A 144,179-nucleotide genomic window follows, 5' to 3' on the forward strand; every position below is an offset into this window, starting at 1 on the left:
CCAAAAGGATTCACGGCGAGTGAAAGGTGGTGTAAGTCACAAAACGCTGCGTTTCATATCTCGGTGAATATAGGTCGTACTTATTTCAAACTTTTTGTGTTGGGATTATTTTCGAATGGATCATCAAAAAGCTACACAGTGTACATTTATTGCAAAAAAAAAAAAAAATAAATAAAATAAAAATTAAATAAATAAATAAAACTGGATTATAAAAGAAGAAACACTGCAATAAGCAAGATAGTTTTAAAAGTGCAACTTTTGGTTCACTTTAATTTTACTTTTTATGCGCGAACTAAAAACTGTAAAGGGATGTTAATAGTTGCAAAGATATATGAAAATAGTGTTTACACAACGGAAGCATTTGAAAGGCATTGGAAGAAAAATTTTAATTACTTGCAGTTAAATTTAAAAAAAAAAAATTAAATTTGACCTATTTATTTTTTAAACTTTGAAGCTCATGTACGATCTGAAGACATTAATAGTTTTTAATTATATTATTACTTTCTCTATATATTTAGGATGCCAGTGCTAGTGCACAACTTTTTATTGTTATTAGAAGTGACATATCTGAAATATATATTTTTGGTTCACCTTAGTGCATATGTAACTACGAAAGTATCCACAACTGAAATACCCCTTTTTATAATCCCCGAGTTTAAGCGTGATAGAATCTCACATAGCTCAAAAATGATTTGCCATATAGGGTTGAAATTTTTTATGTAGATTCCGAGTGGGGTTTAGTTGTGTGCCCTTTCTCTTTTGATCGCATTCGGACGTTGCAAAAGGGGTGTTTACACGTTTTTATTTCCTTTTACAAAAAACGAAGTATTGTATTCGCGAAAAAATTTTCACTCAAAAATCGACCTTAATTTCCATTTTGCTCACCAATTTTTTTTTCGACTCGACCACACGTGGATAAGTGCCTTAGAACGTATAAACACGCGAAATATCCATTTTGACGATTCCCGAGTTAATTACAACGACTTTTCTCGTGACGTCTGTATGTACGTATGTATGTGCGTATGTATGTCGCATAACTCAAGAACGGTAGGTCCTAGAAAGTTAAAATTTGGTACGTAGACTCCTAGTGGGGTCTAGTTGTGCACCTCCCCTTTTGGTTGCTTTCGGGTGTCTCTAAGGGGGTCTTTTGCCCCTTTTTGGGGGGAAATCATTTTTAATTTCGATGTAAACTCAAGTGGTGTTACAATTTGACGGACACTTGGCGATGTATTGCCAGTCTTTTGGTCGCCAAGTTTTGTCACCAACTTGGCGACAATTTTGGCGATTTTTTTTTTTAAATCTGATTTTTATTTGACCACTGTTGGTGATATTTAGAGAGTTAACTATTGAATCACATTAAAATTGCAATAATGGGGAAATAACATTAAATTTGTGTAAAAGGATTGTCACGTGATGCACACATCAGCTCGTTGTAAAAGGTAATTTCAATTCCAGCACTTTTTTCTCGATTAAAAAAAATCCGGTCCCTCTCATAGATTTTAACATTACATATTTTCCAACTGTTTAAAAAATGCCCTGACAAAAAAAACATATATCACCAGTCTTTTGGTTGCCAAGTTTTGTCGCCAACTTGGCGACCAATTTGGCGTTTTTTTTTTTTAAAATCTGGTTTTAATTTGGCCAATGTTGGTGATATTTAGAGAGTAAACTATTGAATCACATTAAAATTGCCAATGATGGGAAAATGACATTAAATTGGAGTAAAAGGAAGTCATGTGATGCACACACATCAGCTCGTTTGTGGAAAATCGCTGATTTCGATGCTGACTAAAATAATGTAATGAATTAGTGCCAAGTTTTTGTCCTCAATTTTTCAGTAAGTCACCAGGTTTGCGAAAAGTTAAGCAGCAACAATCATTTCTCGAACTTGGTGTCAGTTAGAGGCTATTGTAGATATTCAGCGAGATATAGATTGCATCAGCGCTAAAAATGTCGATATTTGGGAAATAAATCTCTGTTCAAGAATTTTCTGAATCGGTTCATGACAAATTATGGGAGTAAAAAACGGTGTAAGATTGAAAAGGATTGTTTACTTATTCAAAGGCACCTTCATTTTTAATTTTCGTTCTTCATACACGTTTTGCAATTTTAGATCTCAGACGCTAACAGAACATCCTCCTTTTTTTTACATATTTGAAAGCATAAGTCTTTATGCCTAGCATACTTTTATAAGCGATGGAAAGTCTACAGTCTGCCCGCGGATGACATAGAATTTGAAAACTTCCAGGTAAGAAGAGTCTATCTGAATAAGGAGTAAAAATTAAAAATTTGATGCTCGTACTCCGTCAATTTCAATGTGACACTGCTTATTTTAAGAGTCTCACACGCATTTGCAAAAGCTGGCATCCCTGAAAACTAATAGATGTGTCCACTTCCGTACATGAATGCTGGCACTCAATTTTCAAGTTATTAAAATATCGATTGTTTAATAATAGGCATGCAAGAAACAATGTGGGGTGCACATCAGATTTTTTATTATTTGTTGTTATGTTACAAAATACGAAGAGCAGACTTAGTAGGGCAAAGTAGTTAGTTAGGCTCCATAGTTAGGACAAACCTAACCTGGCAGTGTCAAAATGTAGTGGTTAGGATCTGCGTAGCCTTCACAATGCTGCCAGTTACCCAAGTACAGTAATTATTTACTTAAGTGCAGAAAAGATGTTTTGATGTACCTTAAAGTGAGCGCACTTGTAGAGGTTTGTGGTAAACCTCTACAAGTGCGTTTAGCACTGCCTTGAGAAAGTATATATACCCCGTTCACCGAAAGATAACAAATGGGTTGATAGAAGGTTTGCCCTTTTTTAGGGATTTTCTCTGCATTACAAAAAGAGAGCCGATATTCTCCGTCGGCGACCTTGTTTAGTGGTCAAAGAAATCTGTCTGCGATGGGGAGGTCCCGGGTTCGAATGCCGGTTCGAGCACATTAGTACGTTTTCTCTCCCGTCTTTGAACTTCCTTTGTGTGATTGTGTTGTTGTGATGTAAATAGTTGCCTACCTTATGAACGGATTCTTGTGGCATGTGTATACTGTGGAAGTCGGACTTCACACCAAATTATGGTAGAGTTGGAAAAGAGAAGCAGCGCACCCCAAATTACCCACCTAGCTGGCACAAGACAACGGAAACAACCCATATTCGCCTTCTGCCAGCCACCGATTTGTGATTGTCCATGCGAAACACATGATTGGCGCCACCAAATGTTCCTTTCCGTAAAAGCAATATAAGTATATTTGTGTATTGGATAGAATAAAATTAAGAAATTTTCTAACTGCCTGCTTGATGACTACAGATAATCACAACCACCACCATCTTCTCACTAGGAATTGAGCTAGCACTCGTATTTGGCAAATGTGTATCAATTTTTACTTCTTCTTACATTGTAAAGGAAATATTCATATTCGCGAAAAAAAAATAAATAAATAAAAAATAAATAAAAATAAAATAAGTTAATTTGAATTCTGACATTTTGAATTCAAATTATGTATTTCGCAATCACGAGTTGCGACAGGACCCTATTCATTGGGGTTATTGTTTCTAGAAACGGCTCCTGTCCCCCAAGCTTGCCCCTCCTCCTGGGTGGTTACGTGTGTATAGTTGTGTGTGCGTAGGCGCGCGTGCATGTGTAGGCTTGTGTGTGTGCATAGACCTGTGTGTATGCACGTAGGCGTGTGCGTACCGACATGGACGCCTCCGACCAGGAAAAGCGGATAGCTCACGACCGGGGGACAGCCGCCGCGCCGCCTGCAGAGGCCGGTGGGAGGTGGTGCTGCAGAGCCGCTGATTCAAGCTGAAAAAGGAACAACAACGTCAAGAACGGTCAAGTGAGAACAATAAGCAATCGTAATTGCTCAATAAAAAAATAATTTGAATTTTGACATCTTGAATTCAAATTATGTTTTTCGCAATCACGAGTGTGTGTGTGTGTAGGCTTCTGTGGGGGTGTATGTGTGTTTGTGTTTGTGTCTGCGTGCAGGTATGATTGTGTGGGTAGTTGTGTGTATGAGTGTTTGTGTGTGTGTGGGGGGGGGAATGTATATGTGTGTGTAGGCATATGTGTTTGAGTCTGTGTGCAGGCATGAGTGTGTGGGTAGTTGTGTGTAGGAGTCTGTATGTGTGTGTATGTGTTTGAGTGTGTGTATGTGTTTGCGTATGTGTGTGTGGGTGTATGTATGTGTGTGTGAAGGTGCGTGTAAGTGTAGGATATTGACGCAACCTGGATATAGCTTTCGCTAGAGGAGCAGCATCGTGAGGAGCAGGTCGACGGTGATGCTGCAGAGGGTGCAGGTGGGAAAATAAAATGATAGCACATCAAAACAGTCAAATAAAAGCAATAAGCAATCGTGATTGCTCTAAAAAAAAAAAAAAAAAAAATCCCTCAAATTTAGTCCTAATTTTCCATTTTACTCATCCCCGAATGAATGTTGAGTGGTTTTTTAGGGCAGTGGTGGCCTGATCGGTAAGGCATTGGACTTGGGTCCGGAGGGTCTCGGGTTCGATCCTCGCTGGTCGAAGATCCACAATCGTCATTAATGGTGACTGGGTGACGTTAAATATGCTCGTGGTCACAACGTCCTCCAAGTGAAACGATACCTCTTGGGGTGCCAGACCAGAAAGTTATTCGGCTCCTGGCCTGGTTCTAAATTATCGAACTGTCCATAGATGGCACCACCATCTATTGTGTTGTCTTCTAATGGCAAGGCATTTGGCATGCAGCCCTTCATTGCTTGAGGGCCAGAGATCCCTTTGATAGTTGAGTGATTTTTTCGACCCTACCGCACGTGCATATATGCCTTAGGATCGTATGGACTCCCGAAATATCCATTTTGACCATCCCCAAGGGAATTACCATGAGTTTCTCGTGACGTCTGTGTGTGCGTATGTACGTACATATGTATTTATGTACGCATTTCGCATAACTCAAAAACGGTATGTCGTAGAAAGTTGAAATTTGGTATGCAGACTCCTAGTGGGATCTTGTTGTCCACTTCCTTTTTTGGTTGTATTCGGGTGTTCCAGAAGGGGTCTCTTACACCTTCTTGGGGGAAAAATCAATGTTAATATCAATGCAAACTGAAGTTATGTTATGTTTTGGCGAACACTTGGCTTGTATCACCAAGCTTTTGGTCGCCACTTTGGCAACAAATTTGGCAAAAAAAAAAAGAAAAATTAATTTGAATTTTGTCATCTTGAATTCAAATTATGTTTTTCGCAATCACGTGTGTGTGTGTGTGTATGTAGGCGTGTGTGTTTGTGTGTGTGTAAGGGTATGTGTGTAGGGGGTATGTGCATGTGTGCGTAGTTGTGTGTAAGAGTGTTTGTGTGCGTGGGGGCGGGTATGTGTACGTGCGTGTAGGCATATGTGCTTGTGTGCAGGCATGAATGTGTGGGTACTTGTGTGTATGTGTGTGTGCATGTGTTTGTATGTGTTTGTGTATGTGTGTGTAGGTATATGTGTGTGTATGTGTTTGTGTGTGCATGTGTAGTGGTGTATGTATGCGTGTGTGTGTAGGATATGGACGCAACCTGGAGACGGCTTTCGCCATAGGAGCAGCATCGTGAGGAGCCGGTCGACGGTGGTGCAGCAGAGGGTGGCGGGGGGGGGGGGGGAAATGAAATCATAGGAACGCCAAAAATAGTCAAGTGAAAGCAATAAGCAATCGTGATTGCTCAAAAAATAAATATAAATAAAAATATAAAAATAAAATTAAATTTAAAAAAAAATCGAATTTGGTTTTAATTTGGTGCTGTTGGCGGATATTAAAGAGTTATCCAATCAATCACGTTAAAATTGTTGATATGGGGAAAATTAATCTCTGTAAAACGCTTTTTTGCTTCAGTTCGCGGCAAACTAGGGGTGAAAGTACTTGAAGTGTATTTTTGATAACTCCAAGGCACTAATTATCATTAAATTGGCGTAAAAGTAAGTCATGTGATGCACACATCAGCTCGTTTTATTCAAGGGGAGTCAGTACCCTAAATACTTTCAAAAATTCAATTTTTTGATTTTTATATATTTTGAAACTCCATTTCAATACCTTTATAATGATACAAACATCTTGATCGTGCTCATATAGAAGTAAATTAAAATGAGCTTTTAAAAAAATGTAAACCTATTTTGATGAGGTATGATTGTTCCCCTTTAAATTGCAATATCTCGAAATGGTATTTTTGAAACTAAATGTTCCTTGCTTTTCCTCAGAAACTAAATGGTGTCAGGCTTTGAAATTTTTACCACCTATTCCATACATCTAATTGCATATATACTGAAGTAAATTTTTTCTTATATTCGAAAAATATTTTTTAATAGAGCTTATTTCGTGTGGCAAAATGGTATTTTTTGAAACAAATACAGTGACTTACACATTAGAATTTTTTACAAAAAAACTAAGCTTTCTTTCTGTAAAATTTTACTTCAGCATAGAGAACGGAGTCTACTTGAGGTACAGAAAAAAAATTCATACTTGTATCTTTAATAGATTTTCAGAAAAAGGTGCAAATTAACATTGATGGTATGGGGGGTACTGACTCCCCTTAATCACCAAAGTGAAAGAGTGAAAAAGAGGCAGTCTAGTGATTTTCAATACAGAACTTTATTTAGTCGAAAAAAGTCTCGTTTTTGAGACACATAAATCAAACAGAATATTGATCTTTTAAACAGAAGTTTATAAACTATTCAGTCTTAAGTATCAGTTACTTTATCAAAATAGGCCAGCTTTTTTAAATTTTTTTGCCCTGTTTCACATCCATAGATAATTTGATCAAACAAGAAGCCTATTTCTTGCTAAGATTTTTTTTTTTCAGAGCTAAATAAACTTTTTGGAGATAAATTGAATTACTACTTTCAAAATGCTCCTAGTGTCTTTTTTAAAATGGCTTAAAAAGACTTTATATTTACGAGTCTGTCACAAATACTTTGGAATGAAAAAAGAAAATTATATTTATGAAGCTTAGAAAAGTGCTCTAGATTCAATAAAACTTTTAAGGAACATTAAGCCAGTTTCTGGTAAATCGCATGAAATTTGAGAGAAAAAAACCGGTTGATTAAATAAACAATAAGGGAGATCGGGTAAAGTTGAAACGCGTTTTACATTTTGATTTTAATTATTTTTGATTCAAATATAAATTAATATTTTTTTTTTTTTTACGTTTCTGGAAATCTCTTTCTGAAGCAGCTTCATGGAAATACACTATATGATCAAAAGTACGAGGGTGGTTTGATAAGTCCGTGATTTTTAAATGAAAAAATCAAAATAAAAACCAAAATGCAATTTATTTTTCAACATAATCTCCTTTTACAGCTATACATTTTTTCCAACGATGTTCCAACTTTTCTAACCCGTCTAAAAAATAAGATGTCTGAAGGTCATCAAAATACTCATTTGTGTCATTAATGATCTCATCATTTGAGTAAAATCTCCTTCCACTAAGCCATTTTTTTAAATTTGGAAACAGAAAAAAGTCACTGGGGGCCAAGTCTGGGGAATATGGTAGATGAGGAACCAATTCATAGCTTAATTCAAGCAATATCGTGGTTGCAATTGCAGATGCGTGAGCTGGAGCGTTATCGCGATGGAACAGCACTTTTTTCTTGGACAAATGGGGTCGTTTTTCTCTTAATTTTCCATTAAAACTGTCTAATAAATTAGCATAATACTGTCCCGTGATTGTTTTTCCTTTTTCAAGGTAGTCAATGTGGATTATGCCCTTTGAATCCCAGAAAACTGAAGCGATAACCTTGCCGGCCGATGGAACTGTTTTTACCTTTTTCGGAGCAGTTTCCGTAGAAGAAGTCCACTGTTTTGATTGTTCTTTCATTTCTGGTGTGTAGTAATGGATCCAAGTTTCATCCATAGCCACATAACGTCGCAAAAATTCACTTGGATTACGCTGGAATTTGTCTAAACACTGCTTTGACATTGTTACACGATTCCGTTTCTGATCCACTGTCAGCAAACGCGGCACCCATCTTGCTGATAACTTTTTCATGCACAAATGTTCGTGCAAAATGTTGTATACACGTTCAGATGATATGTTTACCATATTAACTATCTCAAGCACTTTCACACGGCGATCTTCTAGCACGATGTCATGGATTTTGTCGATCATTTCTTCGTTCGTGACTTCAATTGGACGTCCAGAGCGTTCTGCGCCTGCTGTGCTCGTACGGCCACAACGAAATTCCGTAAACCACTTGTGAATCATACCATGTGATGGAGCAGACTCATAATAATATTTTTTCAACTTTTGTTCCGTTTCGGAAATCGTTTTTCCGCGCAAAAAGTAATGCTTAATCAACACGCGAATTTTTTTTTTCTCCATAACGAAATAAAAATAGTCTGCCGTTTTCTTCCAAAGCCAATAAAACACAACAAAATTTTAATATCGTCTGCAAATTTCACGGGTATTGCCAAATATAACTATAAATCATAATTAAATTGCATTTTGGTATTTATTTTGATTTTTTCCTTCAAAAGTCACGGACTTATCAAACCGCCCTCGTATTGGGACACGTTCAAAAATTAACATTTTTAAGGATTTCTCAAGAAATAAGACCAATTGAGATAGTGAAAAGCAAAGGGATGTAAGTGCTAAAATTAAAAATTTGGAGATAACCAGTACAAATGGTAGGCGAACCCTTCCTCTGTCTTGGGGCAAGAGCTGGTACTAGAAGCCCTGGTAGGTGTTGCTGCACAGCATGATGCATGATTTAGGGGGGGGGGGGGGGACCAATGAAAGCCTACTTTATAACTTTCACAATCTAAAACCGAACTAGGTTTTTCAACGTATAACAAAACTCCAGTTCAATATTTTAAAAATTCAGAAAGGTATCAGCTATCAAATGAGTTAAATTTCAACAATTCTTGAATAGGCGGCGAGTCGTGAGGGGTCGTTCGCAATTAACCTGTTTTTATCATGAAACACACTGAACGATTGCAAGCAAATGTTGCTAACTTGCGAACGACCGCTCACGATTCGTCGCCTATCCAAGAATTGTTGAAATTCGGCGCATTAGATCGCTGATAACACTGAATTTTTAAGATGTTGAACTGGAATTTTATTATGAGAAGAAGAATCTAGTTGGGGTTTTAGATCGTGAAAGTTAAAAATTGCTAGCTTTCGAGCATGCGCAGTGAAAAATTAATTGCTTTAAATGTCCATATTTTATCAAATTTTCAACATTTTAACTTCCAATTTTAGTAACACGCTTCTAAAAACATTGCATGTTATGAGAAAAAAATCTTCAAATAAAATTCGTAGTTTTGAAAGAAATGTTCATATATCTTTGTGAATATCAGTGATACTTGCTCAAAAACATGTAAAATTATTGTACATAGTCAGCTAACTAATTTCTGAAATTTACAGCTTATTCTCAGCTCTTTACGATGAATGATAGTCATAAACCACTTTCTTTTCCTTAACTTGTTACTGATCTCCTAAACGCAAGAGCAATGTAACTTTTGTTGGAAAATGATAGATGGAGCACACCTTTTACCTGACAAAAGTTTCAAAGCAATTGGTCTTTTATTTCTTGAGAAATCCTTAAAAATGTGAATTTTTGAACGTGTCCCAATACTTTTGGTCATAAAGTGTATTTCCATCGAGCTGCTTCAGAAAGAGATTTCCCGAAACATAAAAAAAAGATTAATTTATGTTTGAATCAAAAATAATTAAAATCAAAATGTAAAACGTGTTTTAACTATACCCGATCTTCCGTATTGTTCATTTGATCAGCCGTTTTTTTTTTTCTGTATATTGATTGCAATGTTTTTTTTTTGTCAAGTCATTTTTTAAACAGTTGGAAAATATGTAATGTTAAAATGTATGAGAGAGACCGGAAATTTTTAACCGAGAAAAAAGTGCTGGAATTGAAATTACCTTTTACAACGAGCTGATGTGTGCATCACATGACTTCCTTTTACACAAATTTAATGTTATTTCCCCATTATTGCAATTTTAATGTGATTCAATAGTTAACTCTCTAAATATCACCAACAGTAGTCAAATAAAAATCAGATAAAAAAAACCCCGCCAAATTTGTCACCAAGTTGGCGACAAAACTTGGCGACCGAAAGACTGGCGATACATTGCCAAGTGTCCGCCAAATTATAACACCACTTGAGTTTGCATCGAAATTAAGTGATTTCCCCCCAAAAAGGTGCAAAAGATCCTTTTAGAAACATCCGAATGCAACCAAAAGGGGAGGTGCACAACTAGATCCCACTAGAAGTCTACGTACTAAATTTCAACTTTCTAGGACATACCGTTCTTGAGTTATGCGACATACATCCGCAAATACGCACATACGTACATACATACGTACATACAGACGTCAAGAGAAAACTCGTTATAATTAACTCGGGGAAACGTCAAAATAGATATTTCGGGCGTCTATACGTTCTAAGGTATATATGCACGTGTGGTCGGGTCGAAAAAAAAAAAAAAAAAACAACTCAACATTCATTCAGGGGTGAGCAAAATGGAAATTAAAGTCGATTTTTTGTGTGAAATTTTTTTTCGCGAATACACTACTTCCTTTCTTGTAAAAGGAAGCAAAAAAAGACTCCAATAAACGTTTTTCCTGGTATTGTTTGCCTGAAATAGTTGACACTAGTTGCTAGCCGGTTTAGCCGTGAAAAGAAAACGGTAAATGCACAAGAGAAAGTGCAGTGTTTATTTTCGCTAGTCGAAACAAAAGCACGGTTAACTACGTGAAGATATTTTTGCCGGATGTGTATGAAGACATTCGGACCACAAAGGTTCACCAAGATCCACATTTGGTTCAGGTTTCGTTTTGAACGGGACAGTCCCGTTGTCCACTCACATACTGAAATGTCCCATTTTCTGAAGGGACAGAAAGGAATATGGAATGCTTCCAGTGAAATCCATTGGGTGGAGGTGTTTAAGCATTTTCCTTCCAATAAATTAAATAATATATGATTATTTAATACATTTTATGTTTTGCCTGGCCTAATGCACTCACAGAATAGAAAAGGAATTTCCCCTCATGACTAATTTGAAGACTAGCGAAAAATCACAGTTGCAAATCGCAGTTCTTTGTTTTGAAAGCAATGTTTATTTTGAAAGTAAATTCTGCAAAATTCTGCGAAACATTTCATTCTGATTTAAAATGAGCTAAAATGTGTTCAAGCAAATTTCGTTTTGATTTAAAATCAGCTCCAAATACATTCAAGCAAATTGCATTAAAAAAATTACATCACTTCTTCTCTTTCAAGTGTTCATTTCTGTTTTTGTATGTAACAAACTATTTTTTAAGGACTTTTTTCTTTTTTGAAACAAACACGTGCAGATGCCTAGAACTGATAAATGTCCCACCTTGAGGAAAAAAATAAAAGGTCATCTTACACTTGGTGGATGGTGGATTTTTATAGTCGCAAATTTCTTTGCCCGGTCATCATTGATTTTGTTTTCGCTAACCACAAGACTGCGCTTTCTCTGGGCTGGGCAGTTGCCTTTTTCTTTCCTCTCTCAACTGGCTAGCAGCAAGAGATGTCTACTTCAGGCAATTAGTACCAGAAAAATCATTCCGAGTTTCTCATTCTTTTGCAGAAAACTGTTTCACCTATTAGTATTGTGTTACCAATGTTTAAAATGGTAAAGATTTCTCTTGGGCCTAAAACTTAGAAGATCGATTTTGAAGAGTAAATAATGTTTGAGAAAATAAACTTGAGAATCACAGTCAAAAACTTGTAGAACATTAACATCGTTAATAATAGAGGGCTGCCGCTTATATGGATCACGTTTGTTCAAACCAGTTTTGATTCCAGAAAGCAGCTGATTCAATAAAGCCGATAACTCAATAAAGCTGGATTTTATTCTGTTTTTGACAATTTGATTCATTAAAGCGGCTGATTCAATTAACCACTGATTCAATTAACCGGCGTCCACTGTATACGATAAGTGAAAATAAATGAGCAGAAATAATAATTATATATTTTATCGCGTGCCATGTTTTCATGTAGTTTGACCTGCGGGAAAGTTTTTCCAATAATAAAAATGTATATTAACGCAAATGGAAGTGCATTTTTTTTTCTTAGCTTTAAACAATGACGATTGGGGAAAATGTAATGAGAATAAACTTGGGAATGTTATTAAGCTCACAAAAGCATTCCAAGAAGAAAATAATTTTAAAGCGTAGTTAAAAATTAAGTGATTGTTTAACATTGTTTTAAAAACATCCAAAATAATTTAATATTGTCATAATACGCGGAACAACATTATATACGCTCAAGTCATTTGCCTTTTCACATAACTTAACTACTTATGAAACAGAACATCTATTAATATACACACGGGAACGTAAATTAAAAAGGAAGTAACTTTTAAAAATAACGAAATTATGTTTTTGGTTGAAAATATTTTTACAACAGCGTGATTGGTTCTGACATATTAAATATCGTTCATTTATTTTAAAGTTCCTGCATTTGAAGAAATCTCAAATGCTATTAATTTCATTAATTCGTACAATATTAGATGTTTTTAGGAATTAAAAAAAAAGGTAAGTTGTGATGATAAATTAGCCTATGAAGTTTAAGTTATATTTTTTTACGAAATACTACTCTTTCGGAATATGCAAGGTGTTCATAACTAAACGATCCTACTTTAAAGTTGTCTAACGGAGAAACTATTGCGCAGAAATTAACGAAATGGTGTACAACATAATGAAAGGATGAGAATTTGTTTGAGGGAATAAAAAATAGCTCAAAATTTTGCCACCAATTAAATCAATCAATCAATCTACTAATGATTGAACATTATATATATATATATATATATATATATATATATATATATATATATAACAGGAGATACAATTTAAGACAATTTTAAAATAGAAATTCAAAGAAATTGAAAAAATCAACGACTGAAAGAATAAATACAAAAGTGTACCGTAATGCCAGCGCAAAGCTGCTAGAAACAAAAACAGTACAAACATATTCACACAAACAGTCAAAATACAAATGAAAAAGCAAACGAAAAAAGCGAGAACATCAAAATGGAAAATGAAAAAAGTGAACTCAGGACCAACACTTTCTCAAGGGGGGGATTGGTCCTAAAGTTCATAAGGCCCTTTCTGTCTAGCAAGAGGGAAGGTCCCAATAGCTTGCTACCCTCCCCGAGAGCCTTAGAAGAGAAAGGAATCAGAGAACATACCTTGAGATAAAAGAGCAGAAGAAAGTTCCTTTCCTGAGAAAGTGTTGGTCCTGGGTTCATCTTTTTTTCATTTCCATTTTGATGTTCTCGCTTTTTTCATTTGCTTTTTCATTTGTATTTTGACTGTTTGTGTGAATATATATATATATATATATATATATATATATATATATATATATATATATATATATATATATATATATATATATATATATATATATATATACATATATATATGTAATGGGTAAGGGGCAGTTTCCAAAGTTTCCTTAGCGATCAAGATTCACCGTTGAAGAACGACTCCCAAAAAAGCAAACTTTTTTTACCACATGCCACTGACTGTTAAAGAACTTCGATGGGTGATAAAGCACAAACATAGAAAACGAACTATAACACTTTTTAACTTCAAAAGAGAACTTGAAAGAAGTTCACATTAAACATCAAAAACTCTTATTTCAGACTCCATGCACAAAATGTTCTCACGAAATTTCTGCACTCGTTTTATTTTTTAAAAGAAATTGAGCAATATTTTATCCTAGAAACTAAGAAACAAGCAATAGAATTAGCCCGACCCGAAAAAAAGTGTGTTACAGTTGGCCCTCCAGATCAACTTATTTTGGTCATGAACTATTATTTTTGTTGATATTACTTAAGAATAATTATCTCTGTCTCCAAAGATCCTCCAATTTTTCTCTCCTTTATGTTCAAGATCTTGGAGTCAGATGAGAGGTTACTGTGACCTCCAAAAAAGTTTTCTTATTCGGCAAATTTTGCTGACGATTCGGCAAATTCGGAGACAATATTGCAACACCGAGACTCTTTTCTGATTTTTAACTTTTTAAAAGACGTTTTTTAATGTTGCTTATTGTTCCTTTTCAATATAATGATGTATGCTCGTATTTTATTGTTCGGAAAAACTAATTTCATTCGGCAAATTGAGAATTCCTTCTCTTCTCTCCCCACCCCCCACCCGCCAAAAAATGAAAAATTCAGGGTCCCTGCTTGGTATAACGAGATTTTTTTTCCAGCTTTTCAGGCCTTTCATTATATTCCTGAAATTTTAAAACTAAATTTGATAACAAGTAGGGGAACATGGGACAAAGTGAAATAACGGGGCAAGTTCCCCTACGTCCGGCCATATTTTGACAAACGACAAGACGAAAACATATTCATTTTTTCATAATTTTATATGAAAATTGTGTTTTGTTCAAAAAATAGATGAAGGTAGAAATTTAAAGAGGGATTTTGTACTTAAAGGGCTGTAATACGTTTACTCGTCCCTTTTTTTGAAAAACGCCGACATTAATCTTTCAAACAAAATTATTAATTTCTTCCGAACTTGAACCCCAATATGATTTACTGTGCCATCATTTTAAAGTTAGTGGGGTGGACTAGATTTTGATAGGTTTGACTGGTTGTAGCTCACACAATTGTTTTTGAAAATGCCGTTTACAGATTTTGGAGCCAATTCAACTTTGAGTACTTTGAACACTTCAAAGCTTGTAACTCGCTGAAAAATGTAATTATCCCGATGAAAAAGATGTCATTTTAACGGATTTTGTCTGCTCTTTTTAAATATGTAGGGGAATGTGGGGCAAAGTGAAATGGTGAAATATTCAGTCTGATTTTAGCTCCACCTATCTGGTATTATTTTGACTGTTTAGTACCATATGTAGTCTATTCCAGTCAGGAAAAAAATACTGCCGAAGATTAAAGCATTTGGTAATACAGGCAATTTAAAAAAAATTGATATTCATATTGTAATACTTTGTTGTAAGTCAAAAATTATTTGTGTTACTATAAAATGATAAAGTTCTTGTTATTAACATTTTACGTATTAATTGAGACCTCCTAATATTCAATGCATTAAGGTAACGCACTAGTAGTGGCCACAGTTAAGCATATTTTATGTCTTTTTTAAACTGTGGGTCTACAATATTAATTCCAATTTTTTAGCTCAATTAACGTATTATAGCCCAACTACTCCTGAATCGTCCCATTTTCTAAAAATGCAAGAATTTTAGTTTTTTCAATTTTTTATCCATTTTTTCCCAAACTTCAAATTTGAACCAATAGTGGCCACTCCAAAATCTGAGATTTTCAGTAGTGGCCACATGCATGAGTCAGTAGTGACCATCTGACATCCTTTCCTTAGAATTCACATTACTCACTTTAAATTCAAATAACTGATGGATAAAATTGATTCAATATGATAGTTACATTAAGTACCAATATATTGATCACATTTTTATTGTACATTTCTTTCTTCAAAGTATATACGTACTTAGAAAAAAATAAAAAAATTTTAGTAGGAAAATTGTATTTATTTTTTGTACGCTAATGTACAAAATAAAGTAAAAGAAAATAAATGTACTTATATAAGTATTCTTCATATGAACTTTGGTAAGTATAAACTGAATAATTATTATCACTACGAAATCATCTTCTTTACTAATAATAAAGTTGAAAGTCTCTCTGTCCGGAGGATGTCTTTAGGATATCTGTAGGATGTCTGGATCTCTGTGACGCGCATAGCGCCTAGACCGTTCGGCCGATTTTCATGAAATTTGGCACAAAGTTAGTTTGTAGCATGGGGGTGTGCACCTCGAAGCGATTTTTCGAAAATTCGATGCGGTTCCTTTTCTATTCCAATTTTAAGAACAAAAATATCATAAGATGGACGAGTAAATTAAGAAATTATCATAACGTGGAACTGTAACATGGGCATAAGCCAATTGGCGAGATACGAAATTATCATAACGTGGAACCGTAACATGGGTACAAGCCAATTGGCGAGAAGATTCACCATACATTATTTGTAAATATACAGGCGAACCAAAAGATCTTTTAATTTTTCTATTACGGGCAAAGCCGTCCGGCTACCACTAGTCTTTATCTTCTTTACTAATAATAAAGCAGAAAGTCTCTCTGTCCGGGAGATGTCTGGAAGTCTGTAGGATGTCTGGATGTCTGTGACGCGCATAGCGCCTAAACCGTTCGGCCGATTTTCATGAAATTTGGCACAAAGTTAGTATGTAGCATGGGGGTGTGCACCTCGAAGCGATTTTTCGAAAATTCGATGTGGTTCCTTTTTTATTCCAATTTTAAGAAAAAAACTATCATAAATTACAAAATTATCATAACGTGGAACCGTAACATGGGCACAAGCCAATTGGCGAGATACGAAATTATCATAACGTGGAACTGTAACGTCGGTAGAAGCCAATTGGCGAGAAAATTCACCATACATTATTTGTAAATATACAAGCGAAACAAAAGATCTTTAATTTTTCTATTACGGGCGAAGCCGTGCGGGTGCCACTAGTTGCTAATAAAAAAAGCTGAGTCTATCTGTCTGTTTATCTGGATCTCTGTCTGTCTGGATGTCTGTGACGCGCATAGCGCCTAGACCGTTCGGCCGATTTTCATGAAATTTGGCACAAAGTTAGTTTGTAGCATGGGGATGTGCACCTCGAAGCGATTTTTTGAAAATACGATTTTGTTCGTTTTCTATTTTCTATTCCAATTTTAAGAACATTTTCCCGAGCAAGATTATAAGATGGACGAGTAAATTACCAAGTTATCATAACGTGGAACCGTAAGATGGGCAAGTCAATGGGCGAGAAAGTCACCATACAATATTTGCAAATACATAGGCGAACCAAAAGACCTTTTAATTTTTCTACTACGGGCAAAGCCGTGCGGGTACCACTAGTTCATAAGAAAATAGTAAGTACATAATTCAATGTAATTCTAATACAATTTGTTTCCTACATCTTACCAAGGTATATCAATGGATAGAGAAAATTGGTAGCATAAGTTTTCAATACTACTAAAGGCAGGGTGTCCATGCACCTAGAAAGTCATGGATTTCGGCTATGATCAAAAATGGTCATGGAAAGTCACGATTTTCGGCAAAAAGTGCTTAAAAATCGTGGAAATAGACAATTGTTCATGGATTTTGAGTTCAAGAACATGCATATTTATCGAATTCTACACATTAGCTTAAATTTACGCATCTTGGCCATTTTTTACGCTATTACGTGTTAATCCCAATACAGGCGAACCAAAAGACCTTTTAATTTTTCTATTACGGGCAAAGCCGTGCGGGTACCACTAGTAGAAAATAAAATTGGTCTGAAGAATTAATTACGGAAGTTTTGTACATCGATAAAATACAGAAATCAGGGAATTTTCAAAGGTACAATTTTTAAAAAGTCCGTAAATGTTACATATTTCACAAATTAGAAACTTTTACAACATTTGTAACCTATTATAAAACTTTGGCGGTAAATATCTGGTATTGTCTGGTAAATTATTTTTTAAATAGTTTAATATTTTATTTTTTTTCTGATTATTTATGCTGTTTATTGTAAACATAATTTAGTAACTACTAAATTATTGCTAGTCACAGATAATTTAGAAAACTACTAGCAGTACCATGTTCCTATTTTTTTATTCGGTAAGCTTTGAAGTTTTATCCGGAAACTGATAATTTCCCCCTTCCCCAAAACTTGAATTTTGGGCGTCCCTGACTATTAGCAGTCATAACTAAATATGAATCAAAGATTATAAATTGCAAAACACATACTTACTGACATGATTTAGACTACCAAAGAGAAAAATGGTTCCATAAACAAGCGTTATAACTGGGAATTTTATATATCATGGCTTTTTCTAATTTTACTGTGTGTGACTTACTTCTAATAAATGTTTTACCTTAAAAAGAATCTGTATTTTCAAGAAATGATTGCTTAAATCTAAGAAATAAAAAATTATCTGCTTTGCTTAGAAAAGGGATAACTTCGATCAAGCATTCTGCCCTTCCCCCTTCATTTTTTTACCTACTTAGCACGCAGGTTGCAATCTCTCTCTCTCGTTTCTAGTGGAATGTTTCTCTTCTTTTTGTACTAAAGCGCCAAATTCCTGTTTTTTTTTTTTTTTCTTTACCAACAAGCTATTTAATAATTCCCCCTCCCCCCGTGATATGCGCCCCTAGGCCAGGGCGTATGGGCCTAGGAGATGGCCTGTTGAGTAATCCGGGCATGTCCATAAAAAGGGAAACGCATTAGCAGTCGCCACAGTGAGGCATATTTTTGCGGCTTTTTTAAACTGTGGGCCTACACTATCAATTACCATATTTGAAACTCAAAGAGCATATTATAGCCCTTCTCTTCCTTAATCGTCCCATTTTTTAAAAATGCCAGAATGTCAATTTGTTCAATTTTTTACAAACCTCAAATTTGATCCATCAGTGGCCATTATATAATGTACATGAGTCAGTAGTGGCCATATTGCCGATTAGAAGTGGCCACCGGGTGGCCACTACTAGATCACACAATAATATTATGTCAGAAATGAAATAGGTTATTATGTTAAGGTATTATGACTTATTAAAAGGAAAATCGAGATGATTTATGAAAAACCTTCCTGATTCAGTAGTGGCCACTTGGTGGCCACTTTTGAATTTCCTAACATTTTTGGTACTAGTAGTGGCCACATGAACTGTCAGCCAAGAAAACAACTATTTGGAGTTGAAAACGTTCCAAACATGATCGCTCACATTTCATAACATGGTTACAGCTCTAAAAATATTATTTTTGAGCATTGTTCTATTCATAATGCAACACAATGTTTATATACCTCGTTACGGAGAAGCGTTAGAAGACAGCTGAAAAAACATCGACAATCCAGGCGACCGTATTAAATAGTTGATAACAATTTTCCATGACGCTCTACCTACTCCTCCTTGAACTGCCCAGTACACTGTAGCCTGAGGTCTACCTCCTGCAAGTTTGAATCCACTGGGACCCCTAGAATCCTTATTTTTAAAATATAAACCTTAAAGTGGCTACTACTGAAGCAGTGGCCACTACTGGTGCATTTACCTTATTTATTATTTAATTAATACTAAGATTATTAGTATTCTTAATAAATTCTACAATTAGTCAAGTAAATACGGGACAAAGTGGATGGGGTAAAGTGAAATAGTTTGTGTCATTTACTCACTCAAGCATTTAATATAAATCACTCACGTTTTCATTTATTAAATAATTCATTTACATTCCTTCATTTAGTAATTCACGTATTCACTCACTTATTTTCTTCTCACTCAATTATTTTTCTTCATATAATAATTGATCTATTCATTTAATTATTCGTTTATTGCTTCATTATCTTTTAATTTATTCATTCAAACCTTTTATTAACTTATTTTTTAGTCAAAAATATGTTTTATAATCGATAAGAAAATATTTCATTAGAAACATATTTCATTTTTCACCTTGCCCCATGAATTTTTAATGTTAAAATTATCCACTTTTTTTGACGACTAGAATTTACTGCCAAAAATAAAAAATACTGTTTCAACGCAAGTTGTATTATAAAATAGAATGTTCTTTCTTTATGTACTGTAATTTTTGGAAAACAAATTTCCGATTTGTTCATTTTGCAAAAACTCAGTCATCTTAACCACTTTACTTTACCCCACATTCCCCACTTGCGATCTGTAAATCATATCGCCATTAGAATGCAATCTAATTATATTTCTAAGACCTTTTCTTTGAAAAGATGAATTAGAACCAAATTAGTTTAAGTCAGTGTTTAAAATCCAAAAACTTTTTTTTTCTTCTTTCTTTTTCAGTTCAGTGTTATTATAATGCTTGAATCGAGTGTCATAAATATTTTTGTCATTATTACTCGACAAAAATAATTCGTGACTGGTGTAGATGAGTTTCAACATAAAAATTGAGTGCACTAACGAGAATATTTAAATTACATGAAGTTTTATTAATGCTTTCAGGAAAAAATATTTCTTTTTGCATTCTGTTGGGCACTTTACCAAAAATGCGGAATATATTGAATTTCTAAAGAATAAAATAGCAATACATCTTGCTTGTTAGAACAGTTTTATGCTACACATGATGACAGAATAAATTTGTGATCCTAGTATCTTTGTCGAATAATGTTTCATGTACTAGATTTGGAAACGAATCAGACAGTATCTGTCTGGCAAAGGGAAATCCACCGGGTGTTACATATTGAATGGAACAAAACGAAAGCACGTCCGTGATAGTTTTACTTGCTTTGCTTGAATAAATTAAATTTACATTGAAACTCTCGCTATCCAAGTTTCTATTGATGCTTTATCTGAGCACCATCTTTGCCATGGCATGGAAAATACTTATGCAGTACAATCGAACTAGCTTATAACGAGTCCTGATTTAACGAGAACCTGGATTTAGCGAGGAAATCAGAAAGATTTGGTTGGTACACTGTTAAGTCTATGGGAGCATAACTCGCTTTTAACGAGCAAACCCCGCTTAAAGCGAGCAATATTTTTGTAATTTTCTTTTGATTTCCAGTTGAGCTTATCCTTTTTTTTAAAAAAAATTCCTTTAGCACTTCCGAAGTCTATAGTAAGTTAGTCATGACTCATATATCCTGAGCAAAAGTGATGAAGGTCCTTTTTTTTAATTTGTAAAATAGAGAAGCACTTGAAAATAACATAAAAGTTGACCACAATGTTATCACCACTTATAGGGTATACTTCCCAGGATATTTTAGCTCAAACTCAAGCTAATGTACATGATAAATAAATTATTTTTAAATAAAAAAAAAAGAACCGTCTTAAAAAAACAAACAGGAACTAAAAAAAAGTAACAAATAATTGGTCATACTTATATACAATTTCCTTCCCAAACCTATAAATTAAATTTGTTTTACAATTCTTGTACAAAAATCAACTAAACTAAACACCCAATTATAAAATAAACATTGATCTTAATTTCTATACGATGAATTATTTTAATACCTAACTAATTATATACGATCTCGTAATTTTTAACCTTTTGAAATCGAGGCCTCCTTACGTAACTGAGTAGGTTTGGATTTGAAGACTAATTTCGCGTTTAATAAAATTAGTGTTCAACTCAGGATTCGGTGGGTTGTCAGTTACGCTAGGTTGTAGTTTATAAGAGGCTCCGACTTCAAAAGGTTATTAAAAATTATGAGATCGTATATAATAAATAGTTAGGCATTAAAATAATTCATCGTATAGTAATTAAAATCAGTGTTAATTTTATAATTGGGTGTTTAGTTTAGTTGAGTTTTGTACTGGAATGGTAAAATAAATTTAATTTATAGGTTTGGGAAGGAAATCTTATGTAAGTATGACCAATTATTTTTTAATTTTTAGTTCCTGTTGTTTTTTTGAAGTCGGTTCTTTTTTTATTTAAAAAAAAATTATTTTTTGCTTTTTAGTGGCGTAAATATAAAATAAGTACGTAGGGTAGAGTATGGTACATGACGGAGAGGCCTTCCTTACGTCTATCTCGAGGGAGAAAGCGTCGAGCACAGGAGTCTAAAAACAGCTAAGATGAGCACAATAGAGAAAGAAATATAGCACAGCGTCTCGGAGACTTCCGAAGACCGTCAAGAAAGGCGCAATTATTTGCGCCTATCTATTTATTATCAAATGCGCAATTATTTACACAGAAAATTGTCTTCATCATCAGTTTGCTTTTATCAAAGTATGTTTCCGAAAGCAAATGCAAGAGTCACTAAAAAAACATCAGAAATCGCTTTAACTTTGCCCATAAAATTTGAAGAGTTTCCTCGATTTTTCAAGGATTTATCTTCAGATACTGACCTGTTGACCATGGGATCACCTGAGAAGTATTTCTTTTCAAAAAAAAAAATTTTTTTTTTTCAAATCAGTCTATGCGTGTTCGAGTTATATGGGGACATACGTAAAAATATTCTGACGAATTGAGGACGTCTTTTTTGAATTCGGTTAACAAAAAAAAAAAAAAAAAAAAAAAAACTCTTAACGTGCATAAAATTTTATACGATTCGCACTAAAAACTAATCCTTGTTTCTCTCCAGGATTAATTTGTGTGCTAATTTTATTAGAACCATTTACATGTTAAGGGTTTCCTAAACTAATTTACATTTCACATTAATACGTGTCACGTAACTCGTGATAAAAGTCACATTTCTCTTTACTTGGCCCCGTTATAGATCAACACCATACTAGAAATAGAGTATCTACTGTGATATGTTGCGTTATATGAAGATCAAAATACTAGCAGAGCAAATAATCCTAAATGAAATTCATGTTTGCTTCAGAGCAGCTGTTATTCAAAATTTGCGATATAACTGCTAATCATTAATACAGGGGCGATATTTAAGGTGGGGGGGGGGGTGCACAAGGTCTCACCTCCTAAATATCGCAAAGACTCTCCCAAAGCATGAGCCCCCCTAAAAAGGGAAAATACCCCTCAAAACACCACCAGCCGAGGGGTGCCCACCTCCCAAGAGCAAAGGTGCACCTCCTAAAGATCGTGATGACCCCCCAAAAGTAAGAGTCCCCCCCCCAAAAAAAAGTGAAAATGCCCCTCAAAATAACCGTCTAAAAATTTCGAAGGCGCAGATTATTAATATTAATGATGTATGGTACTTTCTTTTAACACTAAGTAAAGAAAGTGCCTTTGTTTAATGGCACTTTCTTTAACAATGGGTTTTGTATTTAATCGTTTAATAGGGAACTAAATGAAGTTTATTGTCTTTTTGTCCATAACTTTTTTTCTAAAGAACAAATATGGTGAAGCAAAGGTTTGGGACCTAAGTTAGATCACCCCTATCCATTAAAAAAGCGCCCATAAAAATCGTCTCACTAAGTGAGACTCTATGATTTTTTATATTCTACAAAGCGCGAGTTCGAAATTTAAAAAGTTCCTTCGATTTCACCAGAATCCCTCATACCGGAACTTGATGACCATCAGATGACCAGGAGAACATATACAGTTTCGGACAAACAAAGAATTGTGCTAATCGTTCCAGGCGTCTTCTAGTAATCGGGAAGCATAGTACATAAAAAAAAATTCAGACGAACTTTGTAAAAGAGAATTGCCATAACTTTGAATTAAACTGACGGCGTCATGAAATATTAAATCTAAAATACTTGTCAAACTTCAGAGAAATCGGACATCAATTACGATATATTTCTTAAGCAATATATAATTTGATCGTGAGATTAGGGGGGGGGAGGGATTTATGTCTTATGTTTCCCTTGAATTAGACACTAAATAACTAAATATATTTACAAACTGAAACATTAAAAAAAAAAAACCTTTAATGACTAAATCAAATTATTTATTAGCATATATATATATATATATATATATATATATATATATATATATATATATATATATATATATATATTTAATTAATTAATTCAACTATTTTCGTAGCAAAATACATTTAATTTACTGATTTACAACATGAGTAATAGATACATTGGTAAGAATATAGTTAAAATTTACAGGCGGCGCCGTGAAAATCAAATATCTCGATGGAGTGAGAATTAAATATTAATCAAGACAAGACCCCTCAGTCTAGAAAATGTACCGTTCATGGCAAAAACCACGAGACCTGTGACGCATCGCTCGTCTGACCCAAGTTGGATTACGTAGCCAGAACGTATGAAATTTAAAGTTTCTTAGATATCTCCGAGACCCCTCATCAGATCCAGACAAAATTGCCGTGGGACGATCTGGAAAGTAGACCCTTTCAAACAAATTTTTTTTTTTTTTTTTTCAAATCGGTCCAGTCTTGGAGAAATCAGAAACCATACATAAAAAGCCGCAAGACGAATACATAACCTCCTTTGAAGTCGGTTAAAATTTATGAAAACAAACACGTTGACGACAAATTAATGGGAAGAATTTTAAGCTAGACAATCTTCAACATTCTTAATGGCTCTTGTGAGGCAGAAAAAATTCAAACCGAAAATTTCAATATTTAAAATAAAATGAAGATGTTTTTAGGGCCATGAGTTTTCCCTGCTAACAAAAGTCCAAAAAAAAAAAAAAAAAAAAAACACAATAGGACAGTTTAATGCAAATTAATCAAATTCTATTCTACTGTAAAAAAAAAAGCACATGGCAAGTGTGTATGAATTTTGACGATTTTTTCCACAACCTCACCCCGCATTTTTTTTTATCCTTACATTTGATGCGAAGATACTCCTGTCACAATTATATTTTTATTGAACAATTTTGTTACTTAAAATAAAATTTATTTACATGTGTCACGTGCGGGACATCCAAAGTCAACCTCCGGTAACTTGCTTATGAATAAGCTCATATTTTTGCTCTATTAATAAAGCAATGACGAAACAAATTGTAGATTTTGAAAGCTATGGTTCCAACGTAAAGGACACATACGTCATTAGTTTAGAATTAATTATTTAAACCATTGAAAAAATATATGTATACACCCACTCCATTGAAAATGCTCATTTTGTCCCGCACGTGACGGTTCCTATATTTCATAAAAGATAAATAATTTTTGAAGAAAAATTTTGCTTAAGCAGTTACACATGCGTTTGTGATTTCCTAAGCAACAAAATTTTGTTCATCATCTTTTTAAATTATTACTTTTTATGAAATATATGAAGCTTCACGTGCGGGACAAAATTATCGTTTTCCGTGGAATGGCCCAGAATGTGTGTATACAGTTCCTAAGCAAATAATTTGTTTTAATCAAAATAATTAAGCCCAAAGTCAGTTCTAATATATATTTATTATAAAAATATTTACGTATGGAAAAATAAATGCTCTGGGATTACCATTGTTTCGAGTTTCTTGTTATTTCAAACACAGTTACAGGCAAAGATATAAGAAAAAAATGCACCTGTCGAAGATTTAATGTAAAGAGCATGAGGTATGATTTTTTTTAGTGAAACTAAAAGCTTTTTTTTTTTTAATATTTATGTATAATTTCCAGAAAAGAGCTTAACTAAATATTTATTTTTTGTCTGATATTTTGTGCATCCAGGAAGAGCTTTAAAACATTCGTAGTAGTTTCTTGAGAATAATAATTATTAGAAGAATTTTTACTTTTATTTGGTTCGCTTCATTAAAATAATTGAAGATAGAAAGACATTGCATCTTCAGCTTTGCGTATGTAAAAGCGAGGCTCTTTTTTGGAAAGATGTGTAATTATTTGCAAAATTTTAAAATGCTATGTTTGAAAGTAAAAACTTTAAGGTAAACTTAAGGAAATAATTCATAGAGAAACTTACATTTTAAACAAAGATATCTTTTTTATCATATAGAAATTATTTAATTCTAATTAACTAAAAAATTATACAACCTACGAACGAATTCACAATATAACCTTATTATCAACAAACGTTTATCTTCATGTTTTAACTTAAAACTTAAAAACTGGAAAGTACGTTTTCAGTGGAATTGGACATCTTTGTTGACAAATTTGGAGTCAAGGTCGATTTAATCTATTTGGGGGTTCAGGGGTGCCCACAGAGGGCGACTATGGCGCAAGATGCGTCATCAAGTTTTTTTTGGGGGGGGAGGGGGGATTCTTTAAATTTTTTAATTTATTTAAAAAAAAATTGTCGATTTATTTTTAGTTTAAACTATTTATTTATTTTAATTTTTATTTTGCTTTATTTTTATTTTATTTTATTTTAATTTAATTTTATTTACTTAATTATTTTGTGTGTATGTGTGTGTGAGGTGTGTGTATGTTATTGGTGTAGCAAAGAACTTCTGTAACAAAACAATAATAATAAATTTAAAATAAATAAATAGTTAAAAATATTGTTTAAAAAATTAACAAAATAAAAAAGGGCAAAAAAATAAAACAGAGCAAAAGGGATGAGATTTTTTTCGGTGGGGGGGGGGGGGGGTACTTGCGCCATCGAATTTTGGGTGGATGGGCACCCCTGTGCGGGTACCACATTTTAATACTGTTTATGCTTAGAAACTGCACACCGCTGTGAAACCATTGACTGCTCAATAGCTTAAAATTTCATTACAGGAAGCCACAGAATTCCTTCTAATACTGGCCCTAATTATCATTAGAGCTGAGATGTACGTTCGCGTCACATTCAGCCACTTGCATCAGTTGGGGCTCAGCCTGAATTTTTCTGGAAGAGGGGAGGTTAGAAAAAAAAAAAAAATCTTCATATATATGGGGGAAACTGTGAATAGTTGATACACGTTTTACATTTTCATTTCTCTAATTTTTATGTTGATGTTACGGACACAAATTAATTTCATAAAATACTATTAATATTTTCCTGTTCAAAAAAATATTTCAAATTTTTTTGACACATTTTTTAACATAAAAACCCCCTTAAAAACGTTTTTCTTAAATGTACCATCTTGACCTAATGTGGGTTAGGTTGATATACAAATGAATAAGCTGTTACTATGGCGTAATAAGCAATGACTTGAAGTTTTCAAGAGTTGTTTTCAAAGGTAGAGTCTCATAAAATGTTTGAAGTATCAATCCGAGTTAGATGATAAACTTAAATCGGATTTACAGATTATACAAACTTAAGCATTGATATCTTTTCCAGAATACGCTCTTTCAATTATTTCTGAAGGAATTTCTGAATTAAAAAAAAAATATTTCAAAGCATTTCTGGACAAAGAAAAAAACCCCCTTAAAAATTTGAAAGTTAAATTATTACACAGATCAACGTAACCCAAACAAAGCCATTACGTTAGCTCAAAAACGGTTTAAAAACAGCTTCAAATGTAAGCAACTTCTGTTAAGTAAAATCATGCCTCTTAGTCAAGGAACACAGTCTTGCTTAGCATGGTGTAATCTCTAAACACCCTATAACACTCTATACGACAGTTAAAAGCAAACCATAAAAATTTAATTTTGGGCACATAAAACGATTTTTTATGAATAGCTCTCAAAAAAAAAAGACAGGTTCTCCTGCTAACGTAGCATTTACTGTCTTACTTCATTCTTAATGGTTATCTCAGAAGAAAAAGAATGAATTCTCATTTTCTTGGACGTGCAAACAAACAAAAAAAAACGAGCTGATGTGTTCATCACATGACTTCCTTTTACTTCAATTTAATGTCATTTCCCCATTACTGGCAATTTTAATGTGATTCAATAGTTTACTCTCTAAATATCACCAACAGTGACTAAATTGAAATCAGATTTCAAAAAAAAAGACGAAAATTCGCCAACTTTGTCTCTAAGTTGGCGACAAAACTTGGCGAAAAAAACACTGGCGATATATTGCCAAGTGTCCGCCAAATTATAACACCACTCGAGTTTACATTGAAATTAACAATGATTTTCCCCCAAAAAAGGGGCAAAAGACCCCTTTAGAAACACCCGAATGCAACCAAAAGGGGAGTTGCACAACTAGATCTCACTAGGAGTCTACGTACCAAATTTCAATTTTCTAGGACATACCGTACTTGAGTAATGCGAGATACATACACACATACGCACATACATACAGACGTCACGAGAAAACTCGTTGTAATTAACTCCGGAATCGTGAAAATGGATATTACGTTCTTAGGCCCTTATCCACGTGTGGGCGAGTCGAAAAAAAAAAAAAAAACTCAACATTCATTCGGGACTGAGTAAAATAGAAATTAAGGTCGATTTTTGAGTGAATTTTTTTTTGGCGAATACAATACTTCCTTTTTTGTAAAAAGAAGTAAAAAAGAAGAATTTTTTTTTTAAATCTACCAGCAAATCGGAGCCTACACTAAGATATTAACAGAGAAATCGTTTCATATTTTCATCATTATAAAGTGGCATTGCTATTGCCTTTCTATGAAGGATGCCCTTCCAAGGGCGAAAACCATCTTTATCCCGGGTCTGACAGAGGACACCCTCATAAATTGCTGCTGATTAGGTTCAAGCAGCAAAAACTTACTTTAAAAATGGATAGCTTTGGAAAAAGATGAGTACTCTATAAATGTTCTAAAACGCGTTCCAAATGCGTGCTAAAAAGCGTTCTAGAATATGAACCAAAAAACATGTGTCAATGCTCGAAAAAGTTTCAAAAACGTTCTCAAAGTATGCTGAACTAAATTAGTGTTCCAAAAAGTTTTTCAGAAGTGATCCTTAGGGTGGTTTAAAAAATTTTTTTTTTTCAACTAGAGTTCAAGACATCCCCTATTTTTTTTAGACTTACTAATAGTATTATGCTGTAAAAGTTTTACCTTTTTACTTCAATTTAACATTAGCCGTGGCATAGAAAATGTCACAAATTTAGAAACATTTAATTTCTCTTGCTGTTTTCTTTTTTTTTGTAAATAAATATTTTGTTGTAATGTATATGCATAATACTCGTGTATATTATAGTAGTGTTATTTTTTCATTTCAATGTATTTTTTTAACCCCCTCCCCATACTGATGAAGTTTGGGGGAGGGGGTTGAGTACCCTTTTTCAGTTGAAATAGGAAGCTAAAATTCTTCCAGTATATTGCTATCCATAAGTCTAAAAATATTGAGGGGTGTCCGGGTACATAGGACAAACATTTTTTTTACATGTATTTTTGAACCACCCTTCAACTGTTGCAAAAGTGCTTCAAAATGTTCTAAAAAAGGGGACAGGTGTCCGTGTTTAAAAAGTGTTTCAATATTCGCAGTGTGATTTGGACTCAAATGGAAGACTTCTGATATAATTTTTAGAACTACACACTATTTTCCGAAGAGTTAAAAAATTTTAAGAAACATTTAAGACAAGTGTGCCAAAATTTAACCGATACCGTTTTGTCTAAACACAGAAAAATGAAAATATATTATCAAGATAAAATGCAGGATTGTTCATTTTTGCAGAATTAAATTAACGAAAATTAATTATTTCACGGAGTTTCTAATATATTAATCATTTGACTTTTGCAATTGGATTCATGTAACGCAATGGGGTTGTTTCCATCAGTCAAAAGTACTACTTTTAGTCACTAAAGTTGATAGAAAGTGCAAAAAAAAAAAAAGAAAAAAAATAATAATTTGAATTTCGACATCTTGAATTCAAATTATGTTTTTCGCAATCACGTGTTTTTTGCGTGTGTACAGGCATGTGTGTGTGTGTGTGTGGGTATGTGTGTGTGTTTAGGTGTGTGTTTGTGTCTGTTGCAGGCGTGTGTGCGGGTATGTCTGTGTGTGTGTGTGTAGCTTTGTGTCTTTGTGCAGGCGTGTGTGTGTAGGCGTGTGTTTGTGTCTGTGTGCAGGCATGAGTGTGTGAGTATGTGTGTTTGTGTATATGTGTGTGTATGTATGCGTGTAGGATATGGATGGAACCTGGAGATGGTTTTCGCTATAGGAGCAGCATCGTGAGGAGTCGATGGACGGTGATGGTGCGGAAGGTGGCGGTGGGAAAATAAAATGATAGGAAGCCAAAACAGTCAAGTGAGAACAATAAGCAATCGTGATTGCTCAAAATAAAAAATAAAAAAACTTGGAGCGTGGAAAATCCTTAATTTTCAAAACGTTTAATGTTTAATTAACTTTTTAAGATGTTCGATTTTTCAAACAAGACGTGGTCTTTATGAGGTCACAAGTGATGAACTTTGCCGCGTACTCCACTTGCGCGCTGAATGCTGACGCTTGCTGTCTACCGCGTTTCCAGGTTATGGTAATTCAGAAGCGAATTAAATATTGCAATCTACGCTTGCTATCAACCATATAGTTGCCAGTACATGCGAGTAAAGATGCGAATTAAAAATTGCGCTCTGCATTAATGACATCAGTCGATGGCATTTCATCACTTCTGATGCCATATGCAGAAGCTTAAAAAATGAAATTGAACCTGCGCACCGAAAAAATATGTTTTTAAAAATATTAATTATATTTATGTCAAACTATTTAAAAAATGGACCTACCCCTTTATTAAGCACTCTCTTTCAAAAAAAAAAAAAAAATTCTTTTAAAATTTCGGAAACAACTCCATTGCTAGAGAAAACTACTCATTAATATATTCTCAGTAGAATGAATCACCAAATTATCAGCATACTGAGAATTTCTTTTTTCCGGAACTAATCAATGCATACGATCTAAGTATTTGTTTTGACTATGATCATAAAAGCAAATATTTGATAAATCCTTGAAATACATTTCGTCACTTGAACTTCACAGAAATACTTGAAAACATAAAACGAATTCTGTGTATCGTAGAAATCAAAACACCGGCTTATTGAGATAGAAACGGTTGGGGAGCTTGAAAATGGCAGCATAGAGCTAGCAGTATTTTTCTAAAACATTAACAGATTTTTTAATCCGACGTTGTTTTTTTTGAAAATTAGGATGTAAAACTAAAAGTGTTCATATGGGGACTTACTTTTAACCAGTCATTGGATAATATGATGCACATTAAAAAAAATGCATGTTTGTCTGAGCCATACATTAAGCTACATTGTTATACTGCCGTGCTAAGCACAAAAGTCGTATCTGCCCTTTTTTTTTAAAATCAAAATTGAGTTATTGCCACGTTTTTACTTCCTTTTCCAAAAAAAAGGAAGTATTGTATTCGCGAAAAAATTTTCACTCAAAAATCGGCCTTAATTTTCATTTTTCTCACCCCCGAATGAATGTTGAGTTTTTTCTTCGACCCGACCACACGTGGATATATACCTAGGAACCTATAGACACCCGAAATATCCATTTTGACGACCCCCGATTTAATTACAACGAACTTTCTAGTGACGTCCGTATGTATGTATGTGCGTATGTATCTCGCATAACTCAAAAACGGTATGTCCTAGAAAGTTGAAATTCGGTACGTAGACTCCTAATGGGGCCTAGTTGTGCACCTTACCTTATGGTTGCATTCGGATGTTTCTAAGGGGGTCTTTTGTCCCTTTTTGGGGGAAATCATTGTTAATTTCGATGTAAAATCAAGTGGTGTTATAATTTGTCGGACACTTGGCGATATATCGCTAGTCTTTTGGTCGCCAAGTGTTGTTGCCAACTTGGCGACAAATTTGGCGATTTTTTTTTTTTAATTTTAAATTTGGTTTCAATTTGACCACTGTTGGCGATATTTAGAAAGTAAACAATTGAATCACATTAAAATTGCCCGTAATGGGGAAATGACATTAAATTGGAGTAAAAGGAAGTCATGTGATGCACACATCAGCTCGTTCTTTTTAAAAGTGGAATCTGAATCAAATAGACGGAGGCGTAAAACTTTAAATAACAGTTTTTCATTTTGATCTCAGCTGCAGATACGACTTTTTCACTTAGCACGGCGGTATAGTGCTGCTCTGAGTAGTTGAGGTATAACCTAGATGATGTTTACTAGAAAAGTAAAATAAGATTTAAAAAAAAGGTGTTTCTAGGAAAAATTAGTAGTCAAGATTTTTTTCACATTGAACCATGTTATGTCTTTTTAAATGATATCTGAAAAGACCCTGATATTTTGATGTACGCTTCCCCCTTTCTTTTTGTAGGGAAAAGGGAGGTGGACTTGAACGTAGCTATCTAGACAAGTGGGATATTATTGCTAACTCTGGGTCGAATAAAATGAGAATTAAACTGTAAGGATAAGTAGTTAAGCTGTTCATGACTATGCATGAAAATGCCAAAATATTAATTTATAACGGACGTCATCTGCTTGACACAATCTTTGAAATTGGATAAATTTTCATTGTTGTTTTTTAAGGTGTTTAACAAATAAAATGTGAATATCTACGTGTATTGTTTTTATTGAATAACAAAGTATGCAAATTTCTCTCCCCCACCCATAAAAGACACTTCATAACGTTAGAAAACTGAATTAAAAAATGACTTTTAACATTTTGCTACCTGACCACAGATGTACTGATAACACTGCAAGGCCAAACTAGCCCCTCAAAGAAGGAAATCGGGCTTGTTAATACATTGACGTTTACTGCACCACAGTAAAAAAAAAAATAATTTGAACTTTGACATCTTGAATTCATATTATGTTTTTCGCAATCCCGAGTTGCGACAGGGCCCAATTCATTGGGGCTATTGTTTCTAGAAACAGCTCCTGTCCCCCCAAGCCTACCCCTCCTCCTGGGCGGTTACGTGTGTGTAGTTGTGTGTGTCTGCAGGCGTGTGTGTATGTGTAGGCGCGCATGCGTGCATGTGTAGGCTTGTGTGTGTGCATAGACTTGTGTGTACAGAATAGGGAACCCCGCTCTGCTATGCCATCTAGGGCTTCCAGAGAACGGACCTTTCGGCCGGGGCCCCCTTACCCATAAGGGAACGAGATCTAAACCACTTACGACTCTAGACACCGTGGACCCAGGTACAGACCTGACTCCGGTGGTGCCCATTGCCTACTCACTGTTCCACTCGATAGCCATTGGGCAGATACAAATCTGCTCAAACGCAAGTAAAGAGTGGTCGTTTTACATACGTGGATGCTACACCATCGTAAAACCCTCCCCATTTACCCGGGCTTGGGACCGGTATAGGGACGGGCCTGGTCCCCCAAAGACCAGACCCCACCTACGGCTGGGTTTAGACTTGTGTGTATGCACGTAGGCGTGTATGTGTGTAAAGGCTTGTGTGTATGAGCGTGTGTGTATGTGTATGAGCGCGCGTGTGTGTAGGACACCACCGACCAGGAGAAACGGATTCTAGGAGGCAGTGCTCGGAGCCGCGCCTGCAGAGGCCGGTGGGCGGTGGTGCTGGTGTCCCTGGTCCAAGCTGAAAAAACAACCAAACGCCAAGGACGGCGAAATGAGAGCAATAAGCAATCGTGATTGCTCAAAAAAAAAAAAAAAAAAACACACACACACACACACACAACCTCCCTTAAAAAAACATGCGGTTTATCTAAGACTCCAAAATCTTTATACTATATGGATGCTTCACTTGCCAAATCGACTAACTCCATAAAACAAAAAGTCGAGAAAAGTGATGAAGAAGATAGTGTTATCCAATAGGGGTGAATGGGCCCTCGTGTTACATTTTCTGCCATCGCAGGATCAGAAATGTACTGAACCAAAAGTTTAATATAAATTCATATTCTAAGCATTGATTAAGCACTATTAAAGCAGAAATCAGGATTTTTTTAAAAGTGAAGTTAATCGATTTGGCAACTGAGGCATCCATATAGCATGACAATTAGGGGTGCGATATCAATGTCTATGTTTTGGATACATCGACGTTTTAGTTAAAACATCGATAAGTTTACCATCGATGTTTGACGGTTGAAAATTTTTAAACATCGATATTTTGGTATTAGTATAACAGAGTAAAATATGCGATATTTATACTTATAAGAAAAGTTACATCATTAATCCGTTGCTCAGAAGGGATAATGTTTATTTTTTCTTGATGTTTTATGAATCAAACACCAAATTTTGTCAGTGATGTGTTTGTTTTGCCTCTGCTCGTTTAATTTTAGTATTATTTTGTTAAAAAAATATTTTCTTATTATCCTAATCAATTTTTATTAAATGTTTAACATCTTATTATATTTAGAAATTTCGATTCAGGATAAGATATTGGTTTGATTCAATCGATTTGATATAAGTTTCGATTCATATGTTTTGTTGTCAGTGTCTCACCTTTAATGACTATATTATGGCATGGATGAAAAAAGTTTTTTTTTTTTACATTCTGAATGGTCATTTCACCCGCATGTTTTAAAAACCTCCAAGCTCTTGCTCTTTCTGCGTCTTACTTAAACATATTTACAATAAGATTGTACATTTTAATGAAGAAAATTGATTATAAACAGCGAGGAAACTAAACAAAACTCGAAATCAGCTTTTTTAATGTTGCCAAAAACAATGAACAGTAATACTAATCATTAAGTTAATTTGTAAAGTATAAGTTAACGAGCTAATTTCTAGGTTAAACTTAAGCAATGTGAATTACACTTTTAAACTAGAACCAAAGAAATCTTCGAAAACCTGCATTGTTTGAATAAAAGTTTTTCCCAAAATCCACAAATGTATGCTTCCTTACGTTAAGCTTAGAAATTAGATTATTAATTTATTAACAATACCAATCTTATAATTGCTATTATTTTCATTGTTTTTGGCAACAGTTAAAAAACAACTACGTCACTTCCGTCACACAAAAAGCTTGCGAATCAGAATTTCAAAGCCCTCGCATTAAAAGCTTCTCTTCAAAATCAGCTAGAAATGAATTGGTTTAATGTGCTATCCGCACATCACACTGTGCTACTGTAAAATAGAAGTGAGCAGCTTAGACTTTTATCAAAACACTTTCAAACTTAAAAGTACATGATAAATATATCTTCAACACCCAGAACCTTTAAGCTCACCTTGTTATGTCCAAACGAGCTGATGTGTGCATCACATGACTTCCTTTTACACCAATTTAATGTTACTTCCCCATTATTGCAATTTTAATGTGATTCAATAGTTAATTCTCTAAATATCACCATCAGTGGCCAAATTGAAATCAGATTTTAAAAAAATCGCCAAATTTATCGCCAAGTTGGCGACAAACTAGGCGACCGAAAGACTGGCGATGTATCTCCAAGTGTCCGCCAAATTATAACACCACTTGAGTTTGTATCGAAATTAACAATGATTTCCCCCCAAAAAGGTGCAAAAGACCCCTTTAGAAACACCCGAATGCAACTAAAAGGAGAGGTGCACAACTAGACCCCACTAGGAGTCTACGTACCAAATTTCAACTTTCTAGGACATACTGTTCTTGCGTTATGCGACATACATACGCACATAGGCACAAACGCAAATACGTACAGACGTCACGAGAAAACTCGTTGTAATTAACTCGGGAAACGTCAAAATGGATATTTCAGGCGTCTATACGTTCTTAGGTATATATGCACGTGTGGTTGCGTCGAAAAAAAAAAAAACTCAACATTCATTCGGGGGTGAGCAAAATAGAAATTAAGGTCGATTTTTGAGTGAAATTTTTTTTGCGTATACAATGCTTCCTTTTTGTAAAAGGAAGTAAAAAGAATAGATTTAAATAGAAATCCACCAAAGAATTTCTATGGACAACGTTTTTTCAAACGAAAGTTATAGAATTGCATAGCGATTTGAGAATCGGGGGATTTGTATTGAAGCAAAGGAATTGGTTCATGCATATATATATATATATATATATATATATATATATATATATATATATATATATATATATATATATATATATATATATATATATATTTACGAATCCTTGAAATTGGGGAAAGAAACCAAGGATAAAAAGGAATTTAAGTGTTTACCATTTTCGTGACGTTTGTTTAAAATATGTATTTTTGCCGAAATGGAATTTCAAATATCTAAGTCATGAAAAAGGAAAATGAGTCTTAAGTATTTCAAAAGTAGGTGGAATTCTTTGGAACAAAAAATGTGTAAGAACAAACATAAAACACAAAGGAGCATGAAATTATTTTCTTTTCCTAGATTTTGTCAGCAAAGGTAATATTGAAAGCTTATACGTATTTGTCGATATCAAACCGATTAAAATGTCGTTATAATTATTTATTGGAAAAGGAAAATAATTTATAATGCTTATCACTATGCATATTTATTTTACATATCATTTGATTAATGCTATGCAAAGTAAGTAAACATTTTGATTTCAAATGGTATTTTATTATATGCAAAGTTGTTCATTTAAGTAAAATAAATGAGGCGTTTATTATTAAAATAACCACAATCTGATATTTAAAATTTTCCAGAAGAGACAAAAGATGTTCATGGATTTTGCTGTTTTTCATAGAAAAACTTTTTTTTTTTTTTTTGACAATAGTTTTCGAATTGATTGAACAGGATGCGTTTCAACTCATATTATGATAGTATCCACTATGAAGTATCAAATTTTGGAGTGAAAACATTAAAATTTGTTTTAAATTGAACTGGTTTTTACAATAAACGCCTGAAATAGTCGCTTCAGGGGTTTCAAAGTATTTCCGATTTGCGGCAGAAGTAGAATTTTTTGATGAATGAAGGTAGAAATTTAAAGAGGGATTTTGAACTTAAAGGGCTGTAATACGTTTTCTGGTCCCTTTTTAAGACAAACGCTGGCTTTAACCTTTTCAACAAAAGGCTTCATTTCTGCCGAATTTGAACCCCAATATGATCTTTTGTGACATCATTTGAAAGCTAGTGGACTAGTGTTTGGTAGACTAGGCCGATAATAGCTCAAACGATTGTTTTTGAAAATGCAGCTCAGATTTCGGAGCCAATTCGACTTTGAATACTTTGAATGCTTCAAAGCTTGTAAACTCGCTAAAAAATATAACTATAGTCATGACAAAAAGTCATTTTACAGGACTTTGTTGGGTCTTTTCAAATATGGAGGGGAATGTTGTTCAAAGTGAAATGGTGAAATATTTACCCTGCTTTTAGAGCCATCTATCTAGTAATATTTTAAGTATGTAGTAACACATGTAGTATATTCTAGTTAAGAAAAAATTACCTCTGAAAATCAAAGAATATGATAGAACAAGCAATTTTCAAAACTTGATAGTCACGTTGTAATATTTTGTTGTAAGTAAAAAATTATTTTTGTAATTATAAAATGATAAAGTTCTTGTTATCAACATTTTAAATTTTAATTGATGCTTACCAATGTTCAGTGCAGTATTTATTTGTTTACTATTGAGCTTATTTGTATCGTTAATGCTTTGTACAACTAGACAAGCCCCCCAAATGCGGGGCAAAGTGGATGGGACAATATGAAATAATTCATTTTATTTACTTATTCAGGCTTTCAACAAATAACTTGCGCATTAATTTTTCAAATACATAGTTCATTTACATTTTCATTTTTATACTTCCCGTATTTATTCATTCATTTACTTATTTTCGTTTATTCTTTCATTTCCTTTTCATTTATTCATAGCTTATTTAAATATACTCATTTATTTGATCAAAAATATTTTAAATGATCAAATAAAAAATATTTCATTAGAAAAATATTTTATTTTTCACTTTGCCCCATGAGAAAAAAAGTAAAAAAAATCTATCTTTTTTGAAGGTACAAACTTACTGTGAAAAATAAAAAATAATATTTCAATGCAAGTTTTAGTTTAAAATGTATTGTTCTTTCTTTGTGCACCGTAATTTTCAGAACAAATTTCCAATTTGTTCATTTTGAAAAAAAGAAAAAAAAAGGAAATTGTCTTTTAGCTATTTCACTTTGCCCCGCATTCCCCTACTTATTTTGTGTGTAGATTTTCCAGAAATTTCAGAAATCGATCTTTTTCTCAGATATTTGCTTTTTGGGTCATTTTTCTTCTATCTACCGTAACTCGGTTACGGTTACGATTTGCACAGGATAATGGTTGGTTCTATGCTCCACTTGGGCTCTTCTAACACTCCCTTTCGTTTGGCAGATTAGGTCAAATGAATCCCGTATATATAGGGTAGACCCGGGGCGCATTTACGTGGATCTGTTTAATGAATTTTCTAAATTTTATGTTTTAACCATAGACTAATAATAAGAGTAGACCGAGCTATGGCAACCCTTTTGCTGCTCATAAACCAAACCATGTGACTGGTGGGTATCCTAGCAACAGCGGGCGTTAATCCTAGCAGACGATCAACGCCAGCGCGAAATAAAATAAATAGAATTGATGGAACACGGAAGAATGATCTTTTATGGAGTCCGATTTGTAAATTTCTTATTCTAAGTTGTAAATATTTTGTTAATATAGTGAGTTTTTCATTTAGATAGTATTGTGCATTTTCTTTAGTAATTTCAATAACTCTCTAAGCAATTAAAGATGCAAGCGACCAAGAAAAATCAGCAAACGGTAAGATTTTTACCTACAGTTTCAATTTAAGATACCGATTAGCACATTTTTGCGTTAGCGCAAAACGTTTACGCCATTTCGTTCACGCCAACGCTGACAGCTCCCAATGAAATAAAAGTTACCGAAAACTGATCAAAAACTATTACTAATGTCAAAATAATGCATAACTAAAAGAAAAACAGTTCAATCTCTGCACCTGAAAGTTTTTTTTAATGAAAACACATTGTCTTAAAATACATGTCGAGTGCCAAACTATAGATAATGCTGCCATCTAGCAACCATGCTGCCAAAGTCTTCGCCAAGCCCTTCCACTAGTCACATGATACATCTATGAACCAATTTTCTTCATCAGCAAGAATGAGAAAGCTCGGTCTACTCTTATTATTAGTCTATGGTTTTAACTTAAGAAATTCTAGACAATGCGGTTTTATAAAGCAGTTAATGGAGTCACAACTGGTACATTCAGTTGTTGCTCAGTTTGTGTTTTTAACCGTTTAAAAATATTTTCGAGTCCAAGTCGGTTGCGTAAACTTGCCCCGGACACGGCGCACGTTTACGCATATTTATTTTGACACCTAACGTGGTTCTGTTAGTGTTTTGAACTGAATGTCTTACCATCGTAAAAATAAAGCAAATTTATTACAAACTGAATAGTGTATAAAGTAAAAGCTGAACGGGCATGAAGACAGCACTACATGATTGTAAGCTATAAGGTACGAATTCGTAACTCAATTAAAAATTGAATGGTAATCTAAAAACTTAATAGCTTGAAAATACTAATAGTCCAGTCAATGAGTGCTCAAAATAGGGGTGTAGCGTGCATGGAATATGCAATAATTTTTGACTTCAGAATATTGTTAGGGATATTTAGTAAGTAAACATACTAAAAGTCCCCGAACTTGGGGAGTGAGCTAAAGGTGGGAGGGAAGGGGGAATTCCATCTAAATAAACTTCCTATAAAACTCTTTCTACACATATTTGTTAAATTTCCAATAATTTTCTGTGTATATGTTGAGAAATGGATGATTTTCGGAAAAATTCTCTCTTTTTGTCAAGCATTTGCTTCTAGTGCCTCCCAGGATCAGTATTCATGAACATTGTCCATGACAAAGTTGTAGAACTTTAAATTTAATTCAGTTTTATATGTTACTTTGTTATATTTGATTCAACCAATCAAAAGTTACAGAATTTCAAACACGTACTTTCATGGCAAAACATGGAACACTTGCCATTCACAAATTTCAAACTGACTCGAAAGGATCGCGCACTTCCTCTTTCCTCAATGAATTGTATTATCCTGATGAACAGTAAAGAAGTATTTGTGAATTACTACAACAACAAATGATGTTTAAGAAGGGGGGGGGGGGGTCGTGAAATTGTGACAAGGGGGAAGAAAAGAATAAGACATCTGACATCAAGCATTTTTTAATACGAATACGTTTATAAAAATTAGTTTATGAAAAGTACTTTGTGACAAATGCGGAGGGGGTCAAAAATGTTGAAAAAAGTGTAACATCCTTTTTGGACAGCCCCTTACCAAGAAATCGGACGAAGATTTGCAGAACTACATATATGCAGTATGAATTAAATCCATACCCATGGCATTATTTAACGAAAGTGAACTGAGATATTGCAGAAAGCCAGCATTTTCTCAGTAAAAAATTTGTTAGAAGTAATTAATAAGTAAGCATACTGAAAGTCCTCGACCCTAGGGGGAGCGGAGGGGAGTTAAAAGTGGGAATAGGGAGCCAAATTTTGTTGTTTTCGATTATATCTCGGGAACGGCAGGAAAATGTGTTCCGAATAAAAATGAAAGTTAACTAAATTTGTTGTGAAATTGTTTTTATACATATATGTCACATTTCTAGTGGATTTTTAGGTATGGGGGCGTTCTTGAAAACCAATACTTTTAGAAAAAAAATTATCTCGTTCTTTTTGTCTCAGAGTGTCTGTGCAAAGCAAGCGCTCAAGAGATCTTGTGCTGCAATCATCATGTGGCAAGGACCCTGACGGTTTTCTGTGTCTTGAAAATCCACCGGCTGAACACTTGAACTGCAAATTCAAACCTGATACCAAAGAAATACGAAGCCCATGCCCAATCGCTGTGACACCCAGCTGACAAGCAATCAAAAACTATGAAGTTCTAGCATGTACACAATTTCGTTATTCTTATTGAAATGAATATGTGACTCTATATAGCATAATAATGAAAATTTTAAAAAAGGAAATAAGGTAAATGTAGCTGACCGGTAGCACCTTTTTCTAATTATAGTTTTTATTACATTATTACTAATCATATTTTGAAAGTGTTTACATTGAATATGGACTGGCATTAATTAGAAAATGAAAATATCATCTTTAAGGAGACATCTTGGTTTTATTCTGAGGATGAAGGGTCATGTCACCAACGGTGGAAAAGTTGTTCTAAAAAATCGGTAATATATTGATGTCATCGTCGTCCCCTTCGTCCTGGATAAATATTTTGATTCTGTTGTTGCAACTGCCTCTGTAAATGCAAGCTTGCGACAGAGTAGTTTAACGATGATTTTCCACAAGTGGCCTTCCGTTCACTTGTAGAAAAGCAATCGGTCAAAATCATCTCCAAGATTCCGTCAGGAGCAACATCCGATTCCGAGAGTTTCGGCACTTGGTCATTCCTCCTTTCATAAACTCCCAATACGGTACTTCACCATTAAGTTACTAGCTACAGGTGTACCTGGTGGTACGGCAGAGTTAGAGATCAGTATTGATGTTTGCAGCTACTTTGATAAATGATCTGTAACAAAACCAGTTGAGGGACTTTTCTGTGCCTAGCGCATCATACCACGAGAGATGCATATGACCTTAGCAGCCTTAATGGATTCAGGGGAGGAATTTCTGATAAGTACCTTAGATACATGTTGTATAATTTTAGATTTCTGGTACATTTTGACAGCAGAATATTGTAATCAGTTAAGGATTTGCCTATCAAGAGAACAACCAGGAGGACTTCCTCTCAAATGGTAGTTACCGAAGAGCTTTGCCATCTGATGATAGCCGTCTTCGCAATATCAACGTCAACATAAAGCTCGAAGCGTATTTGTCTCGTTTTTCAACAGCTTCATCATTAGCGGAATTTTCAACTGACTGTTATCATGAAAGTTGGGCAGAAACCTTCTTGTATCTTGTCTGACCGTCGTTTCAATTTTCTAACTGACATTGAGGTCCATATGGTTTATACAGTAGTCTCTTTTTGCCTAACAGTGTTGATGACTAGGTATCCTCAGTAACAACAAATTCAAATTAAATTAAATATATGTTGTTATTAGTTTCCTTAAACAGTATGTATAGTACTGATTTTCTGCACGTCATCAGTCCACCAATTCATACTGCATGTACGTAATTTTGCAAATCTTCGTCTGATTTCTTGGTAAGGGGCTGTCCAAAAAGGATGCTACACTTTTTTTCAACTTTTTTGACCCCCTCCCCATTTGTTACAAAGTACTTTTCATAAACCAATTTTCATAAACATATTCGCATTAAAAAATGCTTGACCCCCCCCCCCCCACTTTAAACATCATTTGTGTTGTAGTAATCCACAAATACTTCTTTATTGTTCATCGGGATAGTCGAATTCATTGAGGAAAGAGGAAGTGCGCGATCCTTTCGAGTCAGTTTAAAATTTGTGAATGGCAAGTGTACCATGTTTGGCTATGAAAGTGCGTGTTTGAAATTCTGTAATTTTTGATTGGTTGAATCAAATATAACAAAGTAACATATAAAATTGAAGGAAATTTAAAGCTCTACAACTTTGCCATTGACAATTTTCAAGAATACTGACCCTGGGAGGCAAGAAGAGCAAATGTTTGACAAAAAGAGAGAATTTTTCCGAAACTCATCGAATTTTCATAGCATACATCCAGAAAATTATTAGAAGTTTGACAAATATGTGTAGAAGGAGTTTCAAAGGAAGTTTATTTAGCTTGAATTTTTATTTTAAACGTATTTTTTCCATCGTTTCCGACATTTTCTCGAAAAACCCAAAATTTCCTTCCTTCTCCCTCCCACCTTTAGCTCACCCCCTAGGGGCGGACTAAAGGTGAATTTTGCATCGCTTTTTTTTTAAATTCGAAGGAAGTAAATTCTATGAGTGTTTTTTGCGTGCTTTCGAATGGTGCCAAATTAAAACCGATCGGATAATTATTTCGGGTAGAAAGAGCCATTTTATGGTCCTAAAATTGAAATTCGAACGGTTCGGTTCTTTTTTGGCTTTCGAAAACCTCCCTACGTTCCTTCTCGGGGGCTCAAGCACCTCCCTGCCAAATGTGTTTGAGATCCGACGTAAACTGTGGATCTGTATAGGGAACATACACACACACATATAAATATATTCTTTCTTTTGTTTATATAGATATCGCTGCATTATATCCAAAAATGTAATCTTAAAGAGACATCTCTGATATTTTTGCCGTTCCATTTTACGTAAGTTTATCCTTTTAAATAAAAAAATATTTTGATTTTATATTGAAAATGAAAATCAAGGGACGAGCTGATAAAATTTAAAACATTCACTTGACTTTCCCCTCATAATTCGTTTTGATTAAATCTAGCTCATATAACTTAATAATAACACAATTTCATATCCTTTACGCTAGACAGAGTTCAAGAGGCGAAAATTAAATGAACGTTCGATAGAGCAGTGCTGATTGCGAAATACTTCTGGCGTCTTTTACGATTTTGGTTTTCTTCAAAATGCACTCTAATATTTGTCTTTAAAAAGTTTTCAATAAATCAGATATCTGTCAGAGGGCGCTGCTCACAATAAACGATTTGATTTCCCAAGCGCGGAACAATTTATTTGCAGTATGAGAATGAAGTTCGAAGCTTCAGCAACGATCGTGAGATGTTCACGTTCGAAATTTATGGTGTTTTAAGTGGTGTCTGGCGAAGCCGCTTGGATTATATGTTGCGAAACGCATTTGAAAATATTATGGAATTATTTATTGTCACGTTCGAGCAGCACAGAAAATTAATGGATTTCAGTAAGGACTAAAAGTGTTTCTGAAGTTTAAATTGCCATGAGTATAAACAAATTGATCGATGCTAAAGTTTTCTAAAGCATTTTGAAAACTTTGGTGACGTTCCTTTTTTTTTTTCTTTCTTTATGCTATTCTTCTTTTTCTTTTTTTAATTTTCAACTTTAGGCCAGAAAATAAATTTGTTTTAATTTATAATTTTGACAAGAATGAAGTATTTAAGGAGTTAGGGTATTAGATAAAAAGAAATTTTAAAATACATTTAGTTTTGCTTAAAAGTCAGGTTTTGTTTATGAATTAAAGATTTAAGAATCAAAATTAAAATGACTTATCAAATGTGTGAAGGATTTGGACAATTTAAAACTATAAATGATTAACTAAATAAACAGATTTAAGCTTTAATATAAGAGAATAAAAGGAGTTAAAATAAATGATCTAATACATAAGTAAAATAAGATAAGTAAAGACATAAATAAAAAAACAAACTAATGAACGTAATCTTTTTTTTTTTTTTTTTTGCTATGAACTTCCTTTTACGTTGAAAATTTATCAAATATGTCTTTAAAGATGTCAACGAAAGCTTGGTTTACCAGAACATCGCAATGAAAATCTAAACGTATGTTACCACAACAAATAAAATGTTAAGCAAATTTTAAAGACTGTTAAATAAATGTAAAATACATAATAGAGAGTATCATGTTTCTTTTGCAGAGTTGATTTTGTTTTCTTTACGATTATCGCTAAACGCTTAATGGAAGAAATTAAAACGCTTTGATCTTTAATTTCAGATTGAATGCTAGTTCAATATTTAACATTTAATGAAAGTGATTGAAATTGTGTAAAAACTTAAGTTAACTGAAGTCCATTTTCATTTAAAATGAAATAATTTCTACTTTAATACACGATTAAAAATTTACTTTTGTAACATTTTACGGTTTTAGTTCAACATTTTGAGGAATAAGAAAGAAATACATGTAATCATTTAGATATTACTTTGAAAAATACATACTAATGTATCTCAAAAAGGAATATGTATATGTGTGACAAAAGACTATGAGATAAATTGAGTTTCTTTAATCTGAGGTTAAATTTTGAGGTGCTGTTACAAAAAAAAAAAAAAAAAAAAAAAGATATATACTGAAATTTTTTTTAAAATGGAGTCGACTCATTAAGTTTTTCCGCGAAGAGTATGAAGTTTTTCAGCATAATTTGCGATGAAGTTCAATACAGAATTTGAGAATTTAATGATGGATATCATTGTTAGCAATGCAACAGAATATTGTACTCTTTCAGACTACACTACAACAAACTTTAATAAGAAATGTACTGTGAAAAATTACTCTGCTTGTTAAACATTTTGTGCTTCTGAGCTTAAACAGAAAGTTTTTGAAACCCACTTTGTGATGGACGTCAATACAAAGTTCGAGAACTTTACGTTGGACATCATTGTTACAAATGTAACAGAATGCTGTGTTATCTGTCTCTCAGACTACTCTATAACAAACTTTACTAAGAAATGTACTGTGGAAAATTGCACTGCTAGTTAAACGTTTTCTGTTTCCGAGTTTGAATAGAAAGTTTTTAACCCACTTTGTGATGGACGTCGATACAGAGTTCGAGAACTTCACTTTGGACATCATTGTTACCAATGTAACAGAATGTTCTATCCTTTTTCCTGCCGAAAACTGTACAACAAACTTTACCAAGAGATGTACTGCGGAAAATGTTACTGAAAACTCAATATTTTGCACTTCAGAGCTTGAACATGCGCCAAAATTTATCAGAAACACTTTGATACGTGTTGTCGTTTTATCCGTCATAGCACTTTTTGCTATGGTTGGGAACATCGCGACTCTCACGTCGATAAAGAGGAAACTTGCAAAGCGAAAATCGTCACTATATTGGCTTATGGGAAACTTGGCCGTCGTGGACATAATGGTGACAATCTTTTGCATTGTGGCCGAAGCGATTTGGACGTATACTGTTGAGTGGAAGGCGGGAAACTTTGCTTGCAAATTCATGAAGTTCTTCCAAATGTTCACCCTGTACTTATCCACTTTCATCCTGGTCATCATTGGATTCGATCGATATTCGGCTGTTAAGTTTCCCATCCATAAAGTCGACTCAGTTCGAAGAAGCAAGAAGTATGTTCTAATTGTTTGGATACTGAGTGCCTTGTTCAGCATTCCACAGGTAAGACTTTTTGATTTTGAAAATAATTCGTGAGGAAATGTCAAAATTCAGTTGCAATTACAGCGTTTGGATAAAGATTGAAAAATCTTTGAATAAATCTGTAAATGCAATCTTAGCATAGCAGTCAAATCAGGTCTTTCATATCAAAAGTAGTCTATCTTTATCAAAATCAACTATTTAAAAGTTAAAAGCACCGAAGCTTTGGGCATGTGCGCAAATGGACCTCTTTCATCCTTACAACCAGGGTCTTTCATTTCAAATCAATTGAAACCTGCTTTACAGAAAGGCCTAGGAAAATGTAGGCTGACTGCACTGGTTAATATTCAGGAAACTTTCATGGCAAATATTACTGTAAAATGGAGTGTTTACAGTACGGAAAAAAATTACAGGAAATTGTAACGAAAAAAAAAACGATTCTCCAATTGATGCACCACATGATTTACAGTTCAAAGCAAATAACGCTGAATTTCCCCTTACTCTGTGTCGCCCGACTGCTATGGTGGTCATCAAAGCCATCTGCCAATGCGAAGGCACCGAGTTTGAACCTGCGGTGCGCATTTTGCGTTTTTTTCTCTCGTTTATTCTACCGTAAAATTTTACAGTAAAATAGGATTTTCGGTAAAAGTTACTGGCAACATGGATGCCAGTAACTTTTACCGTAAAATTTCAGGGTTTTTTTTAACAGTGTGTATTAATGACAATTTCAAAGCAGTAACAGTGATTAACTGGCAAACAATGGCTAATAGGAGAGAAAAATGGGAGGAGATTCTGAGGATCGTCTTTGCTCAAATAGGCCAGTCCGAGTCAAGGTTAGTCATTTCATGTACGAAGTAATCCATCTAGGTCACTTCAGGTCCTTAGTAGGTCAGATTTTGGGTTAAAAATGTAAATTATATGCATGGTTTACTAGTTTACTGTCAAAAAATAGATTTATCAGAAAAATGTATTCCTAGTTTGATTGGGTTAACTCTCCAAAGTGCAAGGTTCTGAATAGATTTGTTCTTCAACCATATTGTTTCTAAGAAGAGCTACTGAATATTAACTGAGTTTTATAACAATTGTAATGCTCACTGCATATTTTCTAGAGCAAGACAACATTAAAATAGAAATTTAAACTTAAAACTACCTTTTACGATAGGGGTGAATTAATTTTGACAGGACATGGTTGAAATTATTTATTTCGAACTTCCAAATTAAAGCTATTATTGCTAAATGTTTCAATGCGACAATACTATGCATTTTGCAGATCGAAAGTTTTATTTCTTGGACTTTTTTTTTTCAATACATTTCATCATTTTCAACCGTAGCTTCTCTTCACGCAGTCCGTCGTGGTATGTTAATCTGCTGCCCTTTCATTCCCTGGAGTAAATGCTAACTCGGACCCTCTTGACCCTCTAGTAACATCATGCATTAGTCTAGAGACTCGAGAAAGGGCCGCAGGCATTCATTAACATCAATGTGCATTCAGCGTTTATCTAAAATTTATCTTAAAATTTATTCATTCCGATAGTTAACGGGGGGGCAAAAAGCTCTCATCGAAGTAGAAAGATTTGTTTTTACTAGCGATGCCCCAGTAAGCAAATTGGTCTATTTTATCGGATGTTGATAATCTGCCGATTAATCGGCAGAACCGATGAATGATCATCATGATTATTAGCACTACCAATTTCTTCGTCATCTTTTTTCCCTTGCAATTTTTACTTTCGAAATAGTTCATAGTTTATTCCTGAGAGACAATTTAATTTTCTCCATTTTCCAAATGTTTCCCACATAAAAGCAAAATTTCATCCAATTTCTTTAAGTCAATTTTCATATTATCCCTGAATAAATTTTATTATGTTAACCAGTCATGAAGATTTAAAGGGACATTTATTAGGGGGTTGTCTGTGGCCAGCAAGCTAATTTAAGGGCACTTTAAATTTGATATTTTTAATTATTAGTAGCCATTTAATCTATAATTTTTATTCTTCATAAAAAATATAAGGTTGTCTTAAAGCACTTTGCTAAAGGAGAAAAGTATTAGCAAATGAAACATGTTGCGACGTTGTATACATGTGTACAATTATTCAAAATAGAAATAAAAATAAAAGCAATATTACTTCAACCATCAAAAAATTATAATAAAGTTTGGGCAGATACTTTTTTAAAATCAAATAACGTTTAATAAATGATTAGTTTCTGTTGAATCAAAAATTAATAATACAAGGAGCAAAATTGTTAATTTTTGACTGTAAAAAGTATGATGTAATCATATGTATGGTTAGAAGGAACAAAACTAAAAAAAAAAAATTTGAAGTCTGAAATTTTAAATTCAAATTATGTTTTTCGCAATCACGAGCTGCGACAGGACCCTGCTCATTGGTTACTACCCTACTCACTTGTTTCTAGACACGGCTCCTGTCCCTCCAAGCCTACCTCTCCTCTTGTACGGAGACGTGTGTATTAGTTGTGTGTAGGCTTTTGTGTGTGTGTAGATCTGTGTGTATGCACGTTGGCGTGTGTGTATGTGTGTAAAGGCGCATGTGTGTGAGTGCGTATGTGTATGAGCGTGCGTGTGTAGGACACGAACGCCACCGACCAGAAGCGGCTACCGGAGGACGGAGTCACACCAGCAGGGGACGGTGGGAGTTGAAAAAGGCACGGACACCAAAGACGGCCAAATGAGAACAATAAGCAATCGTGATTGCTCAAAAAAAGAAGAAGACGAAATGTTGTGTTATCAAAAGCTGGGTTGAGGGTACCTTAATATAACCGTAGGAAATGATACATTAATATTTCATACAGTTTTACGCACTTTGGAAACATTTTGCTTTGTTTTTAATCTGTACAATTTCATGTTGCGTGTTATAGTAATGTTTGCTGAAAATTACATGTATTTATTATTAACAAATGCATTCATCATAGTTGTTGTAGTCTTGTTGAAAGTATGGTTAAAAAAAATCATTTTGAAAAATATATTTTCCGCTGAATAATGAGCAAAATTTGGCCAATTATAAATAATGGGCAAAGAGGCCGAAAATGGCTAATTATCGGTACTGCCGATTAATCGGCGCACCTCTAGTTTTCACTAAAGGTACAAAATAACTCTGATAGAGAACATCTTTTTCGTCAACTGCAGTTCATTGTCTGTACTTTTGTAGCCGTTCATGTCTAACCTTCTTTTTGAAGTTTCAATACTAGAGGAGATATTTAATAGAGATTAACATATAGGAAAGCTCATCAATGACTAACATGAAGCAGATTTTTGTCCGAATGCCTCGTGACATTTCATATCATGCCGACAAATTTAGACAGAATTATAATGCTATTTATGCTGCTGTTTTGGCCAGAAATGTTTTGGACATCTTGCGACTAACGACTGTCATTAAACAATCCCGCCACTGAGAGTACAAAAATCTGTCACGTGACAGGTCATGGTGAAGTTTTCTCGCGATTCCAGGTGTTAATAATCCTACTGGTACCCCCCCCCCTTTTTTTTTTGAGTTTCTACAGACTGAAGATGAGCATTACAAAGTTCGGAAAAAAGCTTCATTCTGACGTCTTTTATATCTATAAGGTCCCATTGTTTGCATTGAAAAAGCAGTTATTTGCAACCTCGAAACACGTTTTTAGATTTAAAAAAATTGTCCATTTGAAACGATGTGTCATTTAGCTTTACTTTTTTATAGTATAGAGGCATTTGTTTTATTTTAAGTCAAAAGTGGACATTTTTGCGTATTATGGTTCTGAAACAGCAGTCATTCAAAACACAAAATTCCGTAAAAATCCTTTTAAATATAATAAAACTAAAGTGTATTCAAATAGGAAAAAATTTAGAAATACATGATTGAAACTCATCGGAGTATGAAAAATTTCTTAATTTAAAAATAAGTTTTAGTCCAATGTGTTTTATAGCCATAAAGTCAGATCGTTTGCATTGGAAAAGGAGTTATTTGCAACCTCGAAACACGTGTTTACATTTTTTTTTTAAAATTTTATCCATTTAAAACGATGTTTAATTTTCCTTTACCTTATAGTATAGAGGCATTTGTTTTAGTTTTAATCAAAACCTACAATTTGGCGTCTTATGGTTCTGAAACAGCAGTCATTCAAAATATAGAAGTCCGTAAAAATCCTTTTGAATATAATAAAGCTAAAGTGTATTTAAATAGGAAAAATTTAGGAATGCATGATTGAAACTCATCGGAGTTTTAGAAATTTCCTAATTTGAAAATAAGTTTTAGTCGAATAAAAACTATTTATCCTGTTTCATGCTGTAGTTTTAATGTATTACATAGTTTACATTTACTTTCAATTGTAAATAAGAAAATTAGCAAATTAATCTTCACTAAGCTTTTGTCCCACAGTCTAATATAACTTTTAACCACTTGATTTTCGTTTTTCGGAACAAAACTCTGCTTTTCCGTTAAACTCCAAGCAATTGAACAGATTTAAACGTACTCTTTTAGAGCGAGGAAAAGAAAGAAATCCTAATTCGAGACTACAAAAGCATAGCTGTGATAATTTGCTCTGAAAGTGTTAGGAGGCAAACATAATTACAACTTGACAGGTGGGAAAGAAAAAAAGATGCTGTGTTGGAACAATTTCCTTCCGTTTCCTAAAAGGCAACGGAAGTTTACTTTTGCTAAGAAAGGATAACAGTTGACGACGGCATTCGATAATAAATGCAGCTAAGTGGTTGTATTTGAAGTAAAATTATTGTTAGATGATTAAAAGCTAAAGATTATCGCGATTAATTCTTGCTTTTATTACTTATTTTTTCCTTTTCATTTTAAAGAAAAAGCGGCTCAAAATAAGCGACTTTTCGCCAGGAATGGGGTTGTTTCCAAAATTTTAAAAGTATTTTTTTCTGAAAAAGCATGCTTAAAAACATAGGATCTGACCATTTTTTTAAATAATTTGTTTAAGTTTAATATTTTTAAAAAATTACTTAAATCGGTGCGCTTTCATTGTTTACGCTTCTGCCGTGTGAAATCACAAATGATGATATGCTATTCAGTGCTGCCATTCACAGAACAAAATATTTAATTCGCATCTTTACTCACGTGTATTGGCAACGATAGGGTTGATAGCAAGCGTAGAGCACAATTTTAATTCCCTTCTTGATTATCATAACGTGGAAATGCGGTGGAAAGATGCGGCTAAGAGCATCATTTGTGACGTCATCAAGACCACGTCTTGTTTGAAAAATTTTGACACTTTGAAGCATTAATTAAAAAATAACTGTTGGGAAAATAAAAGTATTTTCTGGGTCCATGTTATTTTTTTGCTTATTCTATCAATTTCACCGACTTATTACTTTTGAATGAAGGAAACAATCCCATTGGGTTGTTTTCCCGTTTTTTTTCTGAAAGAGCATAGTCGAAAGCATGGGGTGAGTTCCTTTTTATTTATTTATTTTTTTCTTAATTTTGACTTATTTTCCCTCTTAAATAACAGATAAAAAAAATACTGATCATTTTTCATAATTTATTTAAAAGGTCAAAATACACTTTCTGGGGCAGAACGAACAATTTAAGTGTAATCCTGCAATATTCAATTATTCCAAGAAAATGACACCACAAACGAAGAAAAGTGCAGCTTAAATCATTTCAAACCAAACTTTCCCAGAGAAATATGAAAATAATTTATTTCAGAATTAATTATTTTAGCGTTGAATTGTACCTTAAGATTAAACGTATAATTTAGTGAAATTTCGAAGCCTCTAACTGGTCTAGTTGTTGAGATATAAGCAAAAGCAGGCCTTAGAATTTCCGTGACAAACATACCAAGTACACGAAAAGTGTTTTAAAAAAATCTTAAAAGACGTTTAGTAGTTGTTTTCATTTTCGCTGCTGACGTCACAAGTGAAGAAGTCGCTAGGATTACCAGAACAAAGTTTCAAGATATTGCCAAACTTCACCCAAATGAATATTTCATTTAACCAACAGTAATCGTTCCGCTAATAATTTATCGCAATCAGAAATCACCAAAAGGCGATATCTTGCCAGAAAAGGCAACCACGCTGTCCGATTCAAGATGGCTTTAGTTACTTTTGACGTCATACAATGAAACAATTTGTTTTAGAAATCTGACATTAAAGAACATTTTTTTAAAATTACATGTTGGGAAAATGATAGTCTTTTTTTTTGACTCCATGTTATTATTATTATTATTATTATTTTTTTGCTTATATTCAATCGATTTCAGCAAGCGCCAACAAACTTTTAAATAAATAAATTTTCAAATTATTTAACAAGCTTAAAATCAGTTTGTCAACTGCGAAAAATGAAGTTCAGTTCTACTCATCACACATTCAGAACATGCTTTAATGGTCTCATGTTTATCACTTAGAAAAAAAGGAAAAATCTTGTGTTAGAGAAAAAGAAATAGGTTAAAAGTATACAAAACTTCTGAACAACGTTCCGTTTATGTTTTAAACATAATGCAAGACCAAGAAACGTTAAAAAATACAGCGAAGCATTATAAAGTATTTCTTCCAATTTCGAAAACTACGATCAAAAATGGATCTTGTACGGATTGAAAAATTCTTGCAATTGTTTTTAGTTTATTTCCGGCAGAAATAAATGATGAATATGAAAATAAATGTTTTGCTGAAAATCTTAACAGGAACGAAATTTAATATCCGGTCGTTTGTTCAATCAATAGCTTCCAGTATGTATTGAAATAACCAATTGTCATTGTTAATTCAAACACCGGAGTTTTTGAACTAAGCAAAGACGCAGAGAAAGTATCTCGTGTTATTAAATACCCAACGCCTTTTGCTAACAAGAAGGTCCACCCAGAACTGAACGAGCCTATTTTCTCGTATACCAACGTCAACTTTCTAGTATCTAAGTGTAATCAATATGATTTAAATTGACCAAGACTGCAAACTATTTCAAACATACCTTTTTAACATTTTAAGCTGATTTCTAGAAACAAAATGTGTTTCACTCACCCGATGAAATATGTACATAAAAATTTAATAAACGAACAAATTAAATAGTAGCACCTTTTTGACGATGCAGCTGATATATTTTTTTCCATTAAAAACTCTTTAATCGCTTTCGAAACGAAAAAGAAAAAAAAGAAAAAGAAAAAAATTCATCAAAATAAATCCCTCTTATTAAAAAAAAAAGTCTTTAAAGCTCTTTCTACTATGTAAAAAAAAGCGCCTCAGATTTTATTTTTCCCCCGTTGCAAAAAAAAAAAACGATAGTAATAATCCATATACTTTAGAAAAATAATAAAAAATGATTTAATGCCCACTGAAGTTCGCAACTCCAGAGTTCGAATATGCTACCTTGCGGTGATTTACAAATCTACCAAAAAAGGTTAAACATAGCGTTCCAGGTGTCTCCTTTGGGGTACATCATTGGCATGTTTCGTGAACTGTTATACTTACATGATTCATCATTCGAATCACCATCTGCAACATCAAATATATATGAAAAGTTGTGAGTAAACGTTTTTTATTAATGTTGTTTTAGGTACTAACAGGGGCTCCCCGAACTTCAATTTTCGGGAGGGTGGAAATTGAGGAGTAATTTATCAAAAGTTAACCTATCCACTTTTTAGAAAACTTCATTTTATGAAATTTTCTAAATATTTTCAGATGACCTTAATTGAATCATTTACTCTCAAGAAGTCCAAACTAGTCAAATCCTAGTTTATTTCAGGGCAAAGTTTGACTTTTTTTATCAAAAGGTAACAAATCTCTCCTCTACACTTTTTATATTGAACAAAAGGGGACGTAACGTGAATGAATCTGTAGTACGAATGATTTTCAATTCGAAAGAACACATGTTCAAAATCTTCAAATTTTAATTCACTCGTTTTATGTTCAAGTACTTGAATAAGAGAATATGAGAAGGTGAAATATTAGGGTTTTGGTGAAAAGGGAATTCGCAACATTCAGGTTTTCAGGTTTTCGTTCAAAAGGGCATACATCCAAAATAAAGATGGCGATGTCTCCTCGTTTTTTTTTTTTTTTTTTAAATACATTTTTTACTCTGAGACATTATTTGCTGTGCTTTTGTGCTTAATTCTGTACCCAGAAAAAATTATAAAACTGTTTTGCTTTTACCCTAATTCATTTTTTTCACCTCCTAAATATTTTTGGAAAATGGATATATATATTGATAAATTAGTCTTTAATTCTCAATTTGGCGAAAGGAACTAACTCTATATTTTGCCGAATGATAAAATATGAGGTGCTTCAGGGTGGGGCGAAAAATAAAAAGTTTTTCCGATCAACTAGTAATAGTTGCCAAAAGTTGTCTTTGGTGATAGTTAGCAAAAGTGCAAAATTTGATGAAGATCGGATAATATCTTCAGGGGGCGCTGTGGTCACAAAGTTTTATTATAGATTTTTTCCCGGATTTCATGGTTAATATACGAAAAATAATGCTGTTAACTTATATCATTGCATTTTTTTACTCATACGAGTTATTTATGCACTGAAAGCATATGAAATAACCCATAAAAGTTCTTTTATGTTATTTATTTATATTTCCAGCATCTTAAAAAGAAACAAAAAAGTAAAAAATAGTGACTTTTAGGACAATACTAAGTAAAAACTGATGAATTTTACAAAATGTGACACAAAAATTATGAAAATGCAAATATATTAGACAAATAAAATTAAACAGCACTATTGAAACAATAATAAACAATTTTAAAAATCTAAAAATTTACACTACATACGTGATACAAATTTATGTGTCACAGTTAGAGCTTTTACGAAAATAAGTCTTTTTTACTTTCAAAGAAAGGCAGTTCCTTTCGAGCCTCTAAACGTGCACGAATGAAACCATACCTGGCTTCTATTCCACTTACGGCCAGAGATGCATCCGTCACCAACTTTACGCAGCGCTCCACAGATTGAGTATGACAAGGAAATTTGCACATGTTTTGAAGAAAATGAGGAACATCTCCGGTTTTCACTAAGTCATGTAGCTCGTCCTCAGTTAGTATATTTGTTATAGGAGGTTTTGTTATAAGCACTTATTCACACTGCCAATTGATCAAGTCGACATAGTCGGAAGAAGAAAAGTTAAGCTCAGGGATGGTAAAAGTACGGATATCATTATTGTTCACATAATTAGTGTCTCGTACTCTCAAAATCCGACGAGCAGCTAATAGTCCAGGATCTGACAGCACTTCTGTAGGAAAGTTCGAGTAGGGAGAGTTTCTTTTCAAAAATGTTAAGTAGGTGTCCTAGGAAGTATTTTGGACTCGGGTGGACATCCGCCACCTGGTCACTTCTCCTGCTATGACGTCATCAAAGATGGCGGCCGCTCGCTCTCGTAAATGCTTAGTACTTCGATGGAAAGATTGAGTACGGAGAATTTTGCTTCAAAAATGCTTAGTAGGTGTCCTACAAAGTATTTAGAGCTTATGTGGACATCTGACATTTCGTACATTTTTCAGCTATGACGTCATCAAAGATGGCGGGCCCACGCTTTCGTCCCCATATAAGCCCAAATTTATATTAATACTTAACCAACAAAAATGAAAATTCGACCAGTAAGTTACAATTAGTGTTTTTAAGGCGAATAGCAATGTATTTTTACTGCTGCTATTAATAACTATTTTTTTTATTTTTTTGATGCACTTGATGTTTAAAAGGGGTTGTTACAAGTTGGTTGCAAACGCGTACTATTACACTTACAGAAAGAGCAACAGGTTACTTCATTTGCTCTACCAGTACATTTGGCACAATTTGGCACATTTCAAGCAATTAAATGCTCCAATAAAATCAGTTAGAAATCTCTAAGTTCTTTTCTGGCATCAAATCATGATCTACCACTGCAAAACCAAATTCACAAGGATCTAAGTCAACAGCAACATCGTCAATACAATGTCGTTGTAGGTATGTGTAAAAATATGATCTTAATAAGTGGCCCTTAGCACTTCTGCTAGTAGGCGGCAAGTTATCAGTTTCAATATTTTTCGCACGATGATACAGCCATAACCTAAGTTCATCGAAAGATTTACAGAATGACCCTTTTCGCAGTACTTGCACTAGGTATTCTTCTACAGATTTAAGGCTTTCCTCTGTATAAATCCAGTCAGACGATACGCCAAAACTCTCCAAATACTGTACAGATGCACAATGAAGAGCAGATTTTTATTACCAAATTTACTTGTATAATCTGATCCAGATAGTGCGTGGATGGCAGGAAGCAACGACCATAAGTTTTCACCTATTTTTCGGTGAATATCATTAACAGATAAGAATCGTGTATTATCACCAACTCCAGTACGCACCCCAAAGTTCCTGAACACCAAATCGTTGAAGAGTAAGATAGTGAAACAAAGCTAACACCATTATATCAGTGTCAGCGCTAACAATAATGATTTCAGTGAACCCACACAGGGATGCATGTTTTGAATGAATCAACATTCTGAAGTCAGCTTCCTCTTCTGTCAGACAATTTAATTCTGGGTGATTTATCTGTTTTTCGCTTTTCACAGATGTACAGTTATATCATCCTCTTCATCTCCATGAAAGGCACTAAAAGTGTGGTTGGTATTATGTGGTGTTTAAGTCAAAGAAGCTGTCACTGTATCAGCAATGAACTTTTGCAACATCAGTTTGTTTCTTGATGATCCCCAAAAGCTGCTGAGGTGGACAGGCAATGGAATATCTTCTGAGATTTTGACCACATCTATAACGATGCTGCTACCTTGTCTTTGCACCCTTTCAGACTTTTTAGCAAAAAATTTGCGATTACTGTTAAAAATGTAATCTACTCTTTCACAGTTCTTGCTGATGCTCCCGATGTATGACGAAAAAGCTGAAACAGCTCCACCAAAGGTTTTATTTTCATTTGTCATAACCCTTCGTACAGAGTTCACGACGTTGATTATAAAACAGGTTTTATCGTCAGACTTGAACCAGGTATCATCACTGGTGCTACCATAAGATGTTTCCAGCTCTTTTAACAATGCACTTTTTTGTGATTTTTACTATTAGTCCTTGGTCATTGAACAAAGAACAGTTTTCAGATAGCTCATAACGAAAGAGCTCTTGCATGTCATACGAACGAGCCTGAGCTATTTGTATCATTCGGTGAGATGACATGTTCGATATCTTTTTCTTTTAGTAACTTTCCTTGTAGCACCTATACTTTGCGCTTTGGTGCAATGAAATAGTGGCAACATGGCTTTATGGATGGTGCTTAATATTCTTACTGTTTTGTCCTCGCATCGTGTTTTCCGCAATACACATATACATCTCTTCGCCGGTCTTAAATAATTTTAATATTTTTTCCTTTGTATCCTGGGAAACCAGTGCTTTTGTTAGCAAATTGTGCAATGGATTAGGAAACATATGCATATCAAATGGATTACCTTTGTGTAATATATATTTAAACATTGAGACAACCTTTGCATCTATGTTCTGAGTTTTCTTCTTTGAAAATTCATGGTGAATGACAAAAGCCAGAGTCTGTTTGTTACCTATCGAAATAGATTTGATATCGTCAAACGTTCATGATGCGTTATTTCCCATTCTGCTACAAAATCTTTCTGTTTAGTTCGCCCTAAGATGTCAGATGAGCTTTTTTTTGGGATCTATTAATGGTTTGTTCTAATGCCATATCCACAGCAACAGCTGAAAATTTATGATCATATCGTTTCACAACATTTTCCCTCTGGGGCTGTCTTGGTTAGTCTCCTCATGTCTTCTAAATACAGAGATGACCATCGCTGATAGTTGACACAGTCAAATACGGCAAATACTGGTTGAAGTTTCTGCACTGTATCTAAATGTAATTCCCAAAGACCTTGTCTGTCTGAACGAATCAAATTTCTGAGAAGTTGGACAAGTTTCAAAAAATTGTCCCAGTACAAAAATTGCTCTGACATTTTCCTTCCTCGGCTGACAAACCTCTCAAAGTCCGAGAAGAGTTTTTCCACATTACCATCTACATCTATATGATCCGATTTTTTTCCCATGCCAGAGAAATATTCTGCTGAATGTTTTGTAAGTTTTCAAACTCTGTAGCGTAGAACTCAATGGAACGTTCTTCCAAAAAAAGATTTCACCTGCAATCTGAACATAGTTTCTCCCAACATGAACATTAGTCCTGGATCTGGTAGGAAAGTTTGAGTAGGGAGATTTTTTTTTTTTTCAAAAATGCTTAGTAAGTGTCCTAGAAAGTATTTTGGACTCGGGTGGACATCCGCCACCTGGCCACTTCTCCTGCTATGACGTCATCAAAGATGGCGGCATCTCGATCACATAAATGCTCATATTTATTTTAATACTCGACTTCATTATCACAAAAACCACCCTCTGTCGCACTCATAAGACATCATATAATTCAATGACTGCCAACTTACTACTTCGAAGAATAACAATGCGCTAGAATGTTATGTCTGCGCCGCCTAGAGTGGCGCGCCTAAATGGAGTGACTAATAAAACATTCGGATTGATTAGTCACACCAGGTGAAAATGGCAAATAAATATTTGTTTACGTAAATAGTTTTTGAGTATAACTTTATACGGTTATTCAACGATTGACAGTTTGAAAAATAATTATAAAGAATGAATTTTCAAAAAGGAAAATAAATAAAACAATAAAATAAATTGTTTTAAAACTACTTTTTCGGGAAAGCTTTAACACTGTAACTTAAAAGTAAACTAGTAATATAAATTGGCATAAAAATGCGCAAGAGTCACGCAAAAAAGTCAAGTATTAAAATAAATATGAGCATTTATGTGATCGAGATGCCGCCATCTTTGATGACGTCATAGCAGGAGAAGTGACCAGGTGGCGGATGTCCACCCGAGTCCAAAATACTTTCTAGGACACCTACTAAGCATTTTTGAAAAAAAATTCTCCCTACTCAAACTTTCCTACAGAAGTGCTGTCAGATCCAGAACTATAACTGCCGTACATGCCTTCGATCATCATTTAACATCGCCAGCAAGATGTTTTCAGGATGTGCAAAAAAGGCGTTCCGCTGAATGACTGGATCGATGACATGTAACAGGTCGTCTGGCAAATAACGCGACAGATGAATAACGTGCCACAAGTTTCGTGCACCATCCTTGCATGCTGAGTTGCACTTAATTAGAAACCAGCAAGGTGTATAAACTTTAATAACGAATGAAACAAGCATTTTTAAATTTGCTGTTGGATATTCTGTGCCGATGTACAAACGCAAAATCCGACTGGCTGTCGTGAGCCATCTAGAATGACTCAAGGAACCAGGTACTCTTTCAGAAAGGTGTACGGAGCAGTTGCCACTAATAACGGCTTCAAATATTTCCAGTAGATATTTCTGGTCAGTACTTAGGTCCCCTCGGTCGATAGTTGGCATGTTTTGAATATTGCACTCAACGGCTTTATATTTCACTATCGGTAGTGATTCGCAGCCTATCAACATTTTGCCAATAGGACCGCTGAATCCTCGGGGATTAGTACTTGGTCCATCCAAGTATTCTACTAAATGGCGAAGCAGCAATTCGTTGCCATGAAGCTGGCATATTAACCACTGCGAAGGTCTGTGAAAGAATGTTTCAAGGCGTAAAATCACGCCACTTTTTCTTCCGGTATTTACTGCAGTACCGTCACATCCGACGGCGCACAACTGAGTAATATCAATTTTGTTTTCGACAATGAAATCCAGTATGCCATTTGCAATTCCTTCTGCGTTTGATCGATTTGGCGAAATATGTCCTAAGTATTTATTATCTGGCAGCATAACCAGTGTTACATGTTCTTCAATAATTATTTTTCGATGATAACTGCCGGACACAGATTGTTCCAAGAACAATGTACTATCCTTTCGGCCATCAAAGTACAGACCTTGTACATCAGCGCATTTTGGCCCTTGGTGATGAGCTTGCAGATTTTTTCTCACTTTTTTACGCTCTCGTTTCACTTTGCTTGGATCGATTATATTTGAAGATGTTTCAGGAGAAATTAAGCCCACGTCTTCTAATATGGATGATGCCAACGCGGCCGCTGATCTATTCGAAACACCGTATCGGTCACACGTTTTAGAAAATTTGTTCAAACTGACTCTTGCTTGCGAAGTGCTTGCTTTATAATTTATAACTATAAATTCAGGATCCTTTTCGTCCGTACCTTCTATTGAATATTCTTTATCAATTTCTGTTTCTTCAGAACCTTCTTCACGGGTATTAACTATGCTTTCCCTCTTCGCTCTTGATTCTTCTTTCTTTTTTCGTTCAAAACTCAGTTTTAATTTTCTTGTGGTTTGAATATTAATGTTTCCAATAAACATTTTTCTATCACCACGCTGATCAAAAAGAAAAAGTTGTTCTTTGGAATTAACTTTGCGAGTCTTGTCGCAGTTACACGCACTGAAACGGCATTTACAACAAGCGATGTCGAAAAGTTTTTCTCGAGCTTCGGATGAAAATAACTGCATCTTTGCGCTAAACGCATTTGTTTAAACAGATTTTTTGTTCATAGTTTTCTTCAGGTTTTTATATTTGCCGTGAAAATGTCGAATCATTTGAACGATTCGTTTATGTGAAACTATAGGAATTGAGGAACGATGCCATATCTCTTCTAACTTCGTGTCTACGTCTTCTGCTATCTCAGTCACTGTGGGCTCTTTGGAAGAACTAAACTGTTTCTTTTCGTGTGCAAGAAATAAATAATACTTAAATACATCTTCATACGTAGGTAACACAGAATCAGACAAATTTTTTGGTGTTCCGAAAATGGAATCTTTTAACATTTTCCTTGTTTTTACTTTCGATCCAGCACAATAATCCTTCGAATGTTTTCCGCTCATTATGGTGTTAGAGATGGCGTTTCAATGCACTGAAAATATAAACATTCACTGTGCTGTGCACTCGATGCTGTAGAAATGCGTCTGGAACTTTTCTCGGTTAGAGTTCAAGGTTGTATGACGTATTTAAATGGCATTTCACATGATTCTAAGAGCTCGACGGCAGTGTCTCTTCAAATTACGGAGTTTTTACAACAAAACCATGCATTGCTTTCTTTTAATGCTAACGTTTAGTGACCAAATTTCTTTTTTAAGCTATTCTATATGTTCTTAATACATACATGTCCTTTAGAATTAAAAATTGTGAAATTAAAGTTAGAAAAAAGCATGATTTTTACATTGAAACCATGATATTATAGGAAAAAAACAATGTTAAAATTTTGCGATCGCAGCGCCCCCTGAAGATATTAACCGATTTTCGTCAAATTTTGCACATTAGCTAACTATCACATAAGACAACTTTTGGCAACTATTACTAGTTGATCGGAAAAACTTTTCATTTTTCGCCCCACCCTATAAAGCTTACGTACGTGCCTCTAATGAAAAGAAAAGGGACATTCTCGCATTTAAAAAATGCAATATTGAAATTGTGTCTCCAACTTTGCCGAGTGAGGATTTTTTTGGGAGGTCTCAGTGACTTCCCGTGACCTCCCATCGGGGTGATCCAAACTTTATAAAGATTTTTAGGGACGGCTTTCATTATTCTAACGGGTAACTCGACACTCATTCTGCTTCTTTTACTTAAGCCTGATTGTAGAACACGCGTCAGTTGATACAACTTTTATTGTCGAGGTAGACCATCAACTCCGGGCGAAGCAGAAAGTTACTTTCAAATCTCTGAGTATCCTCATATGTATAATAGCGAATGATCGAGTAACGCTGACGTCATCAACAGTGGAACTCGCGTCACGGCATGATAATTTTATAATATTTTTTGGTAATGTTTGAAATGCTAGGCAAGGCTTTATTGTGACAAGGCTGAACTGCATCCGGTAACTTAACTGTTTTAGACTGCCATTTCTGGGGAATGAAGAAACAAAAAAATGGTCAGCAATGAACGCTATTTAATGTACATGAGTTTGGGATTAATCCACTGGAGTTAGGGTTTAAAATTTAAACTATCAGAATATCACCAAACAGGCAATTGCTGCGTTCAAATGTAGAAGCAAATTTTCCCCCGTCATACCTTGACGTGCGATTTTCTAGTTGATAAGACTCTTCATTTCAATACACGCAATGTTTTTTCAACTTTCTTGGTGAGAGCGTTGGTCTCTTACTTAGTTGTTTCTGCTTAAAAGATGAATGTGGTACAAAATGCAATCTGCATAAATAAAACAAAGAATATACGTGTATGTGTGTTTCCTATACAAATCCACTGCTTACGTTGTATCTCAACCAAATTTGACAGGGAGGTACTTGGGAACCGGAGAAAGAACGCAGGGTCGTTTTCAAACGCCAAAGTACCGAAATGTTCGAATTTTAATTTTAGACCCGAAAATGCCATTGAATAGCTCTTTTGACTCGAAATAATTAATCCGATTTTTTTCTTGTTTCAGTCTCATTCGAAAGCTCACGTAAAAAAAGCCCTGAAGTAGATTTAATCGAAAATGTATCGTCTGCCGCGGGCTCAGTTTTAATTAGTGACTAAAATCACGGGGAAAGGAAAGATCTGGTGCCATTTTTTTTCTCGACTGTGTCAAGTAAAATACTTGATTTTTCTTTGATGTAAAAATTTCCCCTTTTGATTTTTTTTTTTTGGTCATTTTTCTTTTTTTTTTTCCTTTTCTTTTTTTTTCTTTTTTTTTTTTTTTGTACTGCCAGCAGAAGATAATCGAAGATTTTAGTTGTTTTTATGGAGAGTTGCGTTTAATTTATTCGGGACTTTTGGATTTGCTATTAACGTTATTTAAGAATCATTACTTTGACAGGAAATTTTACAATATTATTTATCTTCATTATTTAAGCCTAATTGTTGAACACGTGTCACTTAACATAACTTATGTTTTTGAGGTAGACCGTGCAAAGCCGAGCGACGCAGCTAGTATTAAATAAAAATGTCTACTAAATGAAACGAAAGCAAAAAGTTCTACTCACAACTTTTCATAGAACAAGAAACTTTTTCTTCTCAAAATGATAGTTTTTAAACTTAAGACAGAGTGAACAAGAAGAGCAGAAAAGGGAGTCGAAGCGTAAAATGAAACCTTCCCCAGCCATATTCTATACTGCGATTAGATATCAAATACACTTTGTAAAATGAAAGTGCATTTGTAAACCGGTGATAAATGATCCGGTTTCAAAAGAAAATGTAATAGCAGATATATTTTTTGTACTATTAAGAAAATTTACTGCTTCATTAAGTATTTATGTTTTTTAGACTATATTTTTGATGCAAGAGAGTTCTTAGGTTTTATGTTCTAAAATAAATGCATTTGTAAAAGAAAGATAAGCTCATGATGTAAGCTTTTAAGTTCAGGACAAGTTTACTAATGGCAATTCAGAATTGGATAAATATTCGATTAAATGCCGTTAATAAAATTAAAATGTCATGAACAAACTTTTTATTGCTCTATTTTATGAAAATGTACTGGAAAAGTTTTAAGCTACTTATTTTTACTGTATGAAACTTTTTTTACTTATAAAATGATGTTCTGAAATACATTTCCTTATTATTTATACATGTTTGCTTTTCTAGCATAATTTTTTGCTTTGAATATGCACATCCTACACCCCACACATTTTTATGAGTGTGTGTGTGTGTTAGGATGTATCGAAAAAAAACCTTTTTTCAAAATTCAATTTGTCCAGTTGATAAAAATTTTCCCCTACCGATCCACATCATACATAAATTTTTTTATCCGAATAAAAAAAATTTAGGTGTCCCTCACGAGGCCTACAGTTTATAATTTTCTTAAAAAAAAGTAATTTTTTCTAAAAATTGTTTTATAATAACAGAAAAAATGTTAAAAATTTTTTCAAGTTGAAAAATGTACACAGTAAAGTAGGAGAAAAAAAAAGGTGAGGGGAAGAAAACAATTATAAACAATGTATTGGTATCCCGCATTTATTCTACACTAGCCGCCTGCGGCGACCAGCTGGTCCGCCTTTTTACGCCATTTGACTTTTTACGCCAGGGGTGCCGCCTTCGGCGGCTGCTTAAACAATTTAGCGACGACATTAATCAATGTTTTTCTCTATAAATCAGTATTATCATTCGTTTTTTTTATGCCAATGTTGCCGCCATCGGCGGCTGCTTAAATAAATTTCGTGGCAGTGTCAACCAATCTATATCATTAATAATTTGAATAAAATATTTTCCAGATCTGTCTCCAGTTTCGTCGTTTGGAATATTTTTAAAGGAGGGGGAGGGGAGACACAAACGACGTACTCTTCATGCAAATTTTGTCGAAAAATAACAAAAAGCACTTCCACTTTTATGTGAAAGCATTGTTTTTTCTAAGTCATGGTGTATGTGGGGGAGGGAGGGGGGCATTGACACCCAATGTGCAAGCAGCCACCTACGGCGGCTGTTTGGCCAACTTGTCATTTACCTTTTTACTTCCAGTTTGCCGCCTTCGGCGGTTGTTTAAATAAATTTGGCAGCAGTATTAATCAATCCATCTCTATCGTTTTTTTGTGCCATTCACATTTTTACGCCAAGATTGCCGCCTTCGGCGGCTATCTACCTTTACAATCTATCTCTACATTTTCTTATCCATCTCTATTTATTTTGACCTTCTCGCCCATTTCCTAATAAAAACAAAGAACACTCAAAAAACCGCTTTTTTTATTTAAGTAGAGCAAAAAAAAAAACTCAAATTCCCCGTAGTGTGCAAAAAGTAGCGTTTGACAAAGATAAAAAAAACCTCGCTGTTTTTATTGATTTAATGCGCACAACTATGAAATGTAACGTAATATAGATAAAGCGAAAGGTCCAGCTTGGGGGGGATGGAAAAAGAAATAAATGCAATCCCTAAATAAAACAAAAAAAAGGAAAGAAAAAAAGCAAGCGCTGCAGAAAAAACACTTGGTCATCACGTCAGAAAATGTAGAAGTAAGCTATATAGTAAAAAGAAAAAAAAAGATTAACATTGCTTGCGATTAAGATTCCATCGTAAATATCGAATCGAAACCCAAGTAGTGACGTCACAAGCATAAAAGATTGAAGAACGCTTTTTTCGACTGATGCGTGAAAGGACATGATGTGTGCAGCATTAAAAAAATTGTAAAAAAAAAAAACTATTGCGTATTTTTAAGAACTTTTTTCTTCCGAAGAGGGTGAAATGTTTTTACTATTACCAAATTAAATTTCAGAAATGAGGCTTTGATACTTCTCGCAGGATGATATTAGAAAAAAATAAAACCCAGGAAAACATGCAAATTAAAGGTTTTTTCAAAAATTCATAAAAAATACAAAAATTGCTCTATTTTGAAAATTTTTTTGTTCATCATATTTAAAATTAAATTTCCGACACTATAGTACCAAAAATATTTGTCTGGCGCAATTGGTTCGGGGTCTGTGAGGTTAAAAGTACTAAAAAGTGCTAAAAATCACATAAAACATTAAATAACTTTTTTTCTAATTAAAATATCAAAAATCGAAGCCCGAGGTGCACAACTTCAGCAAAAACTACACCTGTATACCAAATTTTATCTTTCTAGGCCTTACCGTTTTCCCGGAATGCGCGCCACACACACACAAACATCTTATTTTATTATATGTATAGACTTCCCTGATTTTCACAAAAAAAAAAAAAATATTTTAGAAGGACAAAATAACTTTTCTGGGTCAGAAAGAGCAATATTTAAGTATTCCTGTAGTTTTCAAATATCCCAAGAAAATGACTCCACAAACGAGGAAAATTGCGGCTTAAGTCAGGTATAAAATTTTTTATCATTATTTATCTTTCTGTCATAAATTTGAGAGTTGCAACATGCATATTTTTTTGGGAAAGTTTGGTTTGAAATGACTTGAGCTGCACTTTTCCTCGTTTATGGAGTCATTTTCTTGGAATAATTGAAAACTACAGGAATATTTAAATAGCCCTTTCTGACACAGAAAAGTTATTTTGTCTTTTTGAGCGCATTATGAAAAGTGCTCAGCATTAAAAAAAATTCTGTTATTTAATATTTTACTCAACTGACTGAATTTTGAGAAAAAGCCATTTCTTTTTGAAAAGTAAACGAAATCGAAAAAGAGAAACTAGCAAAAAAGATCAAATTTAGAAAAGTTCATCATAAATTTTAAACCAAAGGGTTAATGAATCATAACTACAAGCCCATCCAAATCAAGAGAAAACTTTTGCAAATGATGTTAATGTTGGAAAAGAATTGTCTCTGGAAATATGACAACTGGTTATATTAAAAAAAAAAAAAAAAAAAACAACGACACACACACACACACACACACGAAATTGGATTTATCTAAAACCAGCTTGCATTAGACCGAATCATTTAATGATGAAGGACTTCGAGGCAAAAAGAGGAGGTGTATCAAGCATTATTAACAGTAACATCGACCAGCGTGAATTCAACAAAGTATTTTCTACTTCAGAAAATTGGTACACTAAAACGAGTTTCAGGCTTAGTGACAACTTAAAAGTATGAATCCGTTATTTTATAGAATACCTAGTTGTTTCATGGAATAACTTATCGTGTCCGTTAAAGTATAAAACTCTTTTGTATTTCATGGTTTAACTAGGTATTTCATAGAATAACGATTTGCCGCCCGTTAAAGTGTAAAATAATCTATATCATATATCTTGCACGACAAATACATTTACCTTCCACCCCTACTGCATTTATGAACTATTCCAGGTCATAGGGTTTTTGTTTTAGAAAAAATGTTCTTTGTAATTCCAAGTGTCGATGTCGTTTTAGTAATCCTTGTTGTAACAAATGATTTTATGGTACGTTTCCATAAATACCATTTATGCGCTGCATAAATTAGATAAATTGCTTCTTTTTCATTTTAATTGTCTATCATTAGTTTATTTATAGAATACCTATATATATAGTTATTTCATTTTAGATAAATTGTTTATTTTACACTTTAACTGTCACTCATTAGGTTATTTATAGAATGCCTAGTTATTTCATAGAATAACTAGTTGAAGTGTCCAATTAATAACATATTACACACTTTAACGGACACGATCAGTTATTTCATGGAATAACTAGGTATTCTATAAAATAACTGCATTATATACTTTACCGGTAATATATTGTAACGGATTCCGGCGCGACTTCCACTTTCTTGAAATGAAGACACAGTTCTTGATAAAAACACAGGAGCTTTATTTACACTATGTACAGAAGAAATCGTTAACAACTGCTAAATTAATCATCAGCAATTAAGCAAATATCACTCAACACCGTAAACTTAATGGTTACACACGTATTTACTTCCAAATACGAAAACAACACAGCGAAATGCCTCGCTATAAACAGAGCAAATACGCTCTCAGTTCGAAATCTCAATCGAAACTCCCCTCTTTATCCAGCGTAACGGTTTATATACACACCGAAAAGAAATCTATCAAATATTCCACACGCTTCTGGAAAATAGTAGACCGTTATCAAATTTTATCAATGAACAAAAAGGAAATAGGGGGATCGTATACTTTAGCCATATGAAAAGGGGTTGTATATTCATTACGGGAAACTATATACAGGTTACGTTACTACAATAATTACTATTTACAGGATTTGTAACAATATGCATTATGTTTCTTATTATCATTGATTTCTTAATATAATATTTGTTCGTTTATTTTATATTTCAAAATACATTTTCTAATATAATTGCCCTTTTTGCTCAAATGTATGAAATATGGCAAAGAAACAATATTTTTTTGACTATTTATTGAGAAATTCCTAATACCGGATTTAATACCGGTATTCCGGTATCACGTTTTAAAAATACTGAGTACCGGTATTGCATATTTGGTCCGGTATTGCAATCCTTAAAGGATATCCTCTCAGATGATTTAAAATCGTAAGTTTTAAGAGAAGCGATACATTTTTAGACTGTGGGTCTAGTTTTCGTCATTTCTCGGCACAATAAGCTTTAAAATGAGGGGGTAAACTATGGAATTTGATAAAGGAATAAGGAAAATCTCTCGAAACGACATAAAAATTGGCTGGAGAAATAACATATAAGATTTAAGAAAACTACAAATGCTTTTTTCGGAACATAAAATACACCATTTTCGGAACAGGAAAACACAGCTTTAAAATGATGAGTATGAGGTCCTAAATGACTTAAAATTTTAACTAAAAATATGATAAATAATATAGCTACTCAGTGTGACTCAGGGGTAGATATAGACTACCATTTTAGGAGAGGGAGGGGATCATGGTATAAATTATAGGGTTTTCGGTAGGAAAAAATTATATATTTTTGATGTGCATAAAAAATATTGCTCATGTTTAAATTGTAAAAACTGCTCTCATTCAAATATCTAAAATACGCGTAAAATCTTGCAACAGAATTTGGTATGGACAAGACAGTACAAAGAAATAGTATCTTGTTGTTTAAGAATATTTTACACTAGAAAGTCACCCGTCGAGGTATGACGGGTAAAAATTGCTTCTACTCTTCTGTATTTTAACGAAGCAATTGCCTGTTTGGTGATATTTTGCTAGTTGAAATTTTAACCCTAACTCCAGTAGATTAACCCTAAACTCCAGTAGATAGCATTCATTGTTGACCACTTTTTTGTTTTTCCACCCTGAAATGACAGTCTTACCAGTAAAACAGTTAAGAGACCGGATGCAGTTCAGCCTTGAGACAATAAAGCCTTTCCCTGCATTTTAAATATTACCAAAACATATTATCAAATTATCATGCCGTGGAGCGAGTTTCACTGTTGATGATGTCAAGAGAGTTACTCGATCTTTGGCTATTATACAGGGTGTTTCAAAAAGAATGACCCAATTTGAGATGCGTATATTATGAAAACTATTGAAAATAGACACTTCAGAATTTTATATTACACTTCAGAATTTAATATTACATGGATAGTACTAAAGTTTTTTTACATACAAAATTAAAGGTGCTCTTTATGTCCACTTTTGGATGCACGGCATATGTCTACACGATAGTCAAATTCGTACCAAACTTTTGCAAGCATGTCTGAATCGACTACTTCCACTGCTTACACAAACAACCCGTGTTTTTGAACTGTTTATACCATTTTCAAAGGCTCTTCGGGGCAGGAGGTTCAACACCAGGGTTTTCTTGATAAAAATCACGCTGAACAGTTGTTACGGACGCGTACTTCACGAAACGTAAAACACAATACGATTTTTGTCGTGCAGTCGCCATTTTCACAAACAGTGTAATGGTGGACAGAGAAAGAGAGTTAGCGCTACTTGTCGGCAACTCCGTAAAACTCGAGATTTTCCCCATTCTAACGATACCTTAGTTTAATGAAACAGATTAAAATCTGAAAAGTTATGACTTTTTTTTAAATAAGGGCATTCTTTTTGTAACACCCTGTATATCGTCGCCTCACAGCAACAGTAGGATATCTTAGTGTTATTTTTAGGATTAGATGCCTTAGTGTAGCTCTGAGGTGACGATATATGAGGATATCCAATACTTTGATTGGTAGTACTAACGTGAGCTCATGTGTGCGAAGTGTTTAGGTTTGCTTCTCACACAACGTAATTGAGTTCTGATGTGAGGTAGAGCCGCTATATAGATAGGCCGACGCATCAGCTTAAGTTTAGCCTTTTTGGATCGGATTTTTCATTGTTGCGGTGCTGGGGTTACCACAGCAAAGTTTCGGATTTCGCCAAATTTGCCGAAAATAATATTTATTTAATAAACAATTCACGTGCCGCTTTTAATTGCTCACAGTGAACAATCACCGAACGCGATAAATCGCCAAAAAGGACAACCACTCAAACACGCGCTCCGATCCAAAATGGTTAATCTTAAGTTGATGCGTCGGCTCGTATAAGGGGTCTTAAATAGGCCGACGCACCAGCTTAAGTTTAGCCATTTTTGGATCGGATTTTTCATTGTTGCGGAGCTGGGTTACTACAGCAAAGTTTCGTGTTTCTCCAAATTTGCCCTAAATAATATTTTATTTAATAAACAATTCACGTGCAACACGTAGTGAACAATCACCAAACGCGATAACTCGCCAGAAATGACAACCACTCAAACAGGCGCTCCGATCCAAAATGGCTGATCTTAAGCTGATGCACCGGCTCGTATACACTGGTGTGCAAAAATTAAGTACGAGAGACGGTTTTTTCAATATAACTTTGTACAAAAGCTTTCCAAATCAACACATTTAATACCGTAAGATCCCCAATACGTAAGGACATTTGTAATGTAAGCAACACTTACTAAAAGAGAAATCAGAGGGATAAAAAGAAGCTTTATTAAAAAAGTAGCATGGAGCGCAATGCGACTGAAGGCCGAAACATCCCTGTGATGGGTGTCCAGCAAGAAACATCCGGTCTTTAGTAGGGGATATGATCTCCCCCGACTGCTAGCCAGGTTTCACAGCGTCTGCTCATGCTGAGAATGAGGGTGTCAATGAGTTGTTGAATCATTGCTGCCCATTCGTCTTGCAGCGCCAATCGAAGCTCCCGAATCGTTACTGGTGGTAAGGTACGAGCTGCCAAGCGTCTGCCTAGAAAATCCCATACATGCTCGATGAGATTGAGATCCGGAGATCGTGCCGGCCAATTCATATGTTCAATATTCTCACTCTCTAAGAGCTGTTCGGCAGCTACTGTGCGATGACATGGTGCATTGTCGTCCATGAAAAGGAACTGCGGACCCATAGCGCCTCTAAAAAGACGTACACATGAAAGAAGAATCTCGTTACAATAACGGGTCCCGTTGACTGAACCTGCGTCGAAGATGTGAAGGTCTGTACGACTACCAAGCATGATGCCTCCCCAAACGAAAACACCGCGACCTCCATACCTGTCCCTTTCAATGATGTTCGAGGGATGATTGCGGCTTCCCCGCTCTCTCCAGTTGAGTATGCGATGAGAATCGCAACTCAGATTGAATCTGCTCTCATCTGTAAAGAGTACTCGTCCCCATTCATTGTCTCTCCGATTCCGGTGTTCCCGGCACCACAGAGAACGCCTTCTCCGACGGGCAGGCGTTAGAGGTACACATCGTATAGGGCGTCGTGCAAACAGACCACCACCGTGCAGTCTTCTGGCCACGGTAAAACGCGATATCGGTCGTCCAGTCGCCTGTGTCGTGTGTCTAGCGATTTCTCCCGCTGTCTGCCGCCTGTTTCTTCTGGCCTGTAAGACAATATACCTGTCATCTGCGGGTGTGGTTCTTCGTGGACGACCACTACTGAACCCCCGGATAGCTGTTCCTGTAGTTTGAAATTGTCTCCAAAGTCGTGAAACGATGCTGTGAGCAATTCCGAACTCTACAGCCACACTTGTCACACTGCGGCCTTCCTCCAACTTCCCAATGATTCGACCTCGGGTAAAAGCATCCAGATGTCGTCTAGCAGATTGATTATTCGCCATTTCTCGCTGAGGCAGCAACTCGGTGTGATTTTAACTGCTATACGGCGTGCAATCTCTTTGCCAGAAATACTGATCTTACACCGACAACATGCTTTATACTACTCAGACACTCCCCCATTACGTCTGCCTGCATATCTGCGCATGTGCTACCGTACATCACCTTACTTAATCTCCTGATTGGTCTTTCTGTCCGCTCTACCTCTTCGTTCAGCTGATACGCTAATTTTTCGACTTCGTCCTTAATTTTTGCACACCAGTGTATATAGGGGCCTTAATGTGAGGTATGTAAAGGGAAGGTGCTGTTGTTATTGTTGCTTTTCCTAACTGGCTTACCAAATAGGCTACACCAACTCCATCAGATTAAAAACGATCGGGAAATACAAAAATCTTCCGTATTAAAAAGGAGCTACCAAACTTAGCTAATTAGGGAACTTTTATTTTATGAATTAACCTTACGCAATAAAACAGCCCAAACAACGTGAAACACATGGTGCACTAAAAGTAAAGTCTCAGTGAACTACATCATTACAATAAGATGGTCATTATATCATTAATATTAATTATTATGATAGTTATGATTATCATCATTGTAATCATAATGAAATGTTATTATCGCCTTGATATCGTTGAACTGGCTGAAAAATATTTTTGAACAACAGAATATGATAACCTGCACTTCTAACGCTAGATTTCTAAAGTTAACAAAGCATTACTTCGTACCGGACTGCGCGTGCGCGGCGCAAAGAAGGGTAATGTGTTTATGAGTCTATGTATGTATGTTTGTTCCTATGTGGTGTTCTAGAGGCTTAACGTCTTGGCAGATTTTGATAAATCTTATGTCAATCGATTTGTATTAACCTTGGGAGTGTCACTAAACACATGACAGTAATCAAAATTCACCGTATCAGCAACCAGTCACCATATTGTCAGTTCGGGATCGTGTCAAACGCTACCTGCGTGCTACACAGCGTGCGACAATTCCAGATAGTGAACAAAAAATTCAGGCAGTGAAAACGCTAAGTCTACTAATTCGATTTACATCTCTAATATTTTGCATTTGTTTTTGTCGTGATTCAGGGAACTGAGTTTCGCGACGTGTACTCTCTTGACGGGTGTTTTTAGTTTTGGGAGAAAGATTTGACTGAAGACTTTTCCGCGCTGTTAATTTAACTGTGCTTAGCTTAAATTCGCGCATTTTTGCTAAAGGTCAAGCATATGTAGCTTTAAACCGAGTAAGGTCTCTAGAGGGACTAGTAATCAATAGTTTAGACCACCGCAAGTTGCTTAATATTCCTCACGATATAAACTTTCTTAATCAAATGACAAGATTACGAAATTTGCCGTCTTATGATCATAATAACTAAGTCAATGAAAATTAACTAAAAAGGGTAAAATAAAAATTAATTATTAAATAAAAACAAAAAACCTGACTGCGTAAAAACCAAAAAAACTTAAAAAAAATATATATAGCCCCAGTAGTTTAGAATTTTATTAAGTATTACCGAATAACAACTCTAATGAAATAGTTTTATAATAGATACACACATTAAAAAAATAATTATGAAATAAAAACAAAAAACCTGGCTAAAAAAAAAAATAAGCCGAGTAGTTTAGAATGTTCCTAAGTACTACTGAATAACTACATTATTGAAATAGTTTTATAATCGATACACACATAAGACAAATCATAAATTTAAAAGCAGAATAGAAGGATCAATAGTCGAGGTCCATTCCTTTTTGACCAATCAAGGAAGCCCGTAAAATTTGAATGGGCCCCGACAGTTAATCCTTCTATTCTGCTTTTGAATATATGATGTCTTATGTGTGTATCGATTATAAAACTATTTCAATAATATAGTTATTCAGTAGCATTTAAGATCATTCTAAACTACTCAGCTTATATTTTTTCTTTTTAGTTTTTTTTTTTTTTTTTTTTTGGTTTTTACGCAGCCAGGTTTTTTGTTTTTATTTAATAATTATTTTTTACTAATAATCAATCTGAAAGTCTGTGTGCCTGGATCTCTGGATATCTGTCTGTTACGCGCATAGCGCCTAGAACGTTAGGCCGTTTTTCATGAAATTTGGCACAAAATTAATTCATAGCATAGGGGTGAGCACCTCGATGCAAATTCGATTCGAAAATTCGATTTTGTTCTTTTTCTATTCCAATTTTATAAGCATTTTATCAAGCAAATTATCATAACATGGACGAGTAAATTACCGTAATGTGGGTGAGCAAATGAACTTAGCAAATTGGCGAGAAACTCATCATCCATTATTCGTAAATATACAGGCAAACCAAATGACTATTTAATTTTCTACTACGGGCAAAGCCGTGCGGGTACGGCTGGTAAGAAATAAAGTAAGAAATTTACTGCAAAACTTATGACTCACCCTAGTATGAAAACATGGTAAAAAAAATATAAGCTAAATTTCCAATAACGATGCCGACGATATACAATTCCCTCTTTGGTGTTGCAAGATCGATTTGAAACAACTTAAAAAATACAGTAACGAGGCGAAGGAATATTTTACTCCTACATGAAGACACACCAAAGAGCTCATTTGTTGCCCTCCAAATCCCCATTCTTATTTTCGGGATACCCACAAAAGATTCCCCATCGATCTTGAAGAAAACAAACCAGTAAAAATGCAAAAGAAACCTTTCGAATGCTGTTTCATTTATCCGACCCTTTCGCATCTAACTTGCTCATGCTTTCTTTTTTTCTTTGCCAGGCTTTTATGAGTAAACATGTTACATCACAGATATCCTTTTTTATTCCGATTCCCAAATATACAAGCGGAAAATGCAGCCTGAATCCTTTTAGTCTTTCCAAGCGTTCAGTTTGATCTTTTTGTTTCGTTGCAGCTTTGTGTCAAATTGCGTCCTTTTTATTTGAGATCCGGTTGTCGAGCTGAAATAAAAGCCCTCCTTGCTTTTGTTTAAGGATACATATCAGACTTGCTATCAACGCCTGATATAAAACTGTGATCATTGAAAAGTTTGCATTTTTTCTTGTCCTGACGGCAAAAATATCGAAAACAATCAGAAAGGTATTTACCGTCCTCAGCCCGACGAGAGGCCATTTCAGCCTAGTCGGAAACTAGGGTCCCGGGAATTTAGGGGAGAGACGGCGACACTAAAAAACAAAAAAAAAAAAAAGAAAAAATCAAATCGCAACAATTTAAGAAAATGAAAATTAACTTGAATTCTAAAATTTTGAATTCAAATTATGTTTTTTGCAATCATGAGTTGCAACAGGACCCTGCTCATTGGGGGTTATTGTTTCTAGAAACGGCTCCTGTCTCCCGAAGCCTACCCCCTTCCTGAGCGGTTACGTGTGTATAGTTGTGTGTGTTTGTGTGTATGTAGGCTCGAGTGCGTGCATTGTAGGCTTGTGTGTGTGCGTAGACCTGTGTGTATGCACGTAGGCGATGTGTATGTGTGTAAAGGCTTGTGTATGAACGTGTGTGTGTGTATGAGAGTGTGTGTGTGTGTGTATGAGCGTGTGTGTGTGTGTGTGTGTGTATGAGCGTGCGTGTGTGTAGTACATGCACGCCACCGACCAGGAGAAACTGATTCCAGGAGGCAGTGCTCGGAGCCGCGCCTGCAGAGGCCGGTGGGCGGTGGTGATGGTGTCCCTGGTCCAAGCTGAAAAAGGAACCACAACATCAAGGACGGTCAAGTCAGGACAATAAGCAATCGTGATTGTTTTAAAAAAAAAGAAAAGAAAAAAAAAAGAAAAAAAAGAAAGAAAGAAAAAGAAAGGAAGAAAAAAAAAGAGGGGAGGGGGAGGGTACTCTGAATAACGAAAATCATAAAGATTAAGTAAAATTTACTCTTTCGGTGTTTACTGTTATGGCACTTAAAATAAGGTTAATTTTTTTCTAGTAAGCAGTTTTGATTTTTTTCTCCAACCCCTTTTTCCCCTTCTTTCCCTCCTTATCTTTTTTTCTACTTTTTTCTTTTTTGGGGGGGGGGACGGTAGGGGCCCGGCGACATAAATGACAAGTGGTCCGCATTGGCTCTAACCGTCCTGCTTGGAGAAAAAAAAAAAAAAACTTTGATTTACTTTCTTATTGTGACACCAAAAACATCAAAAATATTCCGATGAGTCCTCTTCTTTAATAACAATGTCTGAGAGCCATGTCAGAAAAATAGAAGTTATAAAACCTTTGTTCAGTGAAGTGCTCAATACAAATCCGAACAACGAATAATTAAGAAGAAACCTGCTCATTCTTCAAAGGTCAGCGTTAGCACCCAATAATATTACGGGTAAATCAAGAAATCCAATTTTCACAGGTGCTGGTTTCTTATTAGACCTCTTTTACGGTCGAGTCTTTAATCCAGAATAAACCGCAGGGTGGAACCATGAGGAAGGCTTTGGCGTATGAGAGGTCACAGGGAAGAGCGATCTAAGTCCATATCTGCTGCCAAAGTCATGTTAACTTGGAAATATAGGCCCATTATTACCGTTAGTATTTATCTGCAATATTATTCAGGATCATAGCCACTGAATCACAGCACAGAAAAGATTGGGGACTTCAAATTGAGAAAACTTCAATACTGCAAATTTGAGTGTGATGAGCTATGATAGTTCTTCCTTTCATCTGTCTCTTTCTTTTATACCCAGAACTCCTTCTTTACTAATAATAAAGCTGAAAGACTGTCTGGATATCTGGATCTCTGTCTGGAGGTCTGGATCTCTATGACGCGCATAGCGCCTAGACCGTTCTGCCGATTTTTATGAAATTTGGCACAAAGTTAGTTTGCAGCATGGGGGTGTGCAACTAGAAGCAATTTTTCAAAACTTCGATTTTGTTCTTTTTATATTCCAATTTTAAGAGCATTTTACCCAGGAAATTATCATAACGTGGAAGAGCAAATTACCAAATTATCATAACGTGGAACTGTAACATGGGCGAGCAAATAGCCATAGCAAATTGACGAGAAATCCATCATCCATTATTTCTAAATATAAAGGCGAACCAAATGACCTTTTAATTTTCTACTACGGGAAAATCCGTGCGGATACCACTAGTAGAAAATAAAAAAGAACCGAATCGTTCGAATTTTAATTTTAAGACCCGCTCTTTCTACCCGAAATAATTATCCAATTGGTTTAATTTTAGTCTCATTCAAAAGCCCCCCGAAAAATACCCATTTTTCTTATCCTCTGAAAATGAAACCACCAATTCCCTAAAATCACCAACAGCATTTTTAAGTTAAAGAAAATCAGTTTTAAACCGGAAATTTACCGTCTGCCGTCAGTTTTAATTAGCGTGGGAAAAAATCACTGAGAAGAAAAATCCGTTGCCATTTTTTCTCGAGTGAACAAATAAAATTATTGCTTTTTACTTTGAGGGTTTTACTGTATTCGGGAAATTTAAAATGTTTTCCCCTTTTGTTTATTTTTCCGCGATCTGTCGGGAAATGTTACAGATTTATTATTTTTTTTGTTCAATCCTAATTGTTGAACATGCGTCACTTGATGTAACGTCTAATTTCGAGGTAGACCGTGCAAAGCCGGACGACGCAGCTTTGAAGTTGAATAATAGATATACAGGGATAAAATCGACTACTTAATGCTCACATCTATCTAATATTCGTCCATCTATAGGGGAGAGTGTTGTACCTTGAGACACTGCTAATTTCTAAGAATCTAATTTTAGCAGTCATGTTTTTGTAACCTCTAATAGTAACCTTCACCATTAAATGGTGCCATAGTAAAAATCAGCATAAAATCAGTAAAATTGACGATTTTGTGAGAGAAAGAAAATTTTATGACTCCCAAGTGAATATTTTCTTCATTTTTATTTCATTTTCTGTCTTCGTATTTATAAAACTAATCAACTGAATTTTATTTTGTTACAAAAGAGAAGTACTTTAAATGTTTTGGCTATGAGGCTAGTGCCTCTAGATTGACACCCATTTTGGTTTTTCATAAACCACTTGGTGATTGTACCTTGGGACAGCCAAATCTAATGTACCTCAGGACACGTTTCAACGCACAATATATGCATGGTTCTAAGTAATAAGGATATGTTTAGGAACATGGAACATGGAAAAATGTTCTAATCTTATGTTAACTTTTAAACACATTTAATGTGTTGGATAATAATTCATTATTCACGGTTTAATTCATTACCATGAAAAGAATATATATATATATATATATATATATATATATATATATATATATATATATATATATATATATATATATATATATATATATATATATATCTTAATATATAAAAATCAATGTCCTGAGATAACATATATACATATATATATATATATATATCAACGCACAGCCAAAACCACTGAAGCTTCAGACTTGAAATTTGGCAGGCATGTCCGCATGATTACGAAAGTAACCACTAAGAAAGGATTTTTCGAAATCTCAATTAGTTCGGGAGAAATTAATTAAAACCCATTAATTTCTGCGAAATTAAAACCTGTCATTGAAATTCAAATCCCTTATTTTCGAAGGCTTTCCTCCATTCAAATCATTATTCAATACTTCATTTCAACTTTTGGTCGATAGCGAACTATAAATTTGATATTGTTTTTGTTTCTCACGTGATTCTTCGAGGCTTTTCTCAAGTCAAATCATAATGTTTCTGTCTATTGCTTTCATTTTTTCAAAACTAGAAACGAAGTTTTTAAAAACATCATCACAGGCAGACTATCCTTTTGAATTTAGAAGAGTGCAGTTTCCTGTTAAAGTTTGCTTTGAAATAACCATTAATAAGTCACAAGGACAGACATTAAAAGTAGCAGGGACCGATTTAAGAGAAGACTTTTTTTCACACGGCCAATGTTATATAGCTTGCTCCAAAGTCCGTTCATCAAGCAGCTTAATAATTTTAGCACCAGAAAAAAAAAAAACTAAAAATGTTGTATACAAAGAAGTTGCTTAAACATAGGTATATCAATAAAATGTGGATGGCCAGTGTTTGCAAAGGTAATCAGTACTTTAAAAAGATCGTTAATAACAGTTAAAGATCGGTTAAGAACAAGGGCATATATGTAAGGAGTCCAGGGGCCCCGGGATCCTCCCCAAATTAGAAAAAGTTATAGGTAATAAGTAATTATTATAGGGGATTTTCGAAACTAGGTGCACCAAGCACTGTTAACCCCTGCTAATTCCATTACCCGAGCAATGCCGGGTACGGGAATGCTAGTATATATATATATATATATATATTATATATTTGCTTTCTGGAGCAAAATTGGTTCAAGTATATGGCTTTTTCCTGAACAATGAAGACTTTCCCATAGTACAACAGGATGTGTCCTTAGGTACAATAGGATATTGTACCTTGGGTAAAAATGTGGATCGGGTAAATACCAAGCGGGTAGGTAAATATTTTTTGGGTATTTACCCAAGGCCTGGGTAAATACCCAAAAACTGGGTATTTTACAAAAAAATGCAAAAAGTGAATGGTAATTTTTTTTAAAAAATCTAAATATGAAATAACTGGTAAAACTGATACATACATATGTATAACACAGTTTATAATAATTTTTATTGAAAGATTTGATGAAATTATGAAAGAAACCTATCTTGAACCAAAGAATCTTTCTTTTCAATGTCATAATTGGAGAAGTATAAGTAATTCAATGATGAACTTCAGGATTTTGAAATCACAATCTAGGTTAGTCATATCCAAAAGGGGAAAAAAAGGAAGCATGAGGGATATTTGAAAGAATAAACTGAGAAGTTATTAAGACTATGATGTTATTTATTTATTTTGTTGCTGTTTAAGTGATAACCAGGCAAATATAGAAACAGTTTTCACATTAATAAGCAAAAAAAAATAAAAAATCAAAATATTGTTTTCTGTTGCCTTGCTCATTTGCATTTTCTCATCGGTATTTCATGATGAAAATTTATTCAAACTATTTTTAATACACCCACATTAATAGTAATGTAGGGTGGGAAGGTTAATATTTTTTTGGGTATTTATCCAAAGGCACGGTAAATTCCCTAGTAACTGGGCATTTTACAAAAAAAAATTAGGTGATATCAAAAGGTGATGATTTTCTTTTTAAAAAACATAAACCGTAAAACATCTTTAAACACATTTTACTGAAAAAGGAACAATCAAGTATTTTTATGATAACATTTATGTTGTACTGCATTTATTTTTGAGCAATCACGATTGCTTATTGTTCTCATTTGACTGTTTTTGGCGTTACGCTGATTTTATTTTCCCGCCAGCACCCTCTGCAGCATCACCGTCGACCGGCCGCCTCACGATGCTGCTCCTCTTGAGAAAACCGTGTCCAGGTTGCTTCCATATCCTACACACATACGCATACATAACACACACCTACACACACACACACACACACCTACACACACATACACCTACACACACACACCTACACATACATACACTCCTACACACACATACACACACTCATGCCTGCACACAGACACAAACACACATGCCTTCCTACACACACTCACGAACGCCTACACGCACACGCGCGTACACGCACAGCACTGCATACACAACACTCACACACATGCATACATACACTCACACACACGCACCCACACACATGCGCCTACACAAACACACACGCGCATACATACACACACACGCTCGTGATTGCGAAAAACATAATTTGAATTCAAGATGCCAAAAATTAAAATTTATTTTTTTTAAAAATTATTTTGCTCTTTAAATTAAAGCATATTAGCTGTAACTTCTCTATTTTTTCTCACACTCAATACATATGCTTGAAATACAATATGAAGTGAAAGTCAAAATATCAAAATGAATTAAGCGAACTAAGGACTGATACGTTATCTGCAGAATACACCTAAACAATTGAACTAGGTTTAGAGGAAATTTCTGCATATAGGATATAGGTAAATAAAGAAAAATAAAAAATTGAGCGGCATTTCGTTACACTTTGATGTCATGCTGGGACATATTACTGGGTTATAAAAGACAAGGACCTTAAAAAAATTGATGTTTGCTTTTTTGTAACCAGTTAAGCTTTTTACTTTTTGTAGAATGGCTTTTTATATCTGAAATTTAGCTATCAACATTGATTAGGCATATCCAACACATTTAATGCGAATATCATATTAGATTGCTAAGTTGTTTCACACAATAATTCTTTGAATGTGTGATCGAAATACAATTTTTGGGCAAAAATTTATTGTTTTGTATATGGTTGGTTATATATATACATAGTGGAATACATACAGAAAAGTATTTTCGTTGAATATAAATTTTTGAAATAAATACCCGGGTATATACCCTGGGTATTTATCCCTAAAAATAAATACCCAGGTATTTTACATCACTAACCTTGGGACAGCTTGGAACTTTTACTTTAAAAGGATTGCAATATTTTATTTTCAAACTGTTTGAATTAAAAACAATATATGGCATAGAAATAGATTGGGGTATTTTAATGCGACTTTTAGATTTTAAATTTGATTCAAATAATTGAAGTTAAAAATTAAAACATGAAAAGTGTCCCAAAGTACAACACTCTCCTTTATACATCTATCACACAAATCTATTTACTTATACCTAATTCTGTAACCATCTAACCTTCTCGGGAAGCACGCCACAAAGGCACGCACGCATACAATCATCTAGTTTCTTTATCCATCCACACATTTCTATTCCTACATAAATTGTTCTTTTTGAAAAATCTTTTTCCTATGACGAGTAAAATTGGACTGTTCTGCGCTTGGGCAAAAAACTACTTTTCTGACGCAATTAGCTCATAGCATGTGTTGTTAAAAGCAGAAAAAATTACTTAAGACATAAAATTACGTTTTTATGAGCCAACGTGCATAACGCCAGCAAAAATTACTCCTGTATAATTTCATAGTTACATTCCGTATGATTGCTGCATATGATTATCGAACGAGACATAATGAATTAAAAATCAAAATATAAACATTACAAGCATATTTCAGATATTTATATTGTAAAAGAAAATAATCTTTATCATAAATAAAGATGTATGTGTATATTCAGTAATAAAATGTGTTAACTAAAATAACTTATTCTTTTGAATAATATATCATTAACAATAATTAAAAGTACATTTGATCAGGGTCGACAAATCCAGGGAGACTAAAAGCAGTAGTGGAAAAGGGGGCACATGTGATCATGGTATGTTTTACTAGGATAACGTCAAGCAAACATCTCAAAAAAATCTCACGTAATAGCAGTACCTGCCCTACTATTTAACCAAACTTTCAGAGCAAGGAGCCAGTTTATATTCCTGAGGTAACAGCTTCTTTGTTTTAGCAGATGCTGATGTACTTTTATCCCTGTCTTCTTCGTGTAAAAACATATTTTAAACTAATTGATAAGCTAACTTTAATTATTGCAAACCATTATAAGAACATTCAGGTAAATTTATGCCAGTGTTTAAATTTCGTAATTAAATTAAAAATTCTTTATTTCTGAAAATTAGTTCTGAGGTAGATGCCGGGGCATTTGTGAACGCGACATGTAGGGGCACATGTGAACAGCATCCGTATCTTCTCCGCAAATATAAATATTAGTATAGGCTTATTATAAGTATTAAAAAAGATGTAGAGATTAATAATTATTGTTTTGCTGCAATCAGTTTGTAAATTTGTCAATTATTATTACATAATTACTAATTATTTATTTTATTATTATTTATTTTTTAATTCTTTAATTACTAAATAGTTGGCTAAAAATTTAGTGATACATAATATTAGCACGGAAAATAAAGACAAAATATTTTCTTTTAACTAAAAAATGAAGTTCAGAATTTTTTTAAAATTCATCATCATATTATGTGTGAAGCTTAAAACGTACTACACAACAAGAATATATTTTACATAATAAAATATTCTTTGTATTTTTTAGTAGACTTATAAGATTTTTCCCTGTAGATCTATTGACTCGAACATGCTATGAAACTTTAAAATTTGACAGTGAACAAAGTTCTGTAATTCAGAAAAAAAATATTTTCTTAATAACAGCTACCGTGCAATTCAAACTGACAATATAAATTACAAGCAGTTGAATGTAATTAGTATATACGTATATGCTTCATTATAACGAGCTTTTCGTTGAAATATAATGCACGTCCTGCATTTTTCAATCGTGTTCACATGTGCCCCAAAGCTTTTTCACATTTGCTCCCCTATAGGGGCACATGTGAACAACTGAAGACATTTTTAAAAAAATCCATAAAGTATAGAAATAATGTTTTAAAAAATCTGAAAAAATTCCATGACACAAAAAAAAGACTATTCAATCATGGGGACTCTTTTTCTGTCAGAAATTAAAAATATTTTCTGAGAAATTCAGAAATGAAAAAAAAAAAAAAAATGTTCACATGTGCCCCCTTTTCCCCTACCTTGATTACTAATTTTTTTCAGAACAAAAAAAAAAAAAAAAAAAAAAAAAAAAAAAAAAAAATCCTTCATCGACTCAGCAATAGTTTGTCGGACGCCTAAAGATTTTTCCAGGCTTTTGAAATGTTGCATTTTTTGCAGGACTCTTCATGTAATAATCATTAAAAAATAATTTTCAAATTTCACAAGGATTTCCAAGAATGAAAAGGTTTAAGGACAACGTCATACTGACTCATAAATGAAATAAATTACTCACACTGTGAAATACCGAAATTACTAATCTCAAACCAAATTGCTTTCGAACGTTGAACTAGATACGTACGTGGATGAAATTTGATAAATAATGATGGGTGTTGCTGCGATAATGATCTTTATTTCATCAGAGTTATTTGACAGATAAGTGAATTGAACGGATTCATAATTTAGAAGGAGAAATTATTCTATCAAATATCTTTCAGCTCGCCTTGTTCATATGAGGCAGTGAGAAGCAAAGGGATGTAAGTGGACATTTTAAAGTTTTGAGTTAAACGCGTTTAAAGATGAGGTCCTAGGCAGGCTTTCATTGAAATAGTTTTCTAAAACATGCTGTATAGCAGCACCAACCAGTGCTACAAATACTGTCTCTTTCGCCAAAACACAGGGGAGGTTCACTAACTATTTGTACTGGTTATCTCCAAATTATCAATATTGAGACTTACATCCCTTTGCTTTTTACTTCCTCATATGTAGAATTATGTCAATTCATAAAGTTCGAACGTCGATGGGTTAAGGAACGAAATTCAGTATTTTTCATGTTCAGATTTGTGGAAAAAAATGTGTGATTCTGATTTTGTTAATTTTTAAATATTACTAATTCAAAATAAAATATTGTTCCTGTTAGAATTACAAAGTAGTAATTCGTTGGAGGAAACTAGTTAGAAAAGTAACTACGTTTTTTTTCTTTTTTTTTTTTTGCAATTTTCTGTGAGTTTAAGCATTTTTTATTCAATAGAGTCTGAACTAATTATTATGTTAGTCATTGTTGTAAATATCTCAAATCTATTACCCTTCTAATAGTTTAGAATCTATAAAACAAAATTTTCTCCAAGAATTCAGTTCAGGGTTGGAAATAAATAGACACTGTTGTCAGTTTTGATATGTATCTGATGTCCCTTAATTTTCGCCTATACGAAATTTCTTCCCCCCCCCCCTTGTTTTTCCCTTTCAATTTGACCTCTTGAAATATTCAGGGATTTCATGTCAGCGAAAAGACAGGAAATAGGGAAAAAATGGGGAAATTAAATTTAGCGTTGGCAAAACGGTTAATAATATTTTCTCTTATTTTGAGCAATGTGAGTCGTTCACTTGATTTTTTTTCGTTCTTTTAAAAGCTAAAAATACCATACTTTCAGACAGACAAGTAAATATTACGAAAGTTTTAACTATATGCGTCTTAAAATGCATTTTTTAGTATTACGGGGTGTTGATACGGGGCTTACGGGGGCGTTGATAAGAAATCGACGGCGGGATTGCCAGATTTTGAAATAGAAAAACACGTAACTTCGTCTGAAAAAATGCTACAAAACTACATTTACAAAACACTGCGCCGTCTAGTGGAACCAAATAAAGTTAAACATATCAGTATTCTGGCAAGTTATTTTAACAATTCGTTTTCGTATTAGATATGATTCTAAAATCATTAACTATGCATCTAAATATCTTTCAAATAATAAATGCATATAATTACTCATTTCATTTTTCATTTTCGGAAAAAATGTGTTGGCGAACCGAAAGAGTAACTTAATACAGTTTTCCTTGTTTAGGAGAATTTCTCATGAAAGGGGGAAAGAAATTATAGTGTCGGTGAGACGAAGAAGGGTGGGGGAGGGGGGCGGGGCGGCGTTTAACCATCTATCTAGACGTTGAAACAGTCTAAGATTTTCACTCTTAATTGAGATATTTAAATGCAGAGATTATTATACGTAGACTAGAAAGTCACCCGTCAAGATTGACGGATGAAAATTGCTTCTACATTTGAACGAAGCCATTGCCTGTTTGGTGCTAATTTGATGGTTGAAATCGTAAACCTAACTCCAGTGGCTTAACCCTAAACGCCAGTAGATAGCGTTCATTGCTGACCTCTCTTTTTCGTTTCTTCATTCCCCTGAAATGATACAGTCTTACCAGTAAAACAGTTAAGATCGAGTTCAGCCTTGTCACAATAAAGTCTTTCCCTGGATGTTAAACAATACCAAAACATATTATCAAATTACCACGCCGTGGCGCGAGTTGCATTGTTGATAACGTCAGTCGCGTTACTCGATCATTCGCTATTTTATATATGAGGATGATAGACACAGAACATTTTCACTTGTCATTAACAGAATGTGAAATAAAATGAATTGCACTTTAGTATCTTCTAAGGCTTGCGTTTTATTATCACCATCGACAGTTTAATGTAAACTATCGCTACAAATGTTCCTTCAGATACTAATAGTTTGACACCGCATACGTAAGTAAAAATCAACAGAGATACAGCGATGTCCGTTTGTCATTCGTGCGCTGCTATATAATGACTGTACTGGAACGTTACAAAATTAAAAACATATTTATCTATTCAGAGAGCGATAGGAATGTAAGAGTAAGACGAGCTGATGTGTGCATAAGATAACTTCCTTTTACTGCAATTTAATGTCATTTTCCCATTATTGGCAATTTTAATGTGATTCAATAGGCTTCTCCCTTAATATCACCAACAGTGGCCAAATTGAAACCAGATTTTAAAAAAAAAATTGCCGAATTTGTCGCCAAGTTGGCGACAAAACTTGGCGACCAAAACATTGGCGATATATTGCCAAGTGTCCACCAAATTGTAACACCACTTAAGTTTACATCGAAATAACCAATGATCTCCCCCCAAAAAGGAGCAAAAGACCCCTTTAGAAACACTCGAATGCAGCCAAAAGAAGAGGTGCACAACTAGACCCCACAAGGAGTCTACGTACCAAATTTCAACTTTCTAGGACATACCGTTCTTGAATTTGCGACATACATACGTACATACAGGCGTCACGAGAAAACTCGTTGTAATTAACTAGGGAATCGTCAAAATGGATATTTCGAGTGTCTATACGTTCTTAGGCACTTATCCACGTGTGGTCGAGTCGGAAAAAAAAACCACATTCATTCATTCATTCGGGGGTGAGCAAAATGGAAATTAAAGTCGATTTTTGAGTGAACATTTTTTCGCGAATACAATACATCCTTTTTTGTAAAAGGAAGTAATAACAGGCAAATTAGATTTTGAAATGGTATAACCTTGGTACAGAAAATATAATCTTATTAAGCTAAGAAGTTGTTAAGGGACATTCATTTTACGTCTTATAGAGATAAGCTTAAATTCAATTTGTTTCACAAAATAGCATATCTTTGACAATTTTTTCAAATAATATTAATTTTTCTTCGTCATACACTATTCTAAGTAGCATAGGGTGTCTAAATCAAATTGAATTTATTACTAAATCTGATTTTTTTTTATTGTAAGAAAAAGATAAATAGTTATCTCAAAGCAATTTCTGAAACATTTTAGAAGTCATCGAAGATAAGTTGCAAAACACATTGTACCGAATTTTTACTTCGAAATAATCCGACAGCTTTTCCGATTTTCTCATTGCTTTATTTGATTATTTCCTGCTATTGTTTCTTTTGTACTTTAACTCAGAAGTTACTCTTACGTCTTATCTCCTTCTGAATTTCATTAAGATTATGGCATTTTACTAAATGATATGTAATTTATTTTATACATTCGCATAATTTATTCGTAAAAGTATTTCAGTAAATGAAATAGAAACAGACATCTACACTCGACATGGATAAATTACATCTGTTATACGCATCGTGAAATCCTCCCTAATGTCTCATGATGTCTCATGATGGTGCAATGAATGGTGCAATGAATGTACTTTTTCCATTAATGTTATTAGTTTGTAGACTTTTATTTTGGCTTTTCATTTTTAATGTTTTATGTGCACAGCAAACAATCTTTCTGCTTTCATTGAATTAAACTTTTTCACAAATAACACATTCTAATACAGCTACAATATTGTTAATATATGTTGTTCAGAAAGTATTTTAGCTACCAAGAAGCACGTGAACATAAAAAGTATCTTTATTCTTAAAAACACACAATGGGGTTGTTTCCTTCAGTCAACAGTACTACTTTTAGTAACTAAAATTGATAAATTGAGTTAAAAAAAAAAAAAAAAAATATGGCCCCAGAAAATACTTTCATTTACCCAACAGTTATTTTTAATTAATTTTTTAAAATTTCCGATTTTTCAAACAAGGCGTGGTCTTTATGACGTCACAAATGATGTACTTTAGCGCGCAATCCACTGGCGCGCTGAATGTGTATATATAATATCTACCGCGTTTCCAGGTTATAATAATTCAGAAGCGAATTAAATATTGTACTCTACGCTTGCTATCAACCATATCGTTGCCACTACATATGAGTAAAGAAGTGAATTGAATATTGCGCTCTGCACTAATGGCAACAGTGAATGGCAGTTCGTCATTTGTGATGTCAAGCGCAGAAGCGTTAAAAATAAAATTCAGTCAGCAAACCGATTTAAATAATTTTTTAGAAATAGTAAACTTTGCCTTATTATTTTAAAAATGGTCAAATCTTATGTTTTTAAGCATGCTCTTTCAGAAAAAAATACTTTTCGAATTTCGGAAACGACCCCATTGTTGTACCGTTACTGATTTTTTAACTCTCAATAAATGTTTGAACACAGATATTAATTCATATATTTTTTCGAATCAAGGAAAAATATTAGCAGTGAAGTATGAATGCGGATTCTTACTTCTAAAAACAAAGAATTTTTGGATCATTAGTAGTTTCCTGAACCTTTATAAATGCTTTGAACGCTGTCCTTAATTTATTTCTCTTTTCTTTTCTCTTGAAAGAAATACTATCTATTATCGTTAGATGAAGATTTTTATTTTACTTGATTAATTCTTTTTCGCTCTTGATTGAAAAATTTTTAATCAAATGCTTTGGGTTGACTTATAAAAAAAACAGCATTTTCCGTAAACGAAAATTAATTTCATCAACATAACTATTTTTTAAATGATATTTATCTTTAATGCAATATAGAAGGAAATATGTCCTTTAATCATTATCACTTCAGCGAAAAGTAAATAAATTTTGAAATTTTAAAGCTTTTAATTCACAACAATGAAACATTTTTTCATGCTACCCTATTTCACTAGTCTGTTGTTTTAAAGCAGACTTTCTCGGTGCAAGAATAATTATTTTAATACTTCGTAAGGAGATGAGGATTAGTTTCAGTTTTAAAACTTAATCGTAACAATCTTTTTAATAAATAATAGGAAACTGCATAGTTCAACATTTTTTGTTCCAGAAAGGATTTTAAAATACTGCTTAAATTTATCAGCACTTTTGTTTAATTTTCTGCTTGATACAATGGAAGAGAAAATTTTTAAACCTGTGCAGTTGAAAACTCATTACATTGTGCTCAAATAGATTCATTAAAGCATAAATACGGTACCCAATTGGTTTTACAAATATCTGGCTAATAAACATTTATTAATTTAGAATGACTAGTAGCTCCGAAAATCTGATTTATATTTTATTTACTTTGAAATATTTTGAAAATAGTACGTCTGACTTATTTAAAATACTATCTTTAATTTTAACTTTTTTAATAAAATTTTTATTACTAGGTTTACTATTTTCATTAACAGTTTCAGCAACTGCATTACAATGGGGTTGTTTCCTTCAGTCAAAAGTACTACTTTTAGTTACTGAAATTGATAGAATGAGTAAAACAAATAACATGGACCCAGAAAATACTTTCATTTTCCCAACAGTTATTTTTTAATTAATTTTTAAAACGTCCTATTTAGAAAACAAGGCGTGGTCTTTATGACGTCGCAATTGATGCAATTTGGCGCATCTTTCTTTCGCGTTTTAACGTTATGATAATCAAGAAGCGAATTCAATATTGCGCTCTATGCTTGCTATCAACACTATCGTTGCCAATACACGTGAGTAAAGATGCGAATTAAATATTTTTCTCAGAATGGCAACACTGAATGGCATTTCATCATTTGTGATGTCACACGACAGAAACGTAAGCAATAAAAGCGCACCGATTTAAGAAATTTTTTAAAAATGTTAAACTTAGTCAAATTATTTAAAAAATGGTCAGATCTTATGTTTTTAAGCATGCTCTTTCAGAAAAAAAATACTTTTAAAATTTTGGAAACGACCCCATTGCGATAGCGACAAAATATGCTTGTCGTAGAAAAATGTTGATACGGAAGCCAAAATTACCGTGATTATTTATCGATTCCAAATGTGCTATCGACCATTTAAGTTCCTTTAACTAAAAGTAATTGTAATGATGCGCGAAAACGACTAATAAATGTCAAGAAATTTATACGCAGGCATTATATCATAATTTAATTTAAAATATATTTTAGAACATTTTCTAAACCTGCAAACGCACTTGAACCCTCTTCTCATAGAATTTAAAACCAGAAGGATATTTTTTGTATATATATATATATATATATATATATATATATATATATATATATATATATATATATATATATATATATATATATATATATATATATATATATAAAGATAAAAAAAGAAAATTTCAATTACAAAATAAAACTTATTTTGAAGAGACAACGTGGTGAAATAGTATTTTACCATGATTTTGAGAATGCTGTTTCTATTATTCCAATTTGGGTTTAAAACGTTGTAAAAGAACTTATTGGATTGATTAAAGTAATTTTTAAACACTGAAAAGTCATTCAAATCCATGATGCATTTTATCAAGTTTAGCCATTTGTACAAATGTATCAACTCAACTAATGCATTTATAATGTTTAATCTTCGAATTTGCGCTGAACAAATGTGTAATCCTCTATAATATTAAAATCTGTTCGCGTCTGTCTGTCTGTCTGTCTGAAGATCTATCTTCTCGAGAACCGCTGCGAATCGAGAGTCAAACGAGATACCGATCAATTAGAAATTTTCCAAAGAAAACAATAGGACCAATCTCGTAATTGTGCGACTTTAATTAGCTGAGATATTAATTAAAACGTCAATTAACAACACGTTCTCGGGAATTCTTATTTCTTTCCTGTTGCCATTTTACTTATGGGTTAGAAAAAAAAAATTCGAATGATCGTTTTAAGAGCGCAGTTTTTTGGCTGTTATCCAAGTCTTAAAACAACTTTTTCGTCTAGAATTTTATTTTAAATTGGTTGGCCGGTTGCTCTATTCGAACTCAAACTTCATTTATCGTCTGCCGTTTTATTTTTTTAGTCAACGCTCTTTAATCTTTTTAGCATATGAAAGTTATTTCTTTCGCCGTGTTTGTTTTAGAAAGTGTGTTATTCCGAATCCCAATCGGCTGCATTATTTTTTCTTTCATTACCAACGCTCATATATTCGTTTTTGTGCGACTCATTATGTTTATTCTGTTGAACTTTTCTATTTTACATTGTCACTTCTCTAGAATAGGTAAGTTTTCGAATTTAAACTCTTCTTATCCCTCCTTTTTATACTTTTGAAATACATTTTGTACAATTAAAAGAGCACGCTAAATTAAGACAGTTTAGATTTTTTAAAATGATCACGTTATATTAAGACTGTTTAGATTTCTTTAAATAAACACGTTAAATTAAGATTGTTTAGATTTCGTTAAATGAAACAAAAGTTCGAGAACTAAGAAAGTTTACTCTTTTAATGATTTTAACTGAATAATAATCTGTTCAAATTAGTTCCGTGTAAAAGTATTTTTTTCTCTAAACAGTTGTTAATTTCAATAGACAAAATGTTGGTTAATGTTCGAAATAAACAAATTGGAAAATCGAAAATTTTAATAAATAAACATTGCACGGAATAAGAAATAAATTGATACCTTTATGCTTTTGGAGAAACGGAGCCCGAGATTGGGGTACTTTGGTCCGCATTAAGAAAACCTTTTGTTACAATTGCAATGATGAATATTATCAATATTGTAACAAACTTATACTTCATCACCATTTACGCCAGAACCATCTAAATTTTTGCAAGAATCAGCACAAGTCAGAGCTCAATATTTCTATCAACAGACTATTTCTTTTGAAGTCTTTAAAGAGTGGACAACGTACCTGAGTTCTTGGTTTTGAAAAAATGCTAACATATTTTTCTCTTTGTGACAAAAAAATAAAATAAAATAAAATAAATAAAAACATCTGTAATTAATTCTGAACTAAAAGAGCAGAGGAGTTCAATTTGCTATACTAATCTTGATGTTAAAACCGGGGGAAAATAAAAGAGTTTTAGACACCTAAAAATTAACTCAGCATTGTCCCTTATAATATTAAAATCTGTTCGCGTCCGTCTGTCTGTCTGTCTGTCTGTCTGAAGATCGATCTTCTCGAGAACCACTGTGAATCGGGAGTCAAACGAGATACCGATCAATTCGAAATTTTCCAAAGAAAACAATAGGACCAATCTCATAATTGTACGACTTTAATTAGCGGAGATATTAATTAAAACGTTAATTAACATAACGCTATTTAGGAATTTTTATTTCTTTCCTGTTGCCATTTTGCATATGGGTGAGCAAATAAAATTCTAATAATTGTGTCAAAAGAGATTTTTTTGGCTGCTGTCCAAATCTTAAAACAACGTTTCCATCGAGAATTTCATTTTTAATTAGTTTAAAATTGGTTGCTCTATTCGGATATTTATCGTCTGTCCTTTTTTATTTTTTCACATTCAACGTTCTTAACTCTTTTCAGCATATGAAAAATGTTTCTTTAGTAATGTTTATTGATTGAAGTGTAAGTTTATCATTCACCGGCCTCATATTTGGGTGCATTTAGGATGTGCGACTAATTATGTTTATTTTGTTGGACTTTTTTCCGTCACATGGGTGAGTTTTCGAATTGTAATAAATCTCTTTTTCCTTCCTGTTTCGATTTTTGCAATACAGTTTGTATCGTTAAAAGAACACGTTAAATTAAGATTGTTTGGATTTCTTTAAGTGAAACAGAGTTGAACAAAAAAGATTGTTTTTAAGGATTTTAACTAAAGCTTAATTGGAATCTGATGGCTTGATATTAAATTAATGCTTATTGGTATTTAATAAGTCTTGGTGCTTTAGTTTCACGTAATCAACAAAAAAGTGTGTGTCATTTTATGTAAAAAGCTGATTGTAATTGTACATAAAATATTTCAGATATATTCTATCAGATTTAATTCAGTTTAAAGTGAGCACATATTATAGTTGAGAATGCATATATTTTCATCTTTTGTGCTAATTGAAAATGGGGCATTCCAAGGTATTTGTGACATAGGGGTGTCCGTAACAAAACTTGATAAAAGGTTAAAAATTTTATATATGTTAAAAAAGCACATTCCAAAGGACACACATGTCATTTTTTTTCTTCATTTACTTCATATTATCCATGTAATCGCAATCAAAACATCAAAAATACAATTTTTAACGTTACGGACTCTACATTGAATTTTTCTTCATTAGTGACTTGAACCGAATTCTAAGCCAAAACTGGTGCTTGGGACAAATAAAGTAAAGGATTATCTCTAATACATATAATAATTTTAATCAAAAAGTGCATTCGTTAAAAAATTATAAGTTGTGAAAATGGTGATTGTAGAGTCCGTAACAATAATTAGAAGAAAAGTTTTGTTAAAATTTTTATTTATGCATTTTATGTCACTAAATTGAATGTTTTCTAACTTCACCTATAGTGTTACAATATTCTAAAATAAGTTTCATGATTATTTAAATTCGGTATTTTTAATTAATTTTCAAAATTTGGTTACGGACTCTACAAAACGTTACGGACTCTACATTTGGCAACCGTTTCAACACAGCTCTTTCTTTACCAAAATGTTTGAACAGCCTGCACAAGAAAAAAAAAGTAGCCCTTTAAAGGAAATTACAACTTATACTTTAAAAAAACTTTGACTTTCAGAAGAATTTTGACTGATCAAGTAAGTGTATAGGGGGAGTCAGGGCACGTTGGTCTGGCTCTCTACTTTAATTCTTTTTTTTATCTCATCATAAATTTCATTTCGTTATTTTATTTTCTACCATGAGTTAAATATTTCTCACCACCCCAGAAAATTTTCAATTCATTACCTTTTTCCCCATTAATACTTTAAGAGAACTTTGTGAAGTGAACCAACCTGCCACAGTCCCGGTGTCCCCACATTACGAACTCAACTTCTATTACAATTTTAATGTTAAATATTATCCAACATTTGTACCAAACAAATGTTTTATGATTAGAATCGAAAACCAAGTTTAAAGATCAATATAATTAAAATTGACCAACATTTACTGTTACTCTTTTTCAACAATCAGCACAATTTGTGTTTTTAGCATCTTCACTATTGCTAATACTGGAGTATTGCTTTTTTAATTGTTCTAAAAGTTTTTGTGTGTTTTCTAAAAGTAAAGCAACATACCCCAGGTACTTGGTCTAAAAAAAGTTGTCCTGATTTTTTCCCTACAACAAAAAATAAACTGCTAATACTTAAGAACTAAAAAAACTTATTTTAGCAGAGGAATTCAATTTATTGCTTCATTTTTTATGAAAACCATTAAAAAAAAAAAGTTGCTTAGTTATGAGAGTTAATCAATTAAAAGTAGCACAGCCAAAATAACAGTTTCTGAAATTTGTTCGAAATAACTGTACAATATGATTTCATTATAGGAATTGTAGAACTATAGGCGCTACTTTTTGTTGGTCGTAAATTAAAAAAAAAGGTATTAAAATTATCAAGGCCGGTTTAACGAGTCTCAATTTATCCTATTATCTTATGGGATGTTGACTGATCTGGTGATCCCGCATTTCAGTATATTTCCAGTGTGACATTTGAAAAATTTCCAGTATAAAATAGGAGTATATATTGTACAAAAAAAAAAAAAAAAAAAAAGAAAAAAAGAAAAAAATCACTTTCACGTTAAAATAAAGGAACAAAGTAAGGCATGTCAGATGCCATTTCGTAAATTAATATTAAGGCCATTAAACAAAAATATAAGATCTTTCGTGCCATGCATGACTGAGACTGATCATACATTTAATTAATTAAATGCAATTATTTAAACCGGAAATGAATAAAATTTTGTTGCTTAAAAATATATGTGATTCCTGAAGCAAAAAATGTTGCCTTTTTAAATTAAAATAACAGAAAATTTAACTTAACTTTAAAAATGCAATTTAAAAAGTATTGGGTTAAAAACATCTTCTTCCTAACATGTCCGCCCCCCCCCCCTCAAAAAAAAAAAGTTATCCCGAAATTTCGACTTACCGAAGATGGTCCGGTATTGATCACTTCAGATAACCAAGGTTCTACTATAAAAGTTGAATTGTTAGTGAAATTTGCATTAAAACCTATCTTTTCTAATATCAAACTCAAGACTGAAGAAATCAACACATCACTTGGTCTGTTCCAACAAGAGGCTACCTTCAATCTGGTACCCCCCCACCCCTAGAGCTTGGGTGCACCTCCCCTAAATATCCCACAGACCCCCTTCCCCATAATATCAAAAACCTCTCCCCAAAAATGAGAAAAATACCTCTCAAAACACCCCCTAAAAAAACTTCAATGGCGCAGTCTGCGGCATGCCCCTCCCCCCCCCCCAGGTGGGCACCTTTCACATATATGATGAAAAAATAGTCATAACAGTTGATTCTATCATTGTAACTATTGAACAATGAGGTAGTATTGTTGTTGTTTACACTCTATAAACAATCATTCAAACAATACTCGAACGTGACAAATATGTAGAGTCCGTAACATGTTCATAATCGTGCAGTTCTTCAGTAAATAATTCCGTAAAAAATATTTTTTACCTTTTTAAAAAATATTTTGGTGCTTAAATGTATTATAGATAAACTGAGACATAGTGGAAAACCTTCATTAGGTAAGAGCAGTTATTACTTTCACAGAAAATTTGAAGATAGTTTAAGCAAAAATTTCCATGTCTTTTTAGCGTAGAGTCCGTAACATGCTATATATCTTCCTATATCTTTAGAAATTCAACACAAATCTAAACTTTTTTCAATGTTATGACATAACTACACATAGGACTAATCATTTACAAAAAGTTTAATTTTACTATTTGCACTAATCATGAGTAGGAGGCTAAAACATCCTTATGAAGTGTAGAGTCCGTAACAGCCAAATACCTTGGAATGCCCCAAATACTCATAACTTGTATTATTGATAAATATGATTAACGTTAAAGAGGTTTTTGCCAAAAATATGCTCTACTGATGTTTTGCAAACCTTGCATTACGCGTAATTATTTACTCCTTAGCGCTTTAGAAACTGATGTCAGAATAATACAAAAACATCAATTGAACAGCTCTTTCATTTTTTAAGTAGCCCGTGCAACGCCGGGCACGCAGGCTAGTTTAAGAAATAAATTCTTACTTTTTGTTTCTCTTATTCCATTTCTTCGGAACTTTAATTTCAGTTTACTTTCCGTTGATAAATTAAATTCAAATCTTCATTTATTACACATATATAAAAGACGTTTAATTTCGTTCCATATTTTATTATAAAATAACATTCTCCTACAACATCGGACGAGAAATAATATTCATTCCATTAAAACATTCCGACTCTTATCTACTTTATTTTTTAACGTTGCCATTACATAAAAGAAATGCATAATACAGACGATAACTAAATTAAATAATGAGAAAGAAATATAAAGCAGTGAAGACGATAAGTTTACAAATAGCAGTAACATTTTTCTTAACAATTAAGAACAAATAATAAAAATAATATTCACATTCCATTAAAACATTCTGACTCTCGTCTACTTTATTTTTTAACGCCGCTATTCGCAACTCCAACGAACTATAGGGGGCACTGAAGTCACTGTCTAATGGCGGACTTAAAAACTAAAACAAACGCACATGGTAACGAAGAAAATGCTAAAAGTGTTGTGATTTTTGTTCGTACGTATGATTTTTTCGCTTTATTCTTTTTAAATTAATTTTCAAAGTCTTGTTCATATTCTAACCCACGTAGAAAGAAATGAAAATTCAAAAAGCATTACTAAACGTCAAACATTAATGCAAAGTACGTAGTTCATAGTTCTAAGCAGCCATTTTCACGATGTTGAATTCGATATTCATCAATTCTTGATAAAACTAAATAATAATTGTGGCCTGACAAGAATAACAATTAATGCTAGAAAATTTAATATGACATTACAAATTATTACCAAAAGAAGATGATACTTCTCTGCTTTGCTTTGGCTAGCGCTTATTGTTTTCCATTTGTAGCTGAGTTATTTCTCTCGAATTCCCGAATCGGTTAATTTAAAAATTTTCTGTTTCGATTTTTCTAATTTCTGAGTTACGATTTAATTGTGTCATGTTATGCAAATCATTAACAAAATTCTCACGGATATATGGTGGTAGTTTTCTTTTCAGTTGATTGACCATTATTTCTTTTCACTTATCGAATTCTGTAATCTTACTACCATTTTATTCCACTCATGATAAAAATTAAAAATGGTTTAACTAAAAACGCGAAATCTCGCCAAGGCTACTTTGCTCGCACCATACTAAAACTATAACCCTAAACAAATTTGGCGAAACCTTTCAGCTGAGAATAAAAGGAATAAAGTAAATTCTTTCTCGGTTATTCATTTTGTTCTACGATAATATATTCAAGGAAATATTTTGCATACTGTCCATTCCAACTAAATGCTGCTGTAAAATATGGTAAGTTTAATTAATTTAAGATTAAAAAACCCCCCATATTCTTACAAATTCATACAAAACAATAAATTTTTTTACCTTGTATAACGTTATCCAAGTTTGTTAATCCAGAATTTTCGCTTTCACCAATTATTAAGGAAATAATGAAAACTAACATTATTTTGAGAAGCTCGAGAATACTACTAAGGGACGAATTAATTTCTGTAGCTGAAAGCAAACTAAGACACATCGATTGCGTTAATAAATACTCAGAACAAACTGCCTGTGTTTACGTCAACAGACACACGTAGAACGCAACGTGGCAATGTTTTAGTTTCATTTGCAGTTTTGTAAATCACCGCAAGGTAGCGTATTCGAGCGCTGGAGTTCCGAATTGCGGAAAACAAATAAATTACGCAGACGATAACGAAAGTAAATAATGAGAATGAAATATAAAGCGATGCAGATGATGAATTCAAATAGCAGTAAAAAAAAATATTTAAACAATTAAGAACAAAGAATAAAAATTTTTGATGTTGACATTAATATTAATTCTCTCTTTTTTTTTCAGGCTGTCATTTTCCGTGTTGTGAGGGGGCCATTTGTAGAAGAGTTTTACCAGTGTGTCACATACGGCTTCTACACGGCCGAATGGCAAGAACAGTTGTACACCACAACTAGCTTGGTGCTCAACTTTATCCTCCCTCTGCTCATTCTCACCTTCACTTACAGCTGCACTTTCTACACCATTTCAAGTAAGTTAATGGCATCTTGCCACTCCTAATAATGCTTAAATGCTTTGCTTTCATTGAGACGCCCTTTCAGGTTTTCCTTTCAAAAAACTGACACTTGCAATTAGGCCTGGTATTTAAGCAATCTCAACGCCCGGATTTGATTGATATTTTTAGTTTCAAAAACAATTTTTGAATTATTTTTATTAGTTGGTCTGTATTGATTGTCTCGTAATAGTGTTGTTGTAATTTTAAATTTTATTTAAAAAAAAGTAATAGTTAAAAAAAAAACTTTTTAGTTTCGTGACCTTTTACCGTTATTGTAAGAGAGCTATTCAAATTTTTTTAATTCTTTTTTGACAAACTGTTTACTAACTAATCTCAAAGTAGTATTCCAATATTGAAAAAGATTTTTTGTATAAAAAAAAGAGATCACATCATTACTTTTTTAGTAACAGTAACATAATATAAAGATATTTATACGGAAAATCTATATTTCACTAAGGTTACTTTAAAATTGATGCCTGAAAATCATCTAAGAATTGTACTTCTCTACTTTGCAAGTTCTCTGCTTAAAAAATTGCATCACCATCAAGTGTCATTAACTACACGCTTAAAAAATGTATTTGAATTTGAATGGATGAATAAAAAGTATTTTATTCAATATTGAAAATTTTAACAAGAATATAAATAATTATAGGGGAACTAATCGTAGGAATTGAAAAAAATATAAATTTTTTAGACTTTTAATACTTTTTATGCGTATTTGGATCAAGAGTCGGATATCTCCATTATGTAACAAGTAATTACGCTTAGCCAACATTATCCTCAGCCAAAATCACTGATCGAGTAACCCTCTGACGTCACCAACAATGAAACTCGCGCCATAGCATGCGTGACGGCATCATTTAATTGTTGCATCCCTTAAAATTCAGTAATTTTATTTTATTTGTAATTAAATAATATCTTTTGACAATGATTGTGACATGCAGGGAAATGCTTAATTTTGACAAGGCTGAACTGGATCCGGTAACTTCACAATTTTACTGGTAAGACTCATTTCAGGAGAATAAAGAAACGAAAAAAGGATCAACAATGAACGGCATCTACTAGAGTTTAGGGTCGATCCGCTGGAGCTTGGGTGAAATTTTCAACTATAAAAATATCACCAAACAGGCAATTGCTTCGTTCAAATGTAGAAGCAATTTTCAGCCTTCATACCTTGACGGGCGATTTTCTAGTATTTTCATAAAATATTATTGAGTTAGGTGTCACAGAGGCAAATTCTAACGTAATGTAAAACATAAAGGCAAAATCTTTGAAAGTTTTTAAGAAGTGCAGCTGCCTCTTCTTGCATCGAGATCTTATAACCTCTTATCACGTCAATTCACGAGCATACCAACCAATGTAGCGCATTTTAAAAAAGAAACCTGATTTTAGTGTAGTAGATCGATTGGTCTAGATGCTTGGTTTTAACAGAGTCGGCGTAAAGAAATATTCAGTTTAAAAATTGTTGGAATTCACTGAAAGGCATAAATTCTGAAGAACAGATTTTCTGACTTTTCAAAAACTAAAGTAATATGTATTATAAAGGGATCAGCGCAATACGTATGTCCCTAAGTAATTAAAGTGTGTTAAAAAAGTTTAGAGACAACAAGGTTTTCATGTTTTACAAGTTAAAAAGAGAAGTAACGAATTCAAAACAATTTAGAATCATGAAAAAATATCAGTATAATTATCACACTTTATAAAAATTACATTACGCAATCACAGATTTTGGGATAAAAATTCAAATTTGAATTTTACTGTCCCAAAAGTTTAGGCAAATCATCATTTTCCTTTAATGTACAAATTTTAAGTTCATTTTTTCTGGTAACTTCAAAAACTCGATCAGGCATACTTTAAACGAGAGATTGAAGAACTTCTGGATTTAACGAAAACCAACTGTGTTCAATTTGCAGCCGAAGATCTTCAACTGTTGCAAACCGTTAGCACATAGCATCTCAAGCTAATATTTCCCAGAGGTTCTTTATTGGGTTTAGGTCAGGACTTAAGGTTGGCCAGTCCAGAAGAGTTACCTGGTTTTGTCTAAACAACTGCATTGTAGAGTTAGACTCATGAATGAAGCAGTTGTCTTGCTGAAATATTCACTGGTTCCGGCCAATAATTTTACAAATGGAAGCAATTGTATTTCAAGCGTTTTCTGATAAACTTCGGAACATTGACGATCCTTTAAAAAAAAGGTATATCGGTTGTTCCATTGAAAGAGAACGTTCCGCACACCATGAGTGAACCTCCCTCTTGTTGTCTGCGGAAAAAAGGTCGGGGTTCCGTGCGAATATCGTGGAATGCGATCAACCACCAGGAGCATTTAAATTAAATTTCTTTTCATCACTAAAAATAACACTTAACCATTCATTTGATTACAGTCTCACTGAACACAAGCATCTTTACGCTGTTTTGTAAACTTCGGCGAACGACGTATTTTGCGATAAACAAGAAATGCACTTGCCTGCAGCCGTCGATGTTATGTTGATTTTGACACTAGAAAGCTTAATTCTTTTCGAACTGACCGTGTTGACCAATTCTGGGTTGAAACTAATCTTACCATCTCTTTGTCTTGTCGTTCAGTTGTTTTCTTTGGTCTTCCAGAACGAAAGTTTGTTTCTAAACTGTTACCTTTTGATAAAATTTAGTAAATAGCAATCCTACTGCGTCCAATTTTACTTGCAATGTCCACCACTTTCCATTCACACCCTTTCAAACGATAGATTTGCAAAATTTCCTGTTTAAAGAACTACACATTCATAGGCATTTTGGCAATCGTTCAGAAACGGAAACACAGGTTCGTTTTTATGTCAGACTAATGGTACACGCACGGCTTTGCCCGTAGTAGAAAATTAAAAAGGTCTTTTGGTTCGCCTGTATATATAAAAAAATATATGGTGAATTTCTCGCCAATTGACTTGTCGATGTTACGGTTCCACGTTATGATATTTTGGTAATTTACTCGTCCATCCTATGATAATTTCGCTCGGGAAAATGTTCTTAAAATTGGAATAGAAAAAGAACAAAATCGAATTTTTGAAAAATCGCTTCGAAGTGTCTTCCCTATGCTACGAACTAATTCTGTGCCAAATTTCATGAAAATCGAGCGAACGGTCTAGGCGCTATGCGCGTCACAGAGATCCAGACATCCAGACAGACTTTCAGCTTTATTATTAGTTAAGAAAACTTGTGCGTCACAAGTAAATGAGTAGTATGCAAATTTTGAGTATCAATACTAAAATCAGGTTTAACATCGATTGCTTAAATATTTTTGGGATGGCATTTTATCTTTTATATTTTTTAAAATTAGATCTATCACCGATAAAAGTTGTTTGGGCATCTATCCTTTTTTTTTTCGTCATTCGTTATTTCCATAGCTTATTTCGTGATTTCAATAAAATGAATGTCTATAAACTTTTGGGACGCACTTTATAAGTATAACAACACTTTTAACATGGAATTCTCAGCATGCATTTGGAATGGGCGTTCTGCATTGTAACGACATACACTGCATTAAATTGAATTAATATTTTTACATAAATATAGATTATTATTATTCATAGTTTTTGAGGAGAGGGACAAAAACAAAAACAGTAAGAATTTTATAAAGTGAAAAGTTAATAAATCGTAGAAAATAGTATTTTATTTTTATAAATTTGTTTTTGAACCTACTTTTTTGAAAAACCACTGAAATAAATTCATATAAAACTATTATTAATTGCTATTAGTTAATAATGCTTTTATGAGGCTGAGATTGCTCTTGCCCTAAAAGAGGCATGCAAATTTTGAAGTACACTCAAACCTGTTTTTTGCGGTCTTTTTTTTTTTTTTTTTGTGAATTTTTTTTTTTTTTTTTGTACTTTTTTTTTTTTTTTTTTTGTGCGGTGTATGAAATTTTCAATCATTTTGGGACTCAACTGTCGAAATCTTTACTAATAATAAAGCTGAAAGTCTGGATGTCTGGATTTTTGTTCGTCTGGATCTCTGTGATGCGCATAGCACCTAGACCGTTCGGCCGATTTTTGAGGCAAGCAAATGAACATAGCAAATTAGCAAGAAACTCGTGATCCATTATTTGTAAATATACAGGCGAATCAAATGACCTTTTAATTTTCTACTACAGCAAAGCTGTGCGGGTACCACTAGTTCTTTATAAAACGGAAGAAATTCTTTATAAAACGAATGGGTTTCTTTTATGCGGTCCCTGTCCCCTGCACAAAAACAGGTTTGAGTGTAATAAAAAAATAAATGAATGAAATACGATGCATCGGAAAACTTTGATTGTACACCATTGAAAACTTTGTCTTTGAAGACTTTTAAGTTTAAATCATCAATTCGAAAGAATCCACGTCAATTTTTACGTGCAATTTTTTTCGGCAATAATTTGTTGTATCAGATCCCTATATGAATGTATATATTACCGTTAAAGTATAAAACCGGTAATTTTAGAGAATACATAGTTATTTCATGGAATAACTGATCGTGTCCGTTAAAGTGTAAAACTCTCTTGTATTTCACGGTTTAACTAGTTATTTCAAAGAATAACGATCTACAGCCCGTTAAAGTGTAAAATAATCTATATCATATATCTTGCACGACAAATACATTTACCTTCCAGCCCTACTGCATTTGTGAACTATTCCAGGTCATAGGGTTTTTGTTTTAGAAAAAATGTTCTTTGTAATTCCAAGTGTCGATGTCGTTTTAGTAATCCTTGTTGTAACAAATGATTTTATGGTACGTTTCCATAAATACCATTTATACGCTGCATAAATTAGATAAATTGCCTCTTTTTCATTTTAATTGTCTATCATTAGTTTATTTATAGAATACCTATATATATAGTTATTTCATTTTAGATGAATTGTTTATTTTACACTTTAACTGTCACTCATTAGGATATTTATAGAATACCTACTTATTTCATAGAATAACTAGTTGAAGTGTCAAATTAATAACATATTACACACTTTAACGGACACGATCAGTTATTTCATGGAATAACTAGATATTCTATAAAATAACTGCGTTATATACTTTTTAACGGTAACATATGCATTATGTTTCTTATTATCATTGATTTCTTAATATAATATTTGTTCGTTCATTTTATATTTCAAAATACATTTTCTTAAATAATTGCACTTTTTGCTCAAATATATGAAATATGGCAAAAAAACAATATTTTTTTGACTATTTATTGAGAAATTCGTAATACCGGTATTAATACCGGTATTCCGGTATCACATTTTAAAAATACTGAATACCGGTACTGCATATTTGGTCCGGTATTGCAATCCCTAGTCGCATCCATGAAAGGAGATCTTCTCAGATGATTTAAAGTCGTAAGTTTAAGAGAAGCGGTACATTTTTAGACTGTGGGTCTAGTTTTCGTCATTTGTCGGCACAATAAGCTTTAAAATGAGGGAGTAAACTATGGAATTTGATAAGGGAATAAGGAAAATCTCTCGAAACGACATACAAACTGGCTGGAGAAATAACATATAAGGTTTAAGAAAACTACAAATGCTTTTTTCGGAATTAAAAATACACCATTTTCGGAACAGGAAGACATAGCTTTAAAATGATGAGTATGAGGTCCTAAATGACTTGAAATTTTAACTAAAAATATGATAAATAATATAACTACTCAGTGTGACTCAGGTGTGGATATAGACTACCATTTTAAGGGAGGGGGGGGGGGGGTTATGCTATAGATTATAGGGTTTTAGGTAGGAAAAATTTATATATTTTTGATATGCATAAAAAATATTGTTTATGTTTAAATTGTAAAAAGTGCTCTCATTCAAGTATCTAAAATACGCGTAAATCTTGCAACAGAATTTGATATGGACGTACATTGCTGTCATTTTAGTAATCCTTGTTGTAACAAATGATTTTATGGTACGTTTCCATAAATACCATTTACACGCTGCATAAATTAGATGAATTGCTTCTTTTTCATTTTAATTGTCTATCATTAGTTTATTTATAGAATACCTATATATAGTTATTTCATTTTAGATAAATTGTTTATTTTACACTTTAACTGTCTCTCATTGGTTAATTTATAGAATACCTAGTTATTTCATAGAATAACTAGTTAAAGTGTCAAATTAGTAACATATTACACACTTTAACGATCACGATCAGTTATTTCATGGAATAACTAGGTGTTCTATAAAATAACTGCAATACTTTAACAGTAACATATGTACAGAAACTATGAGAAGGAAACGAACATACGAACGTAAGACATTCGAAATCGAAGTATTCACTAAATCTATTTGGGACAAAAACTACAGATTATTTATCTAACCAATAAAAGAAAAAAACTTCTTTTAAGTACAAGTTCTGAAGGTTTTAAAAGAAATGCTTCTTGAATACCGGTCTGTAAAGCTTATTACGAGTCTATTTGTAATTTATACAGTCAAGTATACTGCCGTGTGCAGGTAAACGGCAGTATCTGCAGAAATGAGTTTTCGAGATATTTGAAAAAACGCGTTTTGGATTCAATACTAACTATAGGGAAAGGTTGAAATTCGACGTCTTTTTCGCGCCTTTTTTTCAGCGGAAACCAAATAAACGAGCTTGTACAATAAAGATAACGTAAAATAGATGACAAAAATGCAAAAAAAAAATGAAAAATGAAAAATTTGCAGTTACTGCCCTTTACCTGCACACGGCAGTATAACGCTGCTGTATTAAATTATCATGTTTTCAATGTACAAAATTTTTTGCAATTGAGGCAGTGAGAAACAAAGGGATGTAAGTGGACATTTCCAAGTTTTGAGTAAAACGCGTTTAAAGATAACATCTTAGGTAGGTTTTCCTTGAAACTTTTTTATAAATCATGCTGCATAACAGCACCTACCAGGTCTACTAGTACCATCTCTTGCCCCAAGACAGAGGAGAGGTTCACCTACCATCTGTACTGGTTACAGTGAAACCTGTGTAAGTTGACCACTTGCGGTGCACTATTTTAGAGTTCAACTTAAACAGGTGGTCTACTTACAAGGATGATCAACTTCACTGGTTTTACTGTATCTCCAAAATTTTTATTTTGCCACTTACATCCCTTTGCTTCTCACTGCCTCAGTTGTTCTACGTGAAAAAAACTATGTTATTTTTTTTATTTTCCCACAGGGAAAGAGAACACTTTCTCAGACTACCCAAATGCAGCTATGGACGAAGCCCGGCGAAACCTACTGAGAAAAGCGAAGAATAAAGCTTTGATGATTACAGTGGTAATCATGGTGGCTTTCGTGGTTTGTTGGGCGCCTTATTACACCACCATGATCATCTTCATCTTCTTGAAGCCAAATGACGGTCTAAGTAAGGATTTAGAATCCGCCATCTTCTTCTTTGGAAGTTCCACGGCCATGATCAATCCAATCATATACGGCGCTTTTCACTTGAAGAGAAAAACCGGGCGACGGGCTACAACCAATAGTAGTGCTTCTTCCAGGGTTGAAAATACGATCACCCTGGTGGCTCTGAGAAGGCATAAGATAGTGTCGACTCAAGTACGATTTGTGCCGCCATCTTTTCCAACAGAAAATTGTGGCAGGCAGTATTCCAAGTTAGATGGAAGCCAAGGACTCATCATGAATTCTAGGAACGAGTCTAATGGAGGCTTTGACGAGCAAAACTTATAAAATGCAACTTTAAGGAATTTTCTGAGCTTTTTTCATTCAATTTTTCATTTCCATGCATGTATGTTTTACAAGAAACTCTTTGCTAAGACCAAAATGTATAAATACCTACAGATTCGTTTGGTGGAAATGGTGAACTGCCGTGCAAGTCACATTAAAGTAAATGTCAAAATAAAAAAATAATAAAGGAAAATGAGTAAAACATAAAATAAAATATAAATGCACCCCCTAATGCGTGTTACATGTACCACAAAATAAGTTTTGGAGAGAATGTTGATGCAAAAATGAGTATACAATATACATATTCATCAGCAGATAAAATTAAATAATTAAACATTGTGTGTGATATTGTGTGTGCGTACGTGTGGATGTTATCTCTTTCCTGATTTGATTAGTTGCTAATGCCTAATCATTTATAAGCTGGGAGGAGGTCTACTTACTTATATAGACTTCAAAGTTTACATTTTTAAATCTTTTGCATTGCTGTAATACAATGATACTTTAAGTTATTTATTTCATTATTTTAAAATGTTGCAAAAAAATTGACGAACAATTTTTTATATGAGAATTTTATATTAGTTTTTACCTTTGAAATGACATGTAGTTTTTTTTTTGATGTACAAAAGTATAGCTTCTTTGTATGATTTGAATTTATACTCCATATTCACTGTTCTCGCCAAAAAATATACTTTGAGAATCTTTACCATCTAGATGGTGTGAAAGGAAATTGCAAAATGGAAATGGCATCATTTTGTTTGATAAGATTTGTGAAACACCGAAGTAAAAAAAAAAAGACTTTTTACTGATTTATGGAGGGTGAGGGATGAAATTGGACAATAAAAAAAAAAATCAAGATCATGTTCGCTATCGTTTTATAAGTAATTTCTGTAAATAAAGGTGTACATTTTTATTTAAATTTATTACTTCAGTTCTTCTTTTCGTCGCAGTTTCTCTTTTCACAAATTCATAAACACACGCACACACACATACACACACAAATCGTATGGATACTACTTTTAAAGAGATATTAAGTATCTTTTTTTTGGGGGGGGGGATGCAATTTTAATCTGATTTAGGTCACCGTTGTTACAACTAAAACAAATGATATTTTTAATGGTTTCAAATAAAGTTTCTTGATTACATTAAATTTGTTTATTTATGGCTTGAAAAAATGCTTAGAGTTTTCAATTATTCTAAAATATGTTTCGAAACTAATTACTTCCTTTTTTCAGTAAGTTACCGCCCTATAGCCAGTTCTAAGGCAGAAATACATAAAATACACCGCCAGCTCAGTCATTTCATCCGAGGACTACAGTTTCGTGCTTATTAGCACTCATCAGCCCGGAATAGGAAGTGACTGAGCTGGAGGTGGAAAACCTCTTAATGGGACTAAGATAACTAAACAAACAACGTTTCTTTGGCTAACAACAAAAAACGTTTGTTTGTTTGGCTATCTGGGTTTCCTTAAGAGGTTTTCCAGCTCCAGCTCAGTCACTTCCTATTCCAGGCTGATGAGTGCTAATAAGCATGAAACTGCAGTCTTCGGTTGGAATGACTGTGCTGGCGGTGTATTTTATGTATTTCTGCCTTAGCTCTGGCTATAGGGCAGTAACTTACTAAAAATACCATGCCTTGCTTGCATTCTTCAAGTTGAACCGAACCATTGTTTCGGTCACTCGTCTGGTCAGTGCTAATTTTATATTTGCTACCAGTTTGTTTGGCTATCTTGGCTCCCTTAAGAGGTTTTCCATCTCCAGCTCAGTAACTTCCTATTCCGGGCTGATGAGTGCTAATAAGCACAAAACTGCAGTCCTCGGATGGAATGACTGAGCTGGCGGTGTATTTTATGTAACTACTTCCTTGCTGAGCTTACACAAAAAATTCTCTGCATCAAAATTAACATTGTTCCATATTCATTGAACATGATTATTAAATGAAGAAGCTTAAGCCCACCTTTATTGAAAAAAAAAAAACTAACAGTTAAAACCGACTAAGCATAATTTTGTATCACAGATACTAAAGAAAAGTCTCTTTCATACCACATTAATTTTCATAAAAACGACATTTGTTTGGTCAACAAATGATCTTTTTAAATCAGTGTAAATGTATATCGATTCTTTTAAAAGATATTTTTATTTCTATTATACGACAGTGCATATTAAATGCTTTTGACATGAAGCAAATCATAATACAACTCAAATGCAAAATAATAGACTATTAGAACTGTTTGAACAAAACTTGTTTCTGAGTCGGAAAAAATGAACGCATGCAAATTAAAAAGAGTAAAACTCATTATTCATGAATGGGCAAATCAATTTAAACAACTTTTCAGATATTGTTTTAACAACATATGGATCATTAATACAGTGGAAAAATAGATACATTTTTTATATGGGTCAAAAAATAAGAATAATTTTATCATTCAATGTGAATGTTAAAAAATAGCGAAAATATTTGCGTACCTGTTAACTAATAGTTTGTCACAAGTATGAAGCTTGGCACAGGGATAGTTTTACGCTCTTTTAAAAGCCTTTTATTGCTCAAAAGGGTCATCGAGGTGATAAGAAGGGAAAAAAACGAAGTTACATATTATATCATTTCTTAAAAAACTATCCAACTCAATTCAAATGAACCTTTTATAATCTATGGCATGTAAGATTAAAAAGGAATATAGAAGGACTGACCAACTAAAACGTAGTTGAAGTAAATGAGGTAGAAAAATTGTAACTCCTGTCAGAGATGAACCCAAACTAAAGTAAGACGTCCAAAATAGTCGCTGAAAAATGCTTCTTACGTCCATAAGTGTTGGAAAGAATCTCTAGTTATCTTATCCACGCCAACTACATTTGCATGGTTGCATAAACTGCAGTTTTAATTGCGGATCTACGAAGTAAGACCAAAGATAAACATGAAGCAGAAACGTGCACGACTCTCCTGGAGCAAAGAGAAGCTCATATACAGGGGCAACAAGGTTGGAAAATTATTATATTCAGTGATGAATCTTTTTTAAAATACCTGTGATCAAAAAAATAAGTGTTCGAGTTTGACAATTTAAAAAGAAAAGCGTATGAGAAATCATGTGTAAGACGTTCTCTCCAATTTGACCCGTCCTTTTGGGTTTGTGTGTGCATGAGGGCTGCTGTAATTGGGAAATTATATATATCTTAAAATAAAACAATGCGTGATTTTCGCTGCTTATCAATAATACTGCATGATACTTCATATGAGGCACAGCAGTGACACATTTAGTGACATATTTTATCTTTCAGCAAGATTCTACTCCGTGTCATGTCTCTAAATCGACTCATAGATTTTGAACAGAAAGATGAATTTCGGTATTAAACTGGTCAAGCAATTCTACCAATCTTAGTACGATCAAGAATTTGTGGTACCGTCAAATCTAAAGAAAGCGGTTCAAGACCTGGTGCCTTTTTGGTTTGTGTGTGCATGAGGGCTGCTGTAATTGGGAAATTATATATATCTTAAAATAAAACAATGCGTGATTTTCGCTGCTTATCAATAATACTGCATGATACTTCATATGGGGCACAGCAGTGACACATTTAGTGACATATTTTATCTTTCAGCAAGATTCTACTCCGTATCATGTCTCTAAATCGACTCATAGATTTTGAACAGAAAGATGAATTTCGGTATTAAACTGGACAAGCAATTCTACCAATCTCAATACGATCAAGAATTTGTTGTACCGTCAAATCTAAAGAAAGCGGTTCAAGACCTGGTGCTCGCCCACAAAAGTGAGCTCGTTGCCGCATTGAAGAGGGTATGAAAACAGTGTCAGTTACGATTAATGTAAACAGGTGGTAGAATTCGTGTGCGACAGGATTGAAGCATTGAATTCACCAAAAAATAACGCATTCTAGTATTGATATTGTTTTTTTTGAAAGTGTATTTTCCCCTTTAATTTGAATATTCTAATTTTTTGACTCAATGTAAACCTACATCACTATAAACTTTTGGATTATTCTGACTAAGATTATTTTTAACGGACTATATTTGAAATGAAATCCACACTTTAAGGTCAAAGAAAGGTGGCACTATCATTTAAATACCTAATTTGCATTTATATTTATTTAGAATAAATTTTTTCCCAAAAAGTGAGAAGTATTCTATTATTTTGAATTTGGGTAGTATATGACGTCACAACACTTTAAATAACATTTAAAAACAATGCTTTAACCTAAGCACTTTTTGCCAATAGTTTTATCTTACGTAGAGTAAACAAAAAGGTTTGCAATTTCAATCTTTTGAATTCGGAAAAAAAAAGAGTCTCATTATTTATAGTGCTTTTCAGAGAAAAGCTGATCTGTTATGCAGGGACTCTCATAAAAGCAAAATAAATAAGATTAAAATAAAATAAAAAAATCTTTTTTAAAAGTCAAATAAATGGAAAAAATCTTATTACATTTAAGAGTATTTATTCTTATATAGCGGAACCTACGAATGAGAAATAATGCTGGATGTGGACTTTTTGTCTCGTAAATAGAGGTTTATAAGCTAATGCATGCATGTGTTCTTGGTTTAGTTTTAACAAATGTATGTGAGCATTAAAGATGAAATACCAACAATGTTTTATGCAACTGAAATATTGAAAACATTTTTCATTAAAAATGAAAATTAATACAATCATTTAGTAAAGACAATGTCTTTTAACGAATATTTATTTGAAGTAATTTTTTTACATTTGCTTTTCTAATAGCATGCAATTTACCACACGATCCAATACGAATTACAATTAATGTGGACTACTAAAGTTTTTCACAGGGAGCTTATTTATAGCCGTGCACTATCTTTCAGTGCTGAGTGCACGAGAATGCTTAAGATGGGACCCAAATCTTAAAACTTCACACCAATATGATTGTATAGGCATTTCATTTTTACTTTCTTCTATATCTAATATATAGAAGAAAGTATTGGATTCGTGCAAATTTTCGAATTTCGAATTTTGACGGATTCGAACGTTTTGAGGTGTGCTGAGTCCATTTCGACCATTTTTGGAAAATGTCTGTCTGTCTGTGTGTGTGTGTGTGTATGTATGTATGTGTGTGTGTGTGTGTGTGTATGTATGTGTGTCACGTCTGTGTGTGACCAGTTTTTTGTGGCCGCTCTACAACAAAAACTACCGCATGAAATCGAACGAAATTTAGTACACATATGTGCCCCTATGTGAACTTGTGCCCATTAGTTTTTGGCGCGAATTCCTCCAAGGGGGGTGGAGCAATGGGACGTTTTTCGAGTTACGTGTGCTTGCTATTCCTCAGGAAGTTACTGGCGGAATCAAACAAAATTTGGTCCACATGTTGGTATTAACAGGAACAGGTGCTGATTTAATTTTCGTGTCAATAACTCAAACGGGGGTTGAGCTGTAGAACGTTTTTTGTCGTCAATTGTGACTGCTGTATCTCAAGAAATAATGAACGGAATGAAAGAAAAATTTATCGGCAAGTAGCCCTTAGTGGGTATAAGAACTGATTTTATTTTTGTGTCAACAGCTAAAAGGGGGGTAGCGCAATCACCCGTTCTTTTTTTCCATTTTGAGTGCCCTATCTCAAGAAGTAATGCTACGTTCTGGTTGAAATTTGGAATATATGTGAATCCATATGTAAACAGGCTTTGGTTCTATTTTGACGCCGATCGCTCCAAGAGGTGTTGATTTTTTTTTTTTTTTTTTTTGCGAATAAAAATATTTTTATTAATGCAACAATAAGAAAGATAAATCGTAATAGATTGTCGTCTGCGTATTTCTCGTGATTTTAATTGTATGGAAATGATAGGAAATATTATCTCAATGATTTAAAATTTTGAACTGTTGCCATCTTATGTTTGTTAACAAATAAAATATTTGTAATTCATTCAAGCAAGGCTTTTAAAATAACTTTCAATTTTCGCTCTTTGCTTTGCTTTTGCAATAATTCAGACATTGGGATAGTCGTCAAGTTTTTGCATGTGTCATTTTGTTTTTGTTAGGAATATTGCTTCCTCGTCAAGCATGGGGAGGGATCAGAAAAAAAAAAAAAGAAAAATATAGAAGAAAGTTTCGTGATGGCCACAACATACTAGTTATTACTTTCTTCTATATCTAATATATAGAAGAAAGTATTGGATTCGTGCAAATTTTCGAATTTCGAATTTTGACGGATTCGAACGTTTTGAGGTGTGCTGAGTTCATTTCGACTGTTTTTGGAAAATGTCTGTCTGTCTGTGTGTGTGTATGTGTGTGTGTGTGTGTGTATGTGTGTGTGTCACGTGTGTGTGTGTGACCAGTTTTTTGTGGCCGCTCTACAGCAAAAACTACCGAATAAAATCGAACAAAATTTGGAACACATATGTGCCCCTATGTGAACTTGTGCCCATTGGTTTTTGGCGCGAATTCCTCCAAGGGGGGTGGAGCAATGGGACGTTTTTTGAGTTACGCGTGATTGCTATTCCACAGGAAGTAACTGGCGGAATCAAACAAAATTTGGTCCATATGTTGCCAGTAACAGGAACAGGTGCTGATTCAATTTTGGTGTCAATAACTCAAACGGGGGTTGAGCTATGGAACGTTTTTCGTCGTCAATTGTGACTGCTGTATCTCAAGAAATAATGAACGGAATGAAAGAAAAATTTATCGGCAAGTAGTCCTTAGTGGGTATAAGAGCTGATTTTATTTTGGTGTCAACAGCTAAAAAGGGGGTGGCGCAATCGCCCGTTCTTTTTTTCCATTGTGAGTGCCCTATCTCAAGAAGTAATGCTACGTTCTGGTTGAAATTTGGAATATATGTGAATCCATATGTAAACAGGCTTTGGTTCAATTTTGACGCCAATCGCTCCAAGAGGTGTTGATTTTTTTTAAAAATAAAAATAGCTTTATTAATGCAACAATAAGAAAGATAAATCGTAATAGATTGTCGTCTGCGTATTTCTCGTGATTTTAATTCGCAACTCCAACGAACTATAGGGGGCACTGAAGTCACTGTCTAATGGCGGAATTGAAAACTAAAACAAACGCACATGGTAACGAAGAAAATGCTAAAAGTGTTGTGATTTTTGTTCGTACGTATGATTTTTTTCGCTTTATTCTTTTTAAATTAATTTTCAAAGTCTTGTGGATATTCTGGCCCACGTAGAAAGAAATGAGAATTCAAGAAGCATTACTAAACGTCAAAGATTAATGCAAACTACGTAGTTCGTAGTTCTAAGCAGCTATTTCCCCGATTTTGAATTCGATATTTATCAATTCTTGATAAAACTAAATAATAATTGTGGCCTGACAAGAACAACAATTAATGCTAGAAAATTCAATATGACATTACAAATTATTATCGAAAGAAGATGATACTTCTTTGCCTTGCTTGGCTAGCGCTTATTTTTTTTCCATTTGTAGCTGAGTTATTTCTCTCGAATTCCCTAATCGGTTCATTTAAAAATTTTCTGTTTCGATTTTTCTAATTTCTGAGTTACGATTTAATTGTGTCATGTTATGCAAATCATCAACAAAATTCTCACGGATATATGGTGGTAGTTTTCTTTTCAGTTGATTGACCATTATTTCTTTTTACTTATCGAATTCTGTAATCTTACTACCATTTTATTCCACTCATGATAAAAATTAAAAACGGTTTAACTAAAAACGCGAATCGCACAATACTAAAACTATAACCCTAAACAAATTTGGCGAAACCTTTCAGCTGAGAATAAAAGGAATAAAGTAAATTCTTTCTAGGTTAAACATTTTTCATTTTGTTCTACGATAATAAATCCAAGAAAATATTTTGCATACTGTCCATTCCAACTAAATGCTGCTGTAAAATATGATTAGTTAAATTAATTTAAGATTAAAAAAAGCTCATATTCTTACAAATTCATACAATAAAAATTTTTACCTGGTATAACGTTATCCAATTTTGTTAATCCAGAGTTTTCTTGTTTACGCGTCCACCATTTAATACTTTTTTGAAAGAAATAAGGAAAACTAACATTATTTTGAGAAGCTCGAGAATACTACTAAGGGACGAATTAATTTCTGTAGCTGAAAGCAAACTAAGACACATCGATTGCGTTAATAAATACTCAGAACAAACTGCCTGTGTTTACGTCAACAGACACACATGGAACTAAAACGTGGCAATGTTTTAGGTCATTCGGCAGTTTTGTAAATCACCGCAAGGTAGCGTATTCGAGCGCTGGAGTTCCGAATTGCATGGAAATGATCGGAAATATTATCTCAATGATTTAAAATTTTTAACTGTTGCCATCTTATGTTTGTTAACAAATAAAATATTTGTAATTAATTCAAGCAAGGCTTTTAAAATAACTTTCAATTTTCGCTCTTTGCTTTGCTTTTGCAATAATTCAGACATTGGGATGGTCGTCAAGTTTTTGCATGTGTAATTTTGTTTTCATTGGGAATATTGCTTCCTCGTCAAGCATGGGGAGGGATCAGAAAAAAAAAGAAAAATATAGAAGAAAGTTTCGTGATGGCCACAACATACTAGTTTTATTTGTTTGCAAAATAAGAGACACATCTGCCGTGTGCAGGTAGAGGGCAGTAACTGCAAATTTTTCATTTTGCCTTTTTGTCATCTATTGTACAAGCTTGTTTATTTAGTTTCCGCTGAAAAAAAAGCGAGAAAAAAACGTCTAATTCCAAGATTTCTCTGTGGTTAGTATTGAATCCGACACACATTTCTTCAACTATCTCGAAAACTCATTTCTGCAGATACTGCCGTTTACCTGCACACGGGAGACATAGCATCATTCACCATTCTTGTTTTTAAGAGAAAAAATGAATTTCGGGTTTTTTAGTAAGTTTAATATTTCTTACCTGTTTATAAGTTGATTATGAGAGATTTTTTGGATAGAATTTTATCGAGTGATACATTTATTGAGGTCTCTTTTTAAAAAGGAACTACGACCAGAAAAAAAAAACATCCCTTAACGTGCACGGAAAACAGTGTTAATAGTGTGATGATAAATCATACCGGTCCGTGCGTCAAGTTTTCTATTTTTGAAGGGCTATGGGTCATCGAATTTTTAAGTCCTATTTTACCTGAAAGCATTTGTTAAATCCACAATAGGTATTATGGACAGTTGAACAGGTGCTCATATTTACACCACTACTAATAAAAAAAAGTTTGTGGCTAGTATCATATGAGGCAGAGACAAGCAAAGGGGTGCAAGTGGATTATTTTAAGTTTCGAGTAAAACGCGTTTAAAGATCAGATCCTAGGTAGGCTTTCATTGACATCTTTTTCTAAATCACGCTGTACAGCAGCACCTACCAGGACTACTAGTACAATCTCTTGCCCCAAGACAGAGGAAAGGTTCACCAACCATTTGTACTGGTTATCTCCAAATTTTAAATTTTGCTACTTGCATCCCTTTGCTTCTCACTGACTCATATGTAACCTTAAAGCGCGAGTCATTAAAATTGCTTCTTAACGTAGAGTTATGACCCCCGTTTTCTGGATAAAGTGGAAACTATTTTGAATTAACCATAAAAATATCAAAAAGAAGCAATATTAGTAACTTTGAATAACTTTCCAACACAAAGAAAAAGCCAATTTGTACAATGACTCACTTTGCATTCATACTTCTTGAAAGAATGGCTCACTGGTATCTAATGCAGTGTAACCGGTTAAGTTGTTGTATCACTCACTGCAACAACGATACCCACCCTTTAGTAATTCAATCATATTTATTGTACAATAGTCTAAAGGAAATTGCTTTTGGAATTCTCTTTTGCTGGATCCTTGGACATGTCGGCATTGCAGGCAATGAAGTAGCTGATGCAGCTGCTAAGGGGCCATTCATTAACTACGTAAGGATGATTTTTGCAATTTTTGACCCCCTCCCTCCATGTAAGAGTACGTAAGATTTTTCGAACACCTTCCCCCCTATTCTTAAGTAAGATTCCATTTCATTTTTCAAAATAGTAAAATAACGAGTCTTACATCACTGGAATCGTTATTAAATTCACTATGAATTAAATTAAACCTTTTTGTGTTAAGAAATATTTACTAAAATGTTTGAATTTAGACTTGAATGTTTTATCGCCTTTTTTTGTATATGATGCGATACTAACTAAAAATCATACATAGTGCGATTCTTTTATTATATTTTACACTATTCATTCTTTGCTGAACAAATAAAAAACATCTCCTTTTACTAAGAAACCTGTTACCTTCCAGACGCTAATGAAATATGATCTCTGCCAAACCACTTGACCGCGCGATTTCTGTAATAAAATATCGGTTTGGAAAATATTACGTAAGAATGGGTTGGATCACCACCCCTAAGTAAGCGTATGTAGAGATACCCCCCCCCCCCTCGAGAGCCTTACGCAATTAATGAACGGCTCTTAAGGCTGAAAGTGCCCATATCGATGATCTAAAAAATTCTGTTTTCGACTGTCTTGAGACCTATTGGCAGCTGGCCTGGAATGGGGAAACGCAAAATAAATTGCATTCGGTCCAGGGGTCAACGAAAGGTTTCAAGTCATCTAAAATCACCAGAAGAGAACAAGTTATAATATCTCGGCTTTGTACTGGTCATACCAGATTTTCACACAAACTAATTTTTTTTCTCGATAACCAGCTCCAATATGCAACACGTGCATATTGGTTGTCAGTTGACATGGCGTTTACTGGTTGGTTTGCTTGTTGTCTTGTGTCCTGAATTCCTATTGGTTGGCCCTCTTTGGTATAAATACCGGTGTGTACGTGGTGGTTGTCAGTTCTCTCGTGACTTTCGGCTGTGTTGGTAAGTTTTTTGCACTGATGAAGAGGCTCCATTGTAGCCTTGAAACAGCTATAAGCTGTAATATTTTTTCAAAATTTGTGCTTCATATACGTTGGCTTTTTACTTTAATGGTTTTTTTTTTACTGTAGCACAAAGCTTATATGATAATTTTTCATTTAACACATGCAATGTCAATCAGAAAAGTGTTGCATATACTTTGCAAGTGTTCAATTTTCAATCATATTCGTTTCAATTTTTTTAATCAGTTCTATGAAGGAACTTCTGGGGGACACTCCTCATCCCCAATTGTTCCCCTTCCTTCAGGAGATCGGCTTCTTTTCCTTAATTCCGTTTTTTTTTCCGCTTTGTTATTCTTTTTGTCTGGTCTTTTGTTTTGTTGTATGTGTGTTTTTTTTTCTATTAAAAAGTGTTTAGTGTTGACACTTTCATCTTGTTTTTCGAAATTCAAAACTTGGTTCTTGTTCTTTTGGAAATTGTCTTCTAAATTCCAGAAGTTTTATGTCCTTTACAGTTCAAGTAATTTTACACTTTTGGCATTTTTTCACTCTCTGAGCCTTCAAAACTATCGTTTGGTGAAGTATAGCCTATTAAGGCTTTTACGCCATTAAAACCAATAGAACCAACAAACAAGTTAAGTAGACCACTCGCGGTGCGGTTCTTCAGTGGGATTAATTTTGCACCTTCAGAAGCAGTTGACTGAGGCAGGTGGTCAACTTACAAAGGGGCGGGGGTCAACTTTACACGTTTTACTGCACCATGAAATGATGGTTCTGGTCACAAGTATTCAGCACCTCCTATTGCAGCTTAGGGAGAGGTACTCATATTTACAATTCTGCCAGCTAACTCCGCTTATAAATCCATCATCACCCGCAAAAACTCTACCCCTTTAAATAAATCACAAAAGTAAATGAAAAGCAAAAAAAAAAAAAAAAAATCCTACATCAAGCAGGATACCAGAGAAAACTTTTCTATAAAAAGGAACACATCAGGGGGAAAAAAGTTACATTTCAATTTTTGACAATTAGAATGCTTGACTTTAAAAAAAAAGTTTAAAAAAAGAGCAAAACATTTAAATAAAATACTTTAAAACCCAAATTGGTACTTTTTTCTCTTTTTTCCTGATGCCAATGTATTTAAATCGCTAAGTGTGAAAATACGGTTGACTAACTTTTTGACACGTATTTCCGACTTAACATTCTTTAAAGTAATTAATGCAGCAAATGCTAAAATACGCTTGGAGAGGCATTGAAAATATTTCTGATTGTAAGGATGTAATTTTCAAGTTTTATTCTACGTACATTTCCCAACTACCTCTTTGCTCTTTCCCTGCAGGCCATACATTAGATGGAATATTTATAGCTCGGCTCAGATCATGGCACATTTTTGTTTGCGCTAATCTATTTCGCTCGGCAATAAATCATGCAATTCCTTGATCTAAAATTTATTTTCTGGATATCCTGATGACATTAAGTCTACATCTGTTGTGCGCCTCCAGCTATTTTATTTAATTGCTTTCGCGTTTGGAAGTTAAATTTATTCTTGTTAGTTGGAGAATAGTATTTTACCCATAACTTTCCATTCCCTGAGGTAGTTGATGCAGGAAATGCTGGAATTTTAATATCTTCAGTTGCACCCTCTTCTTAACAAAACTGTGATTTGAAGCAGCGAGAAGCAAATTGGTGGAAGTGCCAAAATCAGAAATTTGGCGACAACTAGTACAAATGGCGTGGGAAACTGTCATTTGTTTTGAGAAAAGAGTTGGTAATAGCATCCGTAGACGGGGGGGGGGGGGGGACAGCATGGTTCAGAAAAACATTTTGTTAAAAGTCTACCTTAGGTTTGAACTTTCCAAGCAATTAACTCAGAACTTTTAAGAAGTCAACTTACATTCCCTTGAACTATTTGTTCATGTAAGCTACTGAAAGAAATGCTGCCGTGGACGAGCAAACGGCAGTATTTGCAAAAATGAGTTTTCGGGATATTTGAAAAAAATTCATCGAAGACATCCATCTTTGAAGTAACTTCTGGGAGACACTTCCTCATCCCCAATTGTTCCCCTTCTTTCAGGAGATCGGCTTATTTTCTTTAATTTAGTTTTTGTCGCTTTGTTATTGTTTTTGTCTGGTCTTTAATTTGTTGTATACGTGTTTTTTTGCTATTAATTTTTTTTTTTTTAGTGTTGAGCCTTTCGGCTTGTTTTTTAAAATACAAAACTTCGTTCTCTTTCGGAAATTGTCTTCTAAATTCCAGAAGTTTATGTCCATTACAGTTCAAGTAATTTTTACTTTTGGCATTTTTTCACTCTCTTAATCATTAAAACTTTCGTTTGGCGCAGTATAGCCTATTAAGGCTCTTGCGCCATTTGACCTAAAGGAACCAATGCGTTTTGGATTCAATAATAACAATTGGGAAATGTTGGAATTAGATCTTTTTTTTTTCTCGCCTTTTTTCCGTGGAAACCAAATAAGCAAGCGTGTACAATAAAGCTAACGTACAATAGATGACGTTAGATGCAAAAAAAAAAAGATTGATTTGCAGTTACTGCCCTATACAGGCCTAGGGTAGTGCGGAATATGCTCTTTCAAAACATTGCTTGTTTTATTTTTTATTTACTGATCAACAGTAGATACTGCTCACTTTTCTTTGCGAAGTTATCTCTCAAAAGCCTTAAGTGCAAATTAAAATTAAATTGGAGAATTGCTTTTAAAAAGGGTCGTTAGCTCTAAAATTTGATAAATCAGTTTACGTTGAATGAATTTTTATTTTAAGTGCAATATAGCTATCACACAAATGTTCAAAAACGAGGCAGTGATAATCAAAGAGACGTCAGTTTAATTTTTTAACTTTTGAGTAAAGCGTGAAGAAAGTTCAACCAATACTAGTCTTTCATTGAAATACTTTCCTAAAAAATGCCGCATAGCTGCACCTACCAGTGATACTGTAAACATATCTTGCCTAAAAACAAATTCGAGTTTCTCTTAGCACTTGTACTAGTTGTACTGACACTTACACCCTTTTTCTTCTAGGTGTTGACATTGACACTCAACTACTGATGATACAAAACTTTTAAATTTTTTCTTTAAAGATTTCAAAACAGGGAATTATAGTATTCTGCTAATTTGAACAAAGGAGTCTTTTAGCTTTTAAATTAAACGTTTATTGGAATTGAAATATAAACCTCGCTGTCTATTTGCCGTTAAAGAACGATGGGGAAAATGTGGTTACAGCACTCTTTCAATTATTTTTCAGAAAATTATAACTTAAGTGTCACAGAAAACACATATAATTAACAATCACCCTACGTCATAGTAAATCCCAAAAAAGCGTGTACTTTGAGCTTAATAGCAATTTTATGGATCATGCTTTGTGTGTCAAAAATCTGACGCACCATATAAATGAACCTCATCGTGTCGTATGTGATATGGATGCACCTTTAAAAAATATAAGCGAAAAATATAGGGGTTTTTAATTATTCTTTGCTCTAGCTTTCCAACTCTAAGTCAATAGAACTAGTATTTATCAAAATAAATAAAGAAAGAAAGAAAGAAAGAAACCTGGTAAAAAAACATAAAAATAATGCACCGAAGCGTTTTTCCCGCATCTATGTCAATGAACGACATAGACACACTTTGAAGTTAAAATGCTCTCCCTCATTTCGCAGTTTTAATATTATTGTAAGCAAAACTTTGCAAAAAAAAAATATTTCCTAGTCAGCGAAATTCTTGGTTGCTGCCAGAAAAACGCGAGAACGCGCGCGCGCTGTTTTGTGTGTGTTTCAAACATAAATTTATAACTTCTATCTTATTCCAGCAAAAGTTATTTCAAAATCTTCATATCGAAAAAATGGGCCCTTATCAGTACTGATACGTTGCACACCTATCGATTAATTTTCAAGATGACGTCAGTAGTATTTGAAGCCATTCTGTCCGCTCAAATTAAATTTCTTCTTTCAAAACTACCTAAAACAAAAATTTTTGACTAGCATTTTATATTGATTCTGAAGTTTCATATTTCCTTCTAACTTATGCAAAATACTTAATGTTTTTATTGTTTTTCAACTTCCTGTAAATCAGAGATTTTTAAAAGATATATCACATATTGTATCTTAGAATTTGTACATGTGACATTTTAAAGAGCTGTTGCAAATCGAGCAATTGATTTCTCAAGCAACGGTTTGTCAATTTGACGTCTTTACTCGTAGTTCTGACGAAGCTTCAGAAAGTTTTCAATCGCTCCCAGAACTTCAAATTTCAAATGCAACATTTTTAAGAACAACTTTGCCATTTAATTCCATGCTTCAATAAGATTAGTATACGTTCAGATATCATGTTCAGATCAAACTATTATTGTGAATAATACTTTTAGATAGTTTTTAGTAACATATAACAGCACAATGAAAATTGGGAAAGAACTTTTAAACTTACATTTTCAGAGGCTACCTCAAAAGTTATGAAACGCAGTCAGTTTTAATTTCGCTCTGGATCAGCCTGTAACGAAGGATAAATTAGGTATAAAAGGCATATTTTTAATCAGGGCTTAATTAAAAGAAGTTTAGATACCTTATAGTCCCCACAACTTAGTTTTGTTCATAATCTGCCACGTTTTGCCTAAAATGATATTTTTTATTTAAAAAGTGCAGTAGCTCAGCTCTCGTGAGCTCCTATCTTATATCTTTAAACGAGCAATTCTTGTGGGTATGTATATATTTCGTATCTCGGAAACGGCTCTAACGATTTGGATGAAATTTCGGATTTAATTGTAGTTTAGCATTCTAAGTTCATCTACATCAGTGTTTTTTCTGTAAAAACGCGATTTTTTACAAAAAAGAGTTTTTTAATATAAAGTCTAATTGAGTTCAGCCCTGAAAAAAATTGTGAATTGACACATAGGCAGACGATTTGCAACCATAACAATAAAAATTTGTCCCTTCTCGCTTTAAAATTTTAAACTTGCTTAGGGTTGCCAGGTTTGGCTGATATTAGCCACTTTGGCTAATTTCAATCGCACTTGGCTAAAAACAAATTCAAAAGCATTATGTAAGTCGATGTAAAGCTTTTTTTTTTTTTTAAAGCAAAACTATTGCTTGACCGTCTTATTTTATTTTATTTATTTATCTTTTTTTTAACATTTCAAATAATTTTATATGTTTTTTAAATCACGCATCTAAATTTTATTTCGAAAAAAATGTCTTGAGACTATTTATATTTTGTTAAGACTGTTGTTGTTATAATTTGTTGGTGTGGTTTGTGGATTATCAGTTTTTATGGACAGCATGCTGTATGTAGCATTTTCTGGCGTAAAGTGACCAACTACACTAAAAGTACTTATTCCAAGTGAAAATCTCGATTGGGATAAAATCGTGAATCGCAACATAGTATGGAAGGAAGTATTGGGTTAAAACCGATTTCACTTTAGTGTTATAAGATGGTCGCGGCGCATTTTCAATCCTAGCAATGTTTTCATATTTATTTTCGCAATGTTTGGTCTTAGAAACTACTTTGGCAATACCGTGCGTTAAATATGTATACGAAACCAGCTCAGAGCTTCCCTATGTGGATGACTGTGGGGGAGAGGAGGCCTATATTCAGTAGTAGACTTCTTATAGCTGAAATGATTATAATGCTGATGAAGTGATTACATGTATATCTCTCGGTTTTTCGGAAGCATACTCAACGACTGGCGAGAATCTTAATATTTCGTTAACGTGATGCGTTTCAAGTATATTTAAAAAGTATCGAACCTTAGAAAAAAACGAGTTGACAAAAAAAAAAAAAACTTTTAAAGCCGAACGAGGCTCAGTCGTCCAGGTACTGCAAATTAAACCATGTTTTAAATGTGCACTTCACGCAAAACATCATACACTTAAAATCATAAAAGCTAAAAAAACCAAATACGATCATTTTCAAACTCAAAACAATCAAGTTCAGTAATCAAGTTACATGCCGAATCAAACTGGCAACTGTTATGTATTTTAAAAGTTCTTCTTCCCTGCAGCATTACTTGCACGCTGTCTCAAGCTATTTATGATTTACTAGCTGCGTTGCCCGGCTTTGCCCGGTCTATTTTGAAAATAAAAATTGTGTCAAGTGACGTAAATTCAACAATCAGGCTAAATAAATTTAAAAAAAAAATCATCATGCAAAATTTCCCGTACAAACAATGACGACAGATATTAAAATACTTTTAAGAAATTAAATCCAGAAAGATGGATTTCAAAAGAGTAACCATGGAAACACAAAATAAGTTTAAGGAATTAAAATGCAGAGGCCGAAGGGCATCACTTTAAACTGCCATAAGCCTTGTCCAGTTGTAAACGCTGTCTTCTCTCGGTCATCAGGGTGTATCTCAACCTGCCAGTAGCCGCTCTTCAAGTCCAGGGTCGAAAACCACTTGTGTCCGGAAAGAGTGTCCAAGGTGTCGTCTATCCGTGGAAGAGGGTAACTGTCTTTCTTGGTGATTTCATTCAGCCGTCGGTAATCGACACAAAATCTGGTGGAGCCATCTTTCTTTCGGACCAAGACGATGGGAGAGGCCCAAGGACTGGACGAGGGTTCGATGACATCATTCTCCTGCATCTCTTTCAGGAGGGTCTCAACCTCTTCCTTCTTGGCGAACGGTAGTCGTCTTGGATGCTGTTTAATAGGGGGGTGTTCTCCAGTGTAGATCCTATGCTGCGTTAAATTCGTACGGCCAACATCCTCCGATGTAGATGAAAACAGATGCTTGAAATCGTCCACCAATTGTTCCGCAGCAGTTCTTTGATCTTTCGATAATGGCGCACTCCCAATTAACTTCGATGTCAAGGACTCAGAAGACACAGTCTCGGGGGAATTGATTCTTCTAATGATGCAGTTTACTGGAGTACAGGTTGCTAACACTTCACCTTTCTGGATATTCCTTGGCCTTTCACTCACGTTGGCGACTCTCACAGGAATTACATCCTTAGAAATGTCCACAAGCGTAGATGCTACCAGCACTCCTTTTAGGTTATTGCTTAGGTTAGGGTATTCAATGAGTCCAAATCGAAAACTATTGCTTTCTTCAATGGAGCCAGGTATTAATGATTCTGACCTTGAGGGAATCGATAAATCTGTTTGGGCTATTATTTGATGAGCGGATTTTACATCATTTTCAGCGTTGAAGATGGCTATGTCTTCTCTCATCGAGTGCAGTTCATTAGTCTTGAAGTCCAGGGTGAAGTCATATTTCTTTAAAAAGTCCAATCCGAGAATGAAGGGGTCCGTGATATTAGCGACGAATGCCGTATGATGGTAGGTGGCATTCCCAAACACTATTTCCAAGTCCACTTTACCGTCAATCTCGATTTTGTCACCTGTCACAGTCTGGAGACTTACGCGTGGCGATGTCCACAGCAGTTTCAATCCAAATTCACGAGCCACATCTGTCCTAATGATTGTCACATTGGCTCCAGTGTCGACAATCAGTCTGCAGGGATTCCCATTTACATGTGCGTAGATGAAAAGTCCATTACTGCCGCTACTAGAAGAGGAAATCTGCAGAGCTCTGGTGGTGGTGTTTTCCTTCCCTCGCGTAGCTTGGCGAGCCAGACAACTCCTTCGCAGGTGCCCTGCACTACCGCATTTCCAGCACTTCTGCTCTTGTTTCTTTTGGGCTGTTATGCTGTTCAGATGTCTTGCCAAGTCACCGAGTTGTCTCTCAAGTTCAGCGAGATGGGACGACCTGGAATCAGACTCATCAGCTTCCAGAGTCCGGATGGGATGGCGATCCACACGGGTTGCTCCTTGGGCGGCCTCGTATCTCATCGCATACACCAAAGCAGATTTCAGGTCGTTTACATCCGCCATCCGGAGGGCTTTCTGGATTTCAGGATTCCGAACTCCGTCGATGAAGTAGTTGAGTGCCAAGTTGTCTCGAACATCCGCAGGGCAGTCGCAAAAAGCAAGATGAGACAGTCTCTCGATGTCCGCCGCAAGCTCTTGCAGGGTTTCCCCGGTTTTCTGGAAACGGGACTTCAACTGGAGTCGGCTGAAATCTTTCTGGCACTTCTCACCGAAGCGAAGCTCCAACGCAGATGTAAGGGCGGCGAAATCCAGGCGCTGGCTGTCCGGAAGGGTCTGGAGAATGTCCACTGCGTCACCTCTCAGGGATGCTGCAAGATGACAGGCCTTGGTAGCAGAGTCCCATCCGTTCGCTTCCGCCACTATCATGAATTGAGTTTTGTAAACCTGCCACGAAGTTTTCCCATCAAATGTGGCAAGTTTAATGGACGGTCGAGCAACCGATGTGGGAGCGCCAAACTGTACAGAGCTGCTTTCCGCGGTCGCCAATCTCCTTTCCACGTCCTTAATTATTTCTTCCTTAAATGAAGTCAATTTCTTGTCTTCTTCTTCCAACTTATTTTCCACATTGGCGATGCGCTCTTCCACAGTATCAAATTTTTCTTCCAGAGCATCGACTTTATCTCCCATGGCGGTTAGTTGATTCTCCATCATGGTTTTCATCGACGTTAGGTCACTTTTCATTTCATCTTGACTTGTAGTAATTTTAGCAGTTAAATCACTATTTAACAGTTCTTGGTTAGTCGCTAATTCATTTTTCAATTGTTCTTGATTAGCCGCAATGTCATTTTTTAATTGTTCTTGATTTGCAGTAAAACTTGCAGTCAAATCACTTTTTAATTGGTCTTGATTAACCGCAAAACTTTCAGTCAAGTCACTTTTCACAGCATTGATTGCGTCAAGAAGTTGTTTTAATTGATCATCCATTGCGCGAGTAATCACCATAAAAACAAAGTCTATAAATTCAAACAGTCTTTATGAAAAAATGTCCAAAGTCACACTTACTCCAAGAAAGTCCAGAAGAAGCCCCACGTTGGGCGCCAATTGTAACGGATCCGGTGCGACTTCCAACTTTCTTGAAAGGACGACACAGTTCTTGATTAAAAACACAGGAAATTTATTTACACTATGTACAGGAAAGAGCGTCAACAACTGCTAAATTAATCATCAGCAATTAAGCAATTATCACACAACACCGTAAACTCAACGTTTACACACGTATTTACTTCCAAATACGAAAACAACACAGCGAAATGCCTCGCAATAAACAGAGCTAATACACTCTCAGTTCGAATTCTCAATCGAAACTAACTTTTTATCACGCGGGACGCTTTTATAAACATCGAAAAGTTTCCACAACATTCTTACTGCTTCTCGAAATGCGTAGACCGTTATCAAATTTTATCAATGAAAAGAAAAGGAAATAGGGGATCGTATACTTCAGCCGAATGAAAAGGGGTTGTATATTCATTACGGGAAACTATTTACAGGTTACGTTACTACAATAATTACTATTTACAGATTTGTAACAGTATGTAGACGTTTTCACGTCGCTAATGATTGGTTCACCTGGTAATACGCAAACACAACGTATTTAGGTTTTGTGCAGTACGATGGTTCGCAATAAACAGAGCTAATACACTCTCAGTTCGAATTCTCAATCGAAACTAAACTTTTTATCACGCGGGACGCTTTTATAAACATCGAAAAGTTTCCACAACATTCTTACTGCTTCTCGAAATGCGTAGACCGTTATCAAATTTTATCAATGAAAAGAAAAGGAAATAGGGGGTCGTATACTTTAGCCGAATGAAAAGGGGGTTGTATATTCATTACGGGAAACTATTTACAGGTTACGTTACTACAATAATTACTATTTACAGAATTTGTAACAGTATGTTTGTAGACGTTTTTCATGCGTCGCTAATGATTGGTTCTAAGCCTGGTAATAGTTGATGAAATAGTTATGTTAGTAGTAATTTTAATGGTTCTAACGATTTGTTCTAAGCCTGGCAATGGTTGATAAATTGTATGGTAGGAGTTTTGTGCGTCACTAATGATTGTTCCGTCTGGCAATGGTTGATGAAATAGTTATGTTAGTGAGTTTTTATGCGTCGCTAATGATTGGTTCTAAGTCTGGCAATGGTTGATGAAACGTTGTCTCTGTTTAACGACGCTCTATTTAACGACTTTCTCTATTTAACGACGACTTTTCACGGTCCCAGATGGTCCACTATAGTGTTAAAAGCATTCTATTTAAGGACGCTTTCTACTTAAGGACGATTTTTTGTGGTCCCTTGAAAGTCGTTAAACAGAGAGCCAACTGTATGTTTGTAGGAGTTTTTATGCACTAATGATTGGTTCTAAGCAGGGGCGGCAAATAGGGGGGTCAAGAGGGGGCGGTCGCACCCCCAAATTTTTTGCGCAGAATGACAGAAAATGGGTGAATTCAATTTATGTAAGTCGGAAATCAATGTTCATTAAAAGAAATCTCGCTGGTTCTCAGTAACTGTTTGATGAAACTCGACACATTCCCAGACTATAAAAAGTGTTTTTCGTTATTTGGATAATGACAGGAATTCTTAAAGTATTTTCCGGCCTTTTCAGAACATAGAAAACTGATAGAGAACCATGGTTAATTTTATTAACTAAAGAAGACTTTTTCTCATATAGGCTAAATATTTCATACTTGTGTGCCCAGTGTAACGATGGTGTGTCCAATATGAGAGGCTCGTGCAAGGTGGTGTGGCTGCATGGTTTTCACAAGAAAATTTCTTGATATTTTACATTCACTTTACGCTCATTTTTTAATGTATATTTATTTAATGAGTGTCTACCGCTTCCTTCTGCTAGAAACACGTTTCAGCTGCTCAATGCATTATATGCTTTCAAAAAAACTTCTTAAAAATGCATGTGATTATTGAATTTAAAAAAAAAATATATCAACAAATACCTGTTATGCGTATAATTATGCAAGCTCGGAGTGACACAAAATGGTCTTCAAGAGTTAAAACCATAAAAATATTTCTCTATAACTTCAAAGCAGTGATTTGACGACTGGAAGAATTATTACTAAACGATTCTTTCAATGGTGAAAAAGTTCATGCCTTTTAGCATGTTTGACTTCGTTTGAATTTTTATTCAATCTTTTTGTACCGAGAAAAGTTTTTGAAAAATACTTTACTCTATTAAAACATCTTCAATCCGTTACCCTCAATTTTCGAACTATTCAATCCACAGTTCAATCTACAACTGATCTGTGCACCACACTACCATAGTTCAATTTACAATTGAAACAGAAAATAGATTTTACATAGATGTGTGTTTCAATCAAGCGTGAAACTTTAAAAAAAAAAAAAAAAAAGACAAAAATCCACATGATGATGTGAAGTCAAATACTGATTTTTAAAATTTTGTATGAAGTAATAGATTCAGTTTCGAATGAAATTAACACTTGATTTAATGATAATTATTTTTCTATATGGTTGACTCTATATTATCTAGATTGGATTTTTGAAATGAAAAATAAAATGTTTCAGTTATGAGTAAAATTTTTAGCACGAGGCATGAAAAATTACAAGCAATATAGCGACAGACTGGTTATCACATCCAGAGACTGCAGTTTCTTCCTTGTTATGGACTCATCAGTCTTGAATAGTGAATAACAGAGCTGGAGGCAGATGACATCTCATTGAAGCTGAGAGCGCCGACGAGACTAGATTATTCACTGATGAAAAATTAAGCAACTCACAATTTTTGAAGTTGCCCTGGGTGCTTTTGAAGAGCAAGATATAAAAAGTGTTTTCATACATCACTTTGTTACTTCAATTATCTCAGCTAGTAGAGAAAGATTTTTATGTCTCAGGAGGTTAGAGAATTATTTTCGAAGCACAAGGGGAAAAATATTCGAACGAAGTCATACATACTAAAGGGCATGAGCTTTTCCACCATCTTTTATATTTAGCTGTACTGGCAAAACAGCACGACACTGGGCACTGATAGATTAGTAACACGATTCCCTGCTCTTCAGAATTCCAAAAATCATGCATTAAAACTTTTCCAAAAGATATAAAAACTTTAGTATCGAGATGTTTTGTATAACTTATTAGAAAGTGAATCAAAATTTTAATTATTTCTAAACACTAATTTTTATTCATATTAAACCGATTTTATGACCACTTCCCGTTAGCTAATGTGTGCTTGGCACCGCACTGTGGTAGTACATATTTAAGAATCTCGACCCCCCAAATGAAATGCTGAAATGCCGCCCCTGGTTCTTAAGTCTGGCAATGGTTGATGAATTAGTATGTTAGTAAGAATTTTTTTTATGCGTCGCTAACGATTTGTTTTAAGTCTGGCAATGATTGATGAAATAGTATGTTAGTAGGTGTTTTTTATGCGTCGCTAATGATTTGTTCAAAGTCGGGCAATGATTGATGAAATAGTATGTTAGTAGGTGTTTTTTATGCGTCGCTAATGATTTGTTCAAAGTCTGGCAATTGTTGATGAAATAGTTATTATTATTTTTTTTTTAATTAGACACAAAAAGAAACTCCCTATGCACCACATAGTATCACATAGGGCCCGAAGGTAAGAGGCACAACAGTACAAAATACACAAAATAAAATGAGCACAACATACAAACAATTAACAACGAATAGAGAAGGAAAAAAAACACACACACACACACACATACAAAAAGGTCAAACAACTGAATAAATGTAGGAGTTTTTCATGCGTCGCTAATGATTTGTTCTAAGCACGGCAATGGTTGATGAAATAGTATGTTAGTAGGAGTTTTTTTATGCGTCGCTATAATTGGTTCTAAGTCTGGCAATGGTTGATGAAAAAGTATGTTAGTAGGAGTTTTTCATGCGTCGCTAATGATTTGTTCTAAGTCTGGCAATGATTGATGAAATAGTATCTTAGTAGGAGTTTTTTATGCGTCACTAATGATTTGTTCTAAGTCTGGCAATGGTCGATGAAATAGTTATGTTAGTAGGAGTTTTTCATGCGTCGCTAATGATTGGTTCTAAGTCTGGCAATGGTTGATGAAATAGTATGTTAGTAAGAGTTTTTTTTATGCGTCATTAATGATTGGTTCTAAGCCCGGCAATGGTTGATGAAATAGTATGCTGGTAGGAGTTTTTCATGCGTCGCTAATGATTGCTTCTAAGTCTAGCAATGGTTGATGAAATAGTATGTTAGTAGGAGTTTTTCACGAGTCGCTATAGTTGTTTCTAAGTCTGGCAATGGTTGATGAAATAGTATTGTTACGAGTTTCGTGCAGCTTCACACTTTCTTTAAATGACGACACAATTCTTGAGAAAACACAGGAGATTTATTTACAGCTATGTACAAGAAATGTAGTTACAACTGCTAAATCAATCATCAGCAATTAAGCAAATATCAATTAAACACTGTAAACTCAACGGTCACAACTTCTTTACTTTCCAAATATGCAAAAACACACCGTAAAAGCTAATATAGCACAGAGCCAAATACATGCTCTCAGCGCAACGGCTGAGACCAGTCTGACTTTGAACTCGCCGCATGGCTATTTATAAACCTTGAAAGACAGCTCTCAAATATTCCAGAAAATTCTACACCATTCTACCACTTTCTCATACCTTCTTTTTATTCCATTCACAAATCTCATCATTCAGAAATGGGGGGGACCGTATACTTTAGTCGAATGTTAGGGGGTTGTATGTACATAACAAGAAGCTATTTACAGGTTACGTTACTAAGATGATTTTAGATGAAAAATAATGGAATAAACACCTAATTTAGCCAGATTACAACAAATTAATCACAAAAATGATTACTATTTACAGAATTTGTAACAGTATGTTAGCAGGAGTTTTTATGCATCGCTATAATTGGTTATAAGTCTGCAATGGTTGATGTAGTAGTATGTTAGTAGGAGTTTTTTTATAGGGTCGATGGAAACCTTAAACAACAATAATGCACAAAAGGCATGAAACACAAAAGGAAGCCTTCGCTTCATTTTGATCAAGTAATTTGCAATATCAATATTGAATAAGTGAGGAGGCCCGCACAGCCTGTTAAAAAAAATCCCCTTCTTAAGGAAAAGCAATTCCAAGCAGAAAGACAAAATGGTGGCTTGATACATTTGAAGAAAAAAGATGTTAGCTGATTCGAGTTTAATGAAATTCCTTCTCTAATGGAGTTATTTATGACTTTTTCATTTATATCTTTTGCCTGTTTATCAGCTACGTTCACCTTATCTGCGGCAAAAATCACAGGAAAAATGGAAATAACAGCTGATAAGAGATAACAAATATTTTTACGCTCGAAGCTCACCTCTAATTTGTAAATTCCGAGCTTAACAATGTTATGGAACATAAGTGCTATGCTTCCAGTAAAAAGTATGAAAACTGGTAAAGACATGACTGACTCAAAATCGGATAGTACTTCCATAAGATGATCGTATTTTTCGAAATGCATTCTGATATCTTTCGTACGTAGCTGTTTGGTTGTTTTTGAGATAAAATCTTTTGAATGAGCATTTAATATTCGAGTTATGTACATGCATATGAAAGAATAAAAACAGGCGATGAGTTCTGAGAGAGAGAATGTGATGAAGAAGTAAAGAAGAGTGAGTGGATATAAAATGGCACAACTTCTCATCTCAAAAATATTCAGTGTTAAGTAGCCTAACAATGTTTCACACTCCTCGTTATCTTTTGAAAGCACGACAAATACACACGAGGCTATGAGTACCAAAAGGATAGCGACAAACATTGGAATCTGCTGATGCAAAGGTTGATACACTTTGAACTCGCATCCTAATTCAAGCAAACGTTTGGTTAACAAGGAAAGTTTGTTTTTCCTCAAATACATCAAAAGCCACAGGACGAATACAGAAACTTCAAACAATTTCCTTGATGCTGTTATAGTTTTGTCTTTGGTTTCGAAATCATCCGTCGTGAACACGGAAACAACCACTTGGAGAGCATAGCATATCCAAACTACCACTGTGAACTTTTGATACAGCCACTTGATACTCAACTTAGACCCATTTTGTTTTGATCCCAAATAAACTCCAAATACTTTGAATGCAAGTTCGAATAGTAGAAATGGGCTTTTCATTTTCCTCTGATGTTGATTTCAATTTGTGGTAAGATTGAATGAAACCTGTTCGAGAAACAATTTTGTTTTTCCAATTGAGATTATTTTTGACGGGGTTGCGTTTCCATAGTGACTACGTTTATGAAATTGATCTACGTGCTTCAATTTCTTTAATATAATGAAATGTTGATTTCGGAAGTTTTTGCTTTCTCAAAAGCATGATTTATTACTTGAAAGTGATATAAATCGATTGTCGGTAAAACTAAATGTTTTTTTTTTTTGCTAGTTTTTAGACATATATCAACAAAACACCGCATGCATCTTAAAGGAAATTATGGTTTACAAATTGCATTTCATTTCCATAAATAAAAAAAAATTACAATCATTTTGTATCTATTGATTGCAGACAGCTTCCTTTATGATGAATAAAAGCTTGGGGTGAAAAGAAAAAGATTTTAAACAATAACGAATGAAAAATATAGATAAAATTAAATATTTAAAAAGGCCAAGAAATATATTCGTTGTTTTTAAAACCGATGTGTATTATAAATCGATAAAAATGACTATTCATAAAGAAAAGATGCTGAAACCTTTTTGAAAATGTTGTTTTATGAAAACAAAAATATTAAATTTTTGGTAAGCTTTCCAAGATTTCTGAAAAAGCTCTGTGATTTAAGTCCCTATAAATTCCAGTTCTTCATGAAAATGTTCTGGTATATGTGCGGCTTACTCATGTGCTAGTGCAAAATTAGCAAGTATTATTCAAGCAGGGCCGTAGCCACGGGGGGGGGGGATGCCCGCACAGGAAAAATATCGACCCGTACAGAGATATTCCGTATTCATTCCTTCTACTGAAGGAACTTTTAATCAAAATGTATAAATAACTAGCAAAAATACACGGCTTTGCCTGGGTCAATTATAATTGTGAGAATTATTCGCTACTTTCATTCGTTTTCTGTGTTAACTGAAAGAACCTAAAACACACCTCTTTGACGTGATTAAAAATCGAGCTTCTTCCGTACTCATAAATAGCAATAAGTATAAAGACCGAAATAGTATTCAATTAGAAATGATCACTAAAAAAAACCGTGCGCTTTATCGCTTTATTTATTTAAGTAAATATTACACACACACACACACAAAAAAAAAAAAAAAGCTCTCTACTATGTTTCGATAAATAAAAATGAAAATGAATGCAAGATTTAGTTGCATAAGTTAGAGCAGAGCTTTAGAATCCGGGCATTTCTGAACCCCAAGGCTATGGAATTACACGAGAATATGAGTGCTCCTGGTGCTCTTACAAAAAAAAAAAAACGTAAGACACAAAGCACAAGGGTTTATCTGACTTCTAAATTTATAACAGTTAATTATAGAAATGTGAGCACAGAAATCCAGGGGTGTCCATCTCCCCACGCACGACGGCGCATCCCTCTCAAATGTTATAAGGCACCCCCGCCTCCCATAATGAGACCCTCCCCCAAGTTCCATAAACCATGTAAAATCACTCCCCCCTATAGGCACCCCCTGCAGAAATTGGATGAGGAACCATAAGTTTACTGTTCAGATACAAATAGGGGACCTGAGGTTCTCGCCCAGTAATTTCTTGAAATTGAAGTCAGCAAACTGCAGTTTTAGGTTATTTTTGGTCGCGTTAATTTTTACTGTATTTTCTGTATTAAGTACATGTTTTTTTTTCTTCTGAATTTGCAACTGTAGTTATGTATGCAAACTTTGTGCACATGCCTAATTCCTATTTGCAATTCAGTTTTTTTTTTTTTTTCAGGTTGCATAACTATTATTTTTGAAACAGAGACAATAAAGCTCAGAAAACAAACTGCATCAGTTTTTTTTTAAAGCTTACGACGGAACGGTATGAATTTGATTTGTTAGAAAATATTTCAAACATGTTTCAAATATCGTTCGTTTAACCCTACAAGACCTCTATTATCGCTACCGTTAGTCCTAGATGTATACTTCCAATTGCAAAAATGTTCAAAATCAGATGCAGAGTTAAGATAGCGAAAGTTTTTTTGCAGTAAAAATAAAAATAAATCAAAAAATATAAAATTTAACTTTTTGTACGAGCCCCAGGACCCTTAGTTATAGTTAGGGAAATAATCTCCATTGAAAAATAATTCCAACACAAAAAGTTTGAAATTAGTACGATGAATATTTACCGAGATAAGAAACGCAGCGTTTTGTGACTTACACCGGTTTTCACTCGCCGTCAATAACACCTTTTTGGGGAAAATATTGCGGTTAATAAGGAATAAAATTATATGTGTGCATAGATTATGATTTTTTCAAATTGTTCGAGATTTTATTGTGTGTTTTTGCATATCAAGGCACAACATTTGCATTTATTTTTGAACAGCAATGAAAAATATAAATACCTTGTTTTTCTTACTTTGACGACCTTTCATTCTTGTGAAAGGGCGATAAGTTCCAATCTCATCTTCTGTATGGTCTCGTAAAACTTTGAACTGGAATTTCTTTTTGAGTTTTGGTCGCACAAATGTCAAGTTTTTTGAGTCAGCAATAATTTTCAATATCACGGGACGCGGAAGCGTCCCACCCCGCCAAGGAAACCAAACGTCAGCAGCCAACAGAAGCAAATCCATCGCCAAAGACGAAAGAAAATAAAAGCCACCAAGATCAAGATAACACGACAGAACAAGTTGGGGTTTTTTGGGTTTTTCACCCCACTGTATCTCAGCCCCATGAAGACCCCCGGAGTTGATTTTTAGTACACTCAATCTCTAGTGGCCCCTGACGCAGTAAACCAAAATACAATCCCCTGGACCATCAGGGAGAGCAGGTATTAAAGTTATAAAATAGCTGTTCAAAAAAGTTTTCGCTTTCTTTGACAGGGCTGCAGCCCAGACGAAAAAAGGAATCAAGCTGAAATTTCGCACACACATTCCTTGTGCCCTACTTATGTGCCTTTTGTGCCATTTGACCCCCCTTCCCTTCCCCCTCGTTTTTACCCCCATATTGTACCTTCCCGGTGTTCTATCACAGCCCCCCGGGGGGCTACGGTAATGATTTTTTGTATACATATTCTTGGGGGGCCATTGAGTACATATACAAAAATTCAACCCCCAGGGACATCATGGGCCGGAGTAATTGAAGTTTGAAAATCACCAATTTTCCCTAAATTCTTATGCACTTACTCTCAGCTCATAGGGTTTGTTTATCTCGGACTGCAATTGCAAGGTTAGAACAGATCCAACAGTTATTCCAAAGTTGTCTTGGGAAATGAAATTCAATCAAGACTAAAACATATCCAACAGTTGCAACTAGACGTTAAATCGCGGATATCACAAATTTGCCACAGCGACTGCGCATGCGCGCAGATTTGGCTCATTGGGCTTTCTGTTTTCAGATTCTATGTTGTTTGTTTATACTTAAGCAGAGAAACAAATTAATGAATGAGATTAGAATGCTGTCCCCCCCCCCCCCCCAAAGTTTTGCCGATACGAATTTTCCTTCCCCCTGTTTTTCAGTTTTGATATATTTATGGAGGGAAGAAATTTTAAATATCGGCGCGAAACTGGGGTTAAACCATTACAATATTTTATGTGACAAATTATATGAAACTGTACGCATATGAATACGGCACATATAACTTTTTAATTGAAAGCGAAAAATAGCACTTTTTTATTGGTTTGCTTATTTTCTAAATTAATGGATTTTTCACAAACAACACATAATGAATTGAAAATATATGAAATACGTGTGGATATCCGTGCTTTGCATTAATTTGTTAAATGAAAAATTTTTTGCAATTAATTTAAGCAGGACTTTTAATGAGCTTAGTCCGCGCGCAACATGCACATTCGCTAATGGCAAATTTGGGATATCCGCGATTTGACATCGAGTAAAGTTGTATAGATCTTCTGACACATTCAAATTTAAAATATTTAATGACTTAGTTTTTTTTTTTTTTTTTGCTTGGTGATAACATGCGTTATTTCGTTTTTCAAATGAATTTTTAAACAAAACTAGGTATTAAACAAGACAAAGACTTCTATCAAGAAAAAGATAAATCACCAAACAATTAAAATTATCCCATAAAACATAAAATAATCCATGATTTAAGAAAAAATGTAATTAAACAAAAAGTGAAAAGCTAGATTAAAATAGCTCTCAAGCTGTAAAACATTTAAAGAAACCTTCATGAAAATGTTGAATAATCTGTCAAATAAAGAAACTGTAATAGAATTTATTGCGAAGTTGTAAAATACTCGAAAACAACATAATTTAAAATATAGTATTTTATTATCCAAAAAGTTTTCTTTGCAACAGAGAGGATACAAGGATTGCATTAAAATTTAAACCGCCCAATTCTCGCAAAATGAACATAGAATCTTAATAGTCAGAAAATAACTTGACGTAAAATTAGGCTAGCCATTATTGATCCTTAAAAACACAACACAGCGTTGTTTCAATTGAAAATTTTCTGACTTGAAGTTCGCAATTCTAAAAATACAGACAAAGTAATAATATCAATGCAAAAAGATGTGATATCTCATCAAAAACAACCCTGTTGTAAAAATTTCCCCGCCAAGAAAACCTTTAACTTTTCCGCACAAGAAATAAAACCTGCATCCTAAACCCAAAAACCCTCAGTCATAAAAAGTTATGATATCTAGTTTGCCCGCCAAGTATCTGCCAAACTATCATCCTCCCTCTTCTCCTTTTTCATCACAGCTACTTCCATTAGAACCTCCTCCCACCTTCAACTCCTCAGAAATATGGATAGATCTTTTAAATTGTTTATCTTGTTTGGCGGGAAGCTTTTCAAAGTGAAGTGGTTGCTTGGTGAGCAAAAAGCTTCCCGCCAAACAAGATAAACAATTTAAAAGATCTATCCATATTTCTGAGGAGTTGAAGGTGGGAGGAGGTTCTAATGGAAGTAGCTGTGATGAAAAATTAGAAGAGGGAGGATGATAGTTTGGCAGATACTTGGCGGGCAAACTAGATATCATAACTTTTTATGACTGAGGGTTTTTGGGTTTAGGATGCAGGTTTTATTTTTTGTGCGGAAAAGTTAAAGGTTTTCTTGGCGGGGAAATTTTTACAACAGGGTTGTTTTTGATGAGATAGATTATTTCTCAAAACATTAGTTAGGGAACCTAGGGCCCGTATATAAAATTACATTTTGTATTTCTTGACTCATTTTTATTTTCCGCTTCAAACTTTCAATACCTTAACCCTGCATCTGATTTTGAACATTTTTGCAATTGGAAGTATACATCTAGGACTAACGGTTGCGAAACAAAAGGTCTTGCCGGTTAAAACGGAACACCTGTATAACTGGAGTGCTGAATTAGTTGGTGGGGGTCTAATTTTTCGCAACTGTACCGTTTTCAGGATATACGGGATTGAAATGCAGGTTTCAATCCGGCGTTTAATATGGTTTAATATGCTTCAATGGAGTACGTCAGGGTAGTTAGCTATGCTTATGAAACCTTTCGGTAGTCATTGGTCATTCTGTTAGAGCAGTAGTTTTCAATTTCTACATTAAATTCACCATCCATGCATGAAGTAGTGTTATTTTAGTCTATATTTAAAACGTGCATGAAGAATTTCCGGACCCTGTCCGATACACTGATCCTCATGCCGTTGAAATAAACCATTATATGCTATATTTCAATAGCTTATAAGAACCATGTTTCAGTTCTTTTAATGGAAAAACAAGTTCATGCCTCTCATAAGTAGCAAAATGATCTAAAGCGCATGTATGAGGATCTTGTGAAAATCTATCCTCATATAAATAATAGCCGATGATAAAGAATTACACGCGTGTTTCTACAATAAAACTCGCGCCACGGCATGATAATTTGATAATTCCCAACTCCAGCGCTCGAATACGCTACCTTGCGGTAATTTACAAAACTGCCGAAAAAAATAAAACATTGCCACATTGCGTTTCACGTGTGTCTGTCGACGTAAACACAGGCAGTTTGTTGGAGGGGTATTTATTAACGCATTTGATGTGTTTCTTAGATTGCTTTCAGTTACAGAAATTGTTTCGTCCCTTAATAGTATTCTCGAGCTTCTCAAAATAATGTTAGTTTTCATTATTTCCTTGTAAAAAGCGAGTTGATTGTTAAATGGTGAAAGTGTAAACTCAAGATAACTCTGGATTAACAAACTTGGATAACGTTATACCAGGTAATTTTTTTTTTATTGTTTTGTGTGAATTTGTAAGAATATGGGTTTTTTTTCTAAATCTTAAATTAATTTAACTAACCATATTTTACAGCAGCATTTAGTTGGAACGGACAGTATACAAAATATTTTCTTGAATATATTATTGTAGAACGAAATGAAAAATGTTTAACTGAGGAAGAATTTATTTTATTGCTTTTATTCTCAGCTGAAAGGTTTCGCCAAATTTGTTTAGGGTTATAGTTTTAGTATTATGCGAGCTAAGTACCCTTGGCGAGATTCCGCATGTTAGTTAAACCATTTTTATTTTTTATCATGAGTGGAATAAAATGGTAGAAAGATTACAGAATTCGATAAGTAAAAAGAAATAATGGTAGATCAATTGGTAAGAAAACTACCACCATATATCCGTGAGAATTTTGTTGATGATTTGCATAGCATGACATAATTAAATCATAACTCAAAAATTAGAAACATACCAAACAGAAAAATTTAAAATTAACCGATTCGGCAATTTGAGAAAAATAACTCAGCTACAAAAGCAAAACAATTAGCGCTAGCCAAGCAAGGCAAAGAAGTATCATCTTCTTTTGACAATATTTCGTAATGTCATATAATTAAATTTTTTAGCATTAATTGTTATTCTTGTCAGGCAACAATTATTATTTAGTTTTAGCAAGAATTGATAAATATCGAATTCAACATCGTGGAAATGGCGCCAGAATATCAACAAGACTTTGAAAATTAATTTAAAAAGAATAAAGCGAAAAAATCATGCATGCGAACAAAATTTACTAGGCTTATTAGCATTTTCTTCGTTATCAAATGCGTTTGTTTTACCTTTTTCGTCCGCCATTAGAAAGTGACTACAGTGCCCTCTATAGTTCGTTGGAGTTGCGAATATGTTTTGATAATGTTTGGCATGCATGGAAAAGCTTTATTGTGACAAATCTGAACTCGATCCGGCGACTTAACAGTTTTACTGGTAAGACTGTCACTTTAGGAAAACGAAGGAACCAAAACAACTCGCATCTCCAATAAACTATAGGGTACGCTGCAGCCACTGTCTAAAGGCAGATGAAAAAGGTGAAACAAACAAAAATGCTGTAACTAATAACTTGCTTTGAAGATTAGTGAATAACAGTAATTTATCATAGTGTTTGTAGGAAGCTTTCTTTTCTATTGTTCAGAAATTACATTACACTATAAACTATCTGAGGCCTGTAATTTACCCCAAAGAAAACACGTGGAATGGAATGTTTTACCTTTTTCGGTAGTATTGTAAATCACAGCAAGGTAGCGTATTCGAGCTCTGGAGATGCGAATTGACGCTATCTACTGGAGTTTAGGGTTAATCCACTGGAGTTAGGGTTAAATTTTCAACTATCAAAATATCATCAAACAGGCAATGGCTTTGTTCAAATGTAGAAACAATTTTCACCCGTCTAACCATGACGGGCGATTTTCTAGTCGTTTTAGAAAAGGCAACATGGATATTGATTTGTGAGGTTTTGTACGTATTTCATTCCGTTCTTTTGATTACGTTAAACAGAGGGAGGATTCCTTACTCAAGGAGCTGATGGTAAACAAAAAATGTTTATGTTTCTCAATTCAGTGTCCTTTTAACATCTTCAATTAATTTTATTTCATGTCCTTCTCCATAACAATAAAGAACATGGCTTTTGTCCAGATTTTTATGTCATGTTTAGAGATAAAGTCCATCACAATATATGCTTTCACTTCTTCTTTATTAATAAAAATGCACATGAGCAACATTCTAGATATCAATTTTGCTGCAGCTGAAAAAGCAACGACATCATAAAAATCATTCATTTGCAAGCCGAAATCATAACTTTGTATTTCTAGTGTCTTTTAAGTTTATGGTTTTTGGAATAAAGTGCATTTTATCTTTTTTATTGCTTGGAAAGTCTATGATCGTGATATTCAGATGGCGGGGTATAAAAAGCGTGTTAATAAGAAGAAAGGGATAATTTATTTCAAATCGATCTTCTCATATTTTATCCACAAAAATTATTCATGGTTTTTGCGTAGAAGTTTGAAAAGTTATGGCAGACTGTATGGATAATTATTGGTGAATATGCATGTCTAAAAAACCTTGCAAGTAAAAGTTTAAATAAATAAATTGTTAAACTAAACTCGTATGTTACGTATAGCTCATAAAAATTAATAGTTTTTATTAACCCTCGACACACAATGGAAGGGGTTTGTAAGTTTGACGCGTCTGTGTATCTGTGTGTTTGCCTGTGACACTCTAGCGCCTAAACGGATGGACCGATTTTGAAAAAAAAAATTATTCGAAAGGAGAGTTGATCGAGAGTGTTCTTAGCTCGGTTGCATCTTTGGATGACATTAATTAACGAAGATATTAATTGAAAATTTCCAAAAGGTTTTTCGCCATTTTTGCGCTGAAAACATAGTTAAAAAATTTAAAATTTAATACCAAAATAAAGAGAATTTTTTTCTGCGTGTGATAGAATGTGTTTGGAACTTCCATGTTTCATATAATTCGAATTATGAAGTTTTTTCAAAGCAGATTTCAATAGCGGCTAAGTCTTTATTAACGCCATCTATATATATAATTCTCTTACGTGCCGGCAAATGAAGGGGTGAATTTCTAAACCTCTGTTGGCAACACTTCGCCGATAAATCATGTAAACAAACTTCTACGTTGTTTTGAAATCTTGAATCACAGAATACTCAACGAACTTTTTTTTTTTGAGATGAGTTTGAGTCGGGCTGTGGCCCATTTCAACCTTAATCAGCAAAGAAAAGCTCAAAGAAGGCAGGAAACCGTTCTTGAATCCAATTTAAGACGAGCCATTTCCAGAGTTGTATTCTCTGATTCGCTGCCGATAATTTTTAGCGGCTGGGGAATTTTCAGTCAGCAGTTCCTTCAACAGATCAGGTGCGTCACACAATGCCGGTAACCGCACCTTTCCGTCATGGCAACATTTAGTATATTTATTTGCAGTATTACGCTCTTTCTGCCAATAAAGAGCACCACAAAATTCGCATTCTTCACACATTGCTCCACAATCATGTTCATCGGCAATGTTGTTTTGAACGCGTAGGCGCTTTGAGCGTCGTCTATTCTCTGCTTCAGTACGACAGTTCAGTTCAAAATGAATAACCGAGAAAGAATTTACTTTATTCCTTTTATTCTCAGCTGAAAGGTTTCGCCAAATTTGTTTAGGGTTATAGTAGTTTTAGTATTGTGCAAGCAAAGTAGCCTTGGCGAGTTTTCGCGTTTTTAGTTAAACCATTTTTTGTTCGTGACGTGGCAAGGATTCAGAATAACAACAAGAAGGACAAACGTTTGAGAAAATATGTTTGGTGCTCTCTGAGCCTGTTTTTAGTCATGGCCAGCTCTATGTGGCATTATCAAGAACAAGATCTTTTGAAGCAGTGTCAGTTGTGGCTCCCAAACGGGACATTTTTAATTGTGTATATGAGGAAGTTTTCTCAGATTAGAATATATAAGAGTGTAAATATGTAAATATATATAAGAGTGTAAATAATGTAAATACATCCCTCGGGGGAGCCTGTAACCCCTAGAGGGCGCGTCCCCAGGTGGCGGATAGGGGAATGCCTTCATTGGTTTTCCAATGGGTGGTAGAAGGGAAATAAAATACCTTCCGCGGACCAACAGGTAGAAGTGCAATCTCTCCAAAGCAATGACAGACACTTTTGTATCTATAATGGTAAAGTTGTGCACATTGCCAAGGCAGTCATCTTACATACAGCAAAGTTAAACTGTCGAAAATCTGGCTAAAGCAGACAAATTAACATTATGAACGTAATTTTCATATTGGTTAAATGGATGGTGACCTAAATGCAATTACCAACTTTAATTTTTACGGAAAATTTTAGCTAGGCTAATGTATTGGCATACAGCGAGCGAGCGAAGCGAGCATGGATCGCGAAGCGATCCACAGGGAACTGCGTAAGCAGTTCCGGGGGTTGGCGAGCGATAGCGAGCAGGGGGCGATAGCCCCCTAGTTGATACTGAATTCATTGTTGGCCGACAAGGAAATTGTTGTTGTTGTTGTTGTCGTGTCCAAAGAAGTGCAGAGTGCGAAAGGTTTAAATGGCTCCAAAAGTCTTAAAAACAAGATCCGCTAATTCTGGAGCCCGATGACTGTAAAGGATTTCATGTGGTGGTGCTCCAAGTTGGAGGAAGGAGCGAATAATGGCCTGGCAATTAAAGACATGATCCGGGGTTAGTTGTGAATAGGGACAGTGCTTGCAGATGGGGGTAGGATTTAATATTATTTGGTAGAATCTTCATGCTCTTGAAATGTCCAGTACGTAGCCTAGCTACTGTAGAAGAGAGGTTTCTTGGGCAGTGGAGGTCAGGGATTGTTGCCTTGCTGAAAAGCTGATTATAGATCCTTCGCCTGGCTACAGCATTAACGTCTTTGAAGGTGGCTGTTAGTGGTTTGTCTTGGTCACGTGCCTCCTTTGCAAGGGCATCTGCACACTCATTTCCCTCGATTCCGACATGAGCTGGGATCCACTGGAGAATGCAGGTTGTCTTAAGTGAGTGGAGAAAAAAAATTAATTTCTTGTGTCAGTCTTGTCATACCGTTTCGTATGGCTTCAAGTGCTGATTTTGAGTCGGAAAAAATCACGATTTCTTCTATTAGGTCTTCAGGAGTATTGGAAGAAAGACAATGAGCAAGAGCCTCTTTAATAGCAACAAGTTCGCTAGTAAAGTTTGAGGCGATTTGGCCAGTGGGTATTTTAAGCTTGACATTATTTCCTGAGGGATAAATGATGGAGATTCCTACGCCACCTCTATTACAGTCAATGTCAGAGGAACCATCTGTGTAGATTAATACACTGTTTTCTTTTGCAAGTGAACGAATAGTGTCTTCGCCTTTCTGTAATAACATTTGATTTGGTTCCTTCTTAGAGCATAGTTCAAGTAGGTAGGTATTGATTTTAGTACTCTTAGGAGGTTTAAAAGTAGAGAGTGGTTCTTCAGTTATGTCCAGGGAGGAATGGGCAAGACCAATGGCTCTTCTGATATCCCTGTCTAACTGCAGCGTTGATGATCTCTGAAGCCTTGATGTGCCTGTCCAAGCGTTGAAGGCTCTGTGGGCAATGTGGTCTTTATTGTGGCTTCTGATTTTATTTGTGAACTTTATAGTAGCAAGTTTCCGTCTGTTCTCGAGGGAAACAAGACCACTTTCGAGTTCAGCCTTGGTGTTATTAGCAGAGGATACTGCACCAATGATGATTTTGGAAGCTCTATATTGGACTGAGTCTAAAGTCTCTTTGGCAGATTCGGATGCATGTGCCCAAATGGGGGAACAGTACTCGAGTACTGGCCTGATGACAGTGCAGTAGGTACTTTTTAACGTTGATGATCTTGAGCCCCAGTTGGTGCCGCAGAGTTTGCGGAGGATGTTCAATTTCTTTAGACTTTTGTTTGCTGTGATTTTCGTATGTTTTATAAATCTCAGTTCTGGATCTAGAAACACTCCCAGGTATTTGGGATTTTCGACGCGCTTAATAACGGAGTCTTCAATTCTTAAGTCCGGTTGGAAGGTTCCACGATTTTTCCGATCAGTTGAAAAAACACAGTAGTTAGACTTATTGGGGTTAATAGTAAGTTTGAGATCTGTAGCCCATGTTGCAATGCCCTTAAGACTAAGATTCGGAAATTTCTGCGAGGTTTTAAGATCTTGACTTGTACACCAAATGGCAATATCATCTGCATAGCAGGCGATTTTGGTATTCTTATGAATATAGGAATCAACTGTGTTCATGTAAAGGAGAAACAGCAGAGGGCTCAAGACAGAGCCCTGTGGTACACCAGCCCGAGTTTTGCAGGTCTTAGAGAGTGCTCCATTGATTCTGACTGCGAAGCGTCTGTTTCTCAAGAAGTCATTTATCCATACAAGACAAGGAAATTAAAAGCAATGATTTAAAATTTTTATCTGTTGCCAGTTTGTATTAAATAGCAAATAAAATACTTGTTATTGATTTTTAATAATATCAGACTTTTAAAAGGATTTTCAATTTTCCCTCTTGATTTTACAGTTGCGACTTAGTCGGGGGTTTTTAAAATTTTTAATTTTACCGTTGCTTGTACGTATAGCAGCTTATCTAAGATCAAATGAGTTAAACCTACTCAAAAGTTACATTGAGTACTAGCTGACACTCGCGAAACATTCGCGCTCGTCCAAAATATGAGTTTTTTGTTCATTTTCAACGATCGCCTTGAAAAATAAAACTTGAAAATGATGCCTATTTTTTATAGTTTTATGAGTATTAAGGAAACAATCGCAAAAAAAAAAAAAAAAAAAACTATTAAGAATTTATGATACTGTAATTTACTATGTTAAAATAACTGCTCTCGTTTCTGATTTTAATGCAACAACACATCTGTGGTTCAAAATCCTGCAATGAGTTTAGATTCTATACTCTTGAAAATTTAGATCAACCGGGGAAAAAGGCATTCAGGAACAACAATTTCTGGCATATAGAGTGATCAAACCCATATCTTCAAGTTATTAGCACGGCGGCTTGACCAACAGAGGTAATAATGCCTCTCTCGCGGGATGCGATGCATTAAAGCAATGCTTGATAAAAAAAACAACCTAAATCAATTTTTTTTCCTAACAACAGAATTTTTGAAAAAAAATACTAAGTAAGCTCTTTTCATAATGCACTCTAAAGGACAAAATAACTTTTTTGGGTCAGAAAGGACAATTTAAGCATTCCTATAGTTTTCAATTATTCCAAGAAATTGACACCACAAACGTTGAAAAGTGCGGTTCAAGTTATTTCAAACCAAACTTTCCCAGAAAAATATGCAAAGTTCAACACTCAAATTTATGATTGAAAGCTAGATAATGATAAGAAATTCTCTACATAATTTGAGCCGCACTTTTCTTCGTTTGTTCGTGTTCACATGGGTGGAGGGGGCACATGTGAACAAGATTGAAAAATGCAGGACGAGCATCATATTTCAACGAAAAACTCGTAATAATGAAGCATATTTGTAAATACTAATTACATTCAAGGGCTTATAACCTATATTGTCAGTTAGAATTGCACAGTAGCTGTTATTAAGAAAATATTTTTTTCTGAATTACAGAACTGTGCTCACTGTCAAATTTTAAGTTTCATAGCATGTTCTAATCAATAGATCGACAAGAAAAAATATTTTAAGACTACTAAACAATACAAAGAATATTTTATTATGTAAAATATATTCTTGTTATATAGTACGTTTAAGTATCATACAGAGTATGATGATGAATTTTAAAAATTTTCTGAACTTCAGTTTTTAGTTAAAGGAAAATATTCTATCTTTATTTTCCATGCAAATATTATACTATACCGCTAAATTTTTTGCCAACTATTTAGTAACTAACGAATTAAAAAGATAAAAAATAATAAAATAAATAATTAGTAATTATGTAATAATAATTAACAATAAATTTAGAAACTGATTGCTGCAAAACAAGAATTATAAATCTCTACATCTCTTTTAACCAGGGTTGGCCGAATTGGACCCAATTGGGTTGGACCCAATGGGTTTTTTTTGAAAAAACCCATTTAAAAAAACCCATTATTTAGCCCACTTTTGGGTTTTTTAAAAATTTTCTGAGAAGTTTTTTAAAAAATTAATATATTTTCACAGTTAAAACTTCTTTTTTATTTGTTCTTCACCACAGACAATGAACATAAAAAATGAATTTTGAACTTTAATAGTATTTCTTAACTCTTAACGGCATGAAAGAAATACTTCAAAGATTTTAAATAAATGTATTTAACTTTTTTCTTTAACTGGTCAATAAATAACTCAAATTATCTTGACCAAGTCCTGTCACGTCTGATTTTCTCAATATTTGTAGATTGTACAGAGGAAATTAATCTAGTTAAAAAGGCTTTCATGTGAATTATTTTCTGCTAACCAATGCGTCACAAATCTCGAATAAACACGAGGTATATTTTTTAGAAATAAACAGATTTTTCAAATGGTCGATAAAAAACAGAACAGGTACAGTATTTTCATTATCTTACGAAAAAGTAATATTTCTTACTCTGTAGACAGACATAGAAAAACAGGCAACATAAAATTCAAAGAAATGTCTTGATTAAGCTGGAATTCAGTAAAAAGGGATTTAAACTACTTGAGGTTCTACAGTAGTTTTGCATAACAAAATGAAATACAATAAAGTAAAATGCAAAAAAAAAAAAAAAATGTAATTAAAAACGAACAGTAGATTTTATCACTCGAGAAGTGACTTTGCCTTAACTGTTGGTAATAATGAAAATTAAAAAATCTGAAACTTCACCATTTTTGGGTTTTTTCGTCTTTTATACTTTTCTTCAGAAAACGCTAAATTTTAACTAGTTTTCCAGCTTTTTTTACCTGAAGACAATTTTTGCACTTTGTCCCTATACTTACGCTACAATATGCTACAAGTACCCCACATTTTCCCTAAAAAAGACAAAA

The 144,179-nt window shown here is 34.1% G+C and overlaps 1 protein-coding gene across 1 annotated transcript; it reads left to right on the forward strand.

Annotated features, from left to right (window-relative positions):
- The first annotated feature begins 44,351 nt into the window (after positions 1-44,351).
- Positions 44,352-104,171, forward strand: LOC129225046 (gonadotropin-releasing hormone receptor-like). The gene is made up of 4 exons (XM_054859592.1): positions 44,352-44,948; positions 95,964-96,147; positions 98,188-98,310; positions 103,318-104,171. Exons 1-4 carry the CDS (start codon positions 44,352-44,354, stop codon positions 103,827-103,829), a joined length of 1,416 nt encoding a protein of 471 aa, XP_054715567.1. The 3' UTR covers positions 103,830-104,171.
- Positions 104,172-144,179: the final 40,008 nt, after the last annotated feature.

This window comes from Uloborus diversus, chromosome 6, assembly GCF_026930045.1.
Source record: "Uloborus diversus isolate 005 chromosome 6, Udiv.v.3.1, whole genome shotgun sequence".
Lineage (NCBI taxonomy): Eukaryota > Metazoa > Arthropoda > Arachnida > Araneae > Uloboridae > Uloborus > Uloborus diversus.

What these genes read in the sequence shown, in the direction of transcription:
- LOC129225046 (XM_054859592.1), top strand. Translation starts at nt 44,352, where the DNA reads ATGGACGTCGATACAGAGTTCGAGAACTTCACTTTGGACATCATTGTT. An exon ending in CCTTGTTCAGCATTCCACAG is followed by an intron (nt 44,949 to 95,963) that starts GTAAGACTTTTT and finishes TTTTTTTTTCAG; the next exon opens with GCTGTCATTTTCCGTGTTGT. An exon ending in TTTTACAAATGGAAGCAATT is followed by an intron (nt 98,311 to 103,317) that starts GTATTTCAAGCG and finishes ATTTTCCCACAG; the next exon opens with GGAAAGAGAACACTTTCTCA.